Here is a 131377-nt window from a genome sequence, read left to right on the forward strand (position 1 = left end):
CCGCACTTCCCCCGGGACAGGATCACAATCGCCACCAAGTTCGCTGGAAAAAGACACGGAACAGCAAGTTGAGAAAATACTGAGCAGAAGCCAATGCAGCAGTTTTCGTGGATCCTGTAATATTTCCACTTTATTGCTGCATTTTGCAGTGGGAGGGTCGAGAGAGGACGCAGAGCTGACGGAGACAGAGAAGGAGTTTACACAGGAAAATAAAGTCAATATGAATCTGAATACGGATTCCTTACTGATTAGCGAAATGTGAAGTGGCAGCGGAAAGCAAACCTGCTCAGAGTCAATACTGGATGGAAGATTTTCTACTGGCGCCTTCCGCGTCTCGTCTGGATGAAATTAATAAATCCGGACGCTGACGGGGGGATTCTTCCATCAGACAATCATCAACTTCCATGGCGATCCCTTTCAGCGACAGAACAACCGAAGGACAGATCAAAAACAGGAAATGCTGGAAACTCTCACCCAGTCAAAACAGAGTATGTGGACAATTAAAGTATTTCTCCTCAGAACTGTTCTCACAGAGACCCCTGACACGAGTGTTAACTGGTTTCTCTTTCCACACAAGCTGCTTGGGTCTCAAGTGTTTCCAGCATTCCCCGAGTTTGTTTCCTATTCCAGCATTTGTCACCTCACTGACTTTACAACAGAATATTGACTGATTCCAACAGATACAGCGCAGTCTTGCACAACCTGACAGACAGAAATGACGCCTCCCACTGAATCCATCAGAGGGTAGCAGGGGAGAGGAATTCAAACTCGGTGACGTAGTCAAATGTCTGTAACAATGTCAGGTGTAGATATAACATAAATCATTTTACAGTATTGATAACTATGAAGCAGCATATCATATTAATTGTCTTAGCAACGACTTCTTTCTCCTTTGCATATAGTCATATCGCACACATTTATCGAAAATCCACAACAGTTTCGTGTTACAACACGGAAATCCTCAGATTCACTAAAGTATTACTGGAGTCTGTGGTTTGATTGTTGCTCCTAAGTAGACAATCACTCACATTCAAATGCAGACAATCACTGGCATAGAGCTCCTCGGGCTGTATAAACACAATACTTGCAAACACAGTGCAGCTACTACAAAAACAAAAGCAGAGAGCCGAACATCTCATTATTCATCACAAACTGTTGGCAGAACGCTGCCTGACCCGTTCATCCCACTGAAATTGGCCGATTCGCTGACTTCCTGCAGCAGTTTGTTTTTAGTGTTACGTATTCGGGCAACAATAATATAGATGAGTTAGGCAAGGGGTTTTATAACGATTAACACGTTTATTAAACACTGATAACAAACCCCCTTCAAATGTAAACAAACCCAAACAATGGTCCGAGCTCAGCTGCTGGCAGCTGGTCAGACAGTTCTTAATAGCTTTGCAGTCTCAAACAGTCTTTAAAGTAGTATTGAAAAAAACAGTTCTCCAAAGCGAATTGCCGAATGAAAACAGTTCAAAGAACGATATGCCGACAGTTCAAAAGCTCACGGTACTTTTAAAAGGAGAGACTTTTTAAAGCGATGTAAATTCTCTTCCACGTCGATGTCCTTCGATTCCCAGCGTCGAACTCCCACGTCGAATTTTATTAAATATAACAACTTAAAGTGACTGACCTCTCTTCCACACTATTCTCAAACCCTTTCTGGTCATCCCAGGGGTCAACAGCGAGAATAGTCAACGAAATCCTTCCGAATGAGGATCACACAAGGTCGAAGTCAATCCATCGAAAATCGATTTTTCTTGATCTCCAAACTTCACTCTCCATTAGCAAAGAAACCGTTGGCTCTGACCTTTTAAACTTCAGGCATTATATAAAACTTCATTTTTAACTAAACTGCGTCATCACATTAAATCACACAGTAACATGAAGTCATCTTGGCAAATCCAGCCACGAACTGCCCCACCTGACAGGGTGGGTCTCCCTTTTATACCCTGTAGAAAAAACCTGTCACATGACCTCTACTGGCGGGAAAATGACATCACTCCACCATTACCTCATGTCCAGTATAACTTCAACCCCAGTCACGTGACAAGGGTACCACTGTCACGTGTCACGGGTACGTAACACCTCCCTCCAAAAAAAACATTTTTGGTCTATCAAGAACAAAAATTTTTAACAATTACTTACAAAAAAAAAACAAATGTATAAATCATATAACATACACAATATACAATACAGTAGGAGTGTTACAATAAAAAAAACCACTCCAAAAAAAAACATTGTACATTCAATATCGAGATAGACAATCAGCAACCACATTATCTTTACCTTTAATATGAGTTATCACAATATTGTACTCTTGTAACATCAAACTCCAATTTAACAATCTTCTGTTTTTGTTTTTCATCTTACTCAGAAAAACTAACGGATTATGATCAGTGTAAACAATAAGTGGTTTTTGAGTTGTACCAACATATACCTCAAAATATTCCAAAGCTAAAACAAGAGATAACAATTCTTTCTCTATTGTTGAATAGTTTCTTTGATGCTTATTAAATTTCTTAGAAAAGTAAGCTACTGGATGATCAACCTCATCACCCTCATTCTTTTGCATCAATACTGCTCCCGCAGCTTCATCACTAGCATCTACAGCTAATGAAAAAGGTTTTTCAAAGTCAGGTGCCTTAAGCACAGGTTGTTCACATATCATTGTTTTCAATTTTTCAAATGCTTCCTGACAAAACACTGTCCATACAAACTTCACATTCCTCTGCAGAAGGTTAGTTAATGGAAGGGCAACATTAGCAAAATTCTTACAAAATTTTCGATAATATCCTACCATTCCCAAAAACCTTCTGAGAGTTTTTTTCCCCGTCGGAGTGGGAATTTCTAAAATTGCCTGAACTTTTGCCTGAACAGGAGCTACCTTACCTTGACCCACAACATAACCAAGGTAAGTCACAGTAGCATGTCCAAATTCACTCTTGGCTAAATTAATAGTCAAGTTAGCTTTTGAAAGCTTTTCAAACAATTTCTCCACCGCAATAATGTGTGCTTCCCAAGTATCATTTCCTGTCACTAAATCATCAATATAAGCATCAGTATCTTTCAAACCCTGAATCACAGAATTAATCATCCTCTGAAAAGTACCTGGGGCATTCTTCATCCCAAATGGAAGAACATTATACTCATATAACCCAGATGGAGTTACAAATGCAGAAATCTCTCTACCTCTGTCCGTTAATGGAACACACCAATACCCTTTCAATAAATCAATCTTTGTAAGGAACCTTGCTTTCCCAACTTTATCTACACAATCATCTACTCTAGGAATTGGATATGCATCTGTTTTCGTTACAGCATTCACCTTCCTATAGTCCGTACAAAACCTAATACTACCATCAGGTTTTGGCACCATAACACATGGCGAACTCCAATTCGAGTTAGAATGTCTAATAATATCATTCTCTAACATGTATTCAATTTCTTTCTCAGCAAGTTCACATTTTTCCATGTTCATCCTATATGGATGTTGTTTAATAGGTTTGGCATCTCCAACATCTACATCATGTGAAGCTATAGTAGTCCTTCTCGGAACATCTGGAAACAAATCCTTATACTTAAAAATCAATTCCTTCATCTGTTGTTTCTGCTCTAGCTGTAAATGTGCTAATTTCTCATCCATATTTTCCAAAATAGTCGAATTAGGTAACCTAACAGAAACAATGTTAGATTTAGAATGAAAGTCAGATGAATCATCTATCATGTTCCCAGTTAAATCCAACTCATTCTCACTAACCACAACAGTCACAGTATCAGATTGTTTCTCAAAATATGGTTTAATCATATTTATGTGGCAAAGTTGTGTTGACCTTCTACGATCTGGAGTTTTTATTACATAATCCACATCATTAACTCTAGACACAATTTCATAAGGTCCATGAAATCTAGCTTGTAAAGGATTTGTCTGCACTGGGAAAAAAACCAACACCTTATCTCCAGGCTTAAACATCCTCATCCTAGCTTCCTTATCATACCAAGTCTTCATTTTCTCCTGAGCCAACTTCAAATTTTCCTTGGCTAAGCTACAAGCTTTATGTAACCTGTCCTTAAATTTCAAAACATAGTCCAACAAATTAGTATGCACTTCCTTACTAATCCATTGTTCCTTCAATAAAGCTAAAGGTCCTCTAACTCTATGTCCAAACACAAGTTCAAATGGACTAAAACCTAAAGATTCCTGTACCGATTCCCTTACTACAAATAAAAGTAAGTTTATACTCTCATCCCAGTCACTTTCATTCTCCACACAATATGTCCTAATCATATTCTTGAGAGTAGAATGAAACCTCTCCAAAGCACCTTGCGATTCTGGATGGTATGCAGACGAAGTAATTTGCTTAGTTCCCAATTTATAAACTATCTGTTGAAACAATCCAGACATAAAATTACTACCTTGATCAGTTTGTATTTCCTTAGGCAATCCAAAATAAGTAAAGAATTTAATAAGAGCCTTCGTCACAGTTTTAGCTTTTATATTCCTAAGTGGTACTGCCTCTGGAAACCTAGACGAAGTACACATGATAGTCAACAAATACTGATAACCAGTTTTTGTCTTTGGTAATGGACCAACACAATCTACAATAACTTTAGAAAACGGTTCACCAAATGCTGGAATAGGTTGTAATGGAGCTACTGGTGTAACCTGATTTGGTTTACCCACAATTTGACAAGTATGGCACGTTTTACAAAACATCGCCACATCTTTTCTTAAACCAGGCCAGTAAAAATGTTTTAAAATCTTGTCCACAGTTTTCCTTACCCCTTGATGTCCACCTAAAGGCACACTATGAGCTAAAGTCAAAATCTCATTCCGATAAACTTTAGGAACAACCACCTGGTAAACAACATTCCATTCCTCACTTGCAGGAATTGTAGGCGACCTCCACTTCCTCATCAACACTCCTTTTTCCAAGTAATATCCTACTGACACCTTCTCAATTTCCCTACCTAGTAAAGCTTGTTCCCTTAATTTTACAATCTCAGGATCTCTATTCTGCTCTGCTATCATCTCCTTCCGAGACAGAGATAAATCTTCATAGTCAGACTTACTCCCAGAACCTTGTTCAAACAACGAAGGTAAGAAAGTTTCTGACACATCCTCAAAACTCAAATCCTGAGTTGAACAGTCATGAGTAACAACCTCATTCTGCACATCAATCTTTTTAGCCATAGCTCTAGTCACAACACAAGAAAAATCTGTGTTAGAATTCACCTCTGGTTCCTCTGATTCCATTGTCAAATGCACTTCAGGAAAAACTTGTCCACCTGCCAAGTCATTACCTAACAATAAAGAAATACCCTTCACAGGTAAGCTATGCTGTAGTCCTACTTTAACAAATCCTGTAACTAACCCTGACTTTAAATTTACTTCATGTAAACGTACAGGCATAAAATCACTTCCAACACCTCTTATGTAATTTACCTCACCAGTATCACTCTCTTCATTAAACTTCAACACACTATCTAACATCAGTGATTGAGAAGCTCCAGTATCCCTAAGAATCTTTATTGGCACTAGAGTAGATCCTTCTTTCAAGGATACAAACCCTTCAGTTATAAAATGATCATATCCCTTTCTAACTTTGTCAGACTCTAACAAATCCTCATTTGTGTTTACCAAACCCTGTAACTTTACAGGTGCTTTAGTATGTTGCACACAAGCATCCGGAACTGCTTCCTTCTCTTTCTTTTTCAATTTGAAACAGTTAGCTATTACATGGCCAGGCTTCTTACAATAGTTACAAATAAGACCAAACTGTCTTTCCTTCACAGGTTTTCCTTCCTCCTTACCTCTCTCATTAACCTCTAATTTAATTTCTGATTTACCTTGAGTCTCCATATTATTTTTCCTCTTAAAAATTCTACCCTGAGGAAATTTATTCTTATGGATTAAAACATACTCATCAGCTAATCTAGCACAGTCCTGCAATTTATCAGTATCCCTCTCATTTAAGTAGGTCCTTACTTCAACAGGAATGCTTCTTTTAAATTCCTCCATCAAAATCAGCTCTCTCAATGTATCATAGTCCCCATTTACATTTTTAGAAGAAACCCATCTCTCAAAACACATAGCTTTATCATAGGCAAATTCCACATAAGTCTTTTCCACAGACTTTTTCAAACTCCTGAATCTTTCCCTGTACGCTTCTGGGACCAACTCATACGATTTGAGAATATTTTCTTTCACAATATCATAATCTAATGCTTGCGCAGCAGTCAAAGCTGTGTAAACGTGTCGTGCCTTGCCTTTGATTACACTCTGTAATAACACTGACCATTTATCTTTCGGCCACTCTGACATCCGAGCAATAGTTTCAAAATGTTGAAAATATCTCTCCACTTCTGTTTCACTAAATGGAGGGACCAATTTAATTTCTTGGCTAGCAACAAACGGTTTTTTAGAATCAGCAGACTGCTCTACAGACCTTAATTTAGCCATTGCATATTCAAAATCTCTCTGCTTTTGTTCAGCTTCCAATTTACACCTTTCTAACATCATTTGTTCAATTTGCAACTGCATCTCCAGATTACTTATTGGAAACGATTCTAAAATCGATTCTTCAAAATGACCCGAAGCCACAAAATCTGATGCGATCTTTCTCTGTATTACAGCTTTTGATGTAGTTGGCAAAATCCCTTTAATATGCAACCGATTCGCAAGTTCAGAGACTTCAGTTTTTTTCGCCTTCGCTAACAAATCCGCGACTGGCGAATCCAGAAACTCATCAATATTCATCGTTGCCGAATACCACTCACAAGCCAATCAAACAAAAAAAATCGAGCAATCCCCGTTACCAAAACACCGATTCAAAATTCAAAAAACTTTTTAAAATCAAATAATTCAATTCCGAACGTAGCCCCCATAATTATGTTACGTATTCGGGCAACAATAATATAGATGAGTTAGGCAAGGGGTTTTATAACGATTAACACGTTTATTAAACACTGATAACAAACCCCCTTCAAATGTAAACAAACCCAAACAATGGTCCGAGCTCAGCTGCTGGCAGCTGGTCAGACAGTTCTTAATAGCTTTGCAGTCTCAAACAGTCTTTAAAGTAGTATTGAAAAAAACAGTTCTCCAAAGCGAATTGCCGAATGAAAACAGTTCAAAGAACGATATGCCGACAGTTCAAAAGCTCACGGTACTTTTAAAAGGAGAGACTTTTTAAAGCGATGTAAATTCTCTTCCACGTCGATGTCCTTCGATTCCCAGCGTCGAACTCCCACGTCGAATTTTATTAAATATAACAACTTAAAGTGACTGACCTCTCTTCCACACTATTCTCAAACCCTTTCTGGTCATCCCAGGGGTCAACAGCGAGAATAGTCAACGAAATCCTTCCGAATGAGGATCACACAAGGTCGAAGTCAATCCATCGAAAATCGATTTTTCTTGATCTCCAAACTTCACTCTCCATTAGCAAAGAAACCGTTGGCTCTGACCTTTTAAACTTCAGGCATTATATAAAACTTCATTTTTAACTAAACTGCGTCATCACATTAAATCACACAGTAACATGAAGTCATCTTGGCAAATCCAGCCACGAACTGCCCCACCTGACAGGGTGGGTCTCCCTTTTATACCCTGTAGAAAAAACCTGTCACATGACCTCTACTGGCGGGAAAATGACATCACTCCACCATTACCTCATGTCCAGTATAACTTCAACCCCAGTCACGTGACAAGGGTACCACTGTCACGTGTCACGGGTACGTAACATTAGATAGAAGTCCCAGCATCTATAGTCCTGGTGTTTCCATTCTATTCCTGAAATGCTGAATACTGGAACTGGAATCTGAGAGTTTAAACCAGCAGCAGAATCAATCACAACATTGGGATTAAACTTCAACATTCACCCACAGCAGCTGACATTGTGGTTTACCGGGAATTCCAAAGGCTGAAATAAAAGGATAGTAAACATCTTGGATCCGCCAGATGACTGGATACACCATTTCAGTGTGAATCTGTGATTGCTGTTGCTCCTCTATTCACAGCTCCGGCAGACAGCTGATGCATTCCGAGCGGCCCTGATTTATACAGAGGATCTGTCTCCAGAGACACGGTTATACACCTCAGTAACGTTCTTAGTTAAAGTTGTTTGAACAAACATTTTAATTCAATCCATTGTCTTTGTTGTAAATATTGGGGCGATTGGAGACAAATACATCAACATTCTTTAGCATTACCTCAGCAGTATCTCTGGTGGAAATAGGCCGGTAGATTTAATTTCAAAGACAGCTTTGTCACGAAGCAGCTACACTTTTTGTTGGCTAATTATTCGTCTCTGAACGGAGACCTGCGACACTGACCGACTCGGTCTCTGTCCCTGCAGTTTCCCATTTTAAACTGTCTTTCAGTCCTTCGGCTTCATCCTGGTGACACTCAGTCACACATGCACACACTCACAGAAACAATTGCACAAATGTATTTCTATGTTATCGTGACTGTCCTGTGTTACGATATGGCAAGAATGAATATAAAATTGAGACAGGTTTTAATAAAACATCTATTAAATACTGCTCAAAAAACCCCCAAAAGTAAACAAACAACTAACTTAACTGCAAGTCAGCTGCTATAAGGCAGCTCGAACAGTTCTTAAAGAGATAATGCAAAATCAGTTCTTAAAAGTAGTAATGCAAAAGTCCAAGTGATTTACACAGTCAGTTAAGAGAGATTTTGCTGGAAGTAACGAATTCCTCGACGTCACGACGTTACTGCTGATTCCAGCCAAAATATGCCTTGCCTGAAGGACTTACGACGAAGGAAATAAAACGGCTAAAAGGCATTGGCCTTTCCTTGGAAAAACCCTGCAACCAGCTCTTTCTGCTCTTTTAGCAATGTAGAAGCTATCTTGAATTGCAGGTTGCTAATTCCTTCCGAATGTGGATCAAATAAGGTCGAACCTGTTTCACCGCTGACAACACCAACTTTTCTTGATCCTTTGGGTTTTCCAAACTTTGATAATTCTTCAGTTTCCAACTGGACTTTAATTGGCAACGATTTTCAGAAATGCTGGCACAACAATTCTAACAATAGAAATTAAAACCCCAGTTTTAAAACGAAACTGCGTCATAAAATCAAATACGCAGCAGAACAGAGTCACTGACAAATTAAACCACGAACTGACCTCCATCACAGGGAGGGGTTCTCCTTTTATACCCTGTTGAAAGAGGCCATCACATAACCCCTCACTGGCGGGAAAATTACATCACTCTACCGTCACAAGACCATTACATCATGTCCAGCAGAGCTTCAATTACATCATGGTCATGTGACAGTCCCAAGATACCCACGGGTACGTAACACCTGTTATACATACTATTTATTATAAATTACTATAAATTGTACAGTGCCAATTTAGTCAGGGACATAACGTAAGGAGGATATCTTGAAGGATATAAGTAATGAAGTCAATACAATTCGAAATGCACAAACACAGATACATTAGAGAGACCGAGATCGGGATGGAAATGGTAAAATGAGCACGTTGCTAATGTACAAACACGAGAATATCTCAAGATATTGGAAATCCAGGGCAACACGAGGAACTCTGCTGAGTTCCTCCAGCATCATGTATGTCATGTTGCTGATGTAACAGTCTTTAATAGGTATCTCAATTCTGTCAAAGGTCAAAAGAAATGGAAAATAAATATTTCAATCTGCAAAGGAATGGGCAGACTGTGAAATTATACAAAGCAATACTGGAAATTGAATAGGTGCATGGCGGCTGGAAATGAACAAGAGAAAGTTCAGGGAGAGGAGGGAAAGGGATGGGGGAGGGGGAAGAGGGGGGGAGGGGAGGGTTCATTCAGTGCCTGTCAGTCCATGATGCAGTGTGAGAGTGTGGGGTTCACTCTGTCCCTGTCAGTCTATGATACGGTGTGATACTGCACAGGACCAAAAGAAGTGGAGAAGGTTGTAATTCTTGTCAGCTCTATCTTGGGTACTATCCTACGAAGTACCCAGAACATCTTCATGGAGCGGTGTCTCAGAAAGGCAACCTCCATTATTAAGGTCCTCCAGCACCCTCATGCCCCTTTCTCACTATTACTGTTGTTGCATGAATGAAATAACAGGAGAGAGAAAGTTACTGACAGATAAAAAGCAGCTACTGTATTCGACAAAACAAGTGGCAGTAGGCATCATTATCATACCGAGACGCTTTCGGTGGGAAGCTCTGCTGGCCCAATGTGGTGCTCGATATTTATTTGCTAAACACAAAGGACAATTCCATATTTAAAAGTATAGACAATGCTTTCGTTTGAAGCTGCATAAGAACTTCAGACCTTCTGGGCACATCCACCCCACAGGAGCCAGCAGAGTCTGGACTGGGGTTTTAGGATTCCATTGTTCCAAACTGAATCCACAGTACATTTATTTGGTGTTTTACGTGCTTAACATGAAGGACAATCCATCATTACAAAGTATAGAGAATGCTGTCTTTGAAACGACATGCAAACTGCACACGGTCTGGTTCACATTCATTCCACCGGCGCCAGCAGCGTCTGCATTGGTATTTACAGCTTTTAGGAAATGCAATGTTACGAACTAAATCCACAGTACTTTGTCAAGGAACAGAAGACTGGTGGCCAAAGGCATTTGCTAAATGTAAATGACTTAAACCCAAAAATCACTCCAACAGGGGAACATGCGAAGTCAGCACGTCATTTGTCATTTTGTCATTTAAAGTAAAATTGGATAGATATATGGATAGGAAAGGAATGGGGGGTTATGGGCTGAGTGCGGGCCTCTGGGACTAGGTGAGTGTAAGGGTTGGCACGGACTTGAAGGGCCGAGATGGCCTTTTTCTGTGCTGTAATTGTTAGATGGTGAAATGGTAAAATAGCATGGTTTCCTGAAGGCATAACCTTCCCCGACAGGCTGGATAAATCCGTAAATCTGAAGACCTCCCTCCTGAATCAGCTCCTCAACAATACATCACACTGCACGAAATATTGATTTCTCACCACTCTAGCACATGGTTTAGGTCACAATTCCAAAATTACTGTCCTGGAAATCCTGCTATTTTAACCTAGTTCCCCAAAATCACCTTGTAGGAACTCATCCCTGCTCGTTTAAATCTTTCCGTGTAGCTCGAAGGAACCTCCACATAAAACATATTTTTCCCCTCCTCATTCTACCCGTCTCATCTTCATTTCAAGAGTCCAATAGTCCTTGTAACCGAAGCCCCTCTCACCTCGCACCAGCTCCTCAGCCACCCCTTTACCTGGGCTTTAGAAGGCGTCAGAAACGCGGTCTATATATCCTTATATCTGCCTATGTATCCTGTTCCTTTATGTGACCGGACTTTCATTTCCCTCGCGACCCAGAGGAACAATTGTTCTGATGAATTAACCCTCTCATCACTGGAAGTGACTACACCCTCTCCCACCAACTGCTGTGTGTGAGGACGCTCGCACTGGTCATGGGGCCGGGGAGGGACAGACCGAGTTCCTTGGGGATTTGAAGAATGGAAAAGCACTTCCTGTAATTTAAAGCAGGAGAATCAGCATATTCCCAGAAATAGGAGACAGCAGCAGTCGTTTTGTTGCTGAAAAGCGACCTGAGTGAAAGAGCATCATGTCTGGCAGAAGGAAAGGAGGCAAAGGACTGGGCAAAGGCGGAGCCAAGCGGCACCGTAAGGTGCAGGCAGGACACACAAAATGCTGGTGGAACGCAGTAGACCAGGCAGCATCTATAGGAAGAAGCATTGTCGGTGTTTCGGGCCGAGATCCTTAGTCAGGACTAACTGAAAGAAAAGATAGTAGGTGATTTGGCATCACTGGCAGAGGCTCCACAGTAATGTATTTAAAAAGACAAACATGAGGTGCTCCGTGATAACATCCAGGGCATCACCAAACCGGCCATCCGCCGTCTGGCTCGCCGTGGCGGCGTCAAGATGATCTCGGGTCTGATCTACAAGGAGACCCGAGGGGTGCTGAAGGTTTTCCTGGTGAATGTGTTCCGGGATGCGGTCACCTACACTGAACATGCCATCTTGTGTGCCTTACTGGTGGGAGTGGTTCACGATTAAATATTCATAATAATTCTGAAACTGCTGTAAATTTAACTTTAGTTTCAAACATTCAGGCTGGACTGAGTGAGTGGTATGTCATGGGAGATGAAACATTGGGGAGTGATCATTTTCCTCTATTTATAAGCCTGGGTTTAGAATTATATCAGGGACAAAAGGCCACTTTCAGGAGGTGGAATTTTGGTAAAGCAAATTGGAGAAGTTTTAATGTTTTATGTGATAAACGGAACGTCTGTCTGGACCGAATGGTGAGGATGATGTGGATTTCTGCAAAGAAAGGTTGTCACATTATTCATCAAATTGTGGTGGAAGAAATTCATATTAAAAGGTGCATTAATAGGAGGAAGCTTGTACCATGGTGCATGGAGGAGTGTGCTGAGACAATTATTGAGAGAAATGAGGCATTTTGGAAAGTTACGATATATCACTCTCTGAGTGACCTTATTTTGTGTAACAGGTCACAGGCCGTGATGAGGAAAGTAATGAGGGTTATGAGAAAGATTTACCGGAGGCCATATTATGCTAATATTGAAAGGACTATTAAAGTTGGTGATGTTTGGAGAATGATTAAGAAAATGGAGTGCATGATTCATAGGGATCCCAGTATAGATTAAAGAAGGTAATACAATTGTTACTGAAAGAGAGAACACTGTCATTTTCTCCCTTTCTCCCTTTCTCTTCACCATCTACACCTCGGACTTCAACTACTGCACAGAGTCTTATCATCTTCAGAAGGTTTCTGATGACTCTGCCAGAGTTGGATGCATCAGCAAGGGAGATGAGGCTGAGTACAGGGCTACTGTGGGAAACTTTGTCACATGGTGCGAGCAGAATCATCTGCAGATTAACGTGAAAAAGATGAAGGAGTTGATGGTGGACCTGAGGAGGGCTAAGGCACCGGTGACCCCTGTTTCCATCCAAGGGGTCAGTGTGGACATGGTGGAGGATTACAGATACCTGGGGATACGAATTGACAATAAACTGGACTGGTCAAAGAACACTGGGGCTGTCTACAAGAAGGGTCAGAGCAATCTTTATTTCCTGAGGAGACAGGGGTCCTTTAACATCTGCCGGATGATGCTGAGGATGTTCCACGAGTCTGTGGTGGTCAGTGCTATCATGTTTGCTGTTGTGTGCTGGAGCAGCAGGCTGAGGGTAGCAGACACCAACAGAATCAACAAACTCATTCGTAAGGCCAGTGATGTTGTGGGGGTGGAACTAGACTCTCTGAGGGTGGTGTCTGAAAATAGGATGCTGTCCAAGTTGCATGCCATCTTGGACAATGAGACCTATCCACTCCATAATGTACTGGTTAGGCACAGGAGTACATTCAGCCAGAGACTCATTCCACCGAGATGTAACATTGAGCGTCATAGGAAGTCATTCCTACCTGTGGCCATCAAACTTTACAACTCGTCCCTCGGAGTGTCAGACATCCTGAGCAAATAGGCTGGTCCTGGACTTATTTCCACTTGGCATGATTAACTTATTTTATTTAATTATTTATGGTTTTATATTGCTATATTTCTACAGTATTATTGGTTTGCGCGGCTGTAACGAAACCCATTTTCCCTCAGGATCAATAAAGTATGTCTGTCTGTCTTTCGCTGCAATTCATAGTCAAAATAATGAAGAGACTAAACAATGGAGGGATAAGCACTTAAGAGAATACCTCAATGTGTTGGAAACCAGCTATAGCAATGACAGCGATGTAGTTTTCTTTGTGTGAATTTAAGAAAGCTCTTAATAGTACAGGTCAGGCGGCTCAAGGAAAGGATGATACACGTTATTGTATGTTTAAACATATGATCAACCACTCTTTTGAGATAATATTACAATTTTTGAATCACAATTGGAGTTCAGGCCATCTTCCCTCCTCATAGAAAATAGCAATTGTAGTGTCTATTCTAAACCCTGGGAAACACCTGATGGATCCTTCTAGTTATACAACAATATCACTGATGTCCCATTTGTGTAAATTTATGGAATGCATGGAAGTAGAGTGGCTGAATTATATTTTGGAAAAGGGAGGTGACGTGCTGTTGTTAATATACTGGATTATTTTGAGGGGAGAAGTGCTGGTTCCACGGCACATGTCCCAAAAGCAGTCAATGTTTTTATGCAGAAAACTCACCCAGCTACTTCAACACAGCGAGCTTCCACAAACAATATACTCAATGGAGATGTCAATCCATGGCCTCCTATACTGTCGCGATGAGGCCACACTCAGGTAGGAGGAACAACACCTTGTATTCTCTCTGGGCAGCCTCCAATCTGATGGCATGAACATCGATTTCTTCATCTTCTGGTCATGCCTTCCCTCCATCATCATTCCCCATCCCCTTTTCCCTCTCGTTACCAGCCCGTCACCTCCCTCGGGTGTTCCTCCTCACCCTCTTCTTTCTTCCATGGACTTCTGTTCTCTCCGATCAGACTTCCCCTTCTCCAGCCCTGTATCTCTTTCACCACTCAACTTCCCAGCTCTTTACTTCATCTGTACCCCTCCCAGTTCCAACTGTCACTTAGTGTTTCTCTCTCCCCTCCCCCACCTTTAAAATTTACTCCTCATTGTTTTTTCTCCAATCCTGCTGAAGAACCTCAGTCCAAAACGTCAACTGTACTTTTATCCACAGATGTTGCCTGGCCTGCAGAGTTTCTCCAGCAGTTTCGTGTGTTCCTTGGATTTTGAGCATCTGCAGATCTTCTCTTGGTTATTACTCAATGTCAGCAGATGTTTTGTATGACTCTCTAAGTCCCACTCACTTAGAAATGCAGATATGTAACTCGAGGTTCAGTAGATGCTGGGGATAAACTGGAAAGTAACACACACACCAAGTACTGCAGGAAGTCAGCAGATACTAAGCAGAGGAATAAACAGTCTAGATAGGATGAAGTGTCTTGTCCCATAATATTGATTATTTATTCCTCTCCATAGATGCTGCTGGGGCCATTGAGTTCCCCCAGTATTTTGCAAACATAAACCTCTTTATTCAGTCAATCAGTTTCCGAATGTTGCTGAACTTGCATTTGTAGCCTCATCCTCCTGGTCTGATTCTTCCCTTCTACTCCCCGTAAACTCCAGCCTCCATCACATATAGAGCCCCAAGGCCCTCATTTGTGCTGACCCTCATGTTTCTGCTCCATCGAATATGTATCCACCATTCTGCTGTCATACTTTAGAGGACAGTTCTGTATTGCAACAGCCTGGCTGTGTGAGGCACAGCCCTTCAAAATCAGTGAAAATAACCCAAAACAATGAATAGAGCAGGACAGAAAGATTTTAACCACACAAGACTTCTTCCTTGGTCCAGAACTGTGAGGAATGAAGACTATTTGGGACAAAACCCTAGTGAACTCATCTTCTGCAGTTTCCAGAAAGTCATCGATTTAATTCAAATTAAACCTCTTCATCCACAGACTGGTGACCAGTTGCAAACTGAATATTATAGGGTGAGTGAGAAGTGAACATCAGGGATGGACTTGAAAGCTCTGGTGTGGAATAGGAACAGGAGCAGGTACCAGACGGACTGAGTGGCCTCTCTACTGTACATTAACTGTGTGACAGGCAGGAAGCACCTGAGACACAGGATTTGAAATAGAGCTGATTAATTTGTCACAGATCCACAGTATTAATACCTGTGTATTTTCAGACTAACATTAGCAGAACAACCCTCCAATGCTCGGTGACCAGGTTTCAGTCCTGGGTGTGATGAACAGCCACAGTATCTGCTGAATATTACATGAAGAGTCTCACATGAACTTCCAACTAGATTCAGTCACCATGATGGTTAAAATGTTCACCTAGAGCTTATTTCAACTTCCTCCCTAATGTGAAGTTGCCAGTGTCTCAGCAGGTGGGATGACTGAGTAAATTTATTTGCTGACTCAGGACAGAAGTGGATCCTCTATGCATGATAAACTCACTGGAGCCTCACAAAGTAGGTGAACTGAATGAATCTCCTCCCACAATCGGAAAAGGTGTGAAGCTACACTGAGAGACAAAGACAACTGAGCCAAGTCTAGCTGCTCACTGGTGTGAACTGGCTGGTGTTGTAAGAGCTCATGTGACAGAATGAATCCCGTCCCACACACGGAGCAGGTGAATGGCCTCTCCCCACGTGAACTGGCTGGTGTATCTGCAGGTTCAGTGGCCTGGTGAATCCCTGGCAAAATGAGAGGCGGTGAATGTCAGCTCACCGGTATCAACTCTGTGGCCATTTATCAGGTCAGATCAAGGACATGTCCATGTATTGGGGTTCTCCTTGCTCAGACTGGTGTGCTGTCTTCTCAACCATCTCCTCCTTCACATTCAACGATTGGTAGCCTTCAAATGCTGGGGAACTGGCAGACACATAAGACCTGACACATTGTTGTGTTTGAGATTCTCAGACAGAAGTTCTTTGCCTTTTCTACCCTGTAAAATATTTGCAAAGAAGATCAACAGGTGAAAGACAATATTTCAGCTGAGATTATTTTAGTATTTATGCTGCTGTCTGATGTTAAACTGTTGCAGCGAGGCTGAACAAAATTTGGAGGAGCAACTAAATGGGCACAGTTCAGGCATAAGGACACGACATCAGATTCTCTGTTTTCCTCTCTGCCCATCAAGCTGTGACTTGGCTCAGTTTGTCTCTCTCCATTAGTACAGCTTCACATCCCGGATATCTCCCACAGACCCACTAAGAACACATATTTGTTGGCATTTGACGGTGGTAAACTCAGAGTCAGCAATGCCATTGAACCTGAAGAGAATGTGATCAGGCTTTCTCATTGCAGACTGACATTGCGGTATTCTTGTGGTGTGAATGCTACTGGTACCCAGTATGTTATTGTGGGTTTTTGCAAATAAAATGGTATGAGGCATTTTATGTTTAAGGACAACCATAACAATGCATTTATTGTCCTACAAACACAGAAACACAAAGCATGGTTTAAAAAGAAATCACGCAATTACATCATAACATCTCTCCAGCCTTTTAAAGAGAAACACAACGCAATGTTGTTGGTTGTTAATTCTGCATGTTTCCACCCATTGCGTTCATCTACACAGACACCCCTCACCCCCCCCCCCCCCCAGTCCTCTCACTGCTCCCCCTCTGTGATCCTTATAGCAGTTTATTTCCTTTCAATGTCACTGGCAGCATGTTATGGACGAACACATCAAGGTCCCTCAGTGTATCAGCGCTCCTAAGGGTATTGCCATTTACTATGGAGTTTCCTCCAACATTTGACCTGTAAAACTCCTCACACTTATCCAGGTTAAACTCCGTCCCCCATTTCTCCATCCTTGTTTCCAACTGGTCTACATCCACTTCTGTCCATTTGATAATCTTCTGCACCACCCACAACTACACCAACATTCTTCGGCAGCGGGTGCAAGTCAGCCCGTGAGGCAGCGGGAGAATTTAAAAAGCAAGCAGATTAATGGAGCGGGTGACGTAGTAGCGGGAGACAGAGTCGGAAGGATTTGGCTCGAGAGGCTTCGGCGAGCAGAGGCTGAGGACGAGCTTGCTCCCAGTGAGGTATGGCTGGGTAAGCTCCTTTAGTTGATCTAATTAGCTTAGGAGTAGGTAATGGAGGCTGTAGTCAGGGCAGTTGAGTGCTTCGTTTGCAGTATGTGGGAAATCAGGGCGAGCACAATTGCTCCTTGATGAGTAGTAAAAGGTGCATCCAGCTGCACCTCCTGACAAACCGTGTTAGGGATCTGGAGCTGGAGCTGGATTAACTTCGGATCATTAGTGAGGCAGAGGCAGAAATAAACAGGAGACAGTCACCCCTAAGAGTCAGGAGACAGGTAGCTGGGTTACTGTGAGGAGAGGGAAGGGGAATACCCATAATGAGCAGAGAAACCCTGGGGCCATTCCAATCAACAATAAGTATACTGTTTTGGATACTGTTGGTGGGGACGACCTACCAGGGACAAGTTGCAGTGGTTGCGTCTCTGCCACCGAGACTAGACCCTCAGCTCAGAAGAGAAGGAAGAAAAGAGGAGAGCAGTAGTGATAGGGGATTCGATAGTTAGGGGGACAAATAAGAGGTTCTGTGGCAGAGATTGACAATCCTCCCTGGTGCCAGGGTCCGCAATATCTCGGATCGAGTTCTCAGTATTCTCAAGAGGGAGGGTGAGCAGCCGGATGTCGTGGTCCATGTAGGGACCAATGACGTGGGTAGGAAGAGTGAGGAGGTCCTGAAAGGTGAGTTTAAGTAGTTCGGTGCCAAGTTGAAGGACAGGACCTCCAGGATAGCAATCTCAGGATTGTTACCAGTGCCACTTTCAGGCGAGTTTAGAAATAGAAAGATAGTGCAGATCAACATGTGGCTGAAGACATGGTGCAGGAGGGAAGGCTTCAGATTTATACATAATTGGGCAGTTTTCCAGGGAAGGTGGGATCTGTTCCGGTGGGACGGTTTACATCTGAACTGGAGGGGGACAAATATTCTTGCAGGTAGGTTTGCTAGAGAGGCTCCAGTGGATTTAAAATAAATATGAGGGGGGAGGGGAACCCGAGTGTAGGAACAGATGTATGGGAGAAGGAAGAAAAAGAAGACAGTAAAGTTCTCTGTACTGTTAGAGATAAACAGAGAGGAAGAGGTGGAGTAATTCTTAAATGAATTTATTTTAATGCTAGGAGCATTGTAAGAAAGGAGGATGAGCTTAAAGAATGCATTGATACATAGAAATATGATGTAGCTATTAGTGAAACATGGCTGCAGGAGGGGTGAGATTGGCAACTAAATTCTCCTGGATTTGGTTGCTTCAGGTGTGATAGAATCAGAGGGACAGGGGTGGAGGTGTTGCATTGCATGTCAGAGAAAATATTACAGTGGTGCTCTGGCAGGATAGATCATAGAGCTCGCCTAGGGAGGGTATTTGGGTGGAATTGAGGAAGGGGAAATGTGTAGTAACACTTACATGGGTGTAGTATAGACCACCTAATGGGGAGCGATAAATGGAGGAGCAAATTTGTAAGGAGATAGCAGATATTTGTAGTAAGCACAAGGTTGTGATTGTGGGAGATTTTAATTTTCCACACATAGACTGAAAAGCCCATACTGTAAAAGGGCTGGATGGTTTGGAGTCTGTAACCTATGTGCAACATAGTTTTTTTGCAGCAATATATAGAGGTACCAACTAGAGAAGGGACAGTGTTGTATCTCCTGTTAGGGAATGAGATAGGTCAGGTGACGGAGGTATGTGTTGGGGAGCACTTCGGCTCCAGTGATCACAATGCCATTAGTTTCAATATGATTATGGAGAAGGATAGGACTGGACCCGGGGTTGAGATTTTTGATTGGAGAAAGTTTAACTTTGAAGAGATGCAAAAGGATTTAGAAGGAGTGGACTGTGACAATTTGTGATTCATTCTGTACCTTTCAGTCTCTGGTACAGTGTGCAAGTGTGGGGTTCATTCTGTCCCTGTCAGTCTCTGGTACAGTGTGAGAGTGTGTGGTTCATTCTGTCCCTGTCAGTCTCTGGTGCAATGTGAGAGTATGGGGTTCATTCTGTACCTGTCAGTCTCTGGTACAGTGTGAGAGTGTTGGGATCATTCTGTATCTGTCAGTCTCTGGTACAGTGTGAGAGTGTGGGGTTCATTCTGTACCTGTCAGTCTCTGGTACAGTGTGAGAGTGTGTGTTTTGTTTAGCAACATTTGGCCCAATGGAATTCAGAATTGTTTTGTAACCAGTGTGCCCACAGTGATCAGTGAGGTGGCCTCTGTCTGATCAGATTAAAACACACATGGGCTGATCAGATCGCTGATGACACGGATGTTGGTTCAGTTGTGGGTGGTGGGTGGTGGCCTCATTATTCAAGGGAGAATCTCAATGTATCGGAATCAGTTTGGAGAATGTTTACTGGATCAATACTGGCAGTGGACTGGCTGTCTGATCAGGAGAGTCTGGGCTTGTGCTTTTTGTTGGTACTGCCTCCATGTACTTATGTACAGAGCCATTGGACAGGGTGTAATGTCAACAGAAGTTTTTCCCTGTACCTCGGGACATGCAAAAATAATAAACCTGTAATGAAATAAAACATGGAGGTTCCAGAATGATCTTGATAAAGCATGGGGGGAGAGGAAGCTTTCATCTGTGGGACAACTAGAATATTTAATGATATGAGTGAAAGATGAGAGGATTCTTTTCTGAATCAATGCATCCTCAGACACTGGAAATCATGAATTGACAGCTTCTTGAGATCAGAATCCTTGAATGGTTTTAAGGGCGAGAGACTGGGATAGTTTACAAGGGAAGTGGGTGAAATGCTCCCGTGGGCAGACAGGAATATGGAGTTTAATGTTGAAATGGGACAGCCGTGACATTAAATGACAGAGCAGGTGTGAGGAGCTAAGTGGGGCTCCTGCTCCTCATTTGAATGTGGGTGTGAGCCTGTGGTGTGCTGACAAGGACTATACACAGAGCTCCAGCAATTCCACCATAGCTCCCTCCTCTGCCAATCTGTGCCTTCAGCCATCAAAAGCAAGTCTCTCATCCGCCTTCTAAACCGATCGAATGCTCTGTCCTCCTCACCTGAGGGATCATTTCACATGCTCTCCAGGGCCCTCTGTCCCCCTATATTTCTCCACCTTCCACAAGGTACCAAGTGCCTTCTGGCCTGGTTTGTGTTCCCCACCTGCATCACCTCACTTCCCCAGATTAAATTCCACCTGTCTACCTGTCCAGTTCCATGATACCTTCCACTTCCCTCCACAATGTCACCCACATGGTCAATTATACGGGACAATAAATTCATTGCTTACTGAATACTTTTGGGAATATCTTATGAATCTGGGCTGAAATTTCCCTATCACACACCATCTCTGAAATTGCCTATATTTTTATATTTTAGTTCATAATCCAAGTCAGATAATTTGATGCCGAGATCAAGGGAGGCATTTATGTTGGTCCACAAATCAAATAGGCCACCAAAAACAGGAACTTCTCGTGGGACTAGAGAAAATCGCATGGAAGGCATTAAAGGAAGTTGTTGAACAATTTCTCAGCAACTACAGCGTACCAAGCTGCGTGCAGATGGTTGACGACGTGCTTCATGCCTACAAAACCATGAAGTGCAACATGTCCCTGAAGATTCATTTTTTGCATTCCCATTTAGATTTCTTCCCTGAAAATCTCGGTGTTTTCAGTGACGAGCATGGCGACAGGTTTCACCAGGACATTGCGGTCATGGAGAAATGTTATCACGTCCACAAAGTCTCAGCTGAAAAAGACGCCAAATTAAACTAACCCCGTCTGTCTTTACAACATCCGTACCCCTCCATCCCTGCACACTTGAAAAGCCGACGGAACACCATTCTCACATTTGCTTCCACTCCCAACACAGGCCAAGTGTTCCATGCCCCTCCCACTCTGCAAATCTAAAGCTTGCATATCAGCTTTGAACTTTACCCCCTCTCCAACTAAAGCTAAACCGTGGGTGGGGATTTGGCATCTGGTCTCTGTCTCCACCTGTAGGACATTGGGGTGCAGTTTACAATGGAAATACTGACTGTCAGTGATTCAATGTAACTGTTGTATTGGAAATGTGTGTCTGGGTCTTGGGCTCAGTGTGGGACTGAATGCCTCTGCTGTCTGAGACTGTGGAACGAATGAGCCGTCAGTGTCTCTGTGCTCTGTAACACACCTTGTGTGTGAGAGATTGAGCCGCTGCTCTGTTTCTTGTGCCTCAGCAGGAGGGAACATTGACATTGATTGAAGTCTTTTCTGCAGGTAGGAGAAGGAAACTGAGAGGTAAAAAGCAGACACTGTGTGAAGCGACTGGTGCAGCCAGTGCCAGTGTGTGAGGTCACTCAGGGGCTGCAGCCCTCAGCTTTTTCTGAGCAGCAGACGGAGGCAACTCCAAACCAAGGAAGGGACAGACAAACCTCGCCAATTCCCGGCACCGATCCGGGGGTAGAATAGAGACAACACGCATTTCCACACAATTCTCCATGGGACTCGCAACTCAGCAGACTCACTGTCCAGTAACAACAGACATAGAGAAATAGGTAAATGGGAAACTGTCTTCCCATGGTCAGGGAGAGGAAGCATCAATGACAACTTCTCCCCACTCTGCCTCGCTCGACTCGGCCCACTCCCAGTGCGGAAATGAATTCTCTCTCCCCAATCACTCCGTTTTCAACCTATAGGACCAAGGTCTCTGCAACTGGATCCATAACTTCCTAACCGGAATACCACTATCTCTGCGGATTGGAAATGACATCTGCAGCTCACTGACAAATACAACTGGCACTCCACAGGGTGCGTACTTAGCTCACTGCTCTGCTGTCTCTACACCCACAACTGTGTGGCTAGGCACAGCTCAAACATCATTAATAAATTTGCTGATGATACAACCACGGGTGGCAGAATTTCAGATGGTGACAATAGGTCGTAAAGCAGTGAGATGTACCAGTTAGTTGAGTATTGTCACAGCAACAGCCTTGCACTCAACGTCAGCAAGACCAAAGAGCTGATTGTGGACTTCAGGAAAGGTAAGAGTAAGAAACACAAACCAATTCTCATCAAGGGACAGAAGTGGAGAGAGTGGACAATGGCAAGTTCTGGGTGTCAACATCTCTGAGGTTCTAACCTGGAAGCAACATATTGATGCAGTTATAAAAAAGGCAAGGTAGTGTCTATATTTCATTAGGAGTTTGAAGAAATTTAGTTTGCCAACTTCAACAACTAAAAACTTCTACAAATGTGCATTCTGACTGGCTGCATCTCCATCTGGTATGGGGGGAGGGTGTGGGCTACTGCACAACATCAAAATAATTTGTAGAAACTTGTAAAACTGGTCAGCACTACCATGGGTAGAGCCTCGGTATTATCCGACATCTTCAAGGAGCGGTGACTCAGGAAGGCACAGACCATCACTAAGGATCCCCACCACCAAGGACATGCCCTTTGCACACTGTTACCATTGGGAAGGAGGTGTAGAAGGCTGAAGACACACACACATTGATTCAGGAACAGTTTCCTCCCTTCTGTCATCTGAATTCTGTATGCTCAATGGGCATTAACCTACGAGCACTACCTAACTACTTTTTTCTTTTAATTTATGTTATTTTGCACTACATATTTTAACATAAACGGTTAATACTTAATGTAACTCAGGTTTTTCTCTATATTAATTTATCATTATTTCATTGTGCTGCAGTAAAGTTAACATATTTCACAACATCTGCCAATGATATCATCAGCATACAAAGCCAAACCGATCGCAGGCCCACCACCATTAAGAATATCATTAACCACCAGATTAAACAACATTGAACTGATAACACTATCCTGGGGAGGGAGGCACGTTACCCTCCACAAACTCTGATGACACTCCTTTCACACACCCTCACTCTACATGACTGCCCAAACAATAAAAAACGATACCCATTTGAAAACCTCCCACCAATAGCAAACTTACCGAGTCTAATCAAAAGCCTCTCCCTCCATAGGATATCATAAATTGTTTCAATGTCCAAAAACACTGCAACTACTGATTCTTTCAGCGTAACAAGATTTCCAAATATCATTCCCAGTAGTACAGGGGCTTCATAGATCTTCCTTTACGAAACCCACATTGGGAGTGATGAAGTAATTCTCTCCTCTCCAAAACAATCATCAGCCTAATTGCTGTCATTTTTGTCATTATTTTACACAGTGAAGATGTGACAGCAACAGGGCTGTCACAACTGGACAGCATCGGATCCTTCCCATATTTTACAATTGACTTCCCAACAGACCTCTTCCAGTCTCCAGCAAACATTCCTTGCTTCCAGACCTTCTTATAAAACTCAAGCAACTTCTTTTAGGCTGCCTCAGGGAGATACTGGAGTATATGATAGCTTCCCATATCCTGTCCTGGGCTGTAGTACTTGTCCTATTGACAGCAAGTTTCAATTCAGCAAACGTAAAGTTATCATCCATGGCAATCTCAAACGCCTCTTGTTTGTCAAAAATCCTCCCACTGTTCATCAAAATACACTCTTGTTTCTTAATATACTGTTACGTATTCAGGCAACAATATATATATGTGAGTTAGGCAAGGGTTTTTATAACAAATAACACGTTTATTAAACACTGAAAACAAACCCCCCAAAAGTAAACAAACACTAACGTAACCGGAAATCAGCTGCTGTGCCGCAGCTTAACAGTTCTTAAAGCAATGTTGCAAAAACAGTTCTTAAAGGAATGTTGCAAAAACAGTTGTTTAAAGCGATATTGCCAAAAGTTCAAAATGCTCAGTCCATTTAAAAGGAGAGACTTTTTAAGGCGATAAATTCTCTTCCACGACGTTTTATTTTGATCCCCGGCATCGAACTCTTCCCACAAAGAATTTTATGAAACGTAACGGTTTAAAGGCACTGACCTTTCCTTCCACACTATTCTCAAATCCTTTCTGATCATCCCACGGATTAACACAAGAATAGTCAACAAAATCCTTCCGAATGAGGATCACACAAGGTCGAAACCATTCCACCGTCGAAATTCGATTCTCCTCGATCTTTAGCTCCCGAACTTTTATCTTCACTCTCCACAGTAAAGAAACTGCTGGCAATGACCTTTTAAACTTTAGGCATTAGATAAAACTTCATTTTTCAACTAAACTGCGTCATCACATTAAATCGCGCAGTGGCATGAAGTCAGCTTGGCAAATCCAGCCACGAACTGTCCCTCCCCACAGGGAGGGGTCCTCCTCTTATACCCTGTAAAAAAAACTGTCACATGACCTCTACTGGCGGGAAAATGACGTCAGTCCACCATCACAAGACCATTACCTCAAGTCCAGTATAGCTTCAACCCCAGTCACCTGACAAGGGTACCACTGTCACGTGTCACGGGTACGTAACAATACTCATCCCCTAAATTGTCTGGTCTGTGTCTCTTTATAAATGTATTTTGCAGAAATTCTGCCTTTTCTTTGTCTATTGCAGCCAAATTTCCATTTTCCACCAATACTGGAATCTGGTTATAACCGCTGACACCATTCATTTTCTTCAGCATTCTCCACACCACTCCCAGGCCAGTTTCCTTCCCAATTGTTCAGTAAAATCCCTTCCAAGCTGCTTTTTCAGCATTCCTAATAACTCTCCTTGCTATTGCTCTTCTCCTCACAAATGCTTCAGCAAAGCCTCTTGCGTTGACCTGCGTGGCAAAACACAAAACGCCCCTCTCCAGTCTCTGATGGCCTCTGATCATTCCTGTGTCCAACAAGGAATATGTTCTTACCAGCTCTGCTGGACAACTGCTTGATGGGCAGGTCCACACAATCCAGAAATTACACTCTGTTAGTCTTCTTGCATGGTACTGCCTAGAGACAATTGATCAAATGATTTCTCACACTCAAAAGAATTTTCCCATTTCCTCTCTTAAAACAACTTTTAGTACCACGACTCAAATTCTGAAGGTGAACTTTGTCCCCTACAGTACACAGGACTAGAAAATGATTACTCCCCATACCCTCAACTCTTACATCCCAGCTCCAGTCCAGCAAGTAGAGCACAGATAAGAGTCAAGTCCAGACAAGAACCCCATCTTTGGCAATATCCACTCATATCTCTCTTTCATCATTTAAATAAACTAAATCAGATTCTTCCAGACACTTATCTAATGCAGTCCCATTAGTCTTACTGCCACAAAGACCGGCATGTGCGTTAAAGTCACCACAAAAAATAATTTTACCAGAATTAATTCAGAGCATTCTCCACAACCCTTCCGCAGACTGGATTATAAAAGTTCATACTTTTGATACCTCCATGTGGATAAAATAATTCAATGATTGTGCATTCATTATTTTTTGGAGAAGGCAGAATTCTTTACAATAAAGCTTCACAATGGTAACACCCCTCCCCCACTGCTCTGTGTTTAGCCCACGAAATCATAACCCGGAATATTAAACAATAAATGTGATTGCAACAAGTTTCTTGTACACAGATAACACCCAAGGGAACACCAAAACAGATTCTTAAAATTCCTCTCCGTTGAATAAGATACTTCATGCATTCCAATGAAAAACTGTAATTTGATTGGAAAATATCAATGTCTAGCACCCTGTGTAGAATTACCCTCCACCACCAGCCCATTCCCTCTACAATCATCCTCCAATTACCCTCCACCACCAGTCTATTCCCTCTACAATCATCCCCCAATTACCCTCCACCACCAGCCCATTCCCTCTACTATCATCCCCAATTACCCTCCACCAGCCCATTCCCTCTACTATCATTCCCCAATTACCCTGCACCACCAGCCCACTCCCTCTACTATCATCCTCCAATTACCCTCCACCACCAGCCCATTCCCTCTACAATCATCCCCCAATTACCCGCCACCACCAGCCCACTCCCTCTACTATCATCCCCCAATTACCCTCCACCAGCCCATTCCCTCTACTATCATTCCCCAATTACCCTCCACCACCAGCCCATTCCCTCTACTATCATTCCCCAATTACCCTCCACCACCAGCCTATTCCCTCTACAATCATCCCCCAATTACCCTCCACCACCAGCCTATTCCCTCTACAATCATCCCCCAATTACCCTCCACCACCAGACTATTCCCTCTACAATCATCCCCAAATTACCCTCCACCACCAGCCCATTCCCTCTACTATCATCCCCAATTACCCTCCACCAGCCCATTCCCTCTACTATCATTCCCCAATTACCCTCCACCACCAGCCCATTTTCTCTACAATCATCCCCCAATTACCCTCCACCAGCCCATTCCCTCTACTATCATTCCCCATTTACCCTCCACCACCAGCCCATTCCCTCTACAATCATCCTCCAATTACCCTCCACCACCAGCCCATTCCCTCTACTATCATCCCCCAATTACCCTCCACCACCAGCACATTCCCTCTACTATCATCCTCCAATTACCCTCTTCCACCAGCCCATTCCCTCTACTATCATTCCCCATTTACCCTCCACCACCAGCCCATTCCCTCTACAATCATCCCCCAATTACCCAGCACCAGCAGCCCAATCCCTCTACTATCATCCCAATTACCCCCCACCTCCAGCCCATTCCCTCTACAATTATCCTCCAATTACCCTCCACCACCAACCTATTCCCTCTACTATCATCCTCCAATTACCCTCCACCACCAGCCTATTCCCTCTACTATCATCCTCCAATTACCCTCCACCACCAGCCCATTCCCTCTACTATCATTCCCCAATTACCCTCCACCACCAGCCCATTCCCTCTACAATCATCCCCAATTACCCACCACCACCAGCCCAATCCCTCTACTATCATCCCAATTACCCTCCACCACCAACCTATTCCCTCTACTATCTTCCTCCAATTACCCTCCACCACCAACCTATTCCCTCTACTATCATCCTCCAATTACCCTCCACCACCAGCCTATTCCCTCTACTATCATCCTCCAATTACCCTCCACCACCAGCCCATTCCCTCTACTATCATTCCCCAATTACCCTCCACCACCAGCCCATTCCCTCTACAATCATCCCCAATTACCCACCACCACCAGCCCAATCCCTCTACTATCATCCCAATTACCCTCCACCACCAACCTATTCCCTCTACTATCTTCCTCCAATTACCCTCCACCACCAACCTATTCCCTCTACTATCATCCTCCAATTACCCTCTACCACCAGCCCATTCCCTCTGCTAACATCCTCCAATTACCCTCCACCACCAGCCCATTCCCTCTACTATCATCCTCCAATTACCCTCCACCACCAGCCTATTCCCTCTACTATCATCCTCCAATTACCCTCCACCACCAGCCCATTCCCTCTACTATCATTCCCCAATTACCCTCCACCACCAGCCCAATCCCTCTACTATCATCCCAATTACCCTCCACCACCAACCTATTCCCTCTACTATCTTCCTCCAATTACCCTCCACCACCAACCTATTCCCTCTACTATCATCCTCCAATTACCGTCCACCACCAGCCTATTCCCTCTACTATCATCCTCCAATTACCCTCCACCACCAGCCCATTCCCTCTACTATCATTCCCCAATTACCCTCCACCACCAGCCCATTCCCTCTACAATCATCCCCAATTACCCACCACCACCAGCCCAATCCCTCTACTATCATCCCAATTACCCTCCACCACCAACCTATTCCCTCTGCTAACATCCTCCAATTACCCTCCACCACCAGCCCATTCCCTCTACTATCATCCTCCAATTACCCTCCACCACCAGCCCATTCCCTCTACTATCATCCTCCAATTACCCTCCATCACCAGCCCATTCGCTCTACTATCATCCTCAAATTACACTCCACCACCAGCCCATTCCCAATCACCCTCCAGCAAACTATTTACCAATCACTCTCAACAGGGAATTTCCCTCTACTATCATTCTCTGAATCTACTCTCTAAAGTACTTCATGCACCTATTCTGCAGTAATCCCCGCTAATCCCAAATACCTTCATGCCGTATCCGTCACTATTCTGAATCTATCAGATTTCATTCCCACCTACACTGTTCCATTAACCACAGCACGTAGAGCCACAATTTTTTTTTAAATTAAATCAACACCTCACTAGATGTCACATCTGCCACATTCCCCTGCACAACTTCTCTCCATCTGAATCCCAGTAGTTGTCTGTAGAAACCCGACATCCATCAGATGCGGACGAATCGCAGCTTCTCTCAGCTTCGGCATGAGAAATGCTGATCGCCGTTTTCACCTTCCGACCTCCTTGAGCCTTTTGTAAAAACGGACAACCGAAGTAAATCCGCTTCCTCGAGTGTTACGTACGGTCAGTGCTGAGGTGTGGATCAGAAACATGGACCCTGGAGAAAGCTGACATGACACGAATTAATGCTTTTGAAATGTGGCGCTATCGACGACTGTTGGAGATCAGCTGGGTGGAGAAGGTTTCAAATGAGAGGGTTTTGTCCGAAGCTGATAGACCACGGATACTGCTGGAGAAGAGCATGAAGGTAAAAGTTGCTTATTCTGGACAAGTTACGCGGAGAGATAACATCTTGTCGGACTTGCTAAATGGAAAGGTGGAGGGAAAGAAACGAAGAGGAGGACAAAGAACAACGTGGCTGGATAACATCAAGGATTGGACCAAGCTAGACAAGACTGGGGATGTTGTGGACAAGTGTCGGGACAGAGCGGCGTGGAGGGAAATCGTCCGCCAACTGGGAATTCCAGATGCGACCTAACGAGGACGACGGGCAACCTGGATAAGCAGCTCTCTGAGCATGCGCACAGTTGCAGCATCTCGCCTCAGCACCGACATCGCAATCCGCATATTCCTGTTCACCTCCGCATTTTGCACATCGCTATTTCCCGCCACGAGAAGCAGAAACACGCCCCACCCTTTGGCATTTAAATACCCGCAACGGTGGAGGGTCAACCCGTCTGACAGATTAACTAATTCAGCCCAAATATACTTTTCAACGGTAGCCATTCACCAGAAAAGCACAACATAACAGGGAAACCCCTTCCCTTTCTCTCCAAGTCTGTAATCTCTTAGCCAAAGCTACCTTACCTCCTCTCGGGTTGTCCCACTATCACACACACACACACACACACACACACACACACACACACACACACACACACACACACACACACACACACACACACACACACACACACACACACACACACACACACACACACACACACACACACACACACACACACACACACACACACACACACACACACACACACCCGAACCTCGTTTTCCCCACCAATGTACTGACAAATTTGCTTCCTTCCTCAGTCTGCATTTTCAGTATTTTCTCCTGTTGTTTCAAATCAGCACACGTAGCCTACTCCCGCTCATTGCTCAGACATATTGCTGACGTTACCAATATCCTTCTGAATACCCTTAGTTAATTTACCGGGATGAAGACGCTTATCACAAAAAAGATATAAAATTAACCATTACCGTGAACTCGACAGCATATTCTACCCCAGTCCTTCTTCCCTTACCGGGCGATCCTCTTCATCCAAACCCGTCCCTCCCGACTCATTATCCTTTTATTTCTTGCCAAAATCCATTCCATTCTATCACTGAACTCCCCATCTGAATTTCCAATCATCGGCTCCTCTCTGTCACATTACAGGTGGTCAAACCGCCAGCACCCGTCACTGTCGCCCCAACACTCTCCGGTTGTCTCCCCCTCCCCCTGCCTCCGGTCTTCCAGAACCCAGTTCCGATTGCCGGGCCGAGGTGGCCCCCGGATCTCCCCGGCTCACCTCCTCAATTTACCGCTTCGGGCCCGGGTACTCCCCACTCACGGCTGATTCCAAGGCGCCGCTGCTGATGGGTGAGGGAATGGGACTGCGCATGTCTTCAGCTGTGCACTGTCAATCAGGTCTGGGGGCGGAGCCTCACTGCGCATGCGTTCGAGCAATTCCTATGTCCACTTGGATTGTTCTGTGCCAAGTGTCTCAAGTGTCCCTTTGCCTGTCTTCTCCACACAGTCATGCAGACGTACTGAAGGAGACGTGCTCACAGCAACAGCCCCGGTTTAATGTGTTCGGACTGACGGATTCGGGACACTGAGTGTAACTCGGAACGGCGCTTAGATACCGACTCGCTGAGAGAATGTCTGAGGAAAGAGGTTGAACCCAACGGCCCATGTTCTCGGGAAACTCTCCCGTCCCATAGTCTCAATGATCACTTCAACAGGAAGCAGGAAGCAGGAAACGGTGTCCCGATCGCGTGTCTCCCACGTGACAGGCGGGGATTCTAACCACTGTACTGACGAGGAATATACGAGAATATGGAATCTGCCGCACGTTTTCAGGGTACACAGTCACCCTGACGTTTGTTTGTTGAGTGTGGATCTGACGCTTTTCACACATCCCCTTCTCACTGTGTAACTGGAGGGGTGTCGGGATTCTTTAGCGATCCCGTCACTTACTGTGTTCAAGGGCTCCCATCAGCGTGTGGTTTGAAAGGACAATTCCAATCAGGATTTGTTTATCCATTTGGTGATGCGTGAGGTAGGGAAGGATCTCATTAGTAGGGTCTACGACTCGGTTCTAACTCAGTCTGATTCTTGGAGTATGCTCGCTGTGAGTTGTATAACTCCGGTTTGTTGGTGATGGCGACATTAATTTACCGGAACAGGACCTGCAGCAGAGTGAGGAATGTCCCGACAGACAGCAGCTTGGAAACTGATCGAGTCACACGGAACTATGGAAGACGCCTCACTACTCAAATCCTTTGCAACATCATTGAGCGATGGTGGTATAGTGGTGAGCATAGCTGCCTTCCAAGCAGTTGACCCGGGTTCGATTCCCGGCCATCGCAGGTTGTACCGTTTTAGACTACATAACAAATAAACCTCTTACATAGACACGGTCTACGCGGAACTCCAAGGGCCGAGTAATGACTCACGCTAATTGACTCTGCGAGTTTAAGATTGGTTCATTACTTATCGTTCACTGTGTCGTGGATCAGAGATGGAATTAACGTCGCTCAAGAGTTTCCCGTTAAATCCTGTTTTGACTCTATTCCAGATTCAGCAAGAATGGACACTTCACAGGAAGGATTTATAAAGCGTTGCCCGGACGTTGCCTGATCAAATTGTTTGAGCTTTCATTGGGATGTCAGAGCCTGAGAGGAAACTTGATCGAATTATGAGGTAGAAAATTATGAGAGACATAGGCAACACGAGTGAATCTACAGATGCTGGAAATGAATAAAAACACAAAATGCTGGCAGAACTCAGCAGGCCAGACAGCATCTATGGGAGGAGGTAGTGACGCCGTCTGCCAGCATTTTGTGTTTTTATGAGAGACATAGATTGGGCAGAGTCAGAATTGGTTCCCAGGGTAAGGATTTGAAATTCTAGCGGGAATGAATGTAAGGTCGGAGTGGGAGAGAGTTTAAAGAAGATGTGCGGCTCACGTTTTCAGACGGAGTGGGGTGGGTGCTTGGAACGGGCTGCCAGGTTCAGAGACGGAAGGGTGTACGATGTTCTTAGATCGGCACATGAATATGTTAGTGTGCAGCGACATGGATAGAGGCACAAAGAGAAAATCGCAGGTGATGGAAATCCAAGCAACACAGAAAATGTTGGAGGAAGTCAGCAGGCCAGGTAGCACCTGTGGTAAATATACAGTGGACGTTTCGGGCCGAGTCCCTTCATCCCGGCTGACAGAGCCAGACGGTGAAGGAGGGGGGGCGGGGAGCAAGAAACACGAGGTGACAGGTGAATCCGGCGGAGGGGGGGGGGGTGTCTGGTAAATTAAAGACCTGAAACTTTGATTGGTGAAAGAGATACTGTGCTGGATAACAGGGAAGGGGAGAAGGCCATGGAAGAAAGAAAAGGGGGAGGAACACCAGGGGGAGGTGACGGACAGGTAACGGATAAGGTTAGAGATGGAAAAGAGAATGGGGCTTCGTGAAGGAGGGGGCATTACCGGACATTTGAGAAATCGATGTTCATGCCATCAGGTTGGAGGCTACCCAGACGGAATATAATGTGTTGCTCTTCCACCCTGGGTGTAGCCTCATCACGACAATACGGGAGACCATGGGCTAATGGGCTGTTTTGTCGGAATTGGAATGGGAAGTGGAATTAAAATGGGTGGCCACTGGGAGATCTGGCTTGTTCTGGTGGACGGAGTGTAAGGTGCTCGCTGAAGTGGACTCCTAATCTGTGTCAGGTCTCACCGATATACAGGAGGCCACACTGGACAAGCTGGACATGGTAGATGATCCTGAAAGACTCACAGCTGAGGTGTCCCCTTACTTGGAAGGATTTCTTGGGGCCCTGAATGGTGATGAGGGCGGATGTGTAGGGGCACTTGTTTCACTTGCAAGGATGAGTGCCAGGAGAGAGATCAGTGGGAGGGACGAACGCACATGGGATTCACATGGGATCCCTGCAGAAAGTAGAGGGGGGGGGAGGGAAAATGTGTTGCGTGGTGGGATCCCGTCGGAGATGGCGGAAGTTACCGAGAATTGTGTGCTGGAGGCGGAGGCTGTTGGGAGGGGGAGGTAGGTGACCACAAGACGAACCCTATCCTGGTGGAGGGCGCGAGGATGGGGTGAGGGCAGACGTGAGCAAAATGGGAGAGATTCTGTTGAGGGCAGCTTTGAAAAAAAAAACACAACACGATATCTCCTTTGCTCTTGAATGAATCTCCTGCGGACACGGAGGAATTGAGAGAAGGGGCTGGCATTTTTACAAGTAACGGGGTGGGAAGAGGTATAGTCTAGGTTGCTGTGGGAGTCTGTGTGGTTATAATAGGCATCAGTAGACAAGCTGTCTGCAGAGAGATCGAGAAAAGGGAGGGAGGTGTCGGATATGGGCCACGTAAACTTTTGGGCTGGGTGGAAGTTGCAAGCAAAGCTGATTAAGTGGACGAGTTCCACACGGGTGCAGAAAGAACCGGCAATGCTGCCGTTTATGTATGTAGTACAGGAAAAGTGAGGGAGCGATACCGGTGTTGGCTTGGAACATAGACTGTTCCACGTAACCGACAAACAGGCAGGCACAGCTGGGACCCATGACAGCGTCCGTGGCTACACCGTGTGTTTAAAGGAAGTGGGAGGCCAAGTTCGGCCGGAAGGAGGTGACTGGTGGTAGAGTGGAGCTGGCTGGGTTTGTTATCCAGATGGAAGCGGAGAGCTTTGAGACCTTCCTGGTGCGGGGGGTGTGGAGTTGCTGGACGTGTATAGGGTTTGGACATCCATAGTGAAAATAAGATGGTCTAGGACCGATGTGGGATGAAACCAATTAGACTCCAACTGAATGACCAAATTAAATCAAAACCACGACATTAGACCCGGCAAGTCGGTTAGTTCCAAAGATGTCGCTCGAGGCAACGCACACTTATGGACAAAGAGAAGCGGATCTTACACACTCATAGAACCATAGAATATTCCAGCACAGAAACAGGCCTTTTGGCCCTTCGTGGCTGTGCCGAACCATTTTTCTGCCTAGTCCCACTGACCTGCACCTGGGCCATATCCCTCCAAACCCCTCTCATCCATGTACCTGTCCAATTTTTTTCTTAAATGTCAAAGTGATCCCGCATTCACCACTTCATCTGGCAGCTCATTCCACACTCCGACCAGTCTCTGCGTGAAGAAGCTTCCCCCAATGATCCCTTTAAACATTTCCCCCTTCACCCTTAACCCATGACCTCTGTTTTTTTTTCTACACTGGCCTCAGTGGAAAAAGCCTGCTTGCATTCACTCTATCTATACCCATCATAATTTTATTCACCTCTGTCAAATCACCCCTCATTCTCCTACGCTCCAGGAATAGAGTCCTAACCTATTCAACCTTTCTCTGTAATTCAGTTTCTCAAGTCCCGGCAACATCCTTGTAAACTTTCTTTGCACTCTTTCAACCTTATTAACATCCTTCCTGTAATTAGGTGACCAAAACCGCACACAATACTCCAAATACGGTCCCACCAATGTCTTATACAACCTCACCATTACATTCCAACTCTCATACTCAATACTTTGATTTATAAAGGCCAATGTACCAAAAGCTGTCTTTACAGCTCTATCTACTTGTGACGCCACTTTTAGGGAATTATGTATCTGTACTCCCAGATCCCTCTGTTCGACTGCACTGCTCGGTGTCCTGACAGAAAGATATCATGCGCCCCGGGTATTCTCTGTTTTCCCTTCTTCTATCCGGCTGAAGGTAGAAGTTCATGGGTAGGTTCAACTCCGCTGTTCTGTCGGTTGAATGGTGTCCGAGTACAGTAAGATGGACCCTTGACCTCACAATCTACCCGTTATGATGGGGCACCTGATTATTTACCCGCACTGTGCTTTTTCTGTCGCAGTTACATTTTATTCTGCATTCTGTTATTGCTTAACATTGTTCTCTCTCTTTTCTTTTTACAATATTTTTATTCAGAAGAAAAAAACAAGATTTACAGAGTGCAACACATAGATACATCTCAACAAAACTTGTGTACATTCATATATTGTAATAAAATTGATCAAAATGTTATAGTATAAGACATAAAGGTATACCACTCTGTAATCAAAAATTTAAAGATAGGTTATACATCATAACATATTTTTTATATAAAACAAACAGTCAACCCCCTACCAACCCAACTACCAAAGAAAAAAGCTGATGGATGATAATGGATAATTAGGGAAAAAAACATATTCGCTTAAGAAGAGAAGATAAAAATATGCACAAAAGTCTTTGGACTGTTAAACTTTATAAATTGGAAAAGTAATTTAGGAAAGGTCCCCAGATATCATAAAAAAGATTGTTTCGAATTTAAGACTGAGCAGCGGATCTTTTCTAAATTTAAATAAGACATAATATCACGTAGCCATTGAAGATGTGTAGGAGGGGTAGACTCCATCCATTTAAGCAAGATTGTTCTTCTTGCTAAAAGAGAAGTAAAAACTAAAACCTTAGGTTAGGAGTATTTAAAGTTATATCTTCATTTGCAATAATTCCAAACAAGGCAGTAAGGGGATTTGGGTCAAATTGGACCCTATACTTCCCGCCAAAACTTTTCAATTTTAGGACAAAACCAAAACATATGAATTAAAGAGGCATCAGCAGAGTTGCATTTAATTCAAAGTGGAGAAACATTCGGATAAAAACTGTACAGCTTCTGTTTAGAAATGTAAGCTCTCTGAACCACTTTAAAGTGTAGAAGAGAATGACGAGTACAGAAGGACGATTTATTAACCCGTTGAAGAATTTTATTCCATCTATCATCAGAAATCTGACAATTTAGGTCATCCTCCCAAGAAATAAAGAGATGGGTGGATTAGCCCTACCCAATTTTAGGTTTTACTATTGGGCTGCCAATATAAGGAATATTACTTTCTGGTCCTACTATATTTATCGTAAAGATTGCCCATCGTGGGTCTCCTTAGAAGTTAATTCTGTAAAAAATTCCTCTATTGTCTTTCTTCTTGGATCATACTCTTCTTTTTCAGCAAATGAAATAACAGATAAACATAATTGTTAAGCAAACTTTAAGGATTTTGTCTCAATTTAGGAAATTTTTTGGTTTAGGTAATTTTTCATTATCATCTCCCATTCGCCTTAATTATTTTTTATCCCTTCCATGACTGACAAAGTCTTTGAGGATTGGGATGAACCAGGTATTAAGTGATTTTGGGACCTGTTTATCTCAGGATCTCTTGCTTCATTTGACCAATTGTCAACTGAATTTGCACTTCCAAAAACACATTTTTACAGATACCTTCAAATTAGAGATTTCTTACGTTCCCAATTAACTACTTTTCCTATAGGTCCTGATAAAAATTTACTGGACGATCTTTTAAATTTAAAACCTTTTGTTAATGGTTCTATTACCGGTATCTATAACTTGTTGATTGATTCTAGACAAGTCTTTTTAGATAAAATTAAAAAAAAGCTTGGGAGGAGAACATTGTTCTGTCTCAATACACTGTGGAATGATTTGATCTCTCGGAACAGCGTGAAAGCGAAGCTTTCTGTATCTCGGTACGCGACAACAAACATTTTAAATGCCACTGAATGTGGTGAGGCAGTAGCAGGGACACCGATCTCTGGACAGCGCAGCGTTTCCCAGCGGGCAATACAACGCACAGCAAAAGCTGCTGGACCACCAGCGTCCCTGGGTGGGCTCGAACCAGCAACCTTTCGGTTAACAGCCGAACGCGCTGACCGATTGCGCCACAGAGACAATCTCGAAAAGGCTTCTATAAATGGTCCATTGCAGCGTTGCAAGATGGTGACTAACAATTGATGCTGTGACCCGGCTTTTCACGGTCTACATGAATGGTTTGCACCAGAGGGTGACGGACTACATAAAACTGAAAACGCTGAAACCACATATGTTTTGAGAGGCAGGTGTTGAAGCAAATCAGCTTTTGTCTGAATGGTGACTTGGATCCTCTCCAATTCACTTACTGAAGCAACAGCAGATGTGTCTCGTTGGCTCCTCACACAACTCTGGAACATCTGGACACCAAAGATGCAAACATCTGGATGCCCTTTATTGACTACAGCTCAGCATTTAACACCATCATGCCCTCAGAACTAATCAGCACACTGCAAGACATGGGCTTCAATACCCACTTGTGCGATTGGTTCCTGGATTTCCTCAGTTGCAAACCGCAGTCAGTTCGGATTGGCAAAAACATCTCCTCCACAATCTCTGTCAGCACAGGAGCACCACAGGGTTGTGAGCTTAGCCCCCAGCTCCACTCGCTTTCAACCTATAACTGTGTGGCTAAGTACAGCTCCAACACCATATACAAGTTTACAAACATGCGGGATCTCCCAGTGGCCACACATTTTAATTCCACGTCCCATTCCCATTCTGATATGTCAATCTATGGCCTCCTCTACTGTCGAGATGAAGCCACATTCAGGTTGGAGGAACAACACCTTATATTCTGTCTGGGTAACCTCCAACCTGATGGCATGAAGACTGATTTCTCTAACTTCCGTTAATGCCCCTCCTCCCCTTCTTACCCCATCACCTATCTATTTATTTATTTATTGTTTGCTTATTCATTCATTCATCCATCCATCCATCCACTTATTTATTTATTTATTTATTTATTTATTTCGCCCTTTTTCCTTTTTTTTCTCTCTCTGTCCCTTTCACAATCACTCCTTGCCTGCTGTCCAGCTCCTTCTGGTGCTCCCCTACCCCTTTCTTTCCCTCAGCCTCCCGTCCCATGATCCTTTCCCTTCTCCAGCTGTGTATCCCTTTTGCCAATCAACTTTCCAGCTCTTAGCATCCCTCCCTCTCCGGTCTTCTCCTATCATTTTGGATCTCCAGCTCTCCCTCCCACTTTCAAATCTCCTACTATCTCTTCTTTCAGTCAGTCCTGACGAAGGGTCTCGGCCCGAAACGCGAAACGTCGACTGTACTTCTTCCTATAGATGTTGCCTGGCCTGCTGCGTTCCACCAGCATTTTGTCTGTGTTACCATATACAAATTTACTGATTACACTACTGTTGTGGGCTGTATCAAAGGGAGTTATCATACAGGAGGGAGATCGAAAATTTGGCTGATTGACATAATAACAACAACCACTTACTCAATGACAGTAAACCAAGGGACTGATTGTGGACTTTAGGAGAGGAAACTGGAGATACTGGTGCCAGTACTCAAAGGACGAACTGAGTTGGAGAGAGTCAGTAACTTTAAATTCCTGACCTGTCCTGGAAATAATACAATGAAAGCACAACAGCACCTGTACTTGCTCAGGACTCTGCGGAGGTTCGGCACGTCATTGAAAACCTTGGGAAGCTTCTATAAATGTGTGGTGGAAAGTGTGCTGACTGGCTGTAATACAGCCTGGTATAGGAACATAGTGGAACATATAGAACATATAGGAACATAGGCCTTTGAGTGGAAAATACCACGAAGGGTAGTGGATCCAGCCCAGGTATATCACAGTTAAAACATTCATTACCACTGAGCCCTTCCACATGAAATATTGCTGTAGGAAAGCAACATCCATCATCAAAGATCCTCACCACCCAGACAATGCACTTTTCTCACTGCTACCATCAGGCAGAAGGTACAGGTACCTCAGGACTCGCAGCACCAGGTTCAAGAACAGTTACTACCCCTCAACCATCAGGGGCTTGAACAAAAGTGGAGAGTTACATTCATTTCAGGATTGTGTTATATCATTAATATATTTATTATATTAATAAATATATATTTATTGCTCGATATTTATTGCTATTTATTTTTCTGCATTTGCACAGTTTGATAACAGTTTATAGTTCCTCATATTTACAGTTCACAGTTACTGTTCTATAGTTTTGCTAAGAATACCCGCAGAAAAAGAATCTCAGCGTTGTATCTGGTGACACGTCTGTATTGTGAGAATAAATTTTACTTTGTACTTTGGACTATATGGTGACATATGCGTATTGTGATAACAACTTACTTTGGATTAAATTTTTGGCTTTGCAATATTTTTCCGTAATTTTCTTTTTTCATGAAATGTTCAGTGATCTTGTCCCAATGTTTTTTACCCAGAATTATAAAAGATCATTGAAACAAAAATATACAAAATACAAACATTAAGTATTTATAAGACCGAAGAGTCAAATTACAATATGAATATTACTGTCTATAACACACTGAATTCCCGAGGGAGGGAGAGGGGTCACCATTCACCGAAATCCCCCACTATTCCCACTCTGTTCACAATTCTCACTAGTTTTTCAGCGGCTCCACTGATTGACAGCTTCCTCTGCCCCGCCCCCGGGCCGCTGTCAAAAGTCACGTGTCAACACGATATTGTTAGCCCGTGACGCGGGACGTCACAGAGGTTTCACCGACGTCGTTTCCAGGGGAACGGTCCTGAATGGCGGTCACGGGGCTGCGGTTAAGCGGAGTCGGTCTTGTTCAGTATTCGGTTCCACTGTGGGAACCGGCCTCTCCTCTTCCTGCCCACGGAACAGTGAGTGTCTGTCAGCGCCTCACCGCACCGGCTCTCTGCCTCAGGTACAATATTTCAACCATATTTGCACAGTTACATGGATAGGAAAGGTGGAGAGGGACACGGGCCTAATGCAGGCGGATGGGACGAGTTCAGGTCGACAGCTTGGTCAGCGTGGATGAGTTTTGCCGAAGGGACGGTTTCAGTTCTTTATAAATCACTGACTCTGTTTTGGGAGGTTAATTCCGGATGCCAGCTATTCTTTGTGTGAAATATTTACCCCTCAGATCCGTTTAAATGTGTCTTTTACAGCCCTGTACAATTCTAACAGACAATAGACAACAGGTGCAGAAGTAGACCATTCGGCCCTTCGAGCCTGCACCGCCATATTGAGATCATGGCTGATCATCTACTATCAATACCCGGTTCCTGCCTTGTCCCCATATCCCTTGATTCCCCTATCCATAAGATACCTATCTAGCTCCTTCTTGAAAGCATCCACAGAATTGGCCTCCACTGCCTTCCGAGGCAGTGCATTCCAGACTCCCACAACTCTCTAGGAGAAGAAGTTTTTCCTTAACTCTGTCCTAAATGACCTACCCCTTATTCTCAAACCATGCCCTCTGGTACTGGACTCTCCCAGCATCTGGAACATATTTCCTGCCTCTATCTTGTCCAATCCCTTAATAATCTTATATGTTCCAATCAGATCCCCTCTCAATCTCCTTAATTCCAACGTGTACAAGCCCAGTCTCTCTAACCTCTCTGCGTAAGACAGTCCGGACATCCCAGGAATTAACCTCGTGAATCTTCGCTGCACTTCCTCCACAGCCAGGATGTCCTTCCTTAACCCTGGAGACCAAATCTGTACACAATACTCTGGGTGTGGTCTCACCGGGGCTCTGTACAAATGCAAGAGGATTTCCTTGCTCTTGTACTCAATTCCCTTTGTAATAAAGGCCAACATTCCATTAGCCTTCTTCACTGCCTGCTGCACTTGCTCATTCACCTTCAGTGACTGATGAACAAGGACTCCTAGATCTCTTTGTATTTCTCCCTTACCCAACTCTACACCGTTCAGATAATAATCTGCCTTCCTGTTCTTACTCCCAAAGTGGATAACCTCACACTTATTCACATTAAACTTCATCTGCCAAGTATCTGCCCACTCACCCAGCCTATCCAAGTCACCCTGAATTCTCCTAACATCCTCATCACGTCACACTACCACCCAGCTTAGTATCATCAGCAAATTTGCTGATGTTATTCTCAATGCCTTCATTTCGGGCTGAGAACCTTCATCGGGATGAGAAAAAAAGGGACAAAAGCCAGAATAAGGTGGTGGTTCATCAGTCACTGAAGGTGAATGAGCAAGTGCAGCAGGCAGTGAAGAAGGCTAATGGAATGTTGGCCTTTATTACAAAGGGAATTGAGTACAAGAGCAAGGAAATCCTCTTGTATTTGTACATAGCCCTGGTGAGACCACACCTGGATTATTGTGTACAGATTTGGTCTCCAGGGTTAAGGAAGGACATTCTGGCTGTGGAGGAAGTGCAGCGTAGATTCACGAGGTTAATTCCTGGGATGTCCGGACTGTCTTACGCAGAGAGGTTAGAGAGACTGGGCTTGTACACGCTAGAATTAAGGAGATTGAGAGGTGATCTGATTGCAACATGTAAGATTATTAATGGATTGGACAAGATAGAGGCAGGAAATATGTTCCAGATGCTGGGAAAGTCCAGTACCAGAGGGCATGGTTTGAGAATAAGGGGTAGATCATTTAGGACAGAGTTAAGGAAAACCTTCTTCTCCCAGAGAATTGTGGGGGTCTGGAATGCACTGCCTCGGAAGGCAGTGGAGGCCAATTCTCTGGATGCTTTCAAGAAGGAGCTAGATAGGTATATTATGGGTAGGGGAATCAAGGGATATGGGGACAAGGCAGGAACCGGGTATTGATAGTAGATGATCAGCCATGATCTCAAAATGGCGGTGCAGGCTCGAAGGGCTGATTGGTCTACTTCTGCACCTATTGTCTATTGTCTGTTGAAATGTTGACTGTTTGCTGAGTTCCTGCAGTATTTTGTGCGTGTTTGCTTCAGTCTGTGTATTGATTAATCAAACTGGTACAGTGGAAGAGGAATTTGTGGAGTGGTCATAGACAGTTTCTTACAGCAGGATCTTACCCAGGAACAGGCCATTTCAGATGTAATCTGAGTAATGAGGTGCAATTACAGAGAGATCTTGTGGTGAAGGATCCCTGAAGCAGTGATCACAATGAGGGAGAAGTCCAGACCGCAGATTGAGGGTGAATTCAGGGTCCAGGTTTCAGGTCAGGGTTTTCCTTCCACTAGATGAGCTGCCAAGCATGGTTGATGAGCCCATCTGCCCATAGCTGTTGGTTGTATGACATTAGTAAACCAATTTGCACATTCCTCTGTCACTAGAAACAGTTCCGTCGGGCTTAGTAGCTAAGCCATATGTTAAAGTCAGGAGCTGGATTTGGCTGACAGAGGCAATTTGAGGCACACACCATTGGCAGCATTTAATGGGAAGTGGGAGCTTGTCCCATTACCACCCCATCACCGGTTAAGACAGCTGTAAGGCACCGATATGTTGGTATGTGAATGGGAAACTCAGTTGGAATGGGTTGCCACCAGCAGATTGTGGTTGTTGCAGCTCTTAGAGCAAAGTTACTCGATGCAGCAGTACTCCAATCTGCTTCTGATTAAATCTCTCATGACAATCACATTTCCATTCTTATCCTCTCTTCGATATTTCCCCTTTTGTGTTTTCTCCCATCGGGAGGAACACCTGACAATCTTGAGACCACTCCACCCTGTGTCTTCTTTCCCTCCCCTTTCACCAGCACTGTCCCTACATGTAAAGTGCCTATGAAAAGTATTTATGCCCCTTGGAAGTTTTCATGTTTTATTGTTTTACGATATTGAATCACAGTGGATTAAATTTGGCTTTTTTTAACTGATCAACAGAAAAAGACTCTTGTGTCAAAGTGAAAACAGATCTCTACAAAATACTCTAAATTAATTACAGACAGAAGTCACTAAATAATTGTCTGTATAAGTATTCACCTCCTTTAATATAACACACCAAATCATCACTGGTGCAGCCAATTGGTTTTAGGAGTTACATTATCAGTTAAATGGAGATCACCATGTGCAGTCAAGGTGTTTCAATTGATTGTAGTAAAAATACACCACTGTTGGTAGTCAGTGTCCTGGCAAAGACTACACCATGAAGACAAAAGAACACTCCAAGAAGCTCTGCAAAACGCTTATTGAAAAGCACAAGTCAGGAGACTGATACAAGAAAATTTCCAAGTCACTGAATACCCTTGGATTCCAGTTTAGTCATAGAAATATAGAAAACCTACAGCACCATACAGGCCCTTCGGCCCACAAAGTTGTGCCGAACATGTCCCTATCTTAGAAATTACCAGACTCACCTATAACCCTCTATTTTTCGAAGCTCCATGGACCTATCGAAAAGCCTCTTAAAAGACACTATCGTATCCGCTTCTACCACCGTTGCTGGCAGCCCATTCCATGCACTCACCACTGTCTGAGTAAAAAACTTACCCCTGACATCTCCTCTGTACCTACTCCCCAGTACCTTAAACCTGTGTCCACTTGTGGCAGCCATTTCAGTCCTGGGAAAAAGCCTCTGACTATCCACACGATCAATGCCTCTCATCACCTTGTACACCTCTATCAGTTCACATCTCATCCTCCTTTGCTCCAAAGAGAATAGGCTGAGTTCATTCAACCTATTCTCATAAGGCATGCTCCCCAATCCAGGCAAATCTCCTCTGCACCCTTTCTATGGCTTCCACATCCTTCCTGTAGAGAGGTGACCAAAACTGAGCACAGTACTCCAAGTGGGTTCTGACCAGGGTTCTGTATAGCTGCAACATTACCTCTCGGCTCCTAAATTCAATTCCACGATTGATGAAGGCCAATACACCGTATGCCTTTTTAACCACTGAGTCAACCTGCGCAGCTGTTTTGAGCATCTACGGACTCGGACCCTAAGATCACTCTGATCCTTCACACTGCAAAGAGTCTTACCATTAATACTTATTTCTGCCATCATATTTGTCCTATCAGAATGAACCACTTCAGACTTAACTGGGTTGAACTCCATCTGCCACTTCTCAGCCCAGTTTTGCATCTTATCAATATCCCGCTGTAACTTCTGACAGCCGTCCACACTATCCACTACTCCTCCAACCTTTGTGTCATCAGCAAACTTACTAACCCATCCTTCCACTTCCTCATCCAGGTCATTTATAAAGATCACGAAGGGTCCCAGAACTGGTGACCGACCTCCATGCAGAATATGACCCGTCTACAACCATTCTTTGCCTTCTGTGGGCAGGCCAGTTCTGGATCCACAAAGCAATGTCCCCTTGGATCCCATGCTTCCTTACTTTCTCAGTAAGCCTTGCATGGCGTACCTTATCAAATGCCTTGCTGAAATCCATATACACTATATCTACTGCTCTTCCTTCATGAATGTGTTTAGTTACATCCTCAAAAAATCCAATCAGGCTTGTAAGGCACATCCTGCCCTTGACAAAGCCACGCTAACTACTCCTAATCATATTATAGCTCTCCAAATGTTCATAAATCCTGCCTCTCAGGATCTTCTCCATGATCTTACCAACCACTGAGGTAAGACTCACTGGTCTGTAATTTCCTGGGCTATCTCTGCTCCCTTTCTTGAATAAAGGAACAACATCCACAACCCTCCAATGCTTCAGAACCTCTCCCGTCCCCATTGATGATGCAAAGAGCATCAAGTCAGAGTCCAGACTTCAATCTGTAGCTGGATTTGAAAAGAGCTTTTCACTCACAAACTGTATGCATTCTGACAGATCTTGAGTAGTTTTGTAAGGAAGAATGGGGAAAAATTGCAGTGTCCAGATGTGCAAAGCTGATAGAGACCTATCCACACAGACTCAAGGTTGTAATTGCTGCCAATGGTGCATCAACTAAATACTGACTTGAAGGAGCTGAACACGCCTACCTGGACATGGTCCATTCCCTGTACGTTTGTGTGCCTGTCTTAATACACGACTCCCTTACTCAACACCCTGACTAGTCGGGACCAGCGTTCTGTACACCTTATCCCATTGTGCAGCCACGTTCAGTGAACTATGTGCCTGGATCCCAAGATCACTCTTTACACCAATGCTGGGAAGGAGTCAATCATTAACATTATACTTTCTTCTTTCATTTGACCTCCCAAAGTGCAAAACCGCATTCCCTCCCAGATTAAATTGCTTCTGCAACTTCTCTGCATATCTGTTTGTGATCTATATCCCACTGAGTGCATTGATCAATGTTTACACTGTCCACAATTCCACCAATCTTGCTGTCACATGTAAACTTGTAAACCACCCATCAACATTTTCATCCAAACATTGATATATATCACAAACAACATAATTCCCAGCATCAATCCTCGTGGATCACCACTGTTCATGGACTTCCAGCACTATTTAGCTTTCTATGAGGAATCCATTTCTGAATTGAAATAGCAATTTATATTGAATCCCACGGGTCTTTTTCAAATGCCTTACTAGGGTCTATAGAGATCATGTCCACAGTCTTGCCGTCATCAAGCACCAAGATGTTGGTGCTGATTCTTTTTACGTTATATGTCAATGATTTGAATGATGGAGTTGATGGATTTGTTGCAGAATATGCAGATGATATGAAGAGACAGGTGGATGCACAGGTATTTTTGAGGAAATAGGGAAAGACAGACAGATGAAGAGAATGGGCAAATAAGTGGCAGATGGAATACAGAATTGGGAAGTGTATGGTCATGCACTTCGGTTGAAGAGATATTAGGGTTGACTATTTTCTAATTGGAGAAAAGATACAGAAAAAAGGCCCACCTTTAGCAGCGGGCAGTGTTGGTGCGGGCAGCGGAGTGGGAGTAAGGAGTGCTGGAGGTCGACAGACGACTGGAGATCGGGGGATCGGAGGATCAGCCGTTGTAGGTAGGCCGAGACTGTCGGACCTACCTGGACAGTACCTGAGGAGGAAGGTAAAACTGCTCAGGCGAGAGTGATGTCAGCGGCGAGTGCAGGGTTTAAAAAAAGGACCACTTTTAGCAGCGGGCAGCAGAGTGCGTGGGAGCAGAGTGCTGGGCTTTGGCTCAGCGGGCTTCGGCGCAAGGGGACTTTGGTGAGAGGAAATCAGTGAGCCTGAGTACGTGCTTGCTGAGGTTAAAAAGGTAAGGTCAGTAGGTACTTTTTTCATTTATTCTTACCGTAGATTCCGGATTTTAAGCCGCTACTTTTTTCCCACATTTTGAACAGCTTTGAACTTTGCGGCCTATAATCCGGAGCGGCTAATGCATGATTTTTTTTCATGCCGCCTTGTAAACATTTTGCCTCATAACAGTAGACCAATAAAATTGATGAGTAGTTCACAGAGGTCCAATGAAATTGTACGATAAATCAAGCGCACTTTCACAATTAAATTATTGTAAATCAGTCATTTGTACTCACCCTCATCAACATGGAAAACACTCGAAGCATTGTGCTGCCTTATGGCAGTTACTTAGTTTATAATATTTTCGCTTAGTAATTCATTTTCTAGTTAAAGTTAGAAGAGTTTTAACTATATTTGTTTTCTGTACTACATCGCGGGATGCTATGACGTCACACCCGGTTTCGCGGTGTCTTGTGGGAAAATGCCGGTTTGCGATAAACGGAAAGGAGGGGGGGGAGCGCATTACGCGAGCGGCTTTGGATCTGAGCGAACGCTGCTTTTAAATGCCGTTTGCGATAAACGGAAAGGAGGGGGGGAGCGCATTACGCGAGCGGCTTTGGATCTGAGCGAACGCTGCTTTTAAGTTAAAGGTGATCAATAACTTTTCCTGGTAGGCTGTAGTATATATATTTTTTACCAGTCGTTAGGAGATATTGGAATGTTGTTCAGTAAAGAAGTATACGCAACGTATTTAAAAGTAGCCGCGTTACGGGCACGGTTCGAAAAAAAGCATTTGCAATATGTATTTGTTTTTGTTACCATATGGATTTAATTAAAAGTTAAAAAATCCTCACGTGTAATATCTTTCTGTGTAAATATCTCATATTACAACGTGGGACACCTGCGGCCGAAAATCCGGTGCGGCCTAAAATCCGGTGCGGCCTGTACAAGTAAAAAATTGATTTTATTTCTAAAATTAGAGCCAGCGGCTTTTAATCAGGTGCGCTCTGTAGTCCGGAATCTACGGTACTTATCTGGGATCAGGTAATGGCGGAGACAGTTAGAGCAGTGGTGTGCTCCGTATGCAGTATGTGGGAGGTCAGGGTCAACACAGTTGTCCCTGATGACCACACCTGCAAAAGGTGCATCCAGCTGCAGCTCCTATCAGACCGAGTTAGGGAATTGGAGCAGGAGCTGGATGAACTACGGATCATTCGGGAGGCAGAGGCAGAGATAGATAAGAGTTATCGGGAGGTAGTCACACCGAAAAGACAGGAGCTAGGCAAATGGGTGACAGTCAAGAGAGGCTGGGGGAGCAAACAGAGAGAGCAGAGCACCCCTGTGGCCGTTCCCATCAACAATAAGTATACTGTTTTGGATACTGTTGGTGGGGATGACCTACCAGGAACAAGTTGCAGTGGTCCTGTCTCTGGCACTGAGGTTGGACCCTCGACTAGGAAGGGGAGGAGGGAAGAGAAGAGAGCGATAGTGATAGGGGATTCTATAGTCAAGGGGGTGGATAGGAGATTTTGTGGGGAAGATCGGGAGTCTCGGATGGTATGTTGCCTCCCTGGTGCTGGGGTCCGGGACATCTCAGATTGGGTGCAGGTTATTCTTCAGAGGGAGGGCTAGAACCCAGATGTTGTTGTCCATGTAGGGACCAACGACGTGGGTAGGATTAGTGAGGGGGTCCTGCGTAGGGAGTTCAGGGAGTTAGGTGCGAAGCTGAAGGGCAGGACCTCCAGGGTAACAATCTCAGGATTGCTACCTGTGCCACGTGTGAGTGAGGCAAGAAACAGAAGGATTATACAGATTAATACGTGGCTGAGAGGATGGTGCAGGAGGGAGGGCTTCAGGTTTTTAGATAATCGGGCTTTGTTCCAGGGAAGGTGGGATCTGTTCTGACGGGACGGTTTACACCTGGATTGGAGCGGTACAAACATTCTTGCAGGAAAGTTTGCTAGTGCTTCTCGGGAGGGGGTTTAAACTAAATTTGCAGGGGGCAGGGATCCAGAATGCGAGAGAGGATAGCGAGATGAAAAATAAAGGGCAGGTGGGGGCTACATGGTTCCAGAATATTAAGTGTGTAGTAGAGAAAGGTGATAAGGAGGACACATGTACAGGGAGATGGTCTGATGGAACATGGAGTTAAATGTGCAGAAAGAATAAGTAAATTTAGGAAGGACAACAAAATTCAAGGGGCGTATAGCCCGATGGGAGTTCAGGGAGCTGGGTTAAGCACAATAGGCAGCAATTTAAACAGAGAGAGGAGAAATGGGCTAAAAATTCTATATCTGAATGCACGGTGTCAGAAATAAGGCGGATGAGCTTGAAGCTCAGGTGCGAATGGGTAACTATGATGTTGTTGGGATAACGGAGACATGGCTGCAGGGAGATCACACCTGGGAAATGAATGTACAAGGGTATACGTGCTATCGTAGGGACAGAAATGTGGGCAGAGGGGGTAGGGTGGCCCTGTTGGTGAGGAATGAGATTCAGTCCTTTGCAAGGGGGGACATAGGATCAGGAGAAGTAGAGTCTGTGTGGATAGAACTGAGGAACAGTAAGGGCAAAAAGACCCAAATGGGTGTTGTCTACAGGCCACCAAACAGCAGCATGGATATTGGGTGCAAGTTGAATAGGGAGTTAACAATAGCATGTGGCAAAGGTAATGTCGCAGTAGTTAAGGGGGATTTCAACATGCAGGTGAATTGGGAGAATCAGGTTGGTGCTGGACCCCAGGATAGGGAGTTTGTAGAGTGCCTACGGGATGCATTCTTGGAACAGCTTGTACGAGAGCCGACTAGGGACAAGGCTATTCTGGATTTAGTTTTGTGTAATGAACAGGATTTGATAAGCGATCTTGAAGTAAAGGAGCCATTAGGAGGTAGTGACCATAATATGATAAGTTTTTATCTGCAATTTGAGAAGGATAAGGGCAGATCGGAGGTGTCAGTGTTGCAGTTGAACAGGGGAGACTATGGAGCCATGAGGGAGGAGCTGGCCAAAGTTAACTGGACGGATATCCTAGCAGAAAAGTCAGTGGAACAGCAATGGCAGGTATTCTTGGGAATAATGCACAAGGTGCAAAATCAGTTCATCCCCCGGAGAAGGAAGGATTCAAAAGGGGGAAAGGGGCCACAGTGGTTGACAAAGGAAGTCAGAGATTGCATAGCATTAAAAAAAAACAGAACTTAACTGAAAAGGCAATACTGGGAGAAAAAATGAGGTATGAACGCAAGCTCGCCAGGAATATAAAGGAGGATAGCAAAAGCTTTTTTAGTTATATGAAGAGAAAGAAGATAGTTAAGAACAATGTTGGGCCCTTGAAGAATGAACTGGGTGAAATTGTTATGGGAAACAGAGAAATGGCAGAAGAAATTAATAAGTACTTTAGATCTGTCTTCACTAGGGAAGACACAAGCAATCTCCCAGATGTATGGATGGGCCAAGGACATAGGGTAACAGAGGAAATGAAACAGATTGACATTAGGAAGGAAACGGTGATGAGTAGACTGATGGGACTGAAGGCTGACAAATCCCCAGGTCCAGATGGTCTGCATCCTAGGGTACTAAAGGAGGTGGCCCTGGAAATTGCGGATGCATTGGTAATCATTTTCCAATGTTCTTTAGATTCAGGATCAGTTCCTGAGGATTGGAGAATGGCTAATGTTATCCCACTTTTTAAGAAAGGAGGGAGGGAGAAAACAGAGAACAATCATCCTGTCAGCCTAACATCAGTCGTGGGGAAGATGCTAGAGTCCATTATTAAAGATGAAATAGTGGCATATCTGGATAGCAGTGATAGGATTGGGCCGAGCCAGCATGGATTTACCAAGGGCAAATCATGCTTGACTAATCTATTGGAGTTTTTCGAGGATGTAACCAGGAAGTTAGACAAGGGAGATCCAGTGGATGTAGTGTACCTCGATTTTCAGAAGGCACTTGATAAGGTCCCACATAGGAGATTGGTGGTAAAATCAGAGCTCATGGCATTGGGGGGGAAGATATTGACATGGATAGAAAACTGGTTGGCAGATAGAAAGCAAAGGGTAGCGGTGAATGGGTGTTTCTCGGAATGGCAGGTGGTGAATAGTGGGGTGTCACAGTGCTCGGTATTGGGACCACAGCTGTTTACGATTTACATAAATGATTTAGATGAAGGCATTGAGAATAACATCAAGTTTGCTGATGATACTAAGCTGGGTGGCAGTGTGACATGTGATGAGGATGTTAGGAGAATTCAGGGTGACTTGGATAGGCTGAGTGAGTGGGCGGATACTTGGCAGATGACATTTAATGTGAATAAGTGTGAGGTTATCCACTTTGGGGTTAAGAACAGGAAGGCAGATTATTATCTGAACAGTGTAGAGTTAAGTAAGGGAGAAATACAAAGAGATCTAGGAGTACTTGTTCATCAGTCACTGAAGGTGAATGAGCAAGTGCAGCAGGCAGTGAAGAAGACTAATGGAATGTTGGCCTTTATTTCAAAGGGAATTGAGTACAAGAGCAAGGAAATTCTTTTGCATTTGTACAGGGCCCTGGTGAGACCACACCTGGAGTATTGTGTATAGTTTTGGTCTCCAGCGTTAAGGAAGGACGTCCTGGCTATAGAGGAAGTACAGCGTAGATTCACAAGGTTAATTCCTGGGATATCCGGACTGTCTTTTGCAGAGATATTCGAGAGACTGTGCTTGTACACGTTGGAATTAATGAGATTGAGAGGGGATCTGATTGCAACATATAAGATTATTAAGGGATTGGACAAGCTAGAGGCAGGAAATATGTTCCAGATGCTGGGAGAGTCCAGTACCAGAGGGCATGGGTTGAGAATAAGGGGTAGGTCCTTTAGGACAGAGTTAAGGAAAAACTTCTTCTCCCAGAGAGTTGTGGGGGTCTGGAATGCACTGCCTCAGAAGGCAGTGGAGGCCAATTCTCTGGATACTTTCAAGAAGGAGCTAGATAGGTATCTTATGGATAGGGGAATCAAGGGATATGGGGACAAGGCAGGAACCGGGTATTGATAGTAGATGATCAGCCATGATCTCAGAATGGCGGTGCAGGCTCGAAGGGCCGAATGGTCTACTTCTGCACCTATTGTCTAAAATGAGGTGCAAAGGGATTTGGGATTCATTGTGCTGGTTCTCAAGATTAATTTGCAGGTGGAGTCTGTGGTGAGGAAGGCAAATATGTTAGCATTCATTTCAAGAGGACTAGAATATAAGAGCAAGGATGCAATGTTGAGACTTTATAAAGTACTGGGGTCTCACTTGGAGTATTGGGAGCAATTTTGGGCCCTTTATCTTTGGAAGGATGAGCTGAAACTGGATGGGTTTCAAACGAGATTCTCAAAAATGATTCCAAGATTAAACAGCTTGTCATATGAAGAGTGTTTAATGGCTCTGGGCCCTTATTCCCTGGAAGTTAGAACAATGAGGGATGACGAATTGAAACCTATCGAATGGTGAAAGACCTTGATAAAGTTGATGTGGAGAGGATGCGAGTGTCTAAGACCAGAGAACACAGCCTCAGAAGAGAGGGACATCCTTTTAGAATGAAGATGAGGAAGAATTTCTTCAGAGAGTGGTGAATCTGTGGAATTCATTGCCACAGGTGGCAGCTGTGGAGGCCAAGTCTTCAGGTATTAAAGGTGGAGGTTGATTGGTTTTTGATTGGTCAGTGCATGAAGAGATACAGGGAGAAGTTCAGGAGATTGGGGCTGAGAGGAAAGATGTATCAGCCAAGATGAAAAGACAGAGCAGACTCGATGGGCCAAATGGCTTAATTCTACTCCTGTATCTTATAACCTGTATCACCACCACCAAACCCTCGATCAATGTTGTCAAGCGTGATCTGCCCACAAAAAACCATGCTGATTGTCCCTAAGCCTTTTCAAATGTGGATAAATCCTGTACCTCAATATCAAACTCGGATCTGCTGGTCTTTAAACAAATCCCACATGTCAGGCCTGGACTTGTCTAACAGTGGCTTCTCCCAATCAATGCCCCTTGGCTTCTGTCTTACTGCATTCTAACTTGCCCTTCATTTAGTACTAGATTTAGTACCTTCGTACAAGATCTAATTTTATTCTTACTCATAAGTAAGAGAAATATAAGATCCTAAAATATTCACTGACTCTCAGCTGTCAGCTGGCCTGGTTCATTTCTGAAAAAACTAATTCCCGTCTGTTCTGAACTCTGATTGGGCTCTACATAATGTTTCAAACACTCCTCAGATTCGCTGAACCAGTCTGGAATATCTTAGCAATAAGCAAGTTGCAGTCAATTCTATGGAAGATAAAGTCCCCCACTTGTTACTGGGGAGGGGCAATTCAATAATCCCGTCAGTGTAACTGAAGTTTGCCTTTGTAAATGAACCCTCCAGTTTGCTGTGACATTCCCAGTTGTGTAATCTTTGCACTTTTTAACCCCCCACTGACATGTAAAACAATCAAACCCAGGAATGTTGAGCTGCCAGCCCTGTCCATCTGACACATACTCCTAATGTTTAAATAAACTCATTTCAGCCCATCAGTTCCACCATTGGCCTGACATTGGCTCTCGTTCTTTGCAGACTGTCTTGTCATACATACATTCTCCCACTTGCTACTCCAGTGCAAATTCCGCCAAGTGACACTAACAAACCTCCTGGTTAGGATAAACCGTTGGAAATTGGCGGGTGTGGTAAAGTGAAGGCGGAGCTGGACGATGAGAGGCCGCTCTCGGCTCTGTCCGTCACTCTGACTCTGTCTCCTCCCCTCCCCGCCTCTGTCTCTCTGCGCGTTTCTCGGGCAGGTCGGGGCGCTGTGTATAAAAGGAGACAGCAGCAGTCGGTTTGTCACTGAGCAGCGACCCGAGTGAAGTAGCATCATGTCCGGCAGAGGGAAAGGAGGCAAAGGACTGGGCAAAGGCGGAGCCAAGCGGCACCGTAAAGTGCTCCGTGATAACATCCAGGGCATCACCAAACCGGCCATCCGCCGTCTGGCTCGCCGTGGCGGCGTCAAGCGGATCTCGGGTCTGATCTACGAGGAGACCCGCGGGGTGCTGAAGGTTTTCCTGGAGAATGTGATCCGGGATGCGGTCACCTACACTGAACACGCCAAGCGCAAGACGTTCACTGCCATGGATGTGGTGTACGCTCTGAAACGCCAGGGCCGCACTCTCTATGGCTTCGGCGGCTGAAAAACTCCCACTTCCTCCCGACAACACAAAGGCTCTTCTAAGATCCACCCACCGCCTCACAGAGGGAGCCGTGTCCACAACCTGTCAATTATTTTTATCGATATATTTTGCTGAGTTACTTTTGAAGCAGATTAATCCTTTATGCTTGAAATATGTTTGCGATTCTGCCTTTTCTGTCGGTGATTACGGCAGAAGCTCTGAATGCATTAAGATCGATCATCATCCCCTCGTCCGTCTCGGACAGAAATCAGTTCCCTCATTCAGAGAAACGATTCTGTAATCATCCATTTAAATCTTCACTGAGGTAATTATATATTAAATGAAACTAAAATTGTAGAATCCGTGATGCAATTAATGGTAAATAATATAAAAAAGTAATCAAGCACCGTTGCTGGGTGCTCTGAAATTGGCGGGCGATTTGAAATTAATCCTGCGCCAATCACACTGTATTCTGATTGCATGAAGTCCGACAGCCAGTAACTTAGTAGAAATCCTTCACTGTGTACGTGGTGTGTGAGGGAGTTTTGTTTCCCCTCTCTGGAGCTCTGTGTTTCGGAGATAAACCGTTGGAAATTGCCGGGTGTAGTAAAGTGAAGACGGAGCTGGAAGATGAGAGGCCGGTTTCGGCCCTGTCTGTCACTCTGACTCTTTCCCCTCACCTCCCCGCCTCTGTCTCTCTGCGCGTTTCTCGGGCAGGAGTAGTGGCAGAGGATTGGAGGATGGGTTATGTTATCCAGTCACGTAGGAAAGGATCGAAGGAAAACCAAACACAAGACATTGTTCAGATTCTGGAGGGTCTTGGCCTGAATCATCGACTCATTACTCTTTCCCATAGATGCTGCCTGGCCTGCTGACTTCCTCCAGCATTTTGTGTCTGTTGATCAGTGAGGTGACAAGCATTCAGGATGGAAATGAGATGCTGTTTCTTTAATCAGAGAACAAAGAACATCTGTATTCCTTATATAAGTAATCTGGAGCCTCAGGTGCTGGGTTGTGTCAAAGCTGAGGGAGAATTTTAGTCACTAAGTAAGTCCATAAGACGATAAGATTTAGGAGCAGAATTCAGCCATTTGACCCATCGAGCCTGCACTGCCATTTCATCATCACTGATCAACTTTTCCTCTTAGCACCAATCTCTGCCGATACCCAGTGATTTGGTCTCCACAGTTGCCTGTGGCAAAAAATTCCACCGATTCACCACTCTCTGGCTGAAGAAACTCCTCCTCATCTCCACTCTAACAGGATGCCCTTCTATTTTGAAGCTGCGTGGTCTGGTTTTAGACACTCCCACCACAGGGAATGTCCTCTCCACATCCACTCAGTCAAGCCCTTTCACTATTGGATAGGTTTCAATTCAGTAACCTTCTTTCCTCGAAATTCCAGTGAATAGAGGCCCAGAGCCGTGAAACGCTCTTCATTAGACAAGCCATTTAATCCGGGGTAAAATTCCCCATTTATGATGTCATGTCAGCACAAAAACTTCTGGATTTGAGATTTTTGCGTTTTGGAATCATGGATTCCAACATTAATCACTAGTTTGTACTGCAGTAAACACTGTTATGAGATTTTTGTGTTTTGGAATCATGGATTCCAACATTAATCACTAGTTTGTACTGCAGTAAACACTGTTAATTTTACCCATGCAATCCCAGGCATCACCAGGCATAAATAAAGACTGGTGTAAATTTAATGTAGGGAAGTTGAACCTTACTTGGAGCTAAAGCCTGATTACTAGGCCTCAGAACATTCTACTCCCCAGATGGTCAAATTAATGCCAAGTAACAAGGTAGGAAATCATGCAACATGCAGAATTACATGCCTCTTGTTATCTTGCTTCCTGGGATAAACACAAACCGGGCCTGATCTACCCTGGCTGGGTCGCCTGGGCAAAATGGTCTCATGATTAAAGACCCGAAACACCCAATGACCCTAAGTTGTATTATTGATGATGTGTCCCTTTGCACACCCGGTTCCCTAAGCCAAGTGGTGCTGAACCACGATAATGAAAGGCATCAGCCACTGTGTGGCTCCACTACACTACCCCATCCACCGTAGCCCCACATATCTCACCATACTAAACTCTACAGCCTTATCTCTCCCAGCATATATACATCCACCAGGCCTACCTTCAAACCTAATCCAGAGGTCCAAGGGGGCACACAACCCCACAAACCCGATGACTAGTGTAAGGAGGAGGAAGATCCAATAAAGGCAAGTGTTGGGCCTGGTGAATGAAGGCATGGGCCGGATCAAAGTGGCAGCGTTGCGTGCCACTGAATCTAGAGAAACGAGATGAAGAAGCACAAGAGGGGTGATTCTCCCACTGCCCGCATAATCTCTTTGTTATTTTGATTTTGTTCTGATAGTCCTCTGTCTATTTGAATATGTTGGTATAATTCATATTTAATTCCAGTGTTTCTGGTCAATGTTGTGTCTGATGCAATGTGTCTGTGATGCTGCTACAAATACGTTGTTCCTCTCACCTGTGCATAAATAAACTCGATTTGAACTTTACATTGAAATGTCCAAATCTCTCCTTCGCTCTCCTGCCTGTATCATGAACTAAACGGCTTAGTGTTTAATTTTACAATATTTCATCTGGTTTTATTTTCATTCTGCTTTTGAAATTTGCGTTTCCCTTTTCAGTTTCAGCCCGCACCCCCGCCTGTCTCTGCCCTTCTGTACTTCCTCCCGCATTAAACGACAGCGGTAACCGCCACACATTGGCGCCGCTTCCCATCCCCCAGCGTTCTGATTGGTGATTAATTTCTCCAAACAGCCAATGGGAATGCCATCCTCATTAACATACCACTTTGAGCGCTGCCTATTTAATCCGCGCTCCGGACAGCTTCTGCTTATTATTGTGTTTGAAACCGACGAGAAATGCCTGATCCACCGAAACCCGCTCCCAAGAAGGGCGCCAAGAAAGCTCTGGCCAAACCGGCGAGCAAGTCTGGCAAGAAGCGCAAGAGGTCGAGGAAGGAGAGTTACGCCATCTACATCTACAAAGTGATGAAGCAGGTTCACCCCGACACCGGCATCTCCTCCAAGGCCATGAGCATCATGAATTCATTCGTGAACGATATTTTCGAGCGCATCGCGGGTGAGGCTTCCCGCCTGGCCCATTACAACAAGCGGTCCACCATCAGCTCCCGGGAGATCCAGACCGCCGTGCGCCTGCTGCTGCCTGGGGAGCTGGCCAAGCACGCCGTGTCCGAAGGGACAAAGGCGGTGACCAAGTACACCAGCTCCAAGTGAAGACAAGTTTGCTGACAAAACAAACCCGAAAATCAAAGGCTCTTTTAAGAGCCACTCACGGTTTCATTAAAAGAGTTACTAAATATTGAGACATGGATTTGAGGTAAAGTTGGACATTTCTTGTTGAGCTCATTCAGAATCTTACCTCCGTCAATCAGAACTTGCTGTCCGCTGCTCAGTATAATCCCGATTTTTTGTTACATTTCTGTGTACAGGCACGGAATCGTTAAGCACCCGTTCCCCATCATTTCCCTCTCTGTCATCAGATTTCTCTGACGTGACACTAATTATTGTTTCTGGTATAATTACTGTGGGGAATGCGGTTCATTAAGCTTTGTCACATTTTGGTTACTTCTCTTAACCCCATTCCAACGCGAGAGCTGAACACTCACGGTTCGTTCAGAGTATTGTTTAAAGCTCCACTTTCTGAAGGGCGACCCGTTGGTAAACTGACAGTTTACACAATGACCGATCGCGAACAGAAGCTGAGAATCTGTTTTATTCCAATCGTTCATCAATTGAATGAAATCGGTGAACTAAATTCCCAGACACCATCGCAATATTAACTACACTTGGTTTAAATGTGTTGGACTTCATTAACGGGGGTAAAGGGTCGACAAACAAACCTGTTGTAGTTTAATTTCAGCAACAAAGGCTCTTTGGCGGTCTTTTACTAATTTCAGTTTATTTCGGCAGTTGGACGGTTATTTTCCGCGCTTCTACCGTTTCTGTCTCTTGATTGGTGAAAAAGCAGCTCTCTGATTGGAGTATTTTCTGTCCAATCAGATAAGGCACTGTGTCACCAATCATAAACGCCCCGCTACATTACTGCAGGCGGTACAAGAAGGGCTACTGCGCGCTTTTCCAGAAGCCTGATTTCTAATGATCAAGACTTCAAGTTGATTTCTGATTTATCAAATTTATCTGAAGTTGTATGTATTCAGGAAACCTGTTGTTAACACAATTAATTTCTTCCTTCCAGAATTATATCGTTATTTGGCGTGATTTATTTATAAGTCTGGGTTTAGATTTATATCGGGGTCAAGAGGCCACTTTCAGTAGGTGGAACTTTGGTAAAGCAAATCGGGAGAAGTTTTAATGTTTTATGTGATGAACAGAACGTCTGTCTGGACTGAATGGTGAGGATGATGTGGATTTATTCAAAGAAAGGTCACATTAATCATCAAACGATGGTGGAAGAAATTCATATTAAGAAGTGCATTAATAGGAGAAAGGCTGTACCATGGTGTATGGAGGAGTGTGCTGAGGCAATTATTGAGAGAAATGTGGCATTTTGGAAAGTTATGAAGTATCACTCTCCGCGTGATCTTATTAAGAGTAACAGATCACAGGCCGTGGTGAGGAAGGTAATGAAGCTTGTGAAAAAGATTTACTAGAGGTCATATTGTGAGAGTATTGGAAGGACTATTAAACTTGGAGATATTTGGGGAATGATTAAGAAAATGGGGGTGTGGGATTCATAGGGTACTCAGTATTGATGGAAGAAGGTAATATAATTGTTACTGAAAGAGAGAAGGCTGAGTACTGGCTCGGTCATTTGCTGCAATTCATTATCAAAATAATGAAGAGACTCAACAATGTAGAGATAAAGCTTTAAGAGAATAACTCAATGTGTTGGAATCCAGCTGTAGCAATGATAGCGATGTAAGGTTTGCTTTGTGTGAATTTAAGAAAACTATTAATAGTACAGGTCAGACTGCTCCAGGACAGGATGATCCATGTTACTGTATGTTTAGACACATGGCCAGCAACTCTCTTGAGATAATATTACATTTTGTGAATCATAATTGGAGTTAACGGCCATCTTCCGTCCTCATGGATAATCACAATTGTAACGTCTATTCTAAAACCTGGGAAACCCCAGTTGGATCCTTCTAGTTAAATGTCCCATTTGTGTAAATTTATGGAATGTACGGTAATAGAGTAGTTGAATTATATTTTGGAATAGGGAGGTGTTAACATACTGGATTAATTTGAGGGGGCAAGTGCCACATGTCCCAAAAGCAGTCAATGTTATAATGCAGAAAACTCACCCAGCTACTTCAACACAGCGAGCTTCCACAAACAATATACTCAATGGAAATGTCAATCCATGGCCTCCTATACGGTTGCAATGAGGCCACACTCAGGTAGGAACAACACCTTGTATTCTCTCTGGGCAGCCTCCAATCTGATGGCATAAACATCGATTTCTTGACCTTCCTGTCATGCTTCCCCCCCCCCCCCCCCCATCATTCCCCATCCCCTTTTCCCTCTCGTTCCCTGCCCATCACCTCCCTCTGGTGTTCCTCCCCACTTTTCTTTCTTCCATGGACTTCTGTTCTCTCCTCTCTGACTCCCCTACTCCAGCCCTGTATCTCTTTCACCAATCAACTTCCCAGTTCTTTACTTCATCTCTCCCTCTCCCAGTTCCACCTATCACTTTGTGTTTCTCTCTCCCCTCCCCCACCTTTAAAATTTACTCCTCATTGTTTTCTCCCCAGTCCTTCTGAAGAATCCCGGCCCAAAATGTCAACTGTAAGTCCCACTCACTTAGAAATGCAGATATGTAACTTGAGGTTCAGCAATGCTGCGGATAAACTGTAAAGTAACACACACAAAGTACTGCAGGAAGTCAGCAGATACTAAGCAGAGGAATAAACAGTCTAGATAGAATGAAGTGTCTTGTCCCATAATAATCACTATTTATTCCTCTCCATAGATGCTGCCGGGGCCACTGAGTCCCTCCAGCATTTTGCAAACATAAACCTCTGTTTTCTGTCAATCACTTTGCCAATGTTGCTGAACTTTCATTTGTAGCCTCATCCTCCTGGTCTGATTCTTCTACTTCCCCATAAACTCGAGCCTCCATCACATATGGAGCCCCAAGGCCATCATTGTGCTGACCCCTCTTGTTTCTGCTCTATCAAATATTTATCCACCATTCTGCTGTCATTCTTTAGAGGAGAGCGTTGTATTGCAACAGCACGGCTGTGTGAGGCACAGCCCTTCAAAATCAGTGAAAATGACCCAAAACAATGAATAGAGGAGGACAGGAAGATTTTAACCACACAAGACTTCATCCTTGGTCCAGAGCTGTGAGGAATGAAGACTATTTGGGACAAAACCCTAGTGAATTCATCTTCTGCAGTTTTCAGAATGTCATTGATTTAATTCAAAGTAAACCTCTTCATCCACAGACTGGTGACCAGTTGCAAACTGAATATTATATGGTGAGTGAGAGGTGAACAGCAGAGATGGATTTGAAAGCTCTGGTGTGGAATAGGATCATGAGCAGGTACCAGATGGACTGAGTGGCCTCTCTACTGTCCATTAGCTGTGTGACAGGCAGGAAGCACCTGAGACACAGGATTTGAAATAGAGCTGATTAATTTGTCACAGATCCACAGTATTAATGCCCGTGTATTTTCAGACTAACATTAGCAGAACAACCCTCCAATGCTCAGTGACCAGGGTTCCGTCCTGGGTGTGATGAACAGCTGCAGTATCTGCTGAATATTACACGAAGAGTGTCACATGAACTTCCAACTAGATTCAGTCACCATGATGGTTAAAATGTTCACCTAGAGCTTATTTCAACTTCCTCCCTGATGTGAAGTTGCCAGTGTCTCAGCAGGTGGGATGACTGAGTAAATTTCTTTGCTGACACAAGACCGAAGTGGATCCTCTATGTATGATAAACTCACTGGAGCCTCACAAAGTGGGTGAACTGAATGAATCTCTTCCCACGCTCGGAACAGGTGTGAAGCTACACTGAGAGACAGAGACAGCTGAGCCAAGTCTAGCTGCTCACTGGTGTGAACTGACTGGTGTTGTATGGGCTCATGTGACTGAATGAATCCCGTCCCACACACGGAGCAGGTAAAATGCCTCTCCCAGTGTGAACTGGCTGTGTGTCTGCAGGTTCAGTGGCCTTGTGAATCCCTGGCAAAATGAGAGGTGGTGAATGTCAGCACACTGGTATCAACTCTGTGGCCATTTATCAGGTCAGATCAAGGACCTGTCCATGTATTGGGGTTCTCCTTGCTCAGACTGGTGTGCTGTCTTCTCAACCATCTCCTCCTTCACATTCAACGATTGGTGGCCTTCAAATGCTGGGGAACTGGCAGACACAGCAGACCTGACACACTGCTGTGTTTGAGATTCTCAGGCAGAAATTCTTTGCCTTTTCTATCCTGTGAAATATTTGCAAAGAAGATCAACAGGTGAAAGACAACATTTCAGCTAAGATTATTTCAGTATTTGTGTTGATGTCTGATGTCACTCTGTGACAGTGAGACTGAACACTGTTTGGAGGAACAACACTTCTAACCGGCCAGAGTTCAGACATAAGGAAACAACATCAAATTCTGTTTTCCTCTCTGCCCATCAAGCCGTGACTTGGCTCAGTTTGTCTCTCTCCATCGATATAAGCTTCATATTCTGGGTAAGTCCCACAGACCTCCGAAGACACACAATACTTACAGGGTTGATTTGTAAGAGGTTCTGCTGATTGTGACCCTGCTGGCATTTGACGGTGGTAAACTCAGAGTCAACAATGCCATTGAACCTGAAGAGAATGTGATCGGGCTTTCTCGTTGCAGATTGACAGTGCGGTATTCTTGCGGTGTGAAAGCTACAGGTCACTTGTTACCCAGTACGTTACTCTGGGTTTTCACAAATAAAATGAGATGAGACATTTTCTGTTCAAGGAACACCATAACTCATTTATTGTCCTCCAAACACTGAAATGTAAAAACAGTTTAAATAAAACTTCACGTAATTGCATCATAACATCAGTCCAGCTTCTTAAAGAGAAACACAACTCAATGTCGGTGGTCGTTAATTATGGACATTTCCACCCATTACATTACCCGACACAGACACACACCCCCAAATCCTCTCACTGTTCCCCCTCTTTGATCTTAGCAGTTTATTTCCCTTCAATGTCACTTGCAGGATGATATGTACAGACACAGCAAGGTCCCTCAGTGTATCAGTGCTCCTAAGGGTGTTGCCATTTACTGTAGAGTTTCTTCCAACATTTGACCTGTAAAACTCCTCACACGTCCAGATTAAACTCTGTTCCATAATTCTCCATCCCTGTTCCCAACTGGTCTACATCCAGTTCTGTCCATTTGATAACCTTCCTCAACACCCACAACTGCACCAACATTCATGTCATCAGTGATCTGATCAGCCCGTGAGTATTTTAATCTAATCAGACAGAGGCCCCATCACTGATCACTGTGGAAACACAGGTTACATATCTACAGTCAAAATCATTCTCAATTCCATCAGCCCGAATGTTGCTGCACAATACACACCATTCAAACCCTCACACAGAGACTCGAGAGAAGTTACATATTTATCACAAGCCCAGAGTTGGATTCAATGGTCTGGTCTTGTTGCTCTAGATGCTCTGCTGCAAAGTCCATTCAGAGTAGTTCAATGTAACCAGATACATCATCCCTCAGATACCAATATACAACATAGTGTCACAAACAAGAGAAAATCTGTAGATGCTGGAAATCCGAGCAACACACACAAAATGCTGAAGGAACGCATCAGGCCAGGCAGCATCAATAGGGAAAAAAGTAGTCAATGTTTCAGGCCAAAATCCTTCAGCAGGACTGGGGAGGAAAAGCTGAAAAGTAGATTTAAAAGTTGGGGGTAGGGGAGAGAGAAAACAAGGTGTGAGGTGAATCCTGAAAGGGGACGGGTGAAGTAAAGAGACTGAGAGGTACAGAATGAACCCCACACTCTCACACTGTACCAGAGACTGACAGGTACAGAATGAACCCCACACTCTCACACTGTACCAGAGACTGACAGGTACAGAATGAACCCCACACTCTCACACTGTACCAGAGACTGACAGGTACAGAATGAACCCCATACTCTCACACTGTACCAGAGACTGACAGGTACAGAATGAACCCCACACTCTCACACTGTACCAGAGACTGACAGGTACAGAGTGAATCCCACACTCTCACATTGTACCAGAGAGTGACAGGTACAGAATGAACCCCACACTCTTAAACTGTACCAGAGCGTGACAGGTACAGAATGAACCCCATACTCTTACACTGTACCAGAGACTGACAGGTGCAGAATTAACCCCACACTCTCACACTGTACCAGAGACTGACAGGTACAGAATGAAACCCACACTCACACACTGTACCAGAGACTGACAGGTACAGAATGAACCCCACACTCTCACACTGTACCAGAGACTGACAGGTACAGAATGAACCCCACACTCTCACACTGTACCAGAGACTGACAGGTACAGAATGAACCCCACACTCTCACACTGTACCAGAGACTGACAGGTACAGAATGAATCCCATACTCTCACACTGTACCAGAGACTGACAGGTACAGAATGAACCCCACACTCTCACACTGTACCAGAGACTGACAGGTACAGAGTGAATCCCACACTCTCACATTGTACCAGAGAGTGACAGGTACAGAATGAACCCCACACTCTTAAACTGTACCAGAGCGTGACAGGTACAGAATGAACCCCATACTCTTACACTGTACCAGAGACTGACAGGTGCAGAATTAACCCCACACTCTCACACTGTACCAGAGAGTGACAGGTACAGAATGAACCCCACACTCTCACACTGTACCAGAGACTGACAGGTACAGAATGAACCCCACACTCTCACACTGTACCAGAGACTGACAGGTACAGAATGAAACCCACACTCACACACTGTACCAGAGACTGACCGGTACAGAATTAAACCCACACTCTCACACTGTACCAGAGACTGACAGGTACAGAATGAACCCCACACTCTCACACTGTACCAGAGACTGACAGGTACAGAATGAACCCCACACTCTCACACTGTACCAGAGACTGACAGGTACAGAATGAACCCCACACTCTCACACTGTACCAGAGACTGACAGGTACAGAATGAACCCCACACCCTCACACTGTACCAGAGACTGACAGGGACAGACATTGTGTTCTTTAATAAACCTGGAGAAACCACATCACACCACAGTACAGCACCACTTTGACCACTTTACACAGCAAAGGACTGTCTGGAGATTCTTGCTCAAATTCTCTTCTGTCTATAATTCTGTACAGTATGTTTATATTTTGTGAATGTTGTGTCTCCGATATGACTACAAACTCGGCTTTCAACCTCACTCAGAAATATGTCTTTCATGATGACAATTTGGCCTTCGATCTCCTGCTGCCCTGTTTCATTACAGAAACGTTTCATATTATCAAGTGTGTGTTTTTCTCATTCCATCTGCTTTTCTAGCGGACACCATGGGTCGAATGGCCAAATACTGCGCCTGTACTTTATAGTCCATTTTGTATTTTAGATTTCCTTCCTGCCGAATTAACTGGCAGCGGCAACTCACCAGATCAGCGCCAGTTCCCAGTCCACGGTGTTAGCCAAAACGACAATGGGCAGCGGAGAGAGAGTTCAGATTGGTTGAATGTGTTCTACAGATATCCAGTGAAATGAATTGACTGCATGAATCTTTTCTTCGAATAGCCATTGGGAATCCAAAGCATTCCCATCCCTCATTAGCATACTGCTCTGGGTGCTGCCTATTTAATTCGTGCTCACGGCCGATTCCGCTTATTTCTGGGTCTAAAACGGTCAGAGGAGATGCCTGAGCCAGCGAAATCCGCTCCGAAGAAGGGCGCCAAGAAAGCTCTGCCTAAATCAGCGGGCAAGGCAGGTAAGAAACGCAAGAGGCTGAGGAAGGAGAGTTACTCCATCTACATCTACAAAGTGATGAAGCAGGTTCACCCCGACACAGGCATCTCCTCCAAGGCCATGAGCATCATGAACTCGTTCGTGAACGATATCTTCGAGCGCATCGGGGGCGAGGCTTCCCGCCTGGCCCATTACAACAAGCGGTCCACCATCAGCTCCCGGGAGATCCAGACCGCCGTGCGCCTGCTGCTGCCCGGGGAGCTGGCCAAGCACGCCGTGTCCGAAGGGACAAAGGCGGTGACCAAGTACACCAGCTCCAAGTAAAGCTCCCCAGTGAGATGATCGAAAACACAATGGCTCTTTTAAGAGCCACTCACAATTTCAATGAAAGAGTTGTACTAGCATTTAGGTAATAAATTACACATACTTTATGTCTGGTGACTTTTACAACAGCTAAATCGCGGTTTTAGTAAGCTCCCACTGAACTGACAAGGAATTGTTACCCCCCTCCGCTTCCCCATCAGTCCGTCCCACTCGGTATCCATGCCAAGCGGAGGATTGCTGCCGTTGTTGTTTTATTTGTGGCTTCAGGAGTTTATTGGTTCCAGTTGGGTAACTCCTGAATCCCATTTCAACTCGAGCCTGAAAGACATCATGGCTCTTTCATATGGAGAAGCGTCGACAGTGCTTCTCCTTATCGATGCTGCCTGGCCTGCTGGGTTCCACCAGCATTTTGTGTGTGTTGTTTGAATTTCCAGCATCTGCAGATTTCCTTCTAATGGCTCTTTCATATAATAACTTTATAAAATTGCAGACTAGACTCTGGTCAAAGTTTGAGAAGAACCGTTTTCCATAACCTGATAACGTTCACACAGAGACCGACCGCGGGCAGAAGCTGAGGGTCAGTTTTATTCGGTTCCGTAACGGGTTGAAAGAAATTAGAGAATTGAGTTCCCAGCCAGTCCAATATCAACTACACTTAAATCAAATGTGCCCGGTTTCAGTAACAGAGGGAAATGCGAAGACCCAATCTTAAAACAGATCTGCAATTACTTAACTTGAAAATACATTTGAACAATAGATTTATTTTTGGGCGGGCTTTTTTCCAGATTTCAGTGCACTTTGGGGAGGAGACAGTTATTTTCCGCGCTTCTACCTTTACGGACTGCTGATTGGTGATTAACCAGCTCTTCGATTGGAGCATTTTACTTCACCAATGAGAATAAACAGGATCACACCAATCACAAACATCAGTTTGCATTCTCAAAGAGGGTATAAAAAGTCGCTTTGGGGCGGGTTGAACATTCCTTCATACTCGTTGGAGTAATATAGTGACTGTGGAAATGTCTGGACGTGGAAAAGGCGGCGCTGGCAAAGCTCGGTCCAAGGCCAAATCTCGCTCGTCTCGGGCTGGACTGCAGTTCCCGGTCGGCCGGGTTCACAGACTCCTAAGAAAGGGCAACTATGCTGAGCGGGTGGGTGCCGGTGCCCCGGTCTATCTGGCTGCTGTGCTCGAGTATCTGACGGCCGAAATCCTCGAATTGGCCGGCAACGCGGCCCGGGACAATAAGAAGACCCGCATCATCCCCCGGCACCTGCAGCTGGCCGTCCGCAACGACGAGGAGCTGAACAAGCTGCTAGGAGGGGTGACTATCGCTCAGGGCGGTGTGTTACCCAATATCCAGGCCGTCCTGTTGCCCAAGAAAACCGGCGCTGCCAGTAAGTGAAGTGACGTAAGCTGAATCTATTTACCCAAAGGCTCTTTTCAGAGCCGCTCACAATATCTGTGGAAGGGCTGAGCGGCGGGTGCTTTCGGTCCGTTTGATATCCTGCATCTGTCAATGTCTCGACATGTTTCTTCCGCGAAAGAAACCGATATAAATCTGCAGGGAAACCGGCTCGTTTTCCCCTCTCAGCCGACCGAATGTAGCTCTCTCCCCTTGCAGAGAGTCAGCGGGTTCACTAGGCGCAGAGTCGTGAAATGAATTTCCGGAGTCAGCCCCGAGAGGGAGAATTTAATCTCCGACCACTGAACGACTCCGCTCTTCATCACCCAGAACCGCGTTGTCTGGGTTCCACATTGCGGGTTGACCCCGGACCGTTCCGGTGTGCAGAAGGCGGGAACATCGCCTGTTCGTTGCTTCATGAGCGATTCCCATCGCCTGACAGAAAAATAACATTTGCGTTTTACATTTCAGAATCAAGTTTATTATCACCGGCAAGTGACGTGAAATTTGTTAACTTAGCAGCAGCAGTTCAATGCAATACATAATCTAGCAGAGAGAGAAAATTAATAGTAAATATAATAAAACAAGTAAATCAGTAACGTATATTGAATAGATTATTTTTAAAATGTGCAAAAACAGAAACTGTATATTGGAAAAGTGAGGTATTATCCAAAGCTTCAATGTCCATTTAGGAATCGGATGGCAGAGGGGAAGAAGCTGTTCCTGAATGGCTGAGTGTGTGTCTTCAGGCTTCTGTATCTCCTGCCTGACGGTAACAGTGAGAAAAGGGCATGCCCTGGGTGTTGGAGGTCTTTAATAATGGACGCTGCCTTTATGAGCACCGCTCCCTAAAGATGTCCTGGGTACTATCAGCAGCTTCTTTCGGTGCTGTGCAGTAGCCCCTCCACACCAGACAGATGCAGCCTGTCAGAATGTTCTCCGCGGTACAGCTACACAGGTCTCTGACTGTCTACAAAGGTACGTTTACCCTGTGGAACCGACCGTATTTACTGAAAAAACTCGTCCACCCAGGCCTCTGAATATAAATGAACATTTTGCGAAAGAGACCCTACTGACTGTCTTCATGCCAAAGAAACGCATTGATTGATCACCTTCTGACGAAAGAAATTACTCATCTCTATTCTAGAGGGGCATCTTTGTATTGAGGGTGTGGTCTGGTTCTAGATTCTTCCATTATTGGAAACATCCTCTCATATCAACGCTATCTAGGCTTTTCAACATTCAATGTGTTTCTATACGATTCTCCCTCATTCTTCTAGATTCCAGTGAGTACAGGCCCAGATCATCAAACATCCCAGTATTCTTCTAACACATGCAGTGATATCTAAGCCCCTGAGTCTAAGGGAGTCCCAGTCAAAATTGGGGAAATTACAATGACCCTGTTGCTTTTACATCTTTCATTCCCTGCTACATTTCAGTTTCTTTACCTCCTGCTGGCATTTGGGAGGCCTGTAGCACAACTCCGTCAGTGAATGCACCTCTCTTATCCTGAGCTCTATTCACACTGTCTCACTGGATAAACCCTCCAGTGTGTTCTCTCTTAGTCTCTCACCCACAATTCCATGTAAAGGCTGATCTGCCTCTTGTATGTCGATCCCAATTCCCTGATTTTATAAACAGTTATCTTGCTTCTCTTTAAATCTTTTTGGTCATCCAGCATCTCCACTCCTCTCAGTTAGGGATTCTAGTGTTTGTTATACAGTGTTTTGTTTGTTTTATCATTTGTGGCCTTGTGGAACAGTGCAGGCATGTACTTTGGTTTCCTGCATTTCACAATTTTGTGTGCCACAGTCATATGATTATGCAAAGGCAGCGGGAGTTTAAATGAAGTGAACATGGGCATTTGGCGTTTGATTGTGCATAGTTATGCACTTACCAAGATCCAATAAAAAGAAGTTAGATTTAAACAGAGCGGACATTCAATGAGTGGGCCAGAAATTGGAGTGGGGAGTTGAGGCTTCGGCACTTCTGAGAGGTGTAGGCTGTAGGAAGATATGTTTTTCTTTATTCTTTATTTCCTCTGTATTACACATTTGTAGCAGAAAGGATGCCAGACAAGATTCTGCCTAATGTCAGTGTCACAAAATTGTCTTGGCGGAAGGAGAGAGAGGGTGGTCGTGGCAGCTTGTCATTCAGGTTGGAGGCCTCTGACCAGTGACGTTCACAGGGATCGGTTCTGGTACTGTCATTTGTCATCAATGTGAACAGTTTCTCTGACATTGTTGTGAACGTGATTAGTGAGTTTGCAGATGACAGCAATGTTGGTGGCAGAGTGGACAGTGAAGATTCTTTGAGAGTACAATGGGATCGAGATGACCTGGGGAAGTCGGACAAAGAATGACAGATGGATGTTGATGTGGACAAGTGTGAGCTCTTGCATTTTGAGAAATCCAACCAGGGAAGGACCTGCACAGTAAATTCTTGTTCCTTGGAGAGTATTGCAGACAGAGTGTCCATGGAATACAGGAACATCATTCACTGAAAGTGACAACACAGGTAGTCAGGATGGTGAAGATGATGTTTGGCCTATTTGTCTTCATTGGTCAGGGAACTGAGTTACAGGATTTGGGATGTCATATGACAACTGTAATCATCAAAGTGAGATTGCACTGTATTGTGCACAGTTCTAGTCACCCAGATACAGGAAGGATGTCATGAAGCTGGAAAGTGTGGAGGGAAGTTATGATGAGGGTGTTACTGACACTGGAGGATTTGAATTATTAGCAGAAGTTTGGACAGACTGGGACTCTCTTTCTCACCAGAGAGATTAAGGAGCTGTCTGGTAACCATCCAAAGGTTTACAAAATAATTAGGCAATCACTCTTTGTGTCAGGGTAGGGAAGCATAAATTTACAAGACAATTGTTTAAGGTGAAGGGGAAACATTTAAAGGCTACCTGACAGGTGGGAGGATGTTGCATGTTTGATTAGGGAGACCAACACTACAGTAATAAGTGAGGGACTTGATGAGGTCTTGTAAGTAGAGGTTTTAAATAAAATGATGAATGGTGATTTTGATGGGATTACACTGCTGGCCTCCCAATAGGCTCAGGGATTGTGGAGCAGATATGTTGGTAAATCACACAGAGGTGTAATGGGAACAGGTTTACAGCAGTCGGGCATTTTGACTTCCCCAGCATTAACCAGATTACCTTTGTATGAAAAGCTTGAGTTTCCAGGAGTAATTTGGAAGATGCAGGATCAGTTCATCCCTCAGCAGAAACAATATTTGAAAGGAAGAATGAGGCAACCATCACCAACAACGGAAGACAAAGGCAGCATAAAGGAACATGAGAGAGCAGAGAATATCACAAAAGTTAGTGGGGAGCTAAAGGATTAGTGGACTTAAAAAGAACAAAAGGTAACTAAATAGCAATATGGAGAGTACAGATGAATTATTAAAGTAACTGGCCAATAGTATAAAGGGGAATAAGGATTTCTTTCAGGTAGTTAAAGAGTAAAAGAGGCAAGAATGGATCAGGTTTCAGGTTTCCCATTCTCACCTTCGGAATCACATCCCTCCCTGATCCTCTTTTACACTGTTTAGTTTATTCTGTATTTCTTATTTAACTGGGCAATCTTGATCATTTAGCACAGCGTGATAAATGCATTTCAATGGTGAGGCAGTGCACATTGCAATAGACAATAGAGAGTAGGTGCAGGAGTAGGCCATTCGGCCCTTCTGGCCAGCCCCACCTTTCGCTGTGATCATGGCTGATCATGCACAATCAGTACCCCATTCCTGCCCTCTCCCCATATCCCTTGACCCAGCTATCTATAAGAGCTCTATCTAACTCTCTCTTGAAAGCATCCAGAGACTTGGCCTCCACTGCCTTCTGGGGCAGAGCATTCCATCTATCCACCACTCTCTGGGTGAAAAAGTTTTTCTGCACCTCTGTTCTAAATGGCCTACCACTTATTCTTAAACTGTGGCCTCTGGTTCTGGACTCACCCATCAGCGGGAACATGCTTCCTGCCTTCAGTGTATCCAATCTCTTAATAATCTTATATGTTTCAATCAGATCCCCTCTCATCCTTCTAAATTCCAGTGTATACAAGCCCAATCGCTCCAATCTTTCAACATATGAGAGTCCCGTCATTCCGGGAATTAACCTTGTGAACCTACGCTGCACTCCCTCAATAGAAAGAATGTCTTTCCTCAAATTTGTTGACCAAAACTGCACACAAAGTCAAACCAGTGTAGAATTTACACTGTGAATGGTCGGTCATTAGGGAGTGTAATGGGCCGGAGAGATTTAGGGGTAAATCTCTTACACACAGTTAATTGAAAGTGGTGTCACTGGTAGACAGGGTGGTGAAGAACGGGGTTAACATGCTGGTCTTCATTAGCCAGGGGACTGAGTATATCAGTTGCGACATTATGTTACAGTTGTGTAAGTGACTGGAGGCCACACTTGTATTGTGTACAGCTCTTGTCACCGTTTTAGGAAACGGGGTTAAACTGGGGAGAGTGTAGAAAAGATTTCCAACGATGTTTCCCGGATCTGAGGTTCTCAGTTACACAGAGAGGTTGGTCAGACAATGTCCGTTGTCCTTTATTCCGTGGAATCAGAATCATTTATCACCGTGTTATATGACAAGGAATCTGTTATTTTATTTTGACAGCAGTACAATGCGATGAAGGTGCAGATGTGAACATTGTGTCATGAGAACGCCAAGAGATTCTGGGAATGGCGAACAACGCGGACAAAATGCTGGAGGAACCCAGCAAGTCAGGCAGCATCTCCCACCAGAGTCCTGAGGAAGGGTTTCAGCCCGAAATGTCGACTGTTTATTCCCACCATTGATGCTGCCTGACTTGCTGATTTCCGCCAGCATTGAGTGTGTATTGTGTCAGAGAGAGTGAGTTAAAGGGGCGGGCGGCTTAGACCAGTGTCACTGTGTTTGTGAGTCCGAACACATCGTAGGATTTCTCAGCGCCTCCTGTCGAAAATGAAAATATTTTTTCTGTTACGGAAGCGCCCCACTCCCCCGCTCAGTCCCGAAGAGGGAATTAACCGCAAAGTTTTAATTCGATTAAATATTTCAGCCATAAAACAGAGAACAGGTCAACGATCGGGAGAGCGAACGCGGGCAATGCAGTAATGAAACGGGTTAAAATAGAAAGTGCTGCCTTTAATCCCGATTAAACTTTCTTTCCAGCGAACATTCCGGTCTCAGGGACGGACAGGGACTAGTCCGAGTCTCCGCAGTGTCCGATTTGAATTGGAATCGGCGAGTTTTTGAGGAGAGAGAAACACAGAAAAATGAAGCCGCCGGGAGCTGACAGCAGGATGTCTCCGCCCCGTCCGCTCGCAGCCTTTAAATGGCTCTGTGCCGCCGCCTTTCGCTTCATTTCTCATTCAGTTCTGGTTGTGAGAAGGATTTACCAGAGTCGCCGACATGACTGAGACAGCACCCGCCGAAACGGCTCCTCCAGCCGCACCCGCCGCCGCAAAGAAGACTCCCAAGAAGAAGGCGGCTGCCCGGAGCAAACCAACCGGTCCCTCGCTGGGCGAACAGATCGAAAAGATCGTGGCGGGTTGTCACGATAGGAAGGGTATGTCCGGTACGGCCATCATTAAGGCTCTGGCCGGCAGCGGTGTCGATGTGGTGAAACGTCGCCACCAGGTCAAAATGAGCATCAAGAGGAAAGTGGAAAGCGGATCCTTGGTTCAGGCCAAGGGCTCGGGTATTTCGGGATCCTTTAAATCCGGTAAAGGAAAAACTGCCGTGAAGGTGGTGAAGAAAGCGAAGAAGCCAGCGGCAAAGAAATCTCCCAGCAAGAAGCTTGGCGCCAAGAAACCATCGGCTAAAAAAGTGGGAGTTAAGAAACCAGCAGCTAAAAAAGCGGGAGGTAAGAAACCAGCGGCTAAAAAAGCGGCAGCAAAGAAGCCCGCGGCTAAGAAACCAGCAGCTAAGAAAGCGGCAGCTAAGAAACCCGCGGCTAAGAAAGCGGCGCCGAAGCCCAAGAGCCCCAAGAAAGCCGCAGCCCCGAAGACGAAGGCGGCCAAGAAGCCGAAGGCGAAATCCGCGAAACCCAAGAAGACAGCAGTCAAAAAGTGAATTAAGAATACACCATTTGTGTGTATCTGAACCCAACGGCTCTTCTCAGAGCCACCCACATCTCAGAAAAGAGCTGATTCAGAGTGTTGTGATTCCCGCGCCGGGTCCGATTGAGTTTCCGGGGGAACTTCTCACATGGAACCCGAGATTACCGGTACCTCTGACATTTGGTGCGGCCGTGCCGTCTCAGTGTCTGAAATGAGACGTGGATGCCCGAGCTGAGATTGAGAGATATGGGATGTGGGCAGTTTCAGGCCCAATTCCTTCTCCGATCCGGGAGAGAGTGACTGAGACATTGACACCAGCGGAGATTCAGCTGAGTTGATTGGGAACTGCTGAAAGCTACGCGAGAGGGGAGGGGGCGTGTTGAGAGAGGGATCCGTCTCTGGGGACGGACTGCAGCGGGAGGATATGTGATAAACTACCCGGTGGCATTGCCGACTGACCTTCATTCAGGCCCCAGCTACAAAACTACATAGTTAATTTACACAAAACACCAATAACAAAAATGTACAAGAGAGTGAAATCTAATGTAAAAAATCACTATTTCCTGGTAGTCACCACCCCCCGAAATCCCCAACTGTACCCCTCGCGTCGGCATGCTCCCACTCCAAGCACAGCGGGCACGAACGTATCCCCATGTCCAAATCAAACAAAACGGTAACAGCCGCACCAGCTGTACATGACAGGTTTGTGGGAGAAGTGAAGGGCCAGATGAGACCCTGACAGGGAGGGAAGCGCGTTAATCTCTGGATGCATTCAAGAGAGAGTTAGATAGAGCTCTTATAGATAGCGGTGTCAAGGGATATGGGGAGAGGGCAGGGACCGGGTACTGATTGTGTATGATCAGCCATGATCACAGTGAATGGCGGTGCTGGCTAGAGGGGCCGAATGGCCTACTCCTGCTCCTACTGTCCATTGTCTATTATCTCTTGTCCCTCGCTTAATTACCCTGTCTGCACAGAACTGATGCTCGGGGTCAATTAGTGCAAAACCGATCGGGAAGGCAGATCGCTACTACAATAATGATCAGCAAGCTACAGCCCTTTCCTTTGCCGTGGTAGTGGCTCTTAAAAGAGCCGTTTCTTGTGTTCGGTGTGCAGTCTGGGCTTAGGCGCGCTCCCCGCGGATGCGGCGGGCCAACTGGATGTCCTTGGGCATAATGGTGACTCGCTTGGCGTGGATGGCGCACAGGTTAGTGTCCTCAAAGAGCCCGACCAGGTAAGCCTCACTTGCCTCCTGCAGGGCCATGACGGCCGAGCTCTGGAAACGCAGATCGGTTTTGAAGTCCTGAGCGATCTCCCGGACCAGGCGCTGGAAGGGAAGTTTGCGGATGAGCAGCTCGGTGGATTTCTGGTAGCGCCGGATCTCCCTCAGAGCCACGGTGCCGGGCCGGTAGCGATGAGGCTTCTTCACTCCGCCGGTGGCAGGAGCGCTCTTCCGCGCCGCTTTGGTCGCCAACTGTTTGCGAGGAGCTTTTCCGCCAGTCGATTTGCGCGCTGTCTGCTTGGTGCGGGCCATTCTGCTTCGGGAGTGAGAACACGGGCTGAAATACAGGAACGAGATAGACGAAACGCACACCAGCTCAGGCTTTTATACCGCTGGGAGGGCCGTCCCATCGCTTATAATTGGCGGAACACCAACTGTCTATTAAAGGATCTAGTTGCTGCGATTGGTTTATTGATTTCATGCAGACTGGCGGCGATTAACAATTTTGGACAAAATGGGAAATTGTTAACTGGCGGTCGGACTTCATCCAATCAGAATGCACTGTGATTGGCGCCCGATTAATTTCGAACCGCCCGCCAATTTCAGAGCGCCCAGCTTGATAACTTTTTATTTACAATTAATTCTATCACGTATCATTGATTTTCAGTATCATTTAATATCTAATTCCCTCAGTTAAGATTTGAATGCATGATTACGGAATCGACTTAACTGATTTTTGTCCGAGATGGACAGAATGATTAAGATCGATATAAATGCATTCAACATTTACGGTAATCACCGCCTGGAAAGGCACAATCGCAGCTATATATATTTCAAGAGGTATGATTAATCTATTTCAAATGAAACCAGATTAATATATCGACAAAAAATAATTAAAAGGTTGTGGACACGGCTCCGTCTGTGAGGCGGTGGGTGGCTCTTAGAAGAGCCTTTGTGTTCTCGGGAGGAAGTGGGAGTTTTTCAGCCGCCGAAGCCATAGAGAGTGCGGCCCTGGCGTTTCAGAGCGTACACCACATCCATGGCAGTGACCGTCTTGCGCTTGGCGTGTTCAGTGTAGGTGACCGCATCCCGGATCACATTCTCCAGGAAAACCTTCAGCACCCCGCGGGTCTCCTCGTAGATCAAACCCGAGATCCGCTTGACGCCGCCACGGCGAGCCAGACGGCGGATGGCCGGTTTGGTGATGCCCTGGATGTTATCACGGAGCACTTTACGGTGCCGCTTGGCTCCGCCTTTGCCCAGTCCTTTGCCTCCTTTCCCTCTGCCGGACATGATGCTGCTTCACTCAGGTCGCTGCTCAGTGACAAACCGACTGCTGCTGTCTCCTTTTATACACAGCGCCCCGACCTGCCCGAAAAACGCGCAGAGAGATAGAGGTGGGGAGGGGAGGAGACAGTCAGAGTGACGGACAGAGCCGAGAACGGCTTCTCATCGCCCAGCTCCGCCTTCACTTTACCACACCCGCCAATTTCCAACGATTTATCCGACACAAAGCGCTCCAGCTCCATCTGTGTTCTCTGATCCTAGACTTCCCCACTATAGGAAACATCTTCTCCACACCCACTCTATCTGTGTCCTCTGATCCTAGACTCCCCCACTATAGGAAACATCCCCTCCACATCCACTCTAGACAGACAGAGTGACATACTTTATTGATCCAGGGGGAAATTGGGTTTCGTTACAGTCACACCAACCAAGAATAGTGTAGAAATATAGCAATATAAAACCATAAATAATTCAATAATAATAAGTAAATTATGCCAAGTGGAAATAAGTCCAGGACCAGCCTATTGGCTCAGGTTGTCCGACACTCCGAGGGACGAGTTGTAAAGTTTGATGGCCACAGGCAGGAATGACTTCCTATGACGCTAGTGTTACATCTCGGTGGAATGAGTCTCTGGCTGAATGTACTCCTGTGCCTAACCAGTACATTATGGAGTGGATGGGAGTCACTGTCCAAGATGGCATGAAACATGTACAGACTGGAAGATTTCTGGAAATTTGCTGATTCTCCTGCTTTAAACTATAGGAAGTGCTTTTCCATTCCGCAAATCCCCGAGGACCTCATTCTGTCCCTCCCCGGCCCCATGACCAGTGCGAGCACCCTCACACACAGCAGTTGGTGGGCGAGGGTGCAGTCACTTTCAGTGATGAGAGGGTTAATTCATCAGAACAATTGTTCCTCTGGGTCGCGAGGGAAATGAAAGTCCAGTCACATAAAGGAACAGGATACATAGGCAGATATAAGGATATATAGACCGCACTTTGGCGCCTTCTAAAGCCCAGGTAAAGGGGTGGCTGAGGAGCTGGTGTGAGGTGGGTGAGGGCTTTAGGTACGAGGATCATTGAGGTCCCGAGGGAAAGGTGAGACGGGTCCAAGGAGAGGAGCTCAACATCTCTAGGTTTCATTGTTTTACATGTGAGTGGGGGGGAGGGGGGTTATAAGATGCAGAGGTTACCCCACTGGGAATGTCACAGCAAACTGGAGGGCTCACTTACAGAGGCAATCTACAGTCACACGGATTGGATTATAGTATTGGCCCCCAATAACCACCGGGAGGTGGAGGAACACAGAGGTTTATGTTTATGGGGAGGTGCAGAACGGAACTGTCATAGTGGGAGACTTTATCTTCCCTAGAATTGACTGCATCTTGCTCAATGCTTAGGTGCTCAAGATTTCTTTAGCGATTCCGAGGAATGTTTGAAACATTATGTACAGAGCCCTACCAGAGGCGAGAACAGACGGGAATTAGTTCAGGGAAACGAGCCAGGCCAGCTGACGATCACAATTTATTTTGTTCGTTAGTTATGAGTAAGACAGAAGCCAAGGGGCATTGATTGGGAGCAGCCACTGTCAGACAAGTCCACATCTGACATGTGGGAGTTGTTTAAAGACCAGCAGATCTGAGTTCAGGATCAGCATGTTCCTTTAAGGATTAAGGACAAGGATGGTAAGGTAAGGGAACTTTGGATGAATGGAGAGATCCTGAATTTAGTCAGAAGGATATGGAAGGTTTAAGAAGCTAAAATCAGACTGGGTATCTTTGGAATATAAAGATAGCGAGGAAATGCTAAAGCTGGTGATAGGAAAGGCCAAATGGGGCCTCAAACTGTCCTTGTGGAGTGGGATCAAAGATAATCCCAAGGCCTTTTGATTCATATTAGTTAAACAGGGATAACCAGAGACTGGAAAGGTCCACTCAAGATTAAAGGAGGAATGATGTGGTTGAAGTTAGATGAAGTGGCTGAGCTACTACATGAGTCCGTTGTGTCAATATTTACTGAGGAGAAGGAATTGAATGTCAATGAAAACAATGTGAGACATGCTAATGTGCAGAGACGTGTTGAGATTAAGGAGCAGGCTGTGCTGGGATGTCTGAAAAGCAATAAGATGGATAAGACTCCAAGAACTGAAGGCAAATATCCTACAATAGTGAAAGAAGCAAGTGAGCAGATTGCTGGGGATTTGACAAGGATCTATGTCGGGGCTCCCAACTTTTTTTGCACTGCAGACCCATTTAATATTGACAATATTCTTGCGGACCGGATGGCGGGGGGGGGGGGGGGGGGGAGCGGGGGTTTGTTAATATATACCAGAATACAGGTGAAACTATAAGTCACTTATAAGTGGCTAATTAATACACTCAATTTTGTTTCTAAAAGGGTTTATCTAAAGAATTTAATATTAAACACACAGTGCATATTTTCCTCCCATGCATATAGTGATAAGTCAATTATAGGGCACTTATAAGTCAATAGCATCATAACATGTTAAGTAACATTTGGATATTAAACACACAGCGCATATTTTCCTCGTATGAACATATAAAATCATTGCAACACACCAATATTGGTGAATCAGTAAGAGCCCTGGGCTTGTTTCCCTGCAATAAGGCGGTCTCATCGAGGTGTGATGGGAGACAGCAATACTCAAAGGGGGTTCCTTATGTCCTGATGAAGGGTCTCGGCCTGAAACGTCGACAGTGCTTCTTCCTGTAGATGCTGCCTGGCCTGCTGTGTTCTACCAGCATTTTGTGTGTGTTTGAATTTCCAGCATCTGCAAATTTCCTCGTGTTTGCTCCTTATATCCAGTCTATTCCGCAATTTAGTTTTTGTTGCATTCGTTGCAGAAAACCCTGCTTCACAGAGATATGATGTTGGAAACGGAAGCAACGTTTTCAGTGCTTTCGTGGCTATCTCAGGATATTCAGCCTTGACTTTGATCCAGAATGCCGGCAGAGATGTTATGTCAAACATATTTTTCAGCCCACCGTCATTTGCAAGCTCGAGGAGTTGATCTTCCCGCGCTGACATGGATAGTTGTCATTCTCCCCTGAAGTGACAAATTGAGTTCATTGAGCAGGTTGAAGATGTCACACAGATAAGCCAGTTTTGCTATCCACTCCTCATCAAGTGTGCTGCCAGTGGTGACGTTTTTCCTGAAAGAAATCTCTGTAGCTGCTCTCTTAACTCAAAAACCTTGGCCAGGGCTCTCCATCTTGATAGCCACCTGACTTCAGTGTGAAAGAGAAGGCATTTGTGCTCTGTATCCATTTCTTCATAAAGCTGCTCAAACAGATGTGAGTTAAGGGCTTTTACTTTGATGTGATTGATAACTTCAACGACGTCACTAAATACGCTGTTAAGATCAGGTGACATTTTTCATGGAGAGGACATTGATGGGCTCACAGGGTGCATCACTGGTTACATCAACTTCTGTGTGGACTGCAATGTTCCGGCAAGAACTGTCCTTCATTATTCAAATAACAAGTCATGGGTAACAAAGGACATTAAGGACAACCTGAACGCTAAAAAGAGGGCATTTAGGGATGGAAATAGGGAGGAGTTGAGGACAATACAGAGGGACCTGAAAGCCAAGATCAGGGAGGCTAAAGACAGGTTTAGGAGGACGCACGAGGAAATCTGCAGATGCTGGAAATTCAAACACACACAAAATGCTGGTGGAACACAGCAGGCCAGGCAGCATCTATAGGAAGAATCACTGTCGACGTTTCGGACCGAGACCCTTCGTCAGGACGCTTGAGTGGAAACTCCAGCAGAACAACATGAGAGAGGTCTGTAGTGGGATGAGGACCATCACTGGTTTCCGGCAAACTAGCAACAGAGGAGCTGAAGGCAGTGTGGACAGGGATGACAAACTTAACCTGTTCTTCAACAGATCTGACACTGTGGCCCCTGCCCATCCCCCACATGATTCATCTGTTTTCGGCCCCCAATCAACACATACTCCACTCTCCCCTCCTACCCCTCCTCACAACCCCCCACCCTGCTCTCAGGACTACACCCCTCCCCCACCTGAAACCACCACGGAGGGCTTCACAGCTGAACAGGTGAGAAGACAGCTGAAACGTCTCCACCCAAGCAAGGCTGCAGGCCCGGATGGTGTCAGCCCCAGGGTGCTCAAAGCCTGTGCCCCCCAGCTATGTGGAGTACTTCACCATGTCTTCAACCTGAGCCTGAGTCTCCAGAGGGTTCCTGTGCTATGGAAGATGACCTGCCTCGTCCCTGTACCGAAGACGCCGCGCCCCAGTGGCTCCAATGACTACAGACCGGTGGCATTGACCTCCCACATCATGAAGACCCTGGAGAGACTTGTTCTAGGGCAGCTCCGGCCTATGGTTAGGCCACACTTAGACCCCGTCCAGTTCGCCTACCAGCCTCGACTAGGAGTTGAGGATGCCATCGTCTACCTGCTGAACCGTGTCTACGCCCGCCTGGACAAGCCAGCGAGCACTGTGAGGGTCATGTTTTTTGACTTCTCCAGTGCGTTCAACACCATCCGCCCTGCTCTGCTGGGTGAGAAGCTGACAGTGATGCTTCCCTGGTGTCATAGATTATTGATTACCTGACTGGCAGACCACAATACGTCAGCTTGCAACACTGTGTCAGACAGAGTGGTCTGCAGCACTGGGGCTCCACAGGGCACTGTCCTGTCTCCCTTTCTCTTCACCATCTACACCTCAGACTTCAACTACTGCACAAAGTCTTGCCATCTTCAGAAGTTTCCTGATGACTCTGCCATAGTTAGATGCATCAGCAAGGGAGATGAGGCAGAGTACAGGGCTACGGTGGGAAACTTTGTCAAATGGTGCGAGCAGAATCATCTGCAGCTTAATGTTAAAAAGACTAAGGAGCTGGTGGTGGACCTGAAGAGGGCTAAGGCACTGGTGACCCCTGTTTCCATCCAAGGGGTCAGTGTGGACATGGTGGAGGATTACAAATACCCGCGGATACGAATTGACAATAAACTGGACTGGTCAAAGAACAGTGAGGCTGTCTACAAGAAGGGTCAGAGCCGTCTCTATTTCCTGAGGAGACTGAGGTCCTTTAACATCTGCCAGACGATGCTGAGGATGTTCCACGAGTCTGTGGTGGCCAGTGCTATCATGTTTGCTGTTGTGTGCTGGGGCAGCAGGCTGAGGGTAGCAGACACCAACAGAATCAACAAACTCATTCGTAAGGCCAGTGATGTTGTGGGGGTGGAACTGGACTCTCTGAAGGTGGTGTATGAAAAGAAGATGCTGTCCAAGTTGCATGCCATCTTGGACAATGTCTCCCATCCAATGCATAATGTACTGGTTAGGCACAGGAGTACATTCAGCCAGAGACTCATTCCACCGAGATGCAACACTGAGCGTCATAGGAAGTCATTCCTGCCTGTGGCCATCAAACTTTACAACTCCTCCGTTGGAGTGTCAGACACCCTGAGCCAATATGCTGGTCCTGGACTTATTTCCATTTGGCATAATTTACTTATTATTATTTAATTATTTATGGTTTTATATTGCTATATTTCTACACTATTCTTGGTTGGTGCGACTGTAACAAAACCCAGTTTCCCTCGGGATTAATAAAGTATGTCTGTCTGTCTGTGTCCTCAATTGCAACATATGAGGTCCCTCAGTACTGGAGTGTAGCAAATGTTGCAGCTTTGATCAAGAAAGGAAATAACAAGAATTTAGGGATCTATAGGCAAGGCAGCCTCATTTCAGTGGTGGAGAAGCTACAGGGGAGGATATTGAGGTACAGGGTTTATGCTCATTTGGAAAGGCACGGCCTGCTTAGGGACAATCAGCATGGCTTTGTGCAGGCAGATCACACTTGATAAAGCTGATTGAGGTTTCTGAGGAGGTGATACAGACTCTAAGATATAGGATCAGAATTAGGCCATTAGGCCCATCAAATCTGCTCCATCATTTCATCATGGCTAATCCATTTTCCCTCAAAGCCCCAATCTCCTGCCTTCTCCCCACAACCTTTCATGATCTGACCAATCAAGAATCTACCAACCTCTGCCTTAAATATACATAAAGTCTTGGCTCCACAGCTGCCCGAGGCAACAAATTCCACAGATTCCCCACTCTCTGGCTAAAGAAATTCCTCATCTCCACATTCTACGAGGATGGTGCTCTATTCTGAGGCTGCGTCCTCTGGTCTCAGACACTCCCATCCTCCGCACATCCACTTTATCAAGGCCTTTCACCATTCGATAGGTTTCAATTAGGTCAGCCCTTATTGACCTAAATTCCAGTGAGTACAGGCCCAGAGCAATCAAACACTCTTCATATGCCAAGCTGTTTAATCCTGGAGTCAATTTTGAGAATCTCCTTTGAAACACATCCAGTTTCAGCTCATCCTTCCTAAGATAAAGGGCCCACAAATGCTCACAATACTCCAGTGAGAACTCACCAGTACTTTATAAAGTCTAAACACTGTTATGATTGGTGCAGATATTGTGGACTGAAGGGGGGGTTGCCATCTGTTCCATATTGTGTACTGACGAATATGTTTGATCTACCAGCTATTGCAGGGACATGGTTACAGAGACTTGGACTGGGAATTTGACATTCCTACATGTCCAATGTTCCACACGGAATCGGCAAAATGGAAAGGAGCAGGGTGGATTTGTTCATAACGTGCTGGTGAAGGGGTGGATACAGTGCCATCAAAAGTATTCAGTCTCCTTTGGCGGTTTTCATGTTTATTGTTTTGCAACGTTGATTCACAGTGGATTTAATTTGGCTTTATTTTCCCAAACTGATCAGCAGAATGGACTCTCTGGTGTCAAAGTGAAAAACAGATCTTTACAAAGTGATCTAATTGCAAATATAAAACACAAAATAATTTAATTGCATTGGTATTCACCTCCTTCAAGTCAAGTTGATGCACCTTTGTCAGTAATTACCGTTGGCTCTGTGGGGATAGGTCTCTATCCGCTTTGCACATCTGGACACTGAAAATTTTTCCCATTTTTCTTTACAAAACTGCTGAAGCTCTGTCAGATTGCATGTGGTTCATGAGTGAACAGATCTTTTCAAGTCCAGCCACAAATTCTCAATTGGATTGAGGTCTGGACTCTGACTTGGCCACTCCAGGACATTAACTTTGGTTTTAAGTCATTCCTGTGCAGTTTTGGTTTTATACTTGTGGTCATTCTCCTGCTGGAAAATGAATCTTCTCCTACGTCACAGTTCACTTGCAGACTGAATTGGGTTTTCCTCCAAGATTTCACTGTATTTGGCTGCATTCATTTTACCCTCTACTTTTATGAGCCTTTCAGGGCCTGCTGCAGTGAAACAGCCCCACAGCATGATGCAGCCTCACCATGCTGGGATGGTGTGTTTTTGATGCTGTGCGGTGTTTGTCTTGCGCCAAGCTTAGTGTTTAATCTGATGGCCAAAAAGGTCAATTTTGTTTCATCAGACTATAGAACCTTCTTCCAGTTGACTTCAGAGACTTCTGGCAAACTCCAGGTGAGATTTCATGAGAGCTTTTTTCAACAACGGCTTTCTCTTTGCCACTCTCCCATAAAGCTCTGACAGGTGATGCATCTGGGCAACAGTTGTTGTATACACAGTCTCTCCCATCTCAGCCACTGAAGATTGTGATTTCTCTAGAGTTAGCATAGGTCTCTTGGTGGCCTCCCTCACTCGTCCCCTTCTTGCACAGTCACTCAGTTTTTGAGGATGGCCTGTTCCTGGCAGATTTACAGCTCTGCCATATTCTTTCCATTTCAGGATGAGTGACTTAACTGTACTCCAAGGGATATTCAGTGACTTGAAAATTTTTTTGTATCCATCTCCTGAATTGTGTTTTTCAATTACCTTTTTGCAGAGCTGCTCAGAGTGTTAATTTGTTTTTATGGTGTAGTTTCTCCCAGAATACTGACTACCAACAGTCGTGTATTTTTACTACAATCAATTGAAACACCTTGACTCACACAGAGACCTCCACTTAACTTACAATGTAATTCCTAAAACTACTTGGCTGTACCAGTGATGATTTGGGGGTGAATATTTATACAGTCAATTATTTTGTGTTTTATATCTGTAATTAATTTAAAGCACTTTGTGGAGATCTGCTTTCACTTTGACAAAAAAGTCTTTTTCTCTTGATCAGTAAAACAAATGCCAAATTCAATCCACTGTCATTCAAAGTTGTAAAACATTAAAACATGAAAACTTTACAGCAGCATGAATACTTTTCATAGTTACCTTACATGTAGGGACAGTGATGGTGAAAGGGGAGGGAAAGAAGACACGGGTAGGAGTGGTCTCAAGATCCTCAGGTGTTCCTCCCGATGGGATAAAGCACAAAAGAGGAAATATCAAAGAGAGGTGAGAATGGAAATGTGATTGTCATGAGAGATTTAATCGGAAGCAGATTGGGGTACCACTACATCGAGTACCTTTGCTCTGTGAGCTGCAACAACCACAATCTGCCAGTGGCAATGCATTCTAGTTCCATTTCCCATTCACAGACTGACATATTGGTGCCTTACAGGTGTCTTAACCAGTGGTGGGGTGGTAATGGGGACAAGCTGTCACTTCCTATTAATTGCTGCTTCAAATTGCCTCTGTCAACCAAGTCCAGGTCCTGGCTTTTACATATGGCTTAGCTACGAAGCCTGACAAACTCTTTCTTAGTGACAGGGGAGGGTCTAAATGGGTTTACTGGCATCATATAACTAACTGCTATGGGCAGATGGAGCTTTCACCCACGGTTGGCAGCTCCTCTAGTGGAAGGAAAATTCTGATCTAAAACCTCTACTGGCTTGTGGCTCGACCCATTCATGGGGAAGGCTTCGGGAGTAAACCCCGAGGAACAATCCAGAGCTGGATTCCCTGTCAGTCAGATGTTCAATGCAGACTGGCAATCCTGTGACACTGTTGGTGCCTGACCCCATCGGTCTCTGCCGTTGATCTGGATTCATCAGCTGTGTGGAGAGCAGTAGCCCCTGCAAGGGCAACAGCTTGCTTTACGTATCGTACTACCCTGGCTTGGATATTGACTTTCAGAGCGAGGGTACAATATCCATGGTCAACCCTGACGCAGCAGAGGGCCATCACTAACATGTCTGTCCATGGCCTCCTCTCCTGCTACGATGAGGCCAACTACAGGTTGGACGAGCAACATCTCATATTCTGATATTGATTTCTCTAAATTTCAGAAATCACTGCCCTCTGTTTCCACACATTCACCGAACTACTATTTATCTTCTGACTTTTCCCCCATTCTGGTGCCATTTACCCCCTTTACCTCTCCTCACGCACCATCATGACTTGCCCATCAACTCTCTCTGGTTCTCCACCTCCTTCGTGTCATCCCATGGTCCAACGTTCTCTCCTACTGGATTCCTTTCTCTTCATCTCTTTGCCTTTCCTGTCTGTCACCCAGGTCCTCTCATCATCATCCCTCCACAAACCACCCCCTCCCCCACTCACTTGTCCTCCTCCCCCTCCCCAGCACCTTATTCTGGCTTTTGTCCCTTTCTTTCTAATCCTGATGAAGGTTCTCAGCCCGAAATGTCGACTCTTTGCTGAGCTCCTGCAGTATTCTGTGCGTGTTTGCGTCAGTCTGTGTGTTGATTAAGCTGATCAAACTGGTACAGTGGAAGAGGAATTTGTGGAGTGGTCAGAGACAGTTTCTTACAGCAGGATCTTACCCAGGAACAGGACATTTCAGATGTAATCTGTGTACTGAGGTGGGAATGCAGAGAGATCTTGTGGTGAAGGATCCCTGAAGAAGTGAGCACAATGTGGGAGAACTCCAGACCACAGACTGAGGGTGAACACCAGGGTCCAGAACCAGTGTCGTCAACCTAAATAAAGACAATTACAGAGACGTAACAGTGCAGTTGTCTGGGGAAGATGGGGTAAATATGCTCAGGGACAGGTCAGCAATGAGCAGTGGCAATGTTTAAGGAGACTGTTCATAACAGTCAGCAGACATTGATCCCGATTCTACAGAGGGATCACAGAGAGCAAAGAACATTCTGTGGTCAATGGAGTTCAAGGGAAATATTAAATCAAAGTGCATAAAAAGAGGCAAGGGTTGGCAGTAGAAAAGAGGATCAGGATTTTTCCAGGAACCAGTGATGAGACAAAAGCTAAAACTAACAAGGAAAAAGCAGATAGGTTAACTCAATAATTTTAATTAGTGTTCACAGTGGGGACACAGCAAACATCCCAGAGATATCTAACAGTGACATTTCAACATTGTGCCATAACGTGTAACAATCATCATAATGAGGGAGAAACTAATGGGACTAAATGCAAACATTTCCAAGTCCCAACGACCTGCACTGGAGGGTTTCACAGGAAGTCTGGAGAGAAAGTAGAGACATTGAAGTCTGTCAAAACTCACTGTTACAGAAAGGTCCCAGTGGAGTTGAAAACCATTGTTGAAGAAGGGTGGAAGATAAAAACCAGGTGACTGTAGTCCAGTTAACTTCACTTCAAGTACTGGAGTCTATAATCTGTGAAGAAATAACAAGTCATTTAGAAAAGTTTAATGTGATTGTACTAAGTCAACAGGGTTTACAGTCAGATTCACACAGCACAGAAACGAGCCCGTCAGCTCAAATGGTCCACGCTGACCAAAGTTCCCATCTGAGCTTGTGGTCTGTCACCCCCTCACCCCCACATTAAGAACAAGGCTATCCTCCTCCTTAGCCCATATCCTTCAAAACTTTTCCTTCCCATCTACCTGTCCAAGTACTTTTTTTAAATATACCTGACTCAACCACTCCCCCCGGCAGCTCACTCCATACACTGACCAGCCTGTGTGTGGAAAAGTTGCCCTTCAGGTTCCTATTAAATCTCATCTCAAACCAATGCCCTCCAGTTCTTGATTCCCCAACCCTGACAAAAATATTGTTATCTTTGACTCAACCCAGGCCGCTTATTATTTTATACACCTCTGCAATATCGCCACTCATTCTCCAACTTTCCAAGGAAAATTATCCAAAACGCTTTCCACAAATCAGTCCTTCGAGATCCAGTAACATGCCCGTAAATCACCTCTGCACTCTTTCCAGCTCAATGGTGTCTGTCATACTGCATGATCACTAAAACTAAACACTATTTATGAAAGGCGGCCAAACCAACGTGTTGTACAACTGCACCATTTCATCCCAGCTTCTATATTCGGTGCCCTGACTGAAGGCCGGTGTTCCAAAAGCCTCTTCACCACCCTGTCCATCTGGAACCTGGTTTTTGTCCCTGTAACCTGGGTTACTGAATGTTAAGTCATGTTTGACAAACATACCAGAGATTTGAGACTTTACAGGGGAAGTTGGAGAAGTGGTGATTTTGGATTTTCAGGAGCCATTTGCCAAGGTCGCACATGAAAGGCTGGTGCACAAGACCAGATCTCAGTACTGGGAAGGAAGTGTGTTCATACGAACTGAAGACTGGTTATCATACTGAGACAGAATAACAGGTCTGTTTCAGGCTGGGATGACATAACTACTGGAGTGTCGAGGTGTTGCCTGCACAACAAAATAGAGACGGGTGCGGTGAGGGGTTCATAAGACCATATATGACCAAAGTTCAGAGGTGAATGGTTCATTGACATTTATTGCTAGGGCATTAGTGCAGAGAAACAGAGAAGTGTTGTTACAGTGTCAGACAAATGCACAATGATGGATTTTGGGAAGTTAAAGCAGGTCGGACATACCCAGTGAATGGCAGGGTCCTGAGGAGTGTTGATGAAAAGATAAACCTGAGGCACAGGTAAATAGTTCCCTGAATGTGCCAACACAGGTAGACAAGGTGGTGAAGAAGGTGCACGACATGCTTACCTTCATCGGCAAAGGCTCTGAGAGGAGTTGGGACATCACATTACAGTTGTACAAATCAATAATTACACCAGACCAGGAGTACCCTGTGCAGTTCTGGTCACCATGAGAGGAAGGATGTGATTAAGCTGGAAAGGTGCAGAAACAATTCACAGGAATGTTACCTGGACTGCGGGCTTGATTTACAAGGAAAGATCAGACTAACTGGGACTGTTTTCCCTGGAGTGAAGGAATCTGAGGGGAGACCTGACAGAAGTTTATAAAACTATGAGAGGTGCAGACAAGGTAGACAGTCAGAATCACTTCCTCAGATTAGAAATATCAAATATGAGAAGGCACAGCTTTAAAATGCCAGGGTGAGAATTTAACGTGGGATGTCAGGGCAGGTAAGATTTCTGTTTCCGTACAGAGAGTGGTGAGGGCCGGGTTTGGGCTGCCATAGGGAGTGGTGGAAGTAGATATGATAATGACATTTAACAGGGTTTTTGATAAACACATGAATATTCAGAGAATTGAAGCACATGAATTATATGCAGGCAGAAGGGATTTAGTTCCATTTGACATTGTGTTCAGCACAGACATCATGGGAAGAAGGGCCTGTTCCTGTGCTGTATTGTTCTGTGTTCTCGGTGAGCCTCAGTGACGGGGGAGTCTTTAGCCGGGGTCACAGACAGGTGTATCTGTGGCAAGGAGAGAGACTGCAGGATGGTGCATTACCTCCCTGGTACCAGGGCCAAGGATGTAACTGAACAAGTACAGGCCATTCTGAAAGGTCAGGGTGAGCAGCCAGAGGTCGTGTCCATATTGGTTCTAACAAAAGAGGCAAAGTCCTGCAAACAGAACTTGGGGAGTTGGGGAAAAAATTAAGTAGAAACTCTGTGCTGAGGAGGGGGCAATCCCAGTGTCACCTGCTAGCGAGGGAAGAAAGAAAAAGGTGGTACAGTTATATGTGTGGCTCACAAGCTGGTGCAGGACGGAGGATTTTTGTTACATGGATCATTGGGTTCTCTTACAGGAGAGGAGATGGGAAGAGTGAAAGGTCAGTAGTGCAGTTGATGGATGTGGATCAACACAGAAAGTAAGTCCAAATAGACAAATTACAGTGTCTCAGTAGCACTACGTGCACAGATAAATAAATACCAGATAGGCCTCAAATTTACATTTAATTTTTAAAAATGGATCTGAAAGAAACATAACACAATTTTTGGTCTTTAATGGAGCAATCGGGAAAGGATCATGAGTTTTTAATCAAAAAGTACTGATGATAGGCTTGTTATGCCTACTTTTGAGTGGGGAAGGGTCAGGAAATATCCTAAATAAAGCCTTTAAAACTATCTAGATCTCTGAACCAGCATTACTTATTTTTTGTGATGTGGCAACCACAATAATGTATGCAAGTCTTTGAAGTCCTTTGAAACTCTTAAGTATTTGAAAGAGAGAGAGCTAGAAATGATAATTAAATGGAGAAAAGTTGAGAAGGTTTGTGAGGCATAAATTCCAGCCTGACTGGGCTGAATAGCAAGTTTCTGTGTGCTGTATTACATCTTGTATATAATTTCCAGATAAAATATCAGAATATCAAAGTTTCTTAAAATTACTTCCTCAAAGGGATTTTATGATATTTTGTTGATAATCAATGATGCTCAAAGTTGGTGTATTTTCAAAGTTCAAGATAAGTTTATTATCAATGCATATGTCACCATATACAACCCCAAGGACATTCACAGTAAAAACTAAAAAAAACAATAGAATCATTAAAAGACTGCACCCAACAGGACAGACAAACAACTGTTGTGCAAAAGACAACAAGCTCTGTAAATACAAAAAGAAAGAAAAATAAATAAACAAACAATAAATATTGAGAGCATGGGATGGAGTCCTTGAAGGTGAGTCCACAGATTGTGGGAAGAACTCAGTGATGGGGCAAGTGAAGTTATCCCTTTTGGCTCAGGGGTCTGATGATAACTTTTCCTGAACCTGGTGGTGTGGTCCCTGAGGCTCTCTGACCAACTCCTTGATGGCAGCAATGAGAGGAGAGCTTGTCCTGCGTGTTGGGGGTTCCTGATGAATGCAGCTTTCCTGCAATAGCATTTTGTGTAGATATGCTCAGTGGTAGGAAGGTCTTTACCTGCGATGGACAAAATTTACAAAATAGGTTTTAGTGTTTATAGGAATATTTTATTTAGAGATAAAGCACAGAAAAGGCCATCAAGCACCACGACTTAGCAGCCTCCAATTTAACCCTAGTCTATTCGTGTGGCAATTTGCAATGACCAATTAACCAACTAACCGATTCGTCTTTGGACAGTGGGAGGAAAGCTGGGCAGCGGTGTTAGCTGTGAGGAGGATGCTAAAAGGATGCAGGGTGACTTGGATAGGTTAGTTGAGTGGGCAAATTCATGGCAGATGCAATTTAATGTGGATAAATGTGAGGTTATCCACTTTGGTTGCAAGAACAGGAAAACAGATTATTATCTGAACGGTGGCCAATTAGCAAAAGGGGAGATGCAACGAGACCTGGGTGTCATTGTACACCAGTCATTGAAGGTGGGCATGCAGGTACAGCAGGCGGTGAAAAAGGCAAATGGTATGTTGGCATTCATAGCAAAAGGATTTGAGTACAGGAGCAGGGAGGTTCTACTGAAGTTGTACAAGGCCTTGGTGAGACTGCACCTAGAATATTGTGTGCAGTTTTGGTCCCCTAATCTGAGGAAAGACATTCTTGCCATAGAGGGAGTACAGAGAAGGTTCACCAGATTGACTCCTGGGATGGCAGGACTTTCATATGAAGAAAGACTGGATCAACTAGGCTTATACTCACTGGAATTTAGAAGATTGAGTGGGGATCTTATTGAAACGTATACAATTCTAAAGGGATTGGACAGGCTCGATGCAGGAAGATTGTTTCCGATGTTGGGGAAGTCCAGAACGAGGGGTCACAGTTTAAGGATAAAGGGGAAGCCTTTTAGGACCGAGATGAGGAGAAACTTCTTCACACAGAAAGTGGTGAATCTGTGGAATTCTCCGCCACAGGAAACAGTTGAGGCCGGTTCATTGGCTATATTTAAGAGGAAGTTAGATATGGCCCTTGTGGCTAAAGGGATCAGGGGGTATGGAGAGAAAGCAGGTACAGGGTTCTGAGTTGGATGATCAGCCATGATCATACTGAATGGCGGTGCAGGCTCGAAGGGCCGAATGGCCTACACCAGCATCTATTTTTTATGTTTCTATTAGAAATAAGAAAAAGAATAAAAAGTTACCGCAAACAGACTAACATGAGGGGTGTCGTCACTTCCCCGGCTATAGGTTGACTCATTACAGAGCCGAGGGTCAGAATGACTTCAACCCGTGTTGATGCCATTAGCCCAGTACACCACTGCATAGTTAGGCCCAGTTAATGAGCACAGTGGCACCGAGGGGCTGAATTGTGTTTGTATCAGTGCCGGGTGTAGAACAGTTAATGCAGACGTACTTAGAGCCTGGATTAGTACATGGCACAGTGATTCAGCCATTACAGAGAAGGGCAGGACTGGTAGCTAAACATTCCAGGATTCAGATTCAGACAGTCCAGAGGGAGGTGAATGAGGCTGGGGGAGCTGTACCGCTGATCAGTCAGAATGTCACAAATTCAAGTTCATCCAGTGAGACAATGCGGGTAGAACTCAGGAATAAGAAGAGTGCAATCACTGTGATGGGATTGTACTGTAGGGCTCCAAATAGCCAGTAAGAGAGAGGCACAGATATGTCGGCAGGTTATGGGCTGATGTAAAAACAACAGAGTACCTTTACTGAGTGAATAATCTCCCCAGAGTGACTGGGACTCCCTTACCACCTGAGACTTGATTGGGGCATTATTTGTTGTGTGTTCAGCAAGGTTTCCTGAAACAGTATGTAGATGGTCCACCATGGAGGGAGACATTCTTGACTTTGCCTTGGGAAATATGGGACTCACTAGAGTGGTGGCAGGAACAACCAGTGTTCAAAGAGGAATTAGACAGGTCCTTCAGGGGAAATAACCTGCAGAGCTGTGGGGACAGAGTGGGGAATTGGACTGTGGAAACGTTGTAGCAGGAGTTGGTATAAACTTGATGGGACAAATATTCCAGACCATCCCAGAATGATCCTGTGACCAATAACAGTCTGAAAAAATCATTCTGGTCTCCAGTCAATCTTCCAAGCTCCAGGGTGGACAAGATCAATTGTGTAATAAGGACACACTTCTGTAAAAACACTGACACTGTATTCCAAGCACACTGAGCTGCCAGAGCACAGCACCGGCCAGTGAGGACACAGACCAGTACAACACCCGGCTCTCTACTACAAAGTTCAAAGCTGAAAGTAAATGTAATATCAAAATACATTTCTGTCATCATACGCAACCCCGGGATTTATTTTCTTGTGGGCGTACTGCTGGTTTGTTAGAGCTCTTGGGGAGGGTTTAAACTGATTTGGCAGGGGCGTGAGAACTGGCATGAAAATACTTAGGATAGTACAGTTGGTAAAGAAAGAAAAGATAGCATGCAGTCACACTGTCAGGAAGAGCGAGCAGATGATAGGACATAACTGCAGCCAGCAGAGGGATGCAAAATCAATAAGGGTAGCAAATCCAATACTTGAAGTGTTATACCTCAATGCACAGCGTATAAAAAATAAGGTGGATAATCTTATTGCCCTCTAACGGATTGTCATGTATAATGTGATCATCACTGAATCACGGCTGAAAAATATTTATAGTTGAGAGCTAAATGCCCAATTTAGACATATCAGAGGGACAGGAAGGTAGGCAATGGGGATGGCATGGCTCTGCTGGTAGAGAATGGTATCAAATCAGTAGGAAGATGTGCCATAGGATCGGAAGATGTTGAATCATTGTGAGTAGAGTTAAAAAAATCTGCAAGTGTAAAAGGACGTTGATGCAGTTATAAACAGGCCGTCAACAGTTGTTTGGATGTGGACCACAGATTACAACAGGAAATAGAAAAGGCATGTCAAACGGGCAATGTTATTGGAGATTTCAACATCCAGGTCAATTGGGAGAATCAGGTTGGAAACAGATCTCAAGAGAGTGAGTTTGTTGAATGCCTAAGAGATGGCTTTTCAGAGCAGTTTGTCGTTGAGCCTACGAGGGAATCAGCTATACTGGATTGTGTGTTATTTAATGAACAGGAGGCAATTAGGGAACTTAAGGTAATGAACCCTTAGGAGGCAGTGATCACAGTATCATTGAGTTCAACTTGAAATTGGATAGGGAGAGAGTACAGTCTGACATTGCAGTGTTTCAGTGGAGTAAAGGTAGTAACAGTGGTATGAGAGAGGAGTTGGCTAAAGTAAATTGGAAGGAGATGCTGGCAGAGATGGCAGCAGAGCAGCAATGGTGAGAGTTTCTGAGAAAAATGAGGGAGGTACAGGATAAATGTATTCCAGAAACAAATAAATACTCAAATGGCAAAATAGTACAACTGTGGCTGACAAGGAAGTCAAAGCTAATGTAAAACCAAAAGGGAGGGCATAAAACAAAGAAACATTTCAGAATACAGAGGATTGGGTAGCTTCTAACACCTTACAGAGAGCAACCTAAAGAGGTTAAAGATTAAATATGCAAGCAAACTAGCAAATATTATCAAAGTGGATCGTTGAAGCTTTTTCAAGTATGTAAAACATAAAAGGAGAGATGAGACTGGATATTGCATTGCTAGAAAATCAGGCCAGAGGAATAATAACGGGGTGGGGGGGGGGAGGAGATGGCAGATGAACTAAATGAGTATTTGGCATCAGTGGAAGTTACTAGCCGTGTGCCAGATGTTGAAGGGTGTGAGGGGAGAGAAGGGAGTGCAGTTATTATTATAAGGGAAAGGTGCTCAAAAAGCTGAAAGACCTGAGGGTATATCAGTCACCTGGACCAGATGAACTGGACCCTAGGGTTCTGACAGAGGTAGTGGTAGAGGTTGTGGTGCCATTAGTAATGATCTTTCAAAACGTATTGGACTCTGGCATGGTGCTAGGGGACTGGAAAATTGCAAATGTCACTCCACTCTTTAAGAAAGGAGGAAGGCGGCAGAAAGGAAATTATAGACCAGTTAGTCTGACCTCAGTGGTTGGGAAGATGCTGGAGTTAATTGTTAAAGATGAGGTTATGGAGCATTGGAAAGACAGGACAAGAAAGGACAAAGTCAGCATGGTTTCCTACAGGGGTAATCTTGCCTGATGAACCTGTTGGAATTCTTTGAAGAGATTACACGCAGGATAAATAAAGGGGATGCAACGGATGTCATATATTTGGACTTTCAAAAGGCCTTTGACAAGGTGCCACACATGAGGCTGCTTACCAAGTTAATAGCCCATGGTATTACAGGAAAGTTACTGGCGTGGTTAGAACATTGGCTGATTGGTAGAAGGCAGCACGTCAGCAAGTGGGAATAAAAGGATCCTTTCTGGTTGGCTGCCAGTGAGCAGTGGTGTTCCGCAGGGGTCGGTGTTGGGACCACTTCTGTTTATGCTGTATATCAATGATTTAAATGATGGAATAGATGGATTTGTTGCAAGTTTGCAGATGACAAGAAGGGCAGGTACTCTTCAGGAAACAGGTAGGCTGCAGAAGTACTTTGACAGATTAGGAGAATTGGCAAGACAATGGCAAAGGAAATACAATGTTGGAAAATGCATGGTCGTGCACTTTGGTAGTAGAAATACATGTACAGACAATTTTCCAAATAGGGAGAAAATCCAAAAACCTGAGATGCAAAGGGACCTGGAGTCTTTGTGCAGACCAACCTAAAGATAACTTGCAGGCAGAGTCGGAGGTGAGGAAGGCAAAAGCAATGTTAGCATTCACATCATGCGGTTAGAATACAAGAGCAGGGATGTGATGCTGAGACTTTATAAGGCGTTGGTGAGGCCTCACCTTGAGTATTGTGATGAGCTTTGGGCTCCTCATCTAAGAAAAGATGTGCTGGCACTGGAAACGGTTCAGAAGAGGTTCACAAGGGTGATTCTGGGAATGAAACGGTTATCATACGAGGAACATTTGATAGCTCTGGGTCTGTACTCGCTGGAAGTTCGAAGGATGGGGTGGGGGGGGAATCTCATTTCAAATGCTGAAAGGCCTAGACTGAGTAGATGTGGAAAGGATGTTTCCTATGGTGGGGGAGTCTAGGACTAGAAGGCACAATCTCAGGATAGAGGGCTGTCCATTCAAAACAGAAATGCGGAGAAATTCTTTAGTCAGAGGGTGGTGAATTAGTGCAATTTATAACCACAGGCTGCTGTGGAGGCCACATTCCTGGGTGTATTTCAGGCAGAGCTTGATAGGCTCATGATTGGACACGGCATCAAAGTTTGCAAGCAGAAGGCCAGGGAGTGGGGTTGCACAGAGAGAAAAGGGTCAGCCATGATTGAATGGCAGAGCGGACTCGATGGGCCAAATAGCCTAATTTTGCAGCTATGTTGTACGGCGTTACTCAGTATATCCAAGAACCACAACAGAAAGACCGCACCCAACAGTGTGGCCAAATCACCAATGTGCAAACGACAATAACTTGTGTAAATACAAGAGAGAAAATAATAATATTGTGGCGACCCACTTCCCAGCGCACTTGAACAGGCTCACAAAGTGGCGCGTGCCGGCATTGAGGCCGGTCACAAAAAGGGCACCAAGCCTGCTTCACCAGCAAGGGGAAAGCCCGTGCGCGGGACGGGACTGAGGGCGGGAACAGGAAGGCTTTAAAGCGAGGCCGCGCAGCTTGAATAAACCTCTTTTGCAACTGCAGCTCACCGACTACGTGTCGTTATTTCAGCGCTGCTTGTAGCACACCGCTACAATTGGTGACCCCGACAGCCCAAACGATATTTGGACCAGAGATGAACAACGCCGCATCTGTTCATGCATTTTCGTTAAAACTGCCAAGCTTCAGGACGCTGCGACCTCACCTATGGTTCAAGCAAGCAGAAGCCCAAGTCCACATTCGGCAGATAACCTCGGATGCCACTTGTTACTACTACGTGGTGAGCTCCCTCGACCAGGAGACAGCCGCCCAGGTTCAGGAGTTCATACAGTCGCCCCCGGAGGACGGCAAATACACAAAATTCAAAGCCCTGCTCATAAGGACTTTCGGACTCTCACGGCGCGAGCGAGCTGTCCGCTTACTGCACCTGGATGGTTTGGGGGACAGGCCACCATCAGCTTTGATGAACCAGATGCTGTCCCTGGCCGGAGGACACAAGCCCTGCCTCTTGTTTGAGCAGGCGTTCCTGGAGCAGCTGCCCGAGGACATACGTCTGCTGCTGTCCGACGCGGATTTCAGCGACCCCCCGTAAGGTGGCGGCCCAGGCAGACGTGCTGTGGAAAGCCAAGGAGAGTGGGACGTCCATCACAAAAATCACCAGGCCACGCTCCCAGCAGCATACCAGACCAGGCCTGGCCGCAGAGCCCACTGACCCCAGAGGCAGGCCAACGGACAATGGTGCTTCTACCACCAGCGATGGGGCGCAGAAGCCCGTCGCTGTAGCCCGCCCTGCAAGTTCCCGGGAAACGCCAGGGCCAGCCACCGCTGATGGCTACAGCGGCTGGCCATCGGGATAGCCTCCTGAACGTCTGGGACAAGCAGTCGGGATGCTGCATTTTGGTCGACACCGGAGCCGAGATCAGCGTCTTACCTCCGATGAGTTACGACACCCGCCACAGAGAACCGGGTCCCACCCTGAGGGCCGCGAACGGCAGCACAGTAAGGACCTATGGCACCCATACGGTGCGGCTACAGTTCGGCTCCAGCCAGTTCACGTGGGACTTCTGTTACATACCCTTGTCACATTACTGGGGTTGAAGATATACTGGACTTGAGGTAATGGTTTTGTGATGGTGGAGTGATGTCATTTTCCCACCAGTAGAGGTCATGTGACAGTTTTTTTTTTACAGGGTATAAAAGGAGGACCCCTCCCAGTGAGGGGCAGTTCGTGGCTGGATTTGCCATGTTGACTTCGTGATTTAATGTTATGACGCAGTTTAGTTGAAAGATGAAGTTTTATCTAATGCCTAAAGTTTAAAATGTCATTGCCAGGAGTATCTTTATAACACTGCTAGTTGAGAATCAGTGGTGAGTGAACATCGGAGTTCGGGAGTTAAAAGATCGAGGAGAATCGATTTCGACGGTGAAACAGGTTCGACCGTGTTTGATCCTCATTCGGAAGGAATTCGTTGACTGTTCTCGTGTTAATCCATGTGAAATAGCAGAAAGGATTGGGAACGGTTCTGTAAAGGAAAGGTCAGTGCCTTTAAGCCGTTCCATTTGTCCATCTACGTAAATTCTTAGTGGGAAAAGTTCGATTTTGGGAACCGAAGCAACACGACGTGAAAGAGAATTTAAATCGTCTTAAAAAGTCTCTCCCTTAAATGGACTGTGAGCATTTTGAACTTCTGCAATACTACTTTGAAGAACTGTTTTTGCAACATCGCTTTAAGAACTGTTTAAGCTTCATCGCTTTAAGAACTGTTTAAGATTCCTTGCTTTAAGAACTGTTTAAGCTGCCGCACAGCAGCTGATTTCTGGTTATGTTAGTGATTTGTTTACTTTTGGGGGGTTTGTTTTCAGTGTTTAATAAACGTGTTATTTGTTATATAAACCCCTGCCTAACTCATATATTTATTGTTGCTTGAATCCGTAACACTTCACACTGGCGGCCGTAGCCCAACCGCTCCTGGGAGCAGATTTTTTGCTAGCTCACAGCCGACTGGTCGACCTGCCAAGGAAGAGACTGGTCCACGCTGAGACCTTTCAAACTTTCTCCCTGGGTGAAGCCCAGTTGCCGGCCCCACACCTGGACTCCATCACACAGTCCGACAACGACTTCACCAGAGTCCTGGCGGGTTTCCCATCGGTTCTGGTGCCGCAGTTCACGGCAGCCATGCCCAGACACAGAATACAGCACCACATCCCGATACAAGGACCATCCCGTGCTCGAAGGATTCCCCCGGACAAGCTCCGACTAGCGAAGGAGGAGTTCAAGAGGATGGAGGAATTGGGGATCATACAGCGGTCCGACAGCCCATGGGCCTCCCCCCTGCACATGGTGCCCAAAGCAACAGGGGGCTGGAGTCCATGCGGCAACTACCGCAGGCTGAACGAGGCTACAACACCGGACCGCTACCCTGTGCCGCACATTGAGGACTTTGCAGCAAACCTGCACGGCGCACGGATCTTCTCCGAGGTAGACCTCGTCCGGGGATACCATCAAATCCCGATGCATCCGGACGACGTCCCCAAAATGGCACTCATCAACCCGTTCGGCCTTTTCGAGTTCCTCCGCATGCTGTTCGGCCTAAAGAATGCCGCACAGACATTTCAGCGGTTAATGGACGCGGTGGGACGCGACCTGGACTTCGCTTTCATCTATTTGGACGACATCCTCCGTCAACTCTACGCCCGACTGAGTGAATACGGCCTAACAATCAACCCGGCCAAATGCCAGTTCGGGCTCGACAACATCGACTTTCTGGGCCACAGGATTACTAAAGGCGGGGCAACCCCTCTGCCCGCCAAGGTAGACACGGTCCATCATTTCCCCCGACTCAACATAATCAAAGGCCTTCAGGAATTCGTGGGTATGGTAAATTTCTACCACCGCTTCCTCCCTTCAGCAGCCCGAATCATGCGCCCCCTGTTCGCCCTGATGTCGGGTAAAGGCAAGGACATTACCTGGGATGAGGAGTCCGCCGCCGCTTTCATTAAAACCAAAGAAGCCTTGGCAAATGCCGCGATGCTAGTGCACCCCAGAACGGACGTCCCTACCGCCCTCACAGTGGACGCATCTAACATGGCAGTCGGTGGGGTGCTGGAACAACTCATCGAGGGTCGCTGGCAACCACTGGCGTTTTTCAGCAAACACCTATGACCACCCGAGCTCAAATACAGTGCTTTCGACCGGGAACTGTTGGCACTATAACTGGCAATCTGGCATTTCAGGTACTTCTTAGAATGTAGGCCCTTTACCGCGTTCACGGACCACAAACCTCTTTCATTTGCGTTCACGAAAGCATCCGACTCCTGGTCGTCCCGCCAGCAGCAACATCTGTCCTACATCTCCAAATACACGATGGATGTCCGGCATGTCTCGGGAAAGGACGATGTTGTGGCGGACGCCCTCTCCCGCCCTAACATCCAAGCCCTGTCCCGGGGGTAGACTATGAAGCGCTGGCGGAGGCGCAGCAGGCAGACGAGGAGATCCCTAGTTACAGAACCGCAGTCTTTGCTTTGCAGCTCCAGGACCTCCCTGCAGGCCCAGGTGAGAGGACCCTACTCTGTGACGTCACCACCGGCCAACCTCGCCCCGTCGTCCCGGCAGCCTGGTGGCGTTGCGTTTTCGACTCCATTCACAACTTAGCGCACCACTCCATCAGGTCAACCGTCCGGATGGTAGCCAACAGGTTCATTTGGCACGGACTCCGCAAGCAGGTCAGTGAATGGGCCAAAACGTGCATGCACTGCCAAACTGCCAAGATGCAGCGGCACACCAAACCCCTGCTGCAGCAGTTCCACCCCACCCGCCGGCGTTTCAACCACATTCATTTGGATATCGTGGGCCCCTGCCAGTGTCGCGAGGAGCGCGGCAACTCCTGACTATCGTGGACCGGTTCACAAGATGGCCAGAGGCAGTCCCGCTCACCGACACCACCTCCGAATCTTGCGCCCGAGCACTGATTGCAACCTGGATATCTCGGTTTGGTGGACCGGCCCACATTACCTCCGACAGAGGCACCCAGTTCACTTTGAGCCTGTGGTCAGCTATGGCCAGCCTTTTGGGGACACAGCTGCACCACACAACTGCCTACCACCCACAGTCGAACGGACTAGTGGAGCATTTCCACCGTCACCTGAAGTCGGCTCTCATGGCCCGCCTCAAAGGGCCTAACTGGGTGGACGAGCTTCCCTGGGTCCTGCTCGGAATCCGCACGGCGCCCAAAGAAGATCTGCACACCTCGTCGGCCGAGTTGGTGTACGGCGCACCCCTGGTCGTCCCAGGGGAGTTCATACCAGCCCCAAGGGGGCAAGAGGAAGAACCCGCAGCAGTCCTGGGCAGACTACGCGAGAGGCTTGGTAACCTGGCCCCCATACCCACTTCACAGCATGGACAGAACCCGACCTGCAAAACTGTAAGTTTGTTTTTGTACGACAGGGTGGATATCGGGCACCGCTACAGCGGCCCTACGAGGGGCCGTTTACAGTGATCAGAAACAACAGGTCCACATTCGTACTGGACTTTGTGGGGGGGGGGGGGGGGAAGAGGAGGTTTTCACAGTGGACCAACTCAAACCAGCCCATGTGGACTTGGCGCAGCCGGTCGAGATTCAGGCACCGCGGCGCAGAGGCAGACCATCCAAACAGAGTCCGACCCAGACTGAGTACATTGGGGGGTGTATCGCCGGTTCTGGGGGGGGGAGGTTATGTGGCGACCCACTTCCCAGCGCACTCGCACCGGCTCACAAAGTGGCGCGTGCCGGCATTGAGGCCGGTCCCAAAAAGGGCGCCAAGCCTGCTCCACCAGCGAGGGGAAAAGCCCGCACGCGGGACAGGACTGTGAATACACGCCCCCTACAGTATTCCCGCCCGGGGAGGGCGGGAACAGGAAGGCTTTTAAGCGAGGCCGCCAAGTTTGAATAAACCTCTTTTGCAACTGCAGATCACCGACTACGTGTCGTTATTTCAGCGCTGCGTGTAGCATACCGCTACAATGTAGTGTTATGACCCCAGCCCCCTCCTTTGTGAGAATCGCAAGAGCCCTAGTGAAGGGGGGGGGGGTCAATGAACCAAGAGAAGAGAAAGATACGTGCGGTGTCCCTCGTTTCACGGCGAGGCAAAAGCTGGCGACTGTGGTCATTGTCTCGTGGAGACACCTTTGTGAATTGGGAACTGTACTACGTGTATACCCTCAGGGCAACGTGGGTGGAGAGATGGAGAGAGATTGCATCATCCCAACCTGATTGACATCTGAGACCCCGTGAGTTCAGATAAAAGAGGGATTGTAAAGACGGCCCCCCAGACGCACCAGAAGACACGCTAGAAATCCTGTGACAGCGTTTAATAGCGACAGCCGGTGGTGGGGTTCGTGTGCATCTTTTCCTTGCCTGGGATTGGCGACCTCACCACGGAAGAACGGCTTAGCTACAGGAGAGGCCACAAGTGAGCGTCCATTCCCCAATGAGACTCCGACGGATCGAACTCATAAAGGTTGGAAAAACCGGCCGGGTAACTGTTCCATTCAATCTCTATCTCTCTCTCTCCAAAAAAAGTGCACCACCGCGACACCCCAAAAGACGGCCGCTGGTGGAACTGCAGTGAACACAAGAGACTTTTAGATATACAGCGGACAATATATACATTACCCCTAGACAACGAAAGAGCTTATTTCTTATTGATTATTACTATATCTGCGCTTTAGCTTGAGTATTGACGACGTATGTTATCTGAATGTTTGTATTAACCTTACTTTTGTGCCCCTTTATAAAATAAAACGTTTAAAAATGGTACCATCAGACTTCAGCGGACCTCTCTATATTTGCTGGTAAATGATCCAGTTACTGGATACGTAACAATAGTCATAATTAAATAAATAGAGAACATGACGAGGTCAGCAGGAGACGCTCATGGAGTGAGTACTGTTTCAGATTCGCTCCATAACCTTTACTTTTTTTAACCTATGATCACCCTTATTTAATTTATTTTTACCTACACCAAAAGATTCTTGCTACTTTCTTGGACTTATCTTTAAGAGATTATTGTGAATTTTTGAAGAAATGAATACAGAAATGGCTCTTAGATCTAAAGGGCGAGAACCTGGGAAGGATCCTAATGGCAACGGGAGGAAAAAGCAGACCGATCCTAAGCATACTGAATTGACTTATGAAATGTTATTGGAGGTTTTAAATCAAAAATTTGAAGAACAATGACAAATTTTTTAAACAAGATATAAAGGCTTTTCAAGATTATATGGATAAGACGGATTCAGTAGTTAACCAGCAGCAAGTTCTAATCACAACTCTGCAAGAGGATGCTCGGAAGCGAGACTTGATAATTGAAAAACTGCAGCAGAACTTCCTTTCGACGATTAAACAGGTGGAAACACTTAAAGCCAAGAGTGTCGACTTTGAGAATCGGTCCAGAAGACAGAACCTACGCATACTTGGTCTCCCGGAAGGTATTGAACAAGGGGACCCCACGAAGTACTTTGCTCAACTTTTAAAGGATGCGTTCCCTTCTGTATTCCAAGACAGTCCTCCGGTACTCGATCACGCTCACAGAATTATGCGTCCATCACCGAGTGCTTCAGCTAAACCACCGGTTGTAATTGTCCGATTTCATTATGCGCATGTTAAAGAGCAACTTATTCGTGTGGCTCGGCGTGTAGGGATGGTCAAATTTCAAGATCACAATTTTCGATTAGTAGAAGATTTTAGTCCAGAAGTAATGAAGGCAAGGCTTCTTTTGAAACCTCTGATGTCTGAATGTTATGAGAAAAATCTAAAACCTGCGCTCTTATACCCTGCGAAGCTCAGAATCTCGCCTCCACATGCTCCACGTCGTGTTTTTCTTTCTACATCTGAAGCGAGAAGCTTTCTGAAGGAGAACTTCCCTACTGCTACGGACAGTCATCTCTAATAAATGAGTGATTTTGATCGTGCAAGATGGTTTTTATTTCCAAAACCAGATTTTGTTTCTGGCTATTGGTGTAGGTTTACTCTATATTTTATATTCTAGTTAAAGTTTTTTTTTCGACATACTAATCTTTTTATTTTACTTACTTCAACCACTGTACTTTATCTTTGGTAATTATTAATCCTTCGAAGGTGAATTTCTTTTTTACTAAGATGGCGGTTTTTTCTCTAAAATATTTTTGACTTTTTTTTATTTCACTTTTTTTTCTCTCGTCTTCTTCCTATAATGCATCTCTTATCACAGTTTAAATTTTTTTGGTTTCTTTGGGTTTTAACCCGATTTATAAGTTACTAGTGATTATATTATTTTTGTTTTTTTTTACTACCAATTACATTAAGAAGTTTGGTTTTAGTATAGTGATTATAATTTCTTTAGAGTTTGGGTGGATTTTTTTATATCCTTTATATACGAGTTGTCTTCTGCTGATATGGGGGTAGATTTAGTTTCATCTTTCCCTTTTCCCAGCCTATCCTTGGCTGAGGTGGTCTTTTTTTTCCTCTTGGGTGGGGGGTGGGAGGTCTTTTTCTAAATCTTATGTTTCTTATATCAGTTTTTTTCAGTATTTTCATTTGGGTTGATTTTGAACAACAAAAATGTCTGTGATGTCATCACTTCCGGGTCCGTTCCTTATTTTTGTTCCTCTTCCGGGTGCATGAGTTCATAATTTGGTTAACCCTTTATTTACCAAAGGGTTGATTTCAGAAATATGGCTCAGACCATTAATTTTGTCTCTTGGAATACTAATGGCTTAAACCATCCGATTAAACGGAAAAAGATTTTCAAAGTATTCCAAAGACTTAATGCTCATATTAGTTTTTGTACAAGAAACTCATGTGAGGAAAGAGGACAATTATCGCTTTTTTAGGTTTTGGGAGGTCCAACAGTATCATTCGAATTCGAATGCCAAAGTAAAGGGAGTTTCAATTTTTATTGATTCCTCTATTGCATTTGTCCAACATGATATCTTTTTGGATCCAAATGGTAGATTTTTGTTAATTACTGGCTTACTTTTTAACAAAAAGGTTGCTATGGTTAATGTTTATGCTCCAAATGTGGATTGTCCTGATTTTTTTAAGTCCTTATTTACTTCTCTACCTAATCTAAATGAACATAAGTTAATAATGGGTGGTGACTTTAATTATTGTTTAAAATCCTTTGATGGTCAAATCTATATCTACTCAGACTTTACCCAATAAGTTGGCCACTTGTATTAACTCTTTTTTGACTGATAATGGAATTTTTGATATTTGGAGATTTCGGCATTCTAAGGACAAAGAGTTTTCTTTTTTCTCACGTTTATCATTCCTACTTGAGAATTGATTATTTTTTTATTGACTCTTGTTTTATTCCATCGGTAATTGGTTGTAATTATGATATTATAACCATCTCTGACCATGCTCCATTAAAACTTTCTATTAAATTTACAGATACAGCTTCTAATGCAAGACAATGGCGATTTGATTCTACCTTACTGCAAGATCCGGATTTTATTAAATTTATGAAGGAACAGATCGATTTCTTCTTTTCAACTAATTCCACCGATGATATTTCTTGCGGAACACTTTGGGACACTTTTAAAGCATATATACGTGGACAGATTATCTCTTACTCTATTGGTCTGAGAAAACGCATTAAGAAGGAAACTCTTTTATTGGTTGATAAAATTAAAGAGATTGACAAGAAATATTAGATCACTCCTAGTAAGGAGCTTTACAAACAAAGGGTTGAACTTCAAACGGAACATAGTTTATTACTTACATCTTTGATTGAAAATCAATTAATGAAAACCAGATCTGATTTTCATATACATAGTGATAAATCGGGTAAACTGTTAGCTAGTCAATTGAAGAATGCTTTGGTTAAACGTCAAATTACTAAGATCCGTCAGCAGAATGGGGATTTGACAGTTAACCATGATGAGATAAATAAATCATTTCAAGATTTTTATACCTCCCTGTATCATTCTGAATTTCCTCATGATCGTAATACCATGTGTGATTTTCTTGGGAAATTGAATTTTCCAAAATTCTCATCAGATGATCTTTCAATATTAGAAACTCCTATTACGGATACAGAAATTAAAGGGGTTATTTCCTCCATGAATTCTGGGAAAGCACCAGGTCCAGATGGGTATACAGTAGAATTTTTAAAATGTTTTTCCGCTATTCTTTCTCCTTGGTTATGCAGGATTTTTGAAGAAACAATTAGATTGGGCAATTTGCCACAATCTTTTTATAGAGCTTCCATTTCTTTAATATTGAAGAAAGATAAAGACCCTACTGACTGCACACCCTATAGACCAATATCTTTATTGAATGTTGATTCCAAGATCTTTTCCAAGTTACTGGCATCCAGGTTGGAGAAGGTATTACCCCAAATTATTTCTGAAGACCAAACTGGTTTTATTAAAAATCGCTATTCTTTTTTCAATGTTAGATTATTGAATATTTTTTATACTCCTTCACATAGCACTTCAGAATGTGTTATTTCATTAGATGCGGAGAAAGCATTTGATAGAGTTGAATGGCCATACATTTAATGTGCTGGAGAAGTTTAATTTTAGTCCGACATTCATTTCCTGGATTAAACTGATATATCATACTCCAGTAGCCTCGGTGCTTACTAACAATAAAAGATCTCCCTTTTTTCGTTTTTTTTCGGGGCACTAGACAAGGCTGTCCTCTTAGTCCATTATTATTTGATATTGCTTTAGAACCCTTGGCAATTGCTATCAGAGAATCACAGAATATTTTTGGCATTAATCATGGGACAGATATACATAAGTTATCATTATATGCACATGATTTATTATTATTTATTTCTGATCCTGAGAAATCCATTCCTGCAGTTTTATCATTGTTGGCTCAATTTAGTGATTTTTCCGGGTATAAATTATATCTTAATAAGAGTGAATTGTTTCCTTTAAATAGACAGGTTCCAATTTATGGAAATTTACCTTTTAAATGAGTTAATGACTCTTTCACTTACTTAGGGATTAAAATCACAAAAAACTATAAAGACTTATTTAAGGTTAATTTTTTTACCCTTAATCGATCAGATTAAATGTTTGTTTCCTAAGTGGTCACCACTATCTTTATCTCTGATAGGTCAGATTAATGCTATTAAGATGGTTATTTTACCCAAGTTTATATATATTTCAAGCGGTACCAATTTTTATTCCGAAATCTTTTTTTGCTAATGTTGATTCAAAAATTTCCTCATATATATGGCAGAATAAAAATCCTAGGTTAGGAAAAATATATTTACAGAAGGTAAGGAAGGAAGGTGGATTGGCATTGCCTAATTTTAGATTTTATTATTGGGCAGTTAATATCCGATATTTGATATGTTGGTTAAAGGATTGGGATATATCTTTTAGCCCTCATTGGGTGAACCTGGAAATTAAATCTGTACAAGGATTTGCATTGGGTTCTATTTTAGGGACTTCTCTTCCCTTTGCTCTTTCTAAATTGCCGAAACGAATTGACAACCCAATAGTTAAACATACTTTACGTATATGGTTTCAATTTCGGAATTTTTTTTGGGTTGACTCAGTTTGTTTTGAATATTCCTATTGTATCCAATTGCTTTTTTTATCCTTCTATTATAGACCAAGCTTATTTAGCTTGGAAGACTAAAGGATTACTACGATTTTCCGATTTATTTTTGGATAATTGTTTTATGTCTTTTGAGCAATTATCTAATAAATATAATTTGCCTAGATTTCAGTTTTTTATATATTTACAGATTAGGAATTTCTTAAATACTGTACTTCCTACTTTTCCAAATTTTGTGTCTTCAGGTATTTTGGAGAATTTGTTTGAACTAAACCCTTTTCAGAAAGGGCTAATATCAAAACTTTACAATATAATTATGAAGATACGTTCAGAACCCTTTTATAAGACTAAAAATGATTGGGAAAGAGAACTTAACCTTACTATCCCTATTGAGAATTGGGATAAAATTCTTCAATTAGTTAATACATCATCTATATGTGCTAAACATTCATTAATACAGTTTGAAGTTGTTGTGCACAGGGCTCATATGTCCAAGGATAAATTGGCTCATTTTTATTCCTATATAAATCCTATTTGTGACAGATGTCATTCTGAGATAGCGTCTTGAACTCATATGTTCTGGTCGTGTCCGCTTTTGAAAAAATATTGGAAAGATATTTTTGATATTATTTCTGCGGTATTGAACATTGATTTACAACCTCATCCTATTACTGCAATTTTTGGTTTACCAATGATGGACTCACTCCATTTATCCTCTTCCGCTTGTCGAATGATTGCATTTCTTACACTAATGGCTAGAAGATCTATTTTGTTGAATTGATAAGAAATTAATCCTCCTACTGTATTTCATTGGTTTTCTCAAACTATGTTATGTCTAAATTTAGAAAAAATTAGAAGTGGTGTATTTGATACTTCTATAAATTTGAAAAGATATGGAAACCAATTATTCAATATTTTCATATGATGTAATATGACCCTGTTCCAAGCCTATTTGATTTTATGTATGTTGAGAGGATCGGAATTGACGACACTGATGATTTTGTATTTTTGTGAGATATTATAAACAGCCCTTTTTTTTCTTTTTCCGTTTTTTCTTTTTCTCTTTTTTTCTTTTTTTGTTTTTTTTCTTTATTAGTTATTAGATTATTAGATTAGTTTATTTTGTATATTTTTTTCTTTTTTCCTGTTTTTTTATTATATATTATGATATACCTAGGTTTGCCATGTTTATTTGTATATTGTATCGTCCATGATTTGGGAATACTCATTTATACTGTAATCATTGCTTAAGTATTCTTTCATGTTCAGTTGAAATGTGTATGTTTGTAATCCCCTTATCTATGTATCAATTTTATTTTGTTGATATTAATAACAATAAGAAAAAGATTGAAAAAGAAAAGAAAAGACAACATGACATGCAGAATACTTGAAAGTGAAGTGATACATTGTGGGAAACAGTTCAGTGGTGAGTTAAGTGAAGTTAAATAGAGTTATCTCCACTGGTTCTGGTTTAAAGTGACACCAGTAAATCTCTTTTTCTGGTAAACAAATAGCCTGTAACTTTCCTTTCAACTTGGACGCAATTTGATGTGGCAGAACCAAGGTGAGGAAGACCCGAAGTATGGTTAGTTTAAACTCCAGGCTGAAATGGCAAAGTCAGGTACAGGCCAAATCGAGGTGGTGGGTACCAGGCCCCAGATCATATCAAAGCGACTGAACCCAATGTTTGGACGACGATTTAGACGCGGGGCCAGAATGAAAAGGTCAGGTTGTTCTGCCCGAGGCCAGGGACAAAAAATATTTAACGATAGGATCAGCTTGCATCTGAAAAAGCATAAACAAGTTCAGAGCAGCCAATATCGCTTTGCATGGGCAACGTCAAGTCTTGCGAACTTGGCCGAACGTTTTAAGTGACAGACTCGACTGATGAGAGCTGGGTAGTGGGTACAGGACACAAGGACTTTGGTAAAGCTTTCAACAAGAGTCCCCATGGTAGGCTGATCCACAGCATGGAAGCACATGGCTCAAAAGAAATTTGGTAGAATATATTCAAAATGTACTCGGTCAGAGAACACAGAAGGTAATGGTTGAGGGGTGTGATTCTGACTGGAGGCCTGTGAACAGTGGGGCCCACAAGAAATTCTGCTTTTTGTTAAATGATTTGGATGAAAATGAAGGAGGGCTGATTTGTAGGTCTGCAGAGACACAGAAATTGGTGCAGTTATGGATCGTGAGGAAAGTTGCCAAAGGATTCAGCAGAACATAGACCGGCTAGAAATGAGCGCAGAGAAATGGGAGATAAGTCTGTGTACTCTGGGAAGTCAAATGTCAGAGGATTTCTTTGGAATTCCTCTCCCCATCAGAGTGGCTGGAATTACAGTTACGGCAGTGACATGCTCCACCTCAGGATGTGGGAGTCACTCAGTGTCCCCGATAACTTCACATGAGGGAAGTGCACCGAGGTGCAGCTCCTGACTGACCGTGTGAAGGAAATGAAGATGGAGATGGACAGACCGAGAGTTTCCAGGATGCTGAGACCAGAGATTCATGAGTTGGTCACACCTGAGGTCAGGATGCAGACTGTTGTGTGACCATCACGACGGAAAGGGGAAGAGACACACGGTGCAATGTCTCCCTGTGGCCGTGACCCTCAGCAACAAGTACACTCCTTTGGATACCCCTGGGAGGATGACAAACCAGAGGCAGCAGCCCGTCAGGTTGGTGGTACTGAGACCCCAGACCGATGCTCCGCGGGAGGAAAGGTCAAGCAGAGCAGTGATGACAGCAGACTCACAGTACAGGGGATGTGCAGGAGATTCTGTGGCAGCAACAGAGATGACACGATGGTGTGTTGTCTTCTGGCTACTGGGGTCAGGTTCGTCTCAGATGTGCAGGATTTCCTAAAGATAAACTTGCCAGTCAAGTCAGTGGTCAGTGGTTAGAACAAAGGTAAGGAGCAAATTCCTTGGAAAAATGCAGTGAATCTGTGTAGCCTATGTCAGGATGTTGTTCAGTGACAAGAGATCAGCATTTAACACCGTCAATCCCACAGTCCTGATCAATAAGCTATGGAACCTGGTCCCTCTGCAAATGGATCCTTGACTTCCTAACCGGGAGACCACAAACTGTGCGGATTAGTGATAATCCACACAGATTGTGTAGATTCATGGAGATGGGCTAACCCCTATTGACTCTGCGGTTCAGAGGGTAAACAGCTTTAAATTCCTCAACATCAACATACCCGAGGATCTCACGTGGTCTGTACATACCTGCTGAGTGGTGGAAAAGGCACAACAGTGCCTCCTTCACCGCAGACGACTGAGGAAGTTTGCTATGGGCCCCCAAATCCTAAGAACTTTCTACAGGGGCACAACTGGGAGCATCCCGACTGGCTGAATCACTGCCTTGTATGGGAACTGTACTTCCCTCAGTCGCAGGACTCTGCAGAGTGTGTTGCGGACAGCCCAGCGCATCTGTAGTTGTGAACTTCCCATCATTCAGCACATTTACAAAGACAGGTGTGAGAAAAGGGCCCGAGGGATCATTGTGGACCCGAGTCACCCCAAGCACAATCTATTCCAGCAGCAACCATCTTTCTATATTAGCATGTCCTGCATTGAACTGCTGCTGCTAAATTAACAAATTTCCTGACTCCTGCCGGTGGTATTAAACCTGATTCTGGATCTGATTCTTAATTCATCCCCACAGACGGATGTGGCCAATTCATTGGGTATATTGAATGTGGAAGTTCTCGATTGTGGGGGTGGGGGGGGGGGGGGCGGGATAAGAGTGTTTGAGAGGTTTAAGAGATCTGTCATGATCTCTTACTCCTGGCAGAATGGTGCAGCAAACGGGATGGGCCAAATGGCCTAATTCTGCTCCTGTGTCTTATGGTCCGATGGTCTCGGAGCAGCTGCAGGACATTTCAAAGGGAAGGTTGAGCAGCCGGACATCGTGGTGGACGGTGCATGTTGGTAATAGCAATGTAGGGATAGGAGGGTTGTGTCCTGTGCAGTGAATTTAGAGAAATCAGACAGAAACTAAGACGTGACAGGGTGGAGGTTGAAAGGGAATCTGATGGGTGAGTTGATGGAGGTGGATAAAATTATGTGAGGCATATAAAGGTCAGAGAGACAGAGACTGTTTCCCATGGTGTGGCTGTATAAAGCTATAGTTGTAAGGTGACAGGGAGGTGGTTTAAAGGGGATCTGAAGGGTAAATATTTGACACAGAGAATAGCTGGTATCCCCAATGAGCTGCCAGAGGAGGTGGTGGAGGCAAAAACACACAAAGTTTCTGTTGATGAACACTTCCCAGGAACCTGTCATTACTGTGTTCATCCTGCCCTGGTTTAACTTCCCAGTGCTGGGTCCATTGTTGTTTTCCATCTGTATAAACGATCTGGATGAGAATGTGGTAAACTGCAGCAGCAAGTTTGCAGATGACACCAAGATTAGGGGTATGATAGACAGCAAAGGCGGCTAGAAAATCTTGATGTGGGATGTGAACCAGCTTGCAAAATGAAGTTGGTTTACAATCTGGAACACACTTCCTGAGGGAGTGATGCAGGCTGGTATTTAAGGAACATCTGGCTGAACATTTGAATCACCAGGTCAGGGTAGGAGACAGACCAAGTGCTGAGTTAGTGGAGACAGATTTTCGATGGTCAGTATAGACATGCAGAAACCACTGACTGTGAAAGTTCAATGGGAACCTGGAACACAGAATTTCAGGATGGACTTACCTAAAACACTCAGAACCCAGGACAATGGATTTTTGTTGGACAAAGATATTAAAGGATTAGGGTTAATAGTGAATCAAACACCTCAAAAGGCTACCAAAATGCACCCATTCCACAGGCACCAGTAACAGTTCTTTTAAAAGGGAATTCGGTGAAGAACACTGGTTAATAGCAGGAGAGATGGCGGACGGCTTGGTCACAATGGAAGGGTGCAAATATCTTCTCAGAGGATAAGGGGGTCAGTGGAACAAGCTCACAGCTGAGAATGAAGATAACAAACACCACTGCAGTGGAGGACTGCTGTTCCCAGGGTTGTCCAGGATAGAAACAGACCCTCTGCCCCATCACATTTATGCTCCCCATCACGCACAGCAACAAAAATCCCACTTTCCTGCATTAGTTTCATATCCCTCCAGGCCTTGCTCACCAAAGTACCTGTGCATGTGTCTCTAATATTGTTACACAGTTCCCTGTATGTGGCATCACAGGTAGACAGGGTTGTGTGTTCTACTTGCCTTATCAGCCAAAGAACTGCCTCTCATTAGAATTGTACAAAACTGTTTAAAGACAGATTTAAAGGGGATCTGAAGGGTACACACTTCACACAGAGAATAGCTGCTATCCTGAATCAGCTGCCGGAGGAGGTGTGGGGGCAGAAACCCACAAAGTCTCTGTTCATTAAAACTTCTCAGGAACCTGTCATTCACTGTGTACATCCTGCCCTGGTTGAACCGCCCAGAATAGAGTCAGTGATTTATACAGAACTGAAACCGTCCCTTCGGTAAAACTCATCCACGCCGACCAAGTTGTCGACCTGAACTCGTCCCATCCGCCTGCATTAGGCCCGTGTCCCTCTCAACCTTTCCTATCCATGTAACTGTGCAAATATGGTTGAAATATTGTACCTGAGGCAGAGAGCCGGTGCGGTGAGGCGCTGACAGACACTCACTGTTCCGTGGGCAGGAAGAGGAGAGGCCGATTCCCACAGTGGAGCCGAAACCCAAAGTAGAGACCGACTCCACTTTACTACAACCCCGTGCCCACCATCCCGGACTAACCGCCCGCACCAGACCGTTCCCATGGAAACGACGTCGGTGAAGGCGGGACATCAATGACGTCAGCTCGTCACAGATCGGCACACACGCGTATTCACGTGACGGTGTCCATCAGCTCGGGAGGCGGGGCCGGGAGAGCTGTCAATCAGTGGAGCCGATGAGGAATTGCGAGCATTGTAACAGAGTGGGTACAGAGGGGCATTTCCGGGTACAGTGACCCCCCTCCCCACACCCACAGGAATTGAGTGTCTTACATACAGTAATATTCACATTTTAATTTGACTCTTAGGTCTTATAAATAGTTAATGTTTGTATTTTGTATAATCTTGTGTATATAATCTTTTATAATTTGGGGTGAAATAACGTTGTATCTGGATCACTGAACCCTTCATGAAAACAGAACGTTATGGAAAAATACTGTCAAAGTCAACATTTTAATCCAAATTAAGTTAGTAGAAACGTAGAAAACCTCCAGCACAATACAGACCCTTCGGCCCATAAAGTTGTGCAGAACATGTCCCTACCTTAGAAGTTACTAGGCTTACCCATAGCCCTCTATTTTTCTAAGCTCCATGTACCTATCTGAAAGTCTCCTAAAAGACCCTATCTTATCTGCCTCCACCACCGTTGCCAGCAGCCCATTCCACGCACTCACCACTCTCTGAATAAAAAACTTGCCACTGACATCTCCTCTGTACCTACTCCCCAGCACCTTAAACCTGTGTCCACTTGTGGCAGCCATTTCAGTCCTGGGAAAAACCTCTGACTATCCACACGATCAATGCCTCTCATCATCTTATACACCTCTATCAGGTCATCTCTCATCCTCTGTCGCTCCAAGTAGAAAAGGCCAAGTTCACTCAACCTATTCTCATAAGGCATGCTCCCCAATCCAAGCAACATCCTTGTAAATCTCATCTGAACCATTTCTATGGTTCCCATATCTTTCCTGTAGTGAGGGACCAGAACTGAGCACAATACTCCAAGTGGGGTCTGTCCAGGGTCTTATATAGCTGCAACAATACTTCTCAGCTCTGAAGCTCAATCCTACGATTAATGAATACCAAGGCACTGTATGCCTTCTTAACCACAACGTCAGACTGCGTAGCATCTTTGAGTGTCCTATGGATTCAGACCTCTGATCCTCCACACTGCCAAGAGTCTTACCATTAATGCTACATTCTACCATCATATTTGAACTACCAAAATGAACCACATCACACTTTCCTGCCACTTCTTGTCCCAGATTTGCATCCTATCAATGTCCCGCTGTTACCTCTGACAGCCCTCCACACTATCCACAACACCCACAACATTTGTGTCATCAGCAGATTCGCTAACCCGTCCCTCCACTTCCTCATCCAGGTCATTTATAAAAATCACAAAGAGTAGGGGTCCCAGTACAGATCTCTGGGGTGCACCACTGTTCACCAGCCTCCATGTAGAATATAACCACTCTATAACCATTCTTTGCCTTCTGTGGGCAAACCAGTTCTGGATCCACAAAGCAACATCCCCTTCGATCCCATGCCTCCTTACTTTCTCAATGTGCCTTGCATTGTGTTCCTTATCGAATGCCTTGCTGAAATCCATATACACTACATCTACGGCTCTGCCTTCATCACTGTGTGCAGTCACATCCTCAAAAAAATTCAACCAGGCTCGTAAGGCACGACCTGCCTTTCACAAAGCCATGCTGAATATTCCTAATCATATGATGCCTTCATAAATCCTGCCTCTCAGTATCTTCTCCATCAACTTAACGACCTCTGATGTAAGACTCACTTCTTGAGACTTGGTCAGAGCACAGCAACAGATCGATTTTGTTTTGCATCGGCCTTGCCTGAAAACCTGGACTTTGGAGTCAACTGACTCTGAAGACTCACGCTATTCGTTCAATAATTAGATGTTCTTTTGAGCCCGTTACCTGTTTGAGAGTTTTGGTTACTAGTCCTGTTTTTGCCTAGCATTTACTGATTTATTTTCATTTGAACACTGTTCACATGAAAGATTTGTGAACTATCGACCCGCTTCAGTGTCTCTCACATTGCACTTTGGCCATATCCAAACCAGGGCGACAAAACAAACCCCATTTCAACAATGTATCGGATCACTGAAATATCACACCTTAGAATTAATGTCTTTGCTGATGTATGGAACCCACTGATGAACCCAATACTCTGAGAAACAGAGAAAATGCTGAATAGATCAGGCGGCATCTGTGTAAAGTTAATGTTGCGTATGGAGTTGTTAATTCAGCTACTCTTGTCTGCTGAGTGATGTGTGTCTTCATCACTGTCAGTTGCGGTTTTCACGTTCGTTTTCTTCCACACAACCCAAAACACCTTGATCTGTCACACAACCCCAAACCCCACGCACTACCACCACAGTGTGTAAAAGGACATACTCACCAGGACTCCCTCGCTTTGCTTCCCAATATAAGTCCAGGACTAAAACAGACCGATTCTACTGAAATAGGAAATTTCATTTTCACTGGTAGGTTTGCAAATGCCACATTACGTTAATCAAGGTTGCTTTGTAGTTTAACAGAATTGCTTCAATACCAATTCCTACCCACAATCGTACGGCTGTGGATCGTATCTGATCTCAGGACCTCATATTATATTCAATAACGCTGAACAAACAGCATCGTTTTGGGCCATTCTGAGGGCGTTTTTTCAACTGATAACTTTGTCACTCCAGGCATTCGGTGTAGCCTCCTGAACATTCCCAGGTTTACTTAGTCTCAGTTTGAACTTAAAAGAAATTCATAGAATCAGGTAGAGGCAAAAGTCATGAAGAGAAACTTGCTTATGAACTACTGGGCCCTGATATTGAAGATCTCGGACACCAGGCCCACAGGTGAAGTATTGAATGGTGGGAATTGAAACTGACCGCACTGGTTTCCTTTCGTAGACCAAAGCCCAGCTGGATGGTCTATCTGCGACTCTGTATCTTTCTCTCTCTCTCTCTCATCTATTTTGTATCTTATGCTTGTCTGTTTCTCTTTCACTTCCAGCATCTATTCCTCTCCCAATTTCGAGCACAATTTTTATTATTTAACCGGACTGCCCATTCCATGGCAGAATGGAGCATTTCCTCTCAATTTTCTTTTGACCTGTGGCAGATTGAGATGCTCATAAAAGACATCGGGAAGGATGACCAGGAGCCCCAGTTCCCACAGCACCAGGTTCAGAATGAGTTATTACCCTACACAGGTCATGCTCTTGAAACAGAGTAAATAACTTCTCTGAGCTGATTCCATAGCTTGCAGACTCACTTTCAAATATTCTACAACTGAATTTCACAGTAATTTTTTTTTTATTTTTCCACTATTTGTCTTCTTTTACACATTAGTTGTCTGTCAGTCTTTGCTGTTTATATTTTTTCATCCATTCTATGATATTTATTTTCCTGTAAATACCTGAAAGAAAATGAATTTGAAGTAGTAACCTTTTACATCAGAGGTCCCAACACACTAGGCACCTGCTACACCACGATAAGGAATGCCTATTGTTGTTAAGTCAGATCATTTGACTGTACTCCTGCTACCTGCATGCAGACAGAGTCTAAGGAACAAGGCTTCATTGATCCAGATAACCAAGGGTTGGTCTTGAGAGGCAGAGGAACGGTTACAGGATTGCCTTGAGTCAGCAGGCTGAGCCATGTTCAAGAACTCATCTAACTGTCTGACCGATTAGGCCAGGGTCATTACAGAGTTCATTAAAACATCTGTGGAGGTGTGTGTCCCCACAAAATTACTCAGGGTTTTCCCAAATCAGAAGCTCTGGATAAGCACTGAGATCCAGAACCTGCTGAGCACCAGATCAGTGGCATTCAAGTCTGGAGATCAGGAGTGTTACAAGAGGTGCAGGTATGATCTCCAGAAAGCCTCTTGGGCAATGTGGAGATTCCAGACTAGACTGGAATAAAATAGAGATTCTTGACAGTTGTGGCAGGGTTTGAATGCCAGAACCTCCTGCAAAGGTAAATCCTGTGACAAAGGGGACAGCAGAGATTTGCTTCCAGATGAGTTCAATGCCTTCATATTTTCAACCTTGATATCTTCAACCTCCCTATCTGGCAGTGTGTGGTACCCTCCTGCTGGAAGAAAGCTTCAATCATATCGGTGCCCAACAGCAGCATGGTAACTTGTTTAAATGACTATTGCCCAGTGGCTGTTACATCCACAGTGATTAAGTGTGTTGAGAGGCTGGAGTTGAAGCATACCAGCTCTTGTCTGAATGGTGAATTGGATCCTCTGCAATTCACCTACCACAGCAAAAGCAGATGTGTCTCGTTGGCTCTTCACACAACTCTGGAACACCTGGACAGCAAAGATGCAAACACAAACATCAGGATGCCCTTTATTGATTACAGCTCAGCATTGAACACTGTCATACCCTCAAATCTAATCAGTAAACTCCAAGACTGGGCCTCGATACCCCCTTGTACAATTGGATCCTAGGTTTCCACAGGTGCAGACCCCAGTCAGTTCAGATTGGCAAAAACATCTCCTCCACAATCTCGATCAGCACAGGAGCACAACCGAGAAGTGATCTTAGCCCTTCCTCCCCCACCTACTCACTTTTCACCTACAGTATGACTGTGTGGCCAAGTACACTGCCAACACCATTTACAAGTTTGCTGATTACACCACTGTTGTGGGCTGTATGAATCAGCATACAGGAGGGACACGGAAAACTTGGCTGTGTGCCATAATGACAACTCAATGTCAATAAGACCAAGGGACTGATTGTGGCTTCAGGAGGGGAAAACCCGAGGTCCATGGACCTGTAATCAAAGGACGATTAGAGGTGGAAAGGGTCAGTAACTGAATTTCTGTGCGTCACTCTTTGAGGACCTGTCCCAGACTGATCATATAAACATTATTGTGAAGAAATCCCAACTGTGCCTCTACTTCCTCAGGGCTCTCAGAGATTCAGCATGCCATCGAAAACTTTGCCAAACTTCTATATATGTGTGGTGACTGGCTGCATTGTGGCCTGGTAACCAACACCAACACCAATCCTACAAACTGTAGTGGATTTGGCCCTGTATATCACTCACAACCACTGAGCACATCTACATGAAACACAGCCGTGGGAAAGCAGTGTCCATCATCAAAGATCCTCACCACCCAGACAATGCTCTTTTCTCACTGCTACCATCAGGTACAATGTACAGGTACCTCAGGATTTGCAACACCAGGTTCAAGAACAGTTACTACCCATCAACCATCAGGGGCTTGAACAAAAGGGGATAGCTACACTCATTTAAGGACTCTGTTATATTGTTATTTCATACTTGTTATTTACTTGTTCAAGACCTGTGAGGTAAAGACCTTGGTCAGACCCCACGGAGTTAAAAACATAGAAACATAGAAAACCTACAGGCACAATACAGGCCCTTCGGCCCACAAAGTTGTGCCAAACATGCCCTTACCTTAGAACAACCTAGGCTTATCCATAGCCTTTAATTTCCTAAAAACCATGTATCCATCTAGGAGTCTCTTAAAAGACCCTACCATCTCTGCCTGCACCATGGTCACCATCAGCCTATTCCATGCACTGACCATGGATAGGAAAGTTTGAGAGAGACAGGGGCCTAATGCAGGCAGATGGGACGAGTTCAGGTCGACAACTTGGTTGGCGTCGATGAGTTGTACCAAAGGGATGGTTTCAGTTCTGTATAAATCACAGACTCTATTTTGGGAGGTTAAACCAGGGCAGGATATACACAGTGAATGACAGGTTCCTGGGAAGTTTTCATGAACAGTGACTTTATTGGCTTCTGCCCCCAGTCCTCTGCCAGCTCGTTCGGGATACTAGTTATTCTCTGTGTGAAATATTTACACTTCAGATCCCCTTCTCACTGATAGGCTGGAACATTCTCATCAGAGTGTATGTGACATTAGAGAGGCTGATAAAATAATGGCAGACATTGATACGGACAGTAGTAAATCTGTGATCTCCAGGGTCATGGAATCAAAAGCTAGAGATTACAGGTATAAAGTGCGAGAGGAAAGATTTAACTGGGACCATGAGGAGCAGGTTTTGTTCACAGAATGTGCTGTTTACATGGAACAAACTACCTCCAGTGATGGTATAGGGGGGCATAGTTGCCAAATCTCTTGGACTGTGGAGAGGGAAGTTTCACAGGGACATGGGCCAAATTCAGGTAACTGACAATGGTTTTGTTTGGCCGCTTGGTCAGCATGGATGTGTTGGGCTGAAGGGCCTGTTTCTGTACGGCATAACTCAGTGACAACGTCTGTTGCTGTGGCAGAGCAGGAGGGACAGGGTCAGTAGTAAGAAGGTTTGGGGGATGTAGACAGGAAAGTGAATGGTTGAGGATTGGGCGGATAGAACAGAATGTGGGGAAATGTGAGCTCACCCATTCCCAGGAACAAACTGTAAGAGTTATTTCCACATGGGGATGTTCAGAGGAACCTGGGCGTCCTTCGAAACAAATCACTTGAGTTAACATGCAGATACAACAAGTAATGAGAGAGGGAAACAGTATTTTGTCCTGTGATCCAGGAGGAGTGGAGAAGAGGGGTACAGATGTCTCACTGGGAGTCTATAGGGCCCTGGTGAGAGCACTCCTTGAATATAGTGTCCGGGTTTGGTCACACTTCCTCAGGAAGGATATCCCTGCAATAGAGGGAGTGCAGTGACTGTTCCCCACACTGTCTGGGCTGGTTCCAGGGATGGAGGGTTGGTTATGTGAGAGGAGAGTGAGTGGGCTGGGTCTGTATTCCCTGCAGTTAATGAGAAAACAAGGAAATCTGTTAGATTCTTTCAGGATGTGACAGACAGTAGGCAAGGAGGTTCTTTCCTCTGAATGAGATCATAACTGAGGAAAATACCCTCAGAATGAGGCGTAAATTACAAACACCAGAGAATCTGCTGATGCTGGAAATCCAAAGCAACACATACAAAATGCTGAAGGAACTCAGCAGCACAGGCAGCCTTTATGGTAAAGAGTAAACAGTCGACACTTTGGCCCGAGACCCTTCCATCAGATCTCTCCCTGGTGAAGGTTCTCAGCCTGAAGCATCGACTCGTTACTCTTTCCCATAGATGCTGCCCGGCCTGCTGACTTCCTCCAGCATTTTGTGTCTGTTGATCAGAGTGAGGTGACAAGCATTCAGGATGGAAATGAGATCATATTCCTTTAATCTGAAAACAAAGAACATCTGTATTCCTTATATAAGTAATCTGGATCTCAGGTGCTGGGTTGAGTCAAAGCTAAGATCAACAGTCTCTGGGAAAATTTTAGTATCTAAGTGAGTCCATAAGACCATCAGATTTAGGAGCAGAATTCGGCCAATTGGCCCATCGAGCCTGCTCTGCCATTTCGTCATCACTGATCAATTTTTCCTCTTAGCCCCAATCTCTGCATATATCCAGTGATTTGGCCTCAACAGCTGCCTGTGGACACAAATTCCACCGATTCACCTCTCTCTGGCTGATGAAATTCCTTCTCATCTCCACTCTAAAAGGATGCCTCTCTATTTTGAAACTGTGTGGTCTGGTTACAGACACTCCTACCACAGGAAAAGTCCTCTCCACATCCACTCACTCAAGCCCTTTCACTATTTGATAGATTCTAATTCCGTAACCCTTCTTTCTTCAAAGTTCTAGTGAATAGAGGCCTAGTAACGTGAAACGCTCTTCATTAGACAAGCCATTTAATCCTGGGTAAAATTCCATATTTGTGACGTAATGTCAGTACAATAAATTCTGGATTTCAGAGATTTTTGCATTTTGGAATCATGGATCAATCTGCCCAAAATTAATCACTAGTTTGTACTGCAGTAAACACTGTTAGTTTAACCTATGCAATCCCAGGCACACAGATGCAAAATAAAGACAGGTGTAAATATAGAGTAGGGAAGTTGAACCGTACTTGGAGGTAAAGCCTGATTACTAGGCCTCAGAACATTCTATTCCTTAAATGGTCAGAATAAAGCCAAGTAACAAGGTCAAAAATACCCACAACTTGCAGAATTACACGCCTCTCATTATCTTTCTTCCTCGGATAAACACCTGATCCACCCTGGCTGCGTTGCCTGGGCGAGATTGTTTCATGATTAAAGACCCGAAACACCCAATGACCCTAAGTTGTATTATTGATGATGTGTCCCTTTGCACACCCGGTTCCCTAAGCCAAGAGGTGTTGAACCACGATAATGAAAGGCATCAGCCACTGTGTGGCTCCACTACACTACCCCATCCACCGTAGCCCCACATATCTCACCATACTAAACTCTACAGCCTTATCTCTCCCAGCATATATACATCCATCAGGCCTACCCTCAAACCTAATCCAGAGGTCCAAGGGGACACACAGCCCCACAAACCCGATGACTAGTGTAAGGAGGAGGAAGATCCAATAAAGGCAAGTGTTGGACCTGGTGAATGAAGGCATGGGCCGGATCAAAGTGGCAGCGTTGCGTGACACTGAATCGAGAGAGACGAGTTGAAGAAGCACAAGAGGGATGATTCTCCCACTGCCTGCATAAACTCTTTGTTATTTTGATTTTGTTCTGATAGTCCTCTGTCTATTTGAATATTTTGGTATAATTCATATTTAAATTCAGTGTTTCTGGTCAATGTTGTGTCTGATGCAATGTGTCTGTGATACTGCTACAAATCCGTTGTTCCTTTCACCTGTGCGTAAATAAACTCGATTTGAACTTTACATTGAAATGTCCAAATCTCTCCTTCGTTCTCCTGCCCTGTGTCATGAACTGAACGTCTTATTGTTTAATTTTACAATATTTCATCTGATTTTATTTTCATTCTGCTTTTGAAATTTGCGTTTCCGTTTTCAATGTCAGCCCGCACCCCCGCCTGTCTCTGCCCTTCTGTATTTCCTCCCGCATTAAACGACAGCGGCAACCACCACACATTGGCGCCGCGTCCCATCCCCCAGCGTTCTGATTGGTGATTCATTTCTCCAAACAGCCAATGGAAATGCTCAGCATTCCCATCGTCATTAACATACCTGTTTGGGCGCTGCCTACTTAATCCGCGCTCCAAACAGCTTCTGCTTATTATTGTGTTTGAAACCGACGAGGAAATGCCTGATCCACCGAAACCCGCTCCCAAGAAGGGCGCCAAGAAAGCTCTGGCCAAACCGGCGAGCAAGTCTGGCAAGAAGCGCAAGAGGTCGAGGAAGGAGAGTTACGCCATCTACATCTACAAAGTGATGAAGCAGGTTCACCCCGACACCGGCATCTCCTCCAAGGCCATGAGCATCATGAATTCATTCGTGAGCGATATTTTCGAGCGCATCGCGGGTGAGGCTTCCCGCCTGGCCCATTACAACAAGCGGTCCACCATCAGCTCCCGGGAGATCCAGACCGCCGTGCGCCTGCTGCTGCCCGGGGAGCTGGCCAAGCACGCCGTGTCCGAAGGAACAAAGGCGGTGACCAAGTACACCAGCTCCAAGTAAAGCTCCCCAGTGAGATGATCGAAAACAAAACGGCTCTTTTAAGAGCCACTCACAATTTCAATGAAAGAGTTGTCCTGGCATTTAGGTAATAAATTACACATACTTATGTCTGGTGACTTTTACAAGAGCTAAATCGCAGTTCGAATATGCTCCCACCCCCTTCCCCATCACTTCGTCCCACTCGGTATCCATGCAAAGCGGAGGATTGCTGCCGTTGTTGTTTTATTTGTGGCTTCAGGAGTTTATTTTTTCCAGTTGGGTAACTCCTGAATCCCATTTCAACTCGAGCGTGAAAGACATCATGGCTCTTTCATATGGAGAAGCGTCGACAGTGATTCTCCTTATCGATGCTGCCTGGCCTGCTGGGTTCCACCAGCATTTTGTGTGTGTTGTTTGAATTTCCAGCATCTGCAGATTTCCTTCTGATGGCTCTTTCATATAATAACTTTATAAAATTGCAGACGAGACTCTGGTCAAAGTTTGAGAAGAACCGTTTTCCATAACCTGATAACGTTCATACAGAGACCGACCGCGGGCAGAAGCCGAGGGTCAGTTTTTTTCGGTTCCGTTACGGGTTGAAAGAAATTAGAGAATTGAGTTCCCAGACACTCCATTATCAACTACACTTAAATCAAATGTGCCCGGTTTCATTAACAGAGGGAAATGCGAACCCCAATCTTAAAACCGATCTGCAATTATTTAACTTGAAATTAAATTTGAACAATAGATTTATTTTTGGCGGGCTTTTTTCCAGATTTCAGTACATTTTGGGGAGGAGACGATTATTTTCTCCGCTTCTACTTTTACGGTCTGCTGATTGGTGATTAAGGCTGTTCCTCGAATGGGGCATTTGTCTTCACCAATGAGAATAAGCAGAATCACACCAATCACAAACATCAGTTTGCATTCTCAAAGAGGGTATAAAAAAGGCGAGTTGGGGAAGGGAGTACATTCCTTCATACTCGCTGGAGTAATATCGTTACTGTTGAAATGTCTGGACGTGGAAAAGGCGGCGCTGGCAAAGCTCGGTCCAAGGCCAAATCTCGCTCGTCTCGGGCTGGGCTACAGTTCCCGGTCGGCCGGGTTCACAGACTCCTAAGAAAGGGCAACTATGCTGAGCGGGTGGGTGCCGGAGCCCCGGTCTATCTGGCTGCTGTGCTCGAGTATCTGACGGCCGAAATCCTCGAATTGGCCGGCAACGCGGCCCGGGACAATAAGAAGACCCGCATCATCCCCCGACACCTGCAGCTGGCCGTCCGCAACGACGAGGAGCTGAACAAGCTGCTGGGAGGGGTGACTATCGCTCAGGGCGGTGTGTTACCCAATATCCAGGCCGTCCTGTTGCCCAAGAAAACCGGCGCTGCCAGTAAGTGAAGTGAAGTAAGATGAATCTATTTACCCAAAGGCTCTTTTCAGAGCCACTCACAATGTCTGTGGAAGGGCTGAGCGGCGGGTGTTTTCCGTCCGTTTGATATCCTGCATCTGTCAGTGTCTCGACATGTTTCTTCCGGGAGATAAACCAATATAAATCTGCAGGGAAACCGGTTCGTTTCAGTCCCGGCTCGTTTTCCCCTCTCAGCCGACCGAATGTAGCTCTCTCCCCTTGCAGAGAGTCAGCGGGTTCCCCAGGCGCAGAGTCGTGAAATGAACTTCCGGAGTCAGCCCCGAGAGGGAGAATTTAATCTCCGACCACTGAACGACTCCGCTCTTCATCACCCAGAACCGCGTTGTCTGGGTTCCACATTGCGGGTTGACCCCGGACCGTTCCGGTGTGCAGAAGGCGGGAACATCGCCTGTTCGTTGCTTCATGAGCGATTCCCATCGCCTGACAGAAAAATAACATTTGCGTTTTACATTTCAGAATCAAATTTATTATCACCGGCATGTGACGTGAAATTTGTTAACTTAGCAGCAGCAGTTCAATGTCATACACAATCTAGAAGAGAGAGTTATGAAAATAATAAATAAAATATAATAAAATAACGAGTAAATCAGTTACGTATATTGACTGTTATTTTGAAAAATGTGCAAAAACAGAAATACTGTATATTAAAAAAGTGAGGTAGTGTCCATAGTTTTAATGTCCATTTGGAAATCGGATGGCAGAGGGGAAGAAGCTGTTTCTGAATGGCTGAGTGTGTGTCTTCAGGCTTCTGTATCTCCTGCCTGACGGTAACAGTGAGAAAAGGGCATGCCCTGGGTGTTGGAGGTCTTTAATAATGGACGCTGCCTTTATGAGCACCGCTCCCTAAAGATGTCCTGGGTACTATCAGCAGCTTCTTTCGGTGCTGTGCAGTAGCCCCTCCACACCAGACAGATGCCGCCTGTCAGAATGCTCTCCGCGGTACAGCTACACAGGTCCCTGACTGTCTACAAAGGTACGTTTACCCTGTGGAACCGACCGGATTTACTGAAAAAAACTCGTCCACCCAGGCCTCTGAATATAAATGAACATTTTGCGAAAGAGAGGGTCAGTTTGATCAGATCTGCCGAGAGTCTCCCTATGTGAGGCGGTGCGTCGCTCTGAGTTTGGTTTGTGCAGGGGAGAAAAGGGAGGGGGGTGGATCGAGTTCTTCAGCACCGTAGTACCAGTCACTTCTCTACAAATTCCTGTCTGTCTAAGACTTCCCTAAATACCCCTGTGCTCTCTGCCTCTGCCACCACCCCTGACAGTGTATTCCAAGTCCCCATCACTGTTCCCTTCACTTTCTTCCTCTGATCTTAGATACATGCGTTTTAGTAGAAGACATTTCCCTCCTGTGAAAAATATTACTGGTTGTCTACACCAACTATGTCCTGCAAAACTCAATGCCTTGCCTGATGAAGGCAAACATGCCGTACACCGGCTTTACCACCCTGTCAACCTGTGCTCCCAGTTTCAGGGAACCAATCTGCCCGGACCCAACATCCTTCTGTGTGTCAATCCTGTTAATGTTCCTGCCATTACCTGTGTACCCACCCTTTATGTTGGATCTGCACCCCTGGGTATCCTTTTCACCACAATGAATGTACAGAATGCAGTGCGGTTATCTTTAATCCTATTCATCAGAGATTTTTCATCACTGTTTCTCGCTCTCCAAATGATCTTGTGTTCCCTTCTGTGTTTTAAATATAGTCCTCAAACTCCCTGTTTGATTCCAGCTTCCTAAGCCTTGCATATGCTTCTCACTCTTCCTCGACTAAATTTACTTCCTCTCTCATCATCCAAGGTGCCTGAACCTTGCCATCCTGGACCCTCCCCCTTACAGGAACAAACTGGCCCTGAAACACTGTGCAGCTGGTCTTTAAACAAACTCATGTCAGATGTGGATTTGCCTCAAAATCCATCCTTACAGCATTAAGCATCAAACTTAGCATCAATCTCTCCATTCAGTGACTGGTGTTCTGGTTCACATCCCCCTGTCAATCTCATTTCAACCCTCCCAGGGAGCAACAATGAACCTCATGATACTGACCCCCCCCCTCCTGTGAAGGTGCAAACCACACCCCCCCCCTTGTAAATGTCACCTCTGGACCTGAAGAGGTTCCAGTGTTCTGGAATCCTGAAACCCTGTCCCTGCACCAGCTCCTCAGCCACACATTCATCTGCTCTAACTTTCTGTTCCCACCCGTACTACCACAGAGCATTGGGAGTAACACAAAAATTATAACATTTCAGGCCCTGCCCTTTAACTTGTTCCCTAACTCTCTATATTCACTGTGGGACCTCATCCCTCTTCTACCTGTCCACTGCTACTGATGTGAACCACCACCTCTGGCTGAGTGAACATTGTTCAGTAGCTGCTCTGAGACGTCCCTGACACTCAGTTATACGATTTACAAAACTTTGAAACCGACTAAAAAAAGTCATTGAGAGGAAAAAGATGAAATACGAAGGTAAGCTAGCCATTAGTATTAAAGAGGATACCAGAAGTTTCTTCAGATATACAAAGTGTAAAAGAGAGGCAAAAGTAGATGATGCTGGAGAGGTAGTAATGGGGTACAGGGAAGTGGCAGAGAAGCTGAGTAAGTATTGTACATCAGTCTTCACTGTGGAAGACACTGGCAGTCTGCTGGAAATTCAGAAGAATCAGGGGCAGAAATGAGTAAATTGGCCTTTACTAGGGAAAAGCTGCTTGGGAAACTGAAAGATCTGAAGGTAGATAAATCAGCTGGACTGGATTTTCTACACCAGTGCTATGAAAGAGGTGACTGAAGAGATAGTGGCAGTTTTAGTAATAATCTTTCTATAATCCCTGTATTCTGGCGTGGTTCTGGAGAAGAGGAAAATTGCAAACATTATTCCACTCTTGAAGAAGGGAGATGGGCAGAAGAGAGGAAATCCTAGGCCAGTCAGTCTGACCTCAGTGGTTGGGAAGATGATGGACTCGATGTATTTTCGGGCTACTTGGCGACACATGATAAAATAGGACAAAGTCAGCATCGTTTCCTTTAGGCCCAAGGTGTACAAGATGATGAGAGGCATCGATCGTGTGGATAGTCAGAGGCTTTTTCTAGGGGCTGAACTGGCTGCAACAAGAGGACACAGGTTAAGGTGCTGGGGAGCAGGTACAGAGATGTCAGGGGTAAGTTTTTTACTCAGAGAGTGGTGAGTGCGTGGAATGGGCTGCCCGCAACGGTGGTGGAGGTAGATACGATAGGGTCTTTTAAGAGACTTTTGGATAGGTAAGCCCAGTAATTTCTAAAGTAGGGACATGTTCAGCACAACTTTGTGGGCCGAAAGGCCTGTTTGGTGCTGTAGGTTTTCTACGCTTCTATTAACTTACTTTGGATTAAAATGTTGACTTTGACAAAATTTTTCCGTAACGTTCTTTTTTCATAAAGGGTTCAGTGATCTAGTTACAACGTTTTTCTATCCCAAATTATGAAAGATTATCCACACAAAAGTATAGAAAATACAAATATTAAATATTTATAAGACCGAAGAGTGAAATTAAAATGTGAATATTACTGTATATAACACACTCAATTCCCGTGGGTGGGGGGTGGGGTTGAGTCACTGTTCCCGGAAATGCCCCTCTGTACCCACTCTGTTACAATGCTCGCAATTTCTCCAGCGTCTCCACTGATTGACAGCTCTCTCTGCCCCGCCTCCCGGGCTGGTGGTCACCGTCACGTGATACCGCGAGTGTGCCGATCTGTGACGGGCTGACGTCACCGAGGTCCCACCGACGTTGTTTCCTGGGGAACGGTCCGGGGCGGGCGGTTAGTCCGGGATGGTGGGCACGGGGTTGTAGTAAAGTGGAGTCGGTCTCTACTTTGGGTTTCGGCTCCACTGTGGGAATCGGCCTCTCCTCTTCCTGCCCACGGAACAGTGAGTGTCTGTCAGCGCCTCACCGCACCGGCTCTCTGCCTCAGGTACAATATTTAAACCATATTTGCACAGTTACATGGATAGGAAAGGTTGATAAGGCAAGTAGAACACACAACCCTGTCTACCTGTGATGCCACATACAGGGAACTGTGTAACAATATTAGAGACGCATGCACAGGTACTTTGTTGAGCAAGGCCCGGAGGGATATGAAATTAATGCAGGAAAGTGGGATTAGTATAGCTGTGCATGATGGGGAGCATAAATGTGATGGGCCAGAGAGTCTGTTTCTATCCTGTACAACCCTGGCAACAGCATTCCTCCACTGCAGTGGGGTTTGTTACCTTCATTCTCAGCTGTGAGCTTGTTCCACTGAACCCCTTATCCTCTGAGAAGATATTTGCACCTTTCCATTGTGACTAAGCTGTCCGTCATCTCTCCTAATATTAAACAGTGTTCTTCACCAAATTCCCAGTTAAAAGTCCTGCTGCTGGTGCATGGGGAATGGGTGCATTTTGGTAGCCTTTGAGGGGGTTAATTCACTATTAACCCTAATGCATTAATACCTTTCTCCAACAAAAATCCATTGTCCTGGGTTTTGAGTGTTTTAGGTAAGTCCATCCTGAAGTTCTGTGTTCCAGGTTCCCACTGAACTTTCACAGTCAGTGGTTTCTGCATGTCTATACTGACCATCGAGAATCTGTCTCCACTAACTCAGCACTTGGTCTGTCTCCTACCCTGCCCTGGTGATTCAAATGTTCATCCAGATTGTCCTTAAATACCAGCCTGCACCACTCCCTCAGGCAGTGTGTTCCAGATTGTAACCTTTATTTTTCCAGCTGGTCCACATCCCACATCCAGATTTGTTAGCCGACTTTACTGTTCATCATACCCCTAATCTTGTTGTCATCTACAAACTTTCTGATCCAGTTTACCACATTCTCATCCAGATCGTTTATACAGATGGAAAACAACAATGGACCCAGCACCGGGAAGTTAAACCAGGGCAGGATGAACACAGTAATGACAGGTTCCTGGGAAGTGTTCAGGAACAGAGACTTTGTGTGTCTTTGTCTCCACCACATCCTCTGGCAGCTTATTCGGGATACCAGCTATTCTCTGTGTCAAATATTTACTCTTCAGATTCCCTTTAAACACACCCTCTTACCTTACAACTATTCCCTTTAGCTTTAGACAGCCACACCACGGGAAACAGCCTCTGGTTCTCTGACCTTTGTATGCCTCACATAATTTTATTCACCTCCATCAACTCACCCTTCAGATTCCCTTTCAACCTCCACCCTGTCACATCAAAACTATCCCGTGCAGTTTTAGGACAGAGAAAACTTTTGCTTCCCTAAAAGACCCTGGGGAGTGAACAGTTTCTGCTGACCCATCCCGAGAAGATGTCCCATTGATCCATGAAACTGGCTGTCTGCCCCCTACACCAGCTCCTCAGCCGCACATTCATCACTGGTATCTCTCTATATCTCCCCCCACTAACAAGTGTCACTGGGAGTAATACAGAGCTTACTACTTTTTAGTTCCTGTCTTATTTCTCTAAATTCACTGCACAGGACACAACCCTCCGTATCCCTACGTTGCTATTACCAACATGCACCGTCCACCACGATGTCCGGCTGCTCAACCTTCCCTTTGAAATGTCCTGCAGCTGCTCCGAGACCATCGGACCATAAGACACAGAAGCAGAATTAGGCCATTTGGTCCATCCCGTCTGCTGCACCATTCTGCCAGGAATAAGAGATCATGACAGATCTCTTAACCCTCTCAAACACTCTTATCCCACCACCCCCCCCACCACAATCGAGAACCTCCACATTCAATATACCCAGTGAATTGGCCACATCCGTCTGTGGGGATGAATTCAGAGTCAGAACCAGAATCAGGTTTATTATCATCCGCACAGATTGTGGTCTCCCGGTTAGGAAGTCGAGGATCCATTTGCAGAGGGACCAGGTTCCATAGCTTATTGATCAGGACTGTGGGAATGATGGTGTTAAACGCTGAGCTCTAGTCAATGAGCAACATTCTGACATAGGCTACACAGATTCACTACCGTTACTAAGGAAATTGCTCCTTATCTTTGTTCTAACGGTATGTCCTAGTATTCTGAGGCTGTGCCCTGTGGTCCTAGACGGCCCCACTATCAGAAACACCCTCCCCACTCCATTCTTGGCCTTTCAATATTTGATCGGTTTCAATGAGATTCCTTCATTCTTCTAAAGTCCAGAGAGCACAGTCCGAGCCATCAAACAATCCTCATGCATTAACCCTTTTATTGCCAGGATCATTTTTGTGAACTTCCTCTGGACCCTCTCTGATGCGAGCATGTAGCTTTTTAGATAAGGGGCCCAAAACAGTTCACAATACTCCAAGTGTGATCAGACCAATGCTTACATCCTTGCTTTTGTATTGTAGTCCTCTCAGAATGAATGCCGACATTTCGTTTCCTTACCACTGACTCGACTGGCAAGTTTATCTTTAGGAAATCCTGCACATCTGAGACGAACCTGACCCCAGTAGCCAGAAGACAACACACCATCGTGTCATCTCTGTTGCTGCCACAGAATCTCCTGCACATCCCCTGTACTGTGAGTCTGCTGTCATCACTGCTCTGCTTGACCTTTCCTCCCGCGGAGCATCGGTCTGGGGTCTCAGTACCACTGACCTGACAGGCTGCTGTCTCCGGTTTGTCATCATCCCAGGGGTATCCAAAGGAGTGTACTTGTTGCTGAGGGTCACGGCCACAGGGAGACATTGCATCGTGTGTCTCTTCCCCTTTCCGTCGTGGTGGTCACCCAACAATCTGCAGCCTGACCTCAGGTGTGACCAACTCACTGAATCTCTGGTCTCAGCATCCTGGAAACTCTCGGTCTGTCCATCTCCATCTTCATTTCCTTCACACGGTCAGTCAGGAGCTGCAGCTCGGTGCACTTCCCTCATGTGAAGTTATCGGGGACACTGAGTGACTCCCACATCCTGAGGTGGAGCATGTCACTGCCGTAACTGTAATTCCAGCCACTCTGATGGGGAGAGGAATTCCAAAGAAATCCTCTGACATTTGACTTCCCAGAGTACACCAACTTATCTCCCATTTCTCTGCCCACATTTCCAGCCGGTCTATGTTCTGCTGAATCCTTTGGCAACTTTCCTCACGATCCATAACTGCATCAATTTCTGTGTCTCTGCAGACCTACAAATCAGCCCTCCTTCATTTTCATCCAAATCATTTCACAAAGAGTAGAATTCCTTGTGGGCCCCACTGTTCACAGGTCTCCAGTCAGAATCACACCCCTCAACCATTTCCTTCTGTGTTCTCTGAACAAGCTGCATTTAGAATATATTCTACCAAATTTCTTTTGAGCCATGTGCTTCCATGCTGTGGATCAGCCTACCACGGGGACTCTTGTTGAAAGCTTTACCAAAGTCCTTGTGTCCTGTACCCACTACTCAGCTCTCATCAATAGAATTTGTCACTTAAAACGTTCGGCCAAGTTTGCAAGACTTGACGTTGCCCATGCAAAGCGATATTGGCTGCTCTGAAATTGTTTATGCTTTTTCAGATGCAAGCTGATCCTATCGTTAAATATCTTTTCCAATAATATCTGCAATTTATAATATCCCTACCACTATTGTAAGAGTCACCAGGGTAGTTTCCCATCTTGTCCCTATTGCAATTCTTAAAAAGGTGAAGAGTATTTGTCATTTTGCGCTCTTCTGCATCCTGGCCTGTAATTAAAAGAGAATCACTTTTGAGTTGGTTATCTTTTTGTCCTTATTTTATCCCTCAAGCATTAGGTTTTTGAATCAATGTTCAAAGTAAATTTATTATTAAAGTACACATACATTATACAACTTTGAGGTTTGTTTCAAACCGGCTGCCACAAAACAAAGAAAGCCAAAACAACCCACTAATAAAATAAGAAGACCATCAAACACCCAATGTGCAGAAAGAAAGACAAATCCTTCAAACAATAAACACAAGCAAATTCTGTAGCGTATTGAACTGAAATGCTCAGAGAGAGTCTGTGCACAGATGCTTAGTTCAGTGCAGAGTGGAGCAGCGAGCTGAACCGGCTTGTCCCTGGCCTCGGGCAGAACAACCTGACCTTTTCAATCTGGCCCCGAGTCTAAGTCGTCGTCCAGACATTGGATTCAGTCGCTTTGATATGATCTGGGGCCTGGTCCCCGCCACCTCGATTTGGCCTGTACCTGACTTTTCCATTTCAGCCCAGAATTTAATCAGCAGCTTGGAAACTGATTGAGTCACATGGAACTATGGAAGACGCCTCACCACCTCAAATCCTTTGCAACATCATTGAGCGATGGTGGTATAGTGGTGAGCATAGCTGCCTTCCAAGCAGTTGACCCCGGGTTCGATTCCCGGCCATCGCAGGTTGTACAGTTTTAGACTACAGAACAAATAAACCTCTTACATAGACACGGTCTACGCGGAACTCCAAGGGCCGAGTAATGACTCAGGCTAATTGATGCTGTGAGTTTAAGATTGGTTCATTAGTTATCATCCACTGTGTCGTGGATCAGAGATAGAATTAACGTCGCTCAACTTTCCCGTTAAATCTTTTTCTGACTGTATTCCAGATTCAGCAAGAATGGACACTTCACAGGAAGGATCGGTAGGATTTATAAAGCGTTGCCCGGACGTTGCCTGATCGAAGTGTTTGAGGTTTCACTGGAATATCAGAGCCTTAGAGGAAACTTGATCGAATTGTGAGGTAGAAAATTATGAGAGACATGGGCAACACGAGTGAATCTGCAGATGCTGGAAATAAATAAAAACACAAAATGCTGGCAGAACTCAGCAGGCCAGACAGCATCTATGGGAGGAGGTAGTGACGTGGTCTGCCAGCATTTTTGTGTTTTTATGAGAGTCATAGATTGGGCAGAGTCAGAATTGGTTCCCAGGGTAAGGATTTGAAATTCTAGTGGGAATGAATGGGAGTGGGAGAGAGTTTAAAGAAGATGTGCGGCTCACGTTTTCAGACGGAGTGGGGTGGGTGCTTGGAACGGGCTGCCAGGTTCAGAGACGGAAGGGTGTACGATGTTCTTAGGTCAGCACATGAATATGTGAGTGTGCAGCGACATGGATAGAGGCACAAAGAGAAAATCGCAGGTGATGGAAATCCAAGCAACACAGAAAATGTTGAAGGAAGTCAGCAGGCCAGGTAGCACCTGTGGGAAATATATAGTGGGCGTTTCGGGCCGAGTCCCTTCATCCCGGCTGGAGAAAAAAACGAAGAGGAATCAGAGCCAGACGGTGGGGAGGGAGGAAGAAACACGAGGTGACAGTTGAAACCGGCGGGGGGTGGGGTTGTCTGGTAAATTAAAGACCTGAAAATTTGATTGGTGAGAGAGATACTGGGCTGGATAACAGGGAAGGGGAGAAGACTGTGGAAGAAAGAAAAGGGGGAGGAACACCAGGGGGAGGTGATGGGCAGGTAATGGATAAGGTCAGAGATGGAAAAGAGAATGGGGCTTCGTGAAGGAGGGGGCATTACCGGACATTTGAGAAATCGATGTTCATGCCATCAGGTTGGAGGCTACCCAGACGGAATATAATGTGTTGCTCTTCCACCCTGAGTGTAGCGTCATCATGACAATAATGGGCTATTTTGTCGGTATTGGAATGGGAAGTGGAATTAAAATGGGTGGCCACTGGGAGATCTGGCTTGTTCTGGTGGACAGAGTGTAAGGTGCTCGCTGAAGTGGACTCCTAATCTGTGTCACATCTCACCGATATACAGGAGGCCACACTGGACAAACTGGACATGGTAGATGATCCTGAAAGACTCACAGCTGAGGTGTCCCCTTACTTGGAAGGATTTCTTGGGGCCCTGAACGGTGATGAGGGCGGATGTGTAGGGGCACTTGTTTCACTTGCAAGGATGAGTGCCAGGAGAGAGATCAGTGGGAGGGACGAACGCACATGGGATTCACATGGGATCCCTGCAGAAAGTAGAGGGGGGAGGGAAAATGTGTTTCGTGGTGGGATCCCGCGGGAGATAGCGGAAGTTACCGAGAATTGTGTGCTGGAGATGGAGGCTGGTGGGAGGGGGGGGAGGTAGGTGACCACAAGACGAACCCTATCCTGGTGGAGGGCGCGAGGATGGGGTGAGGGCAGACGTGAGCAAAATGGGAGAGATTCTGTTGAGGGCAGCTTTGATGGTGGAAGAAAGGAGGCCCCTTTCTTAGAAAAAAAACACTGTATCTCCTTTGCTCTTGAATGAATCTCCTGCGGACACGGAGGAATTGAGAGAAGGGACTGGCACTTTTACAAGTAATGGGGTGGGAAGAGGTATAGTCCAGGTATCTGTGGGAGTCTGTGTGGTTATAATAGGCATCAGTAGACAAGCTGTCTGCAGAGAGATCGAGAAAAGGGAGGGAGGTGTCGGATATGGGCCACGTAAACTTTTGGACTGGGTGGAAGTTGCAAGCAAAGCTGATGAAGTAGGACGAGTTCCACGCGGGTGCAGAAAGAACCGGCAATGCTGCTGTTTATGTATGTAGCACAGGAAAAGTGAGGGAGCGATGCCAGTGTTGGCTTGGAACA

At 44.9% G+C, this 131377-nt stretch overlaps 8 protein-coding genes and 3 non-coding genes across 11 annotated transcripts; 8 read left to right on the forward strand and 3 right to left on the reverse strand.

Moving 5' to 3' along the window:
- The first annotated feature begins 31279 nt into the window (after window positions 1-31279).
- On the forward strand, window positions 31280-31351 carry trnag-ucc (transfer RNA glycine (anticodon UCC)). Its single transcript has one exon. It is a non-coding gene; the product is annotated as a tRNA-Gly (tRNA).
- Window positions 31352-36646: 5295 nt separating this feature from the next.
- Window positions 36647-36720, reverse strand: trnan-guu (transfer RNA asparagine (anticodon GUU)). Its single transcript has one exon. It is a non-coding gene; the product is annotated as a tRNA-Asn (tRNA).
- Window positions 36721-52565: 15845 nt separating this feature from the next.
- LOC140717848 (histone H4-like) lies at window positions 52566-52877 on the forward strand. Its single transcript, XM_073031570.1, has one exon. The coding sequence runs from the start codon at window positions 52566-52568 to the stop codon at window positions 52875-52877; it is 312 nt and encodes a 103-aa protein (XP_072887671.1).
- Window positions 52878-55738: 2861 nt separating this feature from the next.
- Window positions 55739-56226, forward strand: LOC140717753 (histone H2B-like). The gene has a single exon (XM_073031468.1). The coding sequence runs from the start codon at window positions 55761-55763 to the stop codon at window positions 56133-56135; it is 375 nt and encodes a 124-aa protein (XP_072887569.1). The 5' UTR covers window positions 55739-55760; the 3' UTR covers window positions 56136-56226.
- A 7568-nt stretch (window positions 56227-63794) lies between these two features.
- LOC140717480 (histone H2B 1/2-like) lies at window positions 63795-64276 on the forward strand. Its single transcript, XM_073031059.1, has one exon. The coding sequence runs from the start codon at window positions 63797-63799 to the stop codon at window positions 64169-64171; it is 375 nt and encodes a 124-aa protein (XP_072887160.1). The 5' UTR covers window positions 63795-63796; the 3' UTR covers window positions 64172-64276.
- Window positions 64277-65176: 900 nt separating this feature from the next.
- LOC140717755 (uncharacterized) lies at window positions 65177-121414 on the forward strand. Its single transcript, XM_073031470.1, has 3 exons — window positions 65177-65570; window positions 86103-86111; window positions 120445-121414. Exons 1-3 carry the CDS (start codon window positions 65191-65193, stop codon window positions 120845-120847), a joined length of 792 nt encoding a protein of 263 aa, XP_072887571.1. The 5' UTR covers window positions 65177-65190; the 3' UTR covers window positions 120848-121414.
- LOC140717481 (histone H1-like) lies at window positions 70941-71709 on the forward strand. The gene has a single exon (XM_073031060.1). The coding sequence runs from the start codon at window positions 70998-71000 to the stop codon at window positions 71658-71660; it is 663 nt and encodes a 220-aa protein (XP_072887161.1). The 5' UTR covers window positions 70941-70997; the 3' UTR covers window positions 71661-71709.
- Window positions 72771-73214, reverse strand: LOC140717482 (histone H3). The gene has a single exon (XM_073031061.1). It carries the CDS (start codon window positions 73179-73181, stop codon window positions 72771-72773), a length of 411 nt encoding a protein of 136 aa, XP_072887162.1. The 5' UTR covers window positions 73182-73214.
- Window positions 73514-99152, reverse strand: LOC140717754 (histone H4). The gene is made up of 3 exons (XM_073031469.1): window positions 99028-99152; window positions 84558-84669; window positions 73514-74237 (listed from the first exon to the last, which is right to left on the reverse strand). Exon 3 carries the CDS (start codon window positions 74160-74162, stop codon window positions 73851-73853), a length of 312 nt encoding a protein of 103 aa, XP_072887570.1. The 5' UTR covers window positions 74163-74237; window positions 84558-84669; window positions 99028-99152; the 3' UTR covers window positions 73514-73850.
- On the forward strand, window positions 119076-119566 carry LOC140717483 (histone H2B-like). The gene has a single exon (XM_073031062.1). It carries the CDS (start codon window positions 119099-119101, stop codon window positions 119471-119473), a length of 375 nt encoding a protein of 124 aa, XP_072887163.1. The 5' UTR covers window positions 119076-119098; the 3' UTR covers window positions 119474-119566.
- A 7714-nt stretch (window positions 121415-129128) lies between the features above and the next one.
- On the forward strand, window positions 129129-129201 carry trnag-ucc (transfer RNA glycine (anticodon UCC)). The gene has a single exon. It is a non-coding gene; the product is annotated as a tRNA-Gly (tRNA).
- The last annotated feature ends 2176 nt before the right edge of the window (window positions 129202-131377 follow it).

Source organism: Hemitrygon akajei, chromosome 28 (assembly GCF_048418815.1).
Source record: "Hemitrygon akajei chromosome 28, sHemAka1.3, whole genome shotgun sequence".
NCBI classification, from domain to species: Eukaryota; Metazoa; Chordata; class Chondrichthyes; order Myliobatiformes; family Dasyatidae; genus Hemitrygon; species Hemitrygon akajei.

What these genes read in the sequence shown, in the direction of transcription:
- LOC140717848 (XM_073031570.1), top strand. Translation starts at nt 52,566, where the DNA reads ATGTCCGGCAGAGGGAAAGGAGGCAAAGGACTGGGCAAAGGCGGAGCC.
- LOC140717753 (XM_073031468.1), top strand. Translation starts at nt 55,761, where the DNA reads ATGCCTGATCCACCGAAACCCGCTCCCAAGAAGGGCGCCAAGAAAGCT.
- LOC140717480 (XM_073031059.1), top strand. Translation starts at nt 63,797, where the DNA reads ATGCCTGAGCCAGCGAAATCCGCTCCGAAGAAGGGCGCCAAGAAAGCT.
- LOC140717755 (XM_073031470.1), top strand. Translation starts at nt 65,191, where the DNA reads ATGTCTGGACGTGGAAAAGGCGGCGCTGGCAAAGCTCGGTCCAAGGCC.
- LOC140717481 (XM_073031060.1), top strand. Translation starts at nt 70,998, where the DNA reads ATGACTGAGACAGCACCCGCCGAAACGGCTCCTCCAGCCGCACCCGCC.
- LOC140717482 (XM_073031061.1), bottom strand. Translation starts at nt 73,181, where the DNA reads ATGGCCCGCACCAAGCAGACAGCGCGCAAATCGACTGGCGGAAAAGCT.
- LOC140717754 (XM_073031469.1), bottom strand. Translation starts at nt 74,162, where the DNA reads ATGTCCGGCAGAGGGAAAGGAGGCAAAGGACTGGGCAAAGGCGGAGCC.
- LOC140717483 (XM_073031062.1), top strand. Translation starts at nt 119,099, where the DNA reads ATGCCTGATCCACCGAAACCCGCTCCCAAGAAGGGCGCCAAGAAAGCT.